Source organism: Solenopsis invicta, chromosome 12 (assembly GCF_016802725.1).
Source record: "Solenopsis invicta isolate M01_SB chromosome 12, UNIL_Sinv_3.0, whole genome shotgun sequence".
Classification (NCBI taxonomy): Eukaryota; Metazoa; Arthropoda; class Insecta; order Hymenoptera; family Formicidae; genus Solenopsis; species Solenopsis invicta.
The window spans coordinates 13894508-14038686 of record NC_052675.1 but is presented as its reverse complement, the minus strand read 5'-3'; the positions used below and the strand labels follow the sequence as shown (position 1 = coordinate 14038686).

At 38.0% G+C, this 144179-nt stretch overlaps 4 protein-coding genes and 1 long non-coding RNA gene across 9 annotated transcripts; 3 read left to right on the top strand and 2 right to left on the bottom strand.

The window, feature by feature from the left end:
• Positions 1–37721: 37721 nt before the first annotated feature.
• Positions 37722–94578, top strand: LOC105196927 (zinc finger and BTB domain-containing protein 18). The gene is given in 5 exon segments (XM_039456264.1): positions 37722–40320; positions 56585–57623; positions 60176–60268; positions 92617–92983; positions 92986–94578. Coding segments are annotated over 4 exon segments (2229 nt in total). The 5' UTR covers positions 37722–40320; positions 56585–56609; the 3' UTR covers positions 93741–94578.
• LOC120359288 (zinc finger protein 628-like) lies at positions 60276–70348 on the top strand. Its single transcript, XM_039456265.1, has one exon. The coding sequence runs from the start codon at positions 64203–64205 to the stop codon at positions 64869–64871; it is 669 nt and encodes a 222-aa protein (XP_039312199.1). The 5' UTR covers positions 60276–64202; the 3' UTR covers positions 64872–70348.
• An 18949-nt stretch (positions 94579–113527) lies between the features above and the next one.
• On the bottom strand, positions 113528–119304 carry LOC105196926. 2 transcript variants are annotated; one of them, XM_011163080.3, is made up of 10 exons: positions 119052–119304; positions 118615–118709; positions 118383–118513; positions 117131–117206; positions 116908–117048; positions 116574–116747; positions 116014–116514; positions 115657–115939; positions 115348–115567; positions 113528–115289 (listed from the first exon to the last, which is right to left on the bottom strand). In XM_011163080.3, exons 1-10 carry the CDS (start codon positions 119089–119091, stop codon positions 115229–115231), a joined length of 1722 nt encoding a protein of 573 aa, XP_011161382.1. In that variant the 5' UTR covers positions 119092–119304; the 3' UTR covers positions 113528–115228. The 2 variants fall into 2 exon arrangements, with proteins under 2 accessions (XP_011161382.1, XP_039311604.1); XM_039455670.1 differs by lacking the exon at positions 119052–119304 and adding an exon at positions 118795–118997.
• A 415-nt stretch (positions 119305–119719) lies between these two features.
• Positions 119720–121170, bottom strand: LOC105196925 (protein PET100 homolog, mitochondrial). Of its 4 annotated transcripts, none has more exons than XM_026137637.2 (3): positions 121059–121170; positions 120493–120823; positions 119720–120112 (listed from the first exon to the last, which is right to left on the bottom strand). In XM_026137637.2, the coding sequence occupies exon 3, from the start codon at positions 120098–120100 to the stop codon at positions 119858–119860; it is 243 nt and encodes an 80-aa protein (XP_025993422.1). In that variant the 5' UTR covers positions 120101–120112; positions 120493–120823; positions 121059–121170; the 3' UTR covers positions 119720–119857. The 4 variants fall into 4 exon arrangements, with proteins under 4 accessions (XP_025993422.1, XP_025993423.1, XP_025993424.1 ...); XM_026137638.2 differs by having other exon boundaries at positions 120493–120742; positions 121059–121162; XM_026137639.2 differs by having other exon boundaries at positions 120493–120632; positions 121059–121143.
• A 154-nt stretch (positions 121171–121324) lies between these two features.
• Positions 121325–123198, top strand: LOC120359146. The gene is made up of 2 exons (XR_005575953.1): positions 121325–121803; positions 121959–123198. It is a non-coding gene; the product is annotated as an uncharacterized LOC120359146 (long non-coding RNA).
• Positions 123199–144179: the final 20981 nt, after the last annotated feature.

The window sequence follows — 144179 nt, the reverse complement described above, 5'->3', positions numbered from 1 at the left end:
AAAATTATTTAAACAATATAAAATTTATTGCAAAAACAGAAAAACGAAACCTCGGTCGGGGCTGCAAATTTTTTTAGAACATTATTGTAGGCTTCATGATGTTGAAGCTAGCAGCGGATTCGCAGCAGCAGATTCGTCAAAGCAGGGATTCTCATTCAAAATAAAATACATAAGAAACTTTGACATATAAAGACAAACTAGCAAGTAACTGCACAACATACACTTATACGCTTCTAAATAGATCAGACTATCGAGAACAATTAACAAAAATGCGCAGGTCTACTAAATTGTTTAAATTATATAACGAGTTATTGCAGAAACAAGGGAAGGAAGCCTCGGTCGGGGCTGTAAATTTTTTTAGAACATCATTGTAGGCTTCTAAATAAATCCCGACTAGCAAGAAAAATTAAAAAAAATGCGCACGCCTACGAAAAATTATTTAAACAATATAAAGTTTATTGCAAAAACAGGAAAACGAAGTCGCGGTCGGGGCTGCAAATTTTTTTAGAACATTATTGTAAGCTTCTAAATCAATCCCGACTAGCAAGAAAAATTAAAAAAAATGCGCACGCCTACAAAAAATTATTTAAACAATATAAAGTTTATTGCAAAAACAGGAAAACGAAGTCGCGGTCGGGGCTGCAAATTTTTTTAGAACATTATTGTAAGCTTCTAAATCAATCCCGACTAGCAAGAAAAATTAAAAAAAATGCGCACGCCTACAAAAAATTATTTAAACAATATAAAGTTTATTGCAAAAACAGGAAAACGAAGTCGCGGTCGGGGCTGCAAATTTTTTTAGAACATTATTGTAAGCTTCTAAATCAATCCCGACTAGCAAGAAAAATTAAAAAAAATGCGCACGCCTACAAAAAATTATTTAAACAATATAAAGTTTATTGCAAAAACAGGAAAACGAAGTCGCGGTCGGGGCTGCAAATTTTTTTAGAACATTATTGTAGGCTTCTAAATCAATCCCGACTAGCAAGAAAAATTGAAAAAAATGCGCACGCCTACAAAAAATTATTTAAACAATATAAAGTTTATTGCAAAAACAGGAAAACGAAGTCGCGGTCGGGGCTGCAAATTTTTTTAGAACATCATTATAACCTTCTAAATCAATCCCGACTAGCAAGAAAAATTAAAAAAAATGCGCACGCCTACGAAAAATTATTTAAACAATATAAAGTTTATTGCAAAAACAGGAAAACGAAGTCGCGGTCGGGGCTGCAAATTTTTTTAGAACATCATTATAACCTTCTAAATCAATCCCGACTAGCAAGAAAAATTAAAAAAAATGCGCACGCCTACGAAAAATTATTTAAACAATATAAAGTTTATTGCAAAAACAGGAAAACGAAGTCGCGGTCGGGGCTGCAAATTTTTTTAGAACATCATTATAACCTTCTAAATCAATCCCGACTAGCAAGAAAAATTAAAAAAAATGCGCACGCCGACGAAAAATTATTTAAACAATATAAAGTTTATTGCAAAAACAGGAAAACGAAGTCGCGGTCGGGGCTGCAAATTTTTTTAGAACATTATTGTAGGCTTCTAAATCAATCCCGACTAGCAAGAAAAATTAAAAAAAATGCGCACGCCTACAAAAAATTATTTAAACAATGTAAAGTTTATTGCAAAAACAGGAAAACGAAGTCGCGGTCGGGGCTGCAAATTTTTTTAGAACATTATTGTAGGCTTCTAAATCAATCCCGACTAGTAAGAAAAAATAAAAAAAATGCGCACGGCTACAAAAAATTATTTAAACAATATAAAATTTATTGCAAAAACAGGAAAACGAAGTCTCGGTCGGGGCTGCAAATTTTTTTAGAACATTATTGTAGGCTTCTAAATCAATCCCGACTAGTAGGAAAAATTAAAAAAAATGCGCACGGCTACGAAAAATTATTTAAACAATATAAAATTTATTGCTAGTTTGCCTTTATATGTCAAAGTTTCTTATGTATTTTATTTTGAATGAGAATCCCTGCTTTGACGAATCTGCTGCTGCGAATCTGCTGCTAGCTTCAACACCATATTTTAGCAAAGAAATGTAAAGTTGAAATAGAAAAGTGAAATAAAAAAAAGGGTAAGCAGCATTTCAGCTACAAATCGACATAGTGTCACAGGGTATGACTGTATTCCATTGCTGGAAAGCACCCATAATATTCGGATTCAGCGACTCGGATACCAAGTTTTATTCACAAAAGGATAAATCGGTTTTTTTAAAAGTGCATATGTATATGTATGCTACATTGGTGGCACGTCTTTTTTCTTTGCACACATGCCACATACACTATGAAAGGGTTAAACGGATAAGTGAAACAATCGTGCGAGTAAAGTAATTGAGTTCACTCACCGGTCGATGCGTTGTGACTGCACCTTCTACAGCTTTTCGTGTCTGCTCTCTTTCGCTCCTCCTTACTCCTCCTTGCTCCTCCTTGCTGCTCCTGCTTGCTCCTTCGCCTCAGCTGACATTCCGGATTAGATAGGCACTCGCACACCACGATCACTATAATTCACTAATTCACTCGCGCCCCGCGAAACTGAAACTTTCGAGATTTGCCATTCGCAACGACGCGATCGACACAGGTTAGGTTAGATTATCTCAACGCCGCGTCGCGTCGCCTGCGAACGCGATAATCGCGATCGTGCGAATCGATCGACGAACGCACCGAGACGATCGTTTATCTGGTCCATCATTCGATTAGACCCTCGAATTTACAGGCGAAATTCACTCTCGACGGGTAGAAAGACACAAGAGACACAAACCAGACATAATTCGGTCGCGAATTCGCGCCATAGTTGTTAAAAATTAGAGATAAAAGAGAGAGAGAGAGAGAGAGAGAGAGAGAGAGAGGGGGGGGGCGCTTCACCGAACGTTCCGTCGTTTTCATCGCGGCGAGCGCGTCTTGCGAGAATGTTCCCGAGCGCGAGAAATCCTTCGCGACGTAAACACGACGTGAACTCGCTGATCCACCTCCGCGAGGAAAACAAACTACGAAAATGTACCGTACTCGACGACGCAGGATTCACTTTCGACGGGCGAAGAAACGCGGATTCTCGCCGACTCGCTTAATTGCGTCACGCAAAATGGAAAAGTCCGCTATATGCGCAATGTCTCGGTAGGCAATTTCGACTCCCGATGTCGAGAGAGAGGCACTAATCGTGCGATCGAGCAGACCAACTGAGGCACCGGAGACGTATCGTTTGATTCGACACTAGGTTACACGCGAAACTTTCTTTCGATTGGCGAAAAAGACGCCAGAAACGCGGAGCGACATCACTACACACTCGCGCCAGTGCGATTAGACTGAGACTATTAACGGAAAATTTGGGGAAGAAGGGAGGGGGTACGGCCACCGTACCGGTCGAACGTCGCGAAGCGAGCGCGGGGCCCTTCTTAGAAAAAACACTCCGCGACATAAACAATACTCCAAACTGCGTGTGAAATGGAAACTTTCGTAATTCACTGCAGCGACGACTCCGATTCACCATGCGATTCGACTCCCGAATTTACAAACGAGGTTCACTCTCGACGGGTAAAAAAATACGAACGACAGAGCCAAGCATAATTCGGTTGCGGACTCACGCCATGGTTGTTAAAAAATTAGAGATGAGAGAGAGAGAGAGAGAGAGAGGGCGCGCTTCGCCGAACGTTCGCCGTCTTTGTCGTCGCGAGCGCGTCTGTGAGTATGTTCCCGACGTTCCCGAGCGCGAGAAATCCTTCGCGACGTAAACACGACGTGAATTCGCTGATCCACCCTCCGCGTGGAAAACAAACTACGTAAATGTACCGTACGCGACGGCACGACACGCAGGATTCACTTTCGACGAGCGAAGAAAACGCGGATTCTCGCCGACTCGCTTGCGTAAAACGGAAAGGCTTTAGGTTCGCTATGTGCATCGTCTCGGTAGATCGTTTCGACTCCGATGTCGAAAGAGACACTAATCACGATTAGGTAGGTAGGTTAACTGAAGCACCGGAGACGGATCGCTCGCGTTGTTTCGACGCAAGATTACACACGAAACTTTCTTGCGATCGGCGAAGACGCGAGAGACGCGGAGCGACATCACTCACACTCACGAAGTAACTGAGGTATTAACAGAAAATTTGAGGAGGAAGGGAGGGGGTTAGGGGGTACGCACCGCCGCCGGTCGAGCGTCGCGAGCGCGGTGCCCTTCCTAGAAAAACACTCGGCTACATAAACAACAGTCGACACCGTACGCAATGGCACCAAATACATTACTCCAGTGCGGCATTTATTCTCGAGGAGCAAACACAAGATACGAATTCGTCGATATGCTTGTTGCGTCACGTGAAACGGAAAGATTTTTAGGTTCGCTATGTGCAATAACTCGGTCGATAATTTCGACACAGCATCGAAAGAGAGACAGACACTAATCGCGATCGAGTGATTAACTGAGGCACCGGAGATGGATCGTTTAATTCGACGCGAGTTCACACGCGAAACTTTCGATTAGCGAAGAGACGCCAGAAACGCGGGGTGACATTACTACGCACTCGCTCCGGTACGATGTGACCGAGGTATTAGCGGAAAATTTGGGGAGGAAGGGAGGGGGTACGCATTACGCACCGCCGCGCCGCGCCGACTGAGCGTCTCGAGTCGACCGCTGGGCCTTTTTTAGTAAACATCTCGCGACACCAACAATACTTGATACTGTGTAGTGTGTATAAGATTGGAACCTTCGCAATTTATTGTATGCAGTGACGACAGATACGTTACTCCGACGCGAAATTTATTCTCGAGGAGCAAAGATGTGAGTGAATTCGTCAATACGCTTGTGTTATGAGAAACTTCTTAGATTTGCTGCACTCTATGATGCGATCATAACCTTCGAACGCTCGAAAATATCACACTGTTGGCAGTAAATAGCAATCTACAGATTTCTATCATGTTTCCGATAATTTTATTAATGCCTTATAATGAAAAATGTATATTTTCATAAAGATTGGGTAAGATAATATCTTTTAAAACTAAACTAAATAAAGTTAATGGTTTAAAGAATAATTTCAGTTACGTTAAAAGTTACTTAAACAAAAAACTAAATAATTAAAAATTATGTTAAGATTATTAAGTTAATTTTTAATTAAAAGTTAATTTTAAAAAACATTATATAAAATTAGAAATTTACAATTTTTTAAAATTATATTATTCAAAACAGTTATAATATAGATTACCAAAAGAAATGTAATATTTCATTTGTAAATCAAGTTGATATGGAATAACAAAGAAATGTTTTTTATGTGGAAATTTATATTTTATTTTATAATTTTTTTCTTTCACGTATTTTTTTCTTTATGTATTTATTTCTATAAATGTAAATTTCGTTTTGATTTCACTGTTTTTTCTAGTTCTAAGAAGTGGATACTAGAACATATACTCACAATCAGAAAGGTTACCTAAAAAAATGCCTATTTTTAAACATCTTTTTCCACCTTCTTTATTTACAAATATTGAAAACAATTGAAAATTAGAAGGGTTGATAACTAATTAAAAAATTAAAAATTAAATAATAAAATTAAAAACTTAATAACTTTTCACTTAACTTAGTTAATTTTTAATAATTTGATTTGTAACCTTAATTAATTATTTTTAAAGCACATAAAGTTTAATTTATTAACTTCTTTCCCAACTTAAAAATTATAATCTGTGTAAACGGAAAAGAATATAAAAGAAAAAATACATTTCAAAAAATACATACATAAAAAATACATTCCCACATAAAAAATAATATTTTTTTGTTATTTTATATAGATTTAACTTACAAATAAAGTATTAAATTTATTTGATGAGCCATTTGATGATTATAATTATTTTGAATAATCTAACTTTAAAAACTTGCGAACTTCTAATTTAATATAAATAATGTTTTTAAAATTTAACTTTTAATTTAAGTTGATTTAATCTTAACGTAACTTTTAATCAGTTAGTTTTTTGGTAACTTTATGTAACTTTTAACGTAACTTAATTAATTTTATAAATTATTAACTTTAATTTAATTAAAAAATTATATCAATTTACCCAATCCTGGATAACGATAACACCAAGTTTAAAATAGTCACTTTTAATAACTCATTATCATTACACGTTACTCATTAAAAAAATAATAACTTATAAATGTACTTGTCATGTAACGAGTAAGAATAGTGTAACAGTCGGTGTGACACTATTACATTATTTTGATTTGTTATGTAAGGAGAATCAAAGTAATGCACACCAAAAGGGATTATTCCAACCCTGGCCTTACCATTACTGTCATAAACAACGTCATTACCAAATCGTTATTACAAAAAAAAGTAATGATAATTGCGTTACTCGTAACTCGTTACTTCCAATCCCTGTCGATATCGTTTTTCGACGTGGTCGAGGAATACGATGAATAGGACCGCGAAACGCGTAACACGACTAATTTCAACGCGCCTATATGCATCTCTCGCACGATCGTAATGCGAAATTCATACGCGGAATGTTTTAACATTATGCAAAAATGAGTTAATCCGTTTTGAATACATTAAAACGTTATTTCGATCCAAGCTGCATACATATATATAACTTATTTTTCGAAATTTTGCGAGTTTACTCGTTTTCGTGTAATATCGCTCGTATTCAATGAAGCTGGCGCACTCGCAACGCGAGCATTTGACGAACGTACCTTCCCCCCCCCCCTCTCCTCCTCGTCATAAATGACTAGCGACTATATTCAGTCCTATCGTATGGCGTACCGGTCCGACGCGACGTCGTGATTGCGGTCATTTCTCGCTTCTTACGTTCTTTTTATCCACCGAATGTGAATCTCGCGTGTGTACAAGTGTTGGGAGTGCCAAATTGAGTGACAGACAATCGTTTCGAGTACGTCGATGGTCCGTGCGATCATGATTAACGCAATCTTTCGACGTTCGAGGACGACGACGGACCAGTCTTCATTCAATCACTGCATATGGCGGCTTTCAGGTATTCTTTAGGTTTTTGATTCAAACGAAACTTAACCTTTTCTTTTTACACGTTATTTTTAGACACCTTTCGTGTACATGATTCGGCTATTCGCGTTAGATTTAATTTTCATTACTTTTACAAATATATGGGTAACTCCGATTTTTACGCCGTACGAGGACTTACGCAACAAGTCGGAAAAAATAAAAGGAGTGAAGATACAATAAGTTGCTTGCAATCACTCTATTATATGTCTATATCAGAGTATTGCGTAATTTTAGTTTCTTACTCTTAATATTAATGATGAAACCATCGTGAGTTGAATCAGTTTGCCAATGGTACACGAATGGTTTAGATATGTATTATAATTTACGTAAAATAATTACTCTTTCTCTCTCTCTCTCTCTCTCTCTCTCTCTCTCTCTCTCTGTAAGAAATGTAATGTAAAAGGTTTAGTGATTATTATTTCGTAACACAGAAGTGTAGAGAGATAGTAAAGGAAGGAGCACAAGAAAATACATGTGCTTAGCTCTTGTATTTTTTATTCAACCTGATTGTCCCACTGTGTAGCTATAAAATTCATCCATTTTGATATACGGCAAAAGGGTTTTGAACATTTTTTCTATACAATATAAGAAAATAAATATTTTTAATTTTTTATAAAAAAAAAATTAATTAAGAATTAATAAATTAAAAAAAAATGATAGTGTTTCAATAAACTGATTACTATATAAGTAATTAATGATTACTATTCAATTAACTGATGCAATATCATTGGTTACTAATATAGCAATTTATTGAAACACTTTATCAGTTCTTTTCTTCAAGAGTATAAAATTTTTGTTGATATAGTTCATTCTCTTTGAATATGGTAAATAGTACTTGATAAATTAATTTTAAATTTTTGTTGTGTGTGGCGTATATATCGAGATTATCCTAAAAGAATTCTTCGAAAAATTCTTACATAAGCGTGCCCAGGATTTTAGTTCAGGAGAGGGCCAAAAAAAATTATCTTCACACAAAATTTAGTAACTTATATTGATGCCAATTTTCGAGAATTTTCAGCGAATTTTCTTAATATTACTTCTTTTTTTTTATCACAAACACATTTTTCTATGACATACATTGTAGTCCACTGCGGCGATTTTCTGACATTGTTAACTGCAATCACATTTTCACTGTTTGCAACATAAAAAAATTTTTTAGTCGTGTTGTGCACACTTGAGTTAAAGAAATATGCAGGATATATTTCATTGTTGGAAAGAAAGTTTCAGCAGCTTGTTCCAACACCTCTGTTAGTTCCAATGTTTTTTATAAGTTTTTTTCTTTTAATTTTTTTTATTTCTTCTATGAAATAAGGCGTGAACCACGCGTTTGCCAAGGAGTGTTCAACTTTCCGTCGTAAAAATCATTTTCATAATTTAATTTTTTCTTCTTGTCAAAATTTAGAGGGGAGAGGGTCTTTTTGCCCTCCTCCTTTGTGCACGCCCATGCTCTTACATATACATATTTCAACATCTTTAGAACGATCTATTTGTATGATTAACTTTTTAAAAAATTGTATATAAATGTTATAATTAATTGGCCGACAAGATCAAAGAAATACTCTCTCTAAATTTCGTAAAATAAAACATTACTCTAAAAGAGTGAGCCTGTGTAATTTTTTGAATAATTTGCCATTTTAATAAGTGTAAAAATTTATCTGTACAGTGAAAATTGAACTTGTGCAATTTTTTGAATGATTTTTTACTTTACGAGATTTAGAGAACATGTTTTCATATAAAAATTTGTAACTTTAAAACAAAAATGATTTAAGGAAAATACTTTTATACCTTAAAGTTGATATTCTAAACTACTAAAAAAGAAGTGATTCAAGTGTGGCATTGGTTGTTCAAAGTTATTCAGTGACCTGAAAATGACGCTTTTTAATATGTATGAATAGGTACAAATTGGAAGTACATTGCATTAAACGTGGTGTTTTACTATTAAAATGTACGTTTTACTATTAAAATAGCAAACTTACATTATAAAACTTAAAACTAATTACAAGAAATGTTTAATGCAAATATGATAGCGATATTCCTCGCATTTTCAATTTGAATTATTGCTTAAAGTTTAATTTCTTTTTCGATATTTTATGAAATTTTTTTGATATAAACAAGAATTAGTTGAAACTAAAGAAAAACTAAAAATAATATATATTAAGTATATATTGTAACATATATTAAGTGAAATATATTATAATTAAATATATTATCATAAATATAAAAGCAAATGTATAACAAATATAACCAGTTCGATATGTAACTAGGTATGTAACCAAAAATGCATCCACGAGCAGCGATCAAAAATGCGAAGGAGCCAAGTGACGGTCAGAAATGGAAAGAAGCAGATATGCAGTGGCAGCACATCGAGCGGTGAGTCAATTTTATAATATGCTTTCGCGACTGTCGATTTTCAACTTGATATTGCTGCGAAACATTCCATTACAATGATCGCATTTTGACAGATGTTTCCTACCGTCTATTACAAAAAGAAATATTGTTCCGTTCATTTTGTCCCAATTAGTGGCTGAAAAGTAGAACACAAACGTGTCTAAAAAGTTATAGAAAGAAAGATATTTCGAATCAACCCTTTTACGCTTGTCCTGCTAAAATAATTTATACTCCTATTAAAAATTTTATTATTACGTTATAGTTGCAGTAACATTATATGCAATATTACATACATGATATTGCATGCAAGAATTTTAAAATATTAATAAGATATTATATATAATTTTATTAAATATAAATATTAATGATATTATACGTATTATCGTGAGTATTATAATTTCCATTATTGTTGGAAATGATCATTCCCCCATTTTTCAGTAGGAATTTCCTATTTTAGTCTCTACAATCCAAACCGCTAGAATAAAAATTCAAATCGAAAGTTATGGCTTTACAGCGTCGAGCAACGTCGACGACAGATAATTCTCGATAATCTAGCAATTACTATTTTCACGTTCGCTCCCTTCCTGTCCCGTCATCCTCCGCCCGGCTCCCTTTTTGCGATGTATTGCTACTTTGATCTTCACCCCTTCTTCTCCATTTACTCCATCTCGTCTTCGTTTTTCTCCGTTCGCGACGCCAACGACGCGGCGGCGGCGGCGGCGGTGCGGCGCCGACGGATCGTCGAATAAATTTTTTATCGCCCGCTCGTCGACGAGAGCTAGCTCTCCAACCCTTTGTATCCCCCGTTGCTCCGTCTCAGCCTCCCCCCGTCTCTGCCTCCGCGGGGTCATTTTCGAACGTGTTAAACTCCCCCACGGGATCGTCGGTATTACGGTCGACGCATCGAGATTCGTCGATTCCCCTCTTGGTGGTCGCTTTTCGACGTGTAACTGGCATTTACATCGCTGGGAGTGTGTGCCGCGCACGGAGGTAAAACTGCCTCTCGTTCTCATTTTTGTCGGGGATAAATGCGCGCGTTCTTTGCACTTTCCTCCTCGGCAGTGAAAATGAATAATCGTGTTTGTTCTCGGCCACGTTACGTTATGTATCGTTAATCGTACACCATCGTCCAAAGGATTCTCCGCAAAGAGATATTAAAACACCGCATGCTAATTAACGTACAGATTAATTACTTAATTAAACACTATGAGAATGCATTAGTCGCAATGAATATCATACTCCTTCTTTATGATATTTAAACTTTACATTTTTAATATTATTATCATTATCATTACAATTATTTATAGGTAATCAATTTTGATTTATGATTAATTAAAAGAAATTATTTTTTAATACATTAAATTTTGAGAATGTGTGCAAATAAAAATTCTAGAAATAACTGTAATTTTTAATAATAATTGTGTTTCTGGCATACTATATCGTCTAATCATTAAATAATAGCAAAAATGCAAAATAATTATAGTAAGAATTTTGAATTATCCTATATTTATTCAGTAATTCACTGATACTTAAATGTCGTCATCGATGTTCTCGGATGATCAGCGAAATCGTGCATCAACAATTTCCCTAAGTTTGTCTGAAGCCGAGGTTCGCACGGTCTTCGGGCGCGATAATCTCTGAAAATTGGCAAGATGCAAGCCGGCATTCCTCCGTGGAAAAATCAAGCTCGTCGAGCCGCGTATATACATAGTGTGTGCAATAGTTGCGCTTCTTCTTCTCTTTAGGAGCTTTTCTCACTGATCTTATTTTAGCAATCAAAACTTGTATCTATTATCATTATAAAATTAACTAAATTTGAAATCTTGTTATTTATCTTGCGATCTTGTTATTTAATCATTCGAAACTGTATAGTAAGCTTTCAATATCAGGAGTGAGAAAAATTGGAAACCAAATTTTGCGCTCACATAAAAAAAATAATAATTCTTTCTGTAAAGTTATCTGTTTTTATGTTGTTATATTTCTATAGAAGAATATTCTGCATATTTGGAAATTTCAATAGAGATACATTGAAATTCTCTCTTTAGATGAGTTGTTTTTTTTCTTCAATTTATCACGATACTTTTGTGGAGAAACTGTTGAAATTGCAGTGCAAAACTAATTCTTATTCTTTAAGTTGACTTTTATTATGTATGAGAAATACGTAATTTCTGGGACACCGTGTAGACACGTGACGTACAAGCCCCCGATGTGTACGTACAACGGAGACTGCCAAAGTCGTTCCGCAGGCAGATATTTACAGAGGCGAGCAAATAGTTCCCGATCTCCCCATGCTTTTCTCGTGACTACTGTTTTCAGTTCGTGGTCGACTTCGATCGACCTTTGATCGATCGTGAATGCACGTTTAATCGAGCGTGCACGGAGTCACGCGAGAATGCACGCTCTCCTCTCTTTTCTATTCTCTCTCTCTCTCTCTCTCTTTCTGCTTATTTACAAGAATTTTTTATTATCTTTAAAAAATTTTTATTTATTCTTGCTCAACGCATTGCGAAGGCAAACAGTAGGATTTAAGCAACCGGTAAAGAATTTACTTTCAGTGTTGACGAAACATCACATCCTCTGAGTATCAAAACGTCAATTCTTATTACCAAAAAATTATCTGCACTTGAAATTATCCTTTTAAATCCTTCCGTTTCTCTCTCTCCAACTTTTAACTCAAGTCAGAGCGTGATGACTTCTGAGGAGAAAAAAACGGAAGTTTAAAACTATAATCAACAGGAGCAAATAATTTTTGTTCAGTGGTGTGCGCTTCTTTTACAATTTATACAGATATATGAAACCTGTAGTTTTTAAACGCTGATTCCGAGTTCCAAACGGCCTAATTTAAAGAGGTCCTTATGACAAGTTACTCTTTCGGTGATTTGCCGTTGCCTTTCGAGATAGATAGCGATCAAATAAAATTAGATATTTTTGATTAATCGAATTTGAACCCGCGTCTTTGGCACGGAGAGCAGACGCAACCCTCTGCGCTATGATCACTACACATTAGCTGTTCTATTGAATTCAATTTTGTTACTACACACCGTACATTTGACAAACTTATTTCAAAAATTATGTCACTTTCTGTTTGAAATTGAGTAATTACATTAAAGAATATTATTAATCATATTATCACGTGCATATTTTTACCAGTGTCATATGTGTATCCATATAAGAAACTCGGAGTTGCACATCTTCATTTACTCATTTAATACGGCTTCGTAATAATTTAATACAATGCAGTATTTGATATGTAGAGATTCTTGAATAAATTAAAGAGTATAATTATTTTACCGTATATATTTTTACAAATGACATATGTGTGCTCATACAAAAAACTCAGAGGTGCGCGTCTTTATTTAATAATTTAATGCAGTGATGTGCAACCCGCGGCCCACCAACTCATAGTCGAAAATTTAAAATCACACATTTTTTCTGTTTTATGCAAACCTTAAAAATAGAGTAACATAATGCAATTTTTTTTAAATTTAAATTTGAAAATGTAGTTTATTTTATGAATAAATAATATGTTTGTAAAATATTTAATTTTTATAAATTACCTTAACTTTTCTTTTTCTTACTGGTATTAAAATAAAGTCTTTTATCTGTTTATTTACACACAAATATATTCAAAATAATACGTACATACATCTATACATGCATGCTTGTGTGTGTATGTGCCATATGTTTTGTGGCTCGCAAGACTTTGCCTATTTCTGAAAATAGCAAAGTTTAAAAAAGGTTGCCCATCACTGATTTAATGCATTATTTAAAATTTAGAGATGCTCTGTTTAAAATTCATAATTATACATATTAACTGTCCTTCAATTTTGTTATAATACAATTCAACATACTTATTTCAAACACTATGTCATTTTCCATATTTGAAATTGAATAACTGAAATTGAACGAATTACAGAATAAAATTTATTTTAACGTACATATTTTTAAATTGACAAACGTGTGTCCGTGCAAGAAGTTCAGAGTGGCGCGTCTTTATTGTTATAATTTAAAATACAATGTATTATATATTAAAAATTTAGAGATTTTCGTGTTTGAAGAGTTTATGCCGAATCGCCCGAGGCGAAATGGTCAGACTGCGTTTAAGGACAGTCTACAGGCCTGCAAGTTTAGAGACGATCGCGAGACAGGCAGCGGGTCCGACCCGGCTGACGATAGGGGTCCGGTTTAAAGACGAAACTCTGGGAGTTGCGTTTGAATAGCTAATGTTGCGTGCGTGGTGCCGCGCGGCGTGCAGCGACGTGCGTTCTCGTAGAAAATGTATGCATTCGTACATCTCGTCCATTTCACGGTACGCGAGCTATTCATACAGAGAGAAAGCACTTTTGCTTCGTTTCGTAAAAACATCGTACGGGAATTAGCTTTTTTTGCAAATGTGCGACCTTGGAACTGGAAATTAACACCCTGCGTACAAAGAGTGGCCCACCAGCGGTTATTACTATCTCTTTTTTAGTACAGCTTCAGAGTTTCCTACAATTCCACCAAAAAGACAGAAAAAGTTATACATTAACATATGAACCCTTCAGGACCATATACACAACCCTCAAAAAAAACTTTTTCTTTAAAGTTGCATAAAAAAAATATTCCGGTAACATTAGGTGGATTATTTTGTTGTGCGTACAAGCAATGCTTCAAAGTCGAAAAGAAAATGTTATTTTACCAACGACACTTGTGTTTTGAATTATTTTATGTACTCCATATATTTACTAACTACAGCTTTTTCCGTTCATCGATCATTAAAGATATCAACACGAGCGGCGTTGCGAAAAAATAATTTTCAGAGAAAATAGAACCTCCTCGAAAACTAAAGTCACGATAGGGGGTCCAAAATCTTCTTTCAGTCAGAAATCTTCAGTCCGTTCCTGCTCATCGTTGCGAACTAATTCGCATCACAATGCTACCGTCAAATCGTCTGTGAGACACCTTGTGTCCTCGGGCGCATTGTCGCAGACGCAGGAACCGTAATCTCCTGATTCGATCCATGTTATTATCCACAACCCCCCGCCCTCCGCGTATCATAACTACGGTATCCTTTCGACCACGACAGGATCCGACGCTCTCGCAAGATCCTGCGTTCCAGCGAATTCGCACGCGATTCGCCTATTTCGAAAAATCACCGAAATATGCTCGAGTTCGTCTGCGGCTCGCTCGTTTCGCACGACGGTGATCGACGTCGTCGTATGAATCCACGTGGCGTCCGCACATATCCGCGGAAAAACGGCCGTCGGATTGGCGCGATGTCGAGCCTTCGACGTGGGAAATGACTTCCGGTCAAAGACAGAAGAGCAAAGAGGATCTTCGGTTTTTGCGTAATGCCGACGAGTTCAATCGAGCGGATTTAGAAGCATTATTCCACGTCGGTTGATAGAGTAGCCATTGAGAACGATTAAAGACAAAAAGAATTGGCGATCTCAATATTGTGTTATAGATGCCAGTTATTGTCTAGGTAAGATATAACGAATAATAAAAGCAACTTGTTTATAATAAGAGTTAAATTCGAATATTTAATAATTGGACGAATTAATAATTTAAACGATCGCGTAACAAGGCTACTTGAAGCCGTCGCTAAGCATCCGTTTTAATCAAATCTTTCCGTTATCTTAAAGCAAAAACTAGCTAATTGAAATGATTCTGTCTAATTTTGTTGATACAAAACGCACCATTGAAAAACGACTCTAAAAAAAATTAATGTTTAAGTAAATATATTTATTTTAACATTATTTTCTTGATTTAAAAAGATATTTTTCAAGTTTAAAAATAAATAATTTTATATTAGCTAATGTTTATTTAAATCTGGAGGGGGAATAATATAAAAATAATTATATATTTACTTGAACTAAAAAACTTTTTCTTTAGTGCATTAGAGTTGTACACGTCATTAGATGTGACCTTAATTCGTCGTAATTTCGCGAGAAACTCCATCGTCGATGGATTTTGTAATTTGAAGAGTCAAAATTAACTGTTTTTTTATGTTAAAACAGCGTATCGCTCTTTCTCTCTTTATTTCTCTTTTCTCTTACGGTCTTTCAGCCACAGTAGCCACAGGCAAAGATTCCGCTTCACTGGCGAGCCTGTAGGCTCCTTCGGTATACCTAAGACGATGATAATTATTAGTCGGACAAAAAGGCTACGCGGCGGTCGGGCATCCTGCGTGCAGGTCAACGTAACGCTATTTTTGCGTTCTAAAACACGATAAAAACTAGATGGTCTTTAGCGATGCCTCTTGCAGCCGCGCCGTTACTTCCTCTCGAATCACTCTCTCGTGTTTTCTATGAAATCCTTTGAATCCTCGTCTGATTTTCACTTCTCGCACGCGTAACGGTATTACCTTGCATTGAACGTACTAAAGAGAATGATAATTTATTATTATTTTGAACTTTTGAATAAAACTTTATCTCTTTGCGGCTTTGATATTATTTTGTTACTTCACGTGACTGATGCAACGATATCGGCTTCACGGATACTCACGCACGGAAAAAAGGAAGAAAAGATTTTCTATAACAACAATTTTACGTTTTACGTTACTTTGTATTTTATTAATTAATTCTTTCAAACCATCTTTTATATTTTGTTATTAAAAAGCTAAGATTAAAAACAAATACGTATTCCAAGATGTTAATAAATTACGAAAAGAAAGAGAAAGAAAGATAAATTTGGAAAATATTATTTAGCAGCCAAACCCTCCCTCACTCAATATATTAACCTGTACATTATTATACAATATATTTATAAAAGTAGATATAATCTCTCCACAGATGTTAAGAATTTTCAATTTCTGTAGAAATCTAAATGATACATTATGATCTTGTTTTATAAATAATACATACGGAAATCCCAAAGAATATCACGAATTATAATAATTAAGTAAAATGAAACATTTGAAATCTGTGTGAATTTCATGTTAATAGGTTAATTACGACAGTCGTGATGATCGTCGGCGAATTTTCGCGTGTTTGCCATCTCAATGAGGCCATAAAAAATGTATTCGCGCCGCTCTCGCGAAACTAGGACTCCCGTCGTGCGTCAAATTATTCAAGGTGCTCCGCATGAGGACCGACAACGGAGAAACTATTTTCATACTCCAATAGCTGCATAATTGTATCCGTTCAAGTGCGCGGTTCGGTGTCGGTTCAAGAAGTAAGCGACTCGAACGGGTTAAGGCTAGAAATGACAACATACAGTTATTATCGATATTTTACTTTCGACACTGAGTCTATTTGACATTGTTTCTTTGTGCAGTAATATAGAGGTAGTGAGTTACTTAAAATAATGTCAATTAATTACTTAATTATTGTAATAATCGTTTTTGTTAACTTGTAGTAACATTAACTTATGAGGACAGAGCTCGATGAAAAATCTCAGAAAGATGGAAACTTCTAAAAAGGCTGATATTTAGTATGAATATGTTCAACTGTTTACTTACACTTGTTTGGATTGTACCTATCAAAAAGTTATATTTAAATTGATGAAATTATTTCTTTAATTCCGTTTTTTGATTTGAAATGAATATACCTTTGAGGAAAATAAAAATTTATTTGATTTCCAGAAATAACGTTCTTTAAAGTAAATAAATTATTTGTTTAATTTAAATGATCTTTAATTCAAAGAAAATACAAAAATATAAGAAAAAATTTAGTTGTTCTGGTTTTAAAAATATATTTCTTTCATTTAAAATAAAATTTGCATTGTACAATCAAACTATCTCTTTAATTCTAATAATAAAAGGAACAACCAAAAAATTTCTTTAAATAAAAAAACTTTTTTAACTGGATAGCAATGTACATACAAATTTCTTTGATTCAAATAAATATTTTTTTACTCGAAGAAAGTTTTCTCTGGGTGTGTCCGTTCGTTTGGTGGATGTCCGCAGCAATACATATATAATTGTCGGAACAAACAGTCATGAGAACAATAGCACATGGTATAATATCTTAAAGGTTTGTCTTTGAACTTTTGCAAACGTCCTCTCTATTGTTATTATTATAAATATCGTTATTGATTTTGCTACACTCAAAAAGAAGATATATTTAAATTGATGACATTGTTTCTTTAACTTGGTTTTTATAAGTTGAAATAAAAATATCTTTCGAGGAAAATAAAAATTTATTTGATTTCAAAAAATGACGTTATTAGCCTTTCTTTAAAGTAAATAAACTATTTGTTCAAGTTATTTGTCTAATTTAAACATATAATGATTTTTTAATTTAAAGACAGTACTGAAATGTGAGAAGTGATTTAGTTGTTCTGATTTTTAAAATATATTTCTTTCATTAAAAAAAAGAAAAAAAGATTTGCGCTGCACAATCAAATTATTTGTTTAATTCTAATAAAAGGAATAACCAAGAAATTTCGTCGAATCAAAGCAGCTTTTTTTTAACCGCATATAGCATAAATTTCTTTAAGTTAATTAGATTTTTTTTACTTGTAGAAACTTTTCTCTAAGAACAGAATCGCCGACACCGAATAAAAATTATAACAACAATAAATATGTATATGCGTCCCTCCTTCACACATTTTTGATGGAGGATTGAAAGTACCTACAAATTGTGAACAGTCAATTTCCCATTTTCTGGTTATTTATGAATTATGCTAGCAAAACTGACATTTCGAACTGGATCGAAAATAAAATGCGAGATGAAGGACGTTTGGTTCTTACGCGATTCGTGCGATTTTACGTAGTTGATACACATTAACATTCGTGCCGCGCCGCACTGTTTCGTGAGAAAGAACCGATTCGAATCGGTTCACGTTAGCCGTCTGGGGAAAATAGGCCGATCCACTCGAAGGTTACCAAATCGCGAGTACCTGCGACGAATCGATTGCGAAAAAGGCGGCCGGACCGATTTTGCGGTTCCGCAAAGTTAAAGAAATTGCGGGATAGATCGGCCACTTGTGCAGGATAAATCGTCTCGCAGGTGGCGCGAACCCGGAAAACCCAGAGGTTCATCATGAATGATGGGAGCACGCTGCTCTCTATCAGTGTACAGGACGTTCCAAAATTAATCAATTATATATTCCGTATTTATTTAGTCAATTATTTTTAAATGCATGCTTTAAGCGTATGCCTTCTTTCTGAGATTAAGTTAAAATTTTTATCATTTGACAAGTAGATTGATTTTCTTTTACGAAAACGATATTGAAAACACATTTTGAATCTGAACAACTTCAACTGATACGCATAGATGCGCGATTATAAAATTAAACAAGAGAGGATATAATTGTCTAGGGCGCGGATAAAAGACGTCGTCGAATGTGCAATGTGCAGGGAACGACGACCACCCATGGTCGAGCGAATCTTGCGTAACGATTCCGATCCGTCTTCGGTCTTTCTTCAAGGATAATCGAAAGCGCAATCAATCCTTGCCGCGTCATGAAAGTATGGCGAAGCACAGATTTATCAATACAGTGTATCTATCTTATTTTCAGTAGGGTAAATGCTTAAAAATGTTTACCCACGAGATTTAATGACATTTAAAAAATATATATAACAATATTTTCTCCCGAGAAAAAACTGTATTTAAAAATCAATTTAGACATATGTATTATTTATTTATTTATTTATTACATTGCGTTTTTATGCTATTATACACGTAGGCTATTGAAAAAGTATTAATACATGCCCAAACGCATTGCAAATTGATTTATTGATATCGCTCGTCATCATCAATGAGATATTTCACGTGATATGACAACGGGTGGTGTTAGACAATTGTACATATTATCGGCTTTGCGCTAGTTGATCACAACCATCAGTGCCGGTTCAGTGGCGCACAGCGAGAAAACGATTTTTGCGATTTGACCGTTTCTCTTTGAATTGTCAAGGACTAATATTTCTCAAGTACAAACGTGTAAATGTACGGTCGCGAATTTTATACTTATTGTACATTAACGTCAATTACGCTCCGACAACTTTAATTACCGATACATCAATCAACGCGCGTTTCACGCACGTTATATTGATAATTAAAAAAAATTGCGAAAAGATAAAAAACGGTTTTGCGAATTGGAGGAACATGCCAAAGCAGGACAACCTATAAAAACAAACAAAATGTAGGTATATATATGAATATGCTGATAAAAAAGTTTTGCGTTGAGAGTGTTTAAAAAAATAAAAATAAAAAAGTAAAAAATAAATTTAAAAATTTAAATTGAGTAGATAATATATTATTTACTCAACTTTGATTTATATTCGAGGCGGTTCATTTATAGAGCGACGTGTTTGACTGACAACTGATTTCTTTAGCGTTTGCATCGATTGAGAAATTTGTTTCGTGCGATGATTCATAACTATCTGTGGCCTACTCATTTGCCCTTTCGCGAGTAGGTAGATACGCATCGTTCGTTTCACGACCACTCAGCTCCTTAGCGCGGCGGCCACGCAGATAACCGACCACAGAGACAGGACCAGTTTCCTTTGTAGTTCGATGAGACTTTGTTCTAGGTATAATCGATGCTTCTTCTTGCGCGATCACCTCGGCAACGGTGGTAAGAAACGTCGGTATTCTTGCCACTTCCCGTCAATCTTTTCATTCCCGTCATTTTCGCTATAAATCATCGAAGTGATACTTAAACAAAAGAGAACTTGAAGCAATTTAAATTATAATACGTAGAAAGAGCAGTTTATCAAGTAAAGTTTTGAGAATTTAAACTTTAGTCTCAATTTGTATAAAAGTTATTTATACAAAAGTAATATAAAAAAAGAATTGTAATTGTACATATAGGGTTGCCAAATGCGTATCACTCAAATCATTTTTTATTATATTTCGCATTTGGTGCTACTTTGGATGCAAATCAAAGTTTGAAATTGTAGCGTGATTTCAGTCATCTATTATATGTTAAACCTTTAAATAATAACAAATTAATTTGTTATAAGCCGTAACATGCTGCAAAAGTAATTTAGAAAACCGGTCGCCTAAAGGGTTGCTGTAATTTTTTAAATTGTATCATCTACGAAAATATCGAATTTATGAATTAAAGTAATTAAAGTATAAGAAATTAACTAATATTTATTTTATTAATAATTTTTATTAATATTTTATTAATATTTTATTAATAAAAAGCGAATATTCAATAATTGATAAATAACAATAATGAAAAGATGAAAACACCAAAATAAAATTAGTTTGAATTTATTTTTGTAACTGACATTTTCTTATTTTCTCTCTCATAGCAAATATTAGTTTTACTGTTATCACTCAATCTGTTATCACTCAATCTTACATTAATATTATTTCTTTACAGTAAAATTGTGGTGGTACAAATTAAGAAACTGATAGAGTTTATAAAAATATCGATTCAGTTTTTATAATAATTTTAAATACATATACATCATGAATGTAAAATATTCTACAAGTCTTCTTTTATGACAATGTAACAATTCATAAGAAAATTTATATAAATTTATATAAAGTACTTGATTTTCCAAAATGCTGATAGTATGCAGAAAACAAAATAAAACTTGTTTGTTTATATTATTTGTTTCTTACTTTTTATTTTGTCACTAAATGTTGCTTATATGAAGTAAAAATGTAAAATATGTAATAGGTACGTTTTAAGAGTACGCATTTAGCAACTTTCCCCTATATTGATTCTTCTTGAGCGAGAAACTTTTTAATGATTTACAATTTATTTTATATTAAGAGAGCTTGTGCCATTTTGTATTTTACGTGGCTTAAATTGTTATATAATAAATATATTTTCTTTACTTTTACTTTTCAAGCCAATTTTAATATACAGTAAAAGGGCATAATGCGCCATTAGCGAGGAAACAATAGCGCGAGAGATTAACGAGAAGACAAGATAAGTAAACGGAATGCAATAAATAAACGTATAAATGCGTTTATGCGGGAAAGATTCGCGGCGCTGTCGACGAAGAAAAATGGTGCGTTCTTCTCTCTTTTTTTCCCCTCTCTTTTTTTTCACCCAAAACTACCCGCGAGCTCGTGGCAGCTCGGGTATTTAACGGCGCGTTAAAAAAGTAATGCGGAAATATAATGGGAAACAAAGGAAAGAAAGTTTCCACGCTCGCTCGCTCGCTCGCTCGCTCGGGCTTCCACCAACGGCAGCGTGCCGCAATTTTACTCCCCCGCTATTTGGTTTGGATAAAGAGCTACCTGTTTGTTTACGTTTCGCTTTCAGCCGTTTGTACTCCCTCTCGACGGTGCACCACGGTGCAGCGAACGTGTGCGTGTATGTGTGCGCACGTGTTCCGTACCTATACGTGTATCCCTTTCCCTCTCACTCTCTCTCTCTCTCTCTCCTCCTCCCTCTCTCTCAGCCCCATCTCTCTTTCTCCCTTTCTGTTGTTCTCTCTCCCTCTTTCTCTCTCGCTGTCTCTATCTCTCTCTTTCGGTTGCGGCGACGTAGTTGTATTGCGAGCGATAAGCAGCCGCATGTGCATACAATCACTGCATGCGAGCGGATCCGTTTCGCAGACACTCGACGCGGGTCCCGTATCGTAATCACTGCACAAAAAGCATCAAAACCGAGTTATCGGGAAAGCTTTATTATCCTTGATGGGTCTGAAAAAGGGAGTAAAAGAGTACACCTTATCCTGGGAAAACTGAAACCCGTCGTGTTGCGCATAAATTGTAACGACGGTTAAAGGGGACAATGAATTTTATGTCATTGTAGAATCATCAGCGTTAAAACTATCTGAATCGTTCTCTCATTACAGTGCTCGTGCAATTTGTGTGAAGCTTACATTGTATGCATTAGGTGGTATAATTTCAACAATTACACACGCACCTCCATACGCGTGTCTGCTTCGTGTTATTTACCGAATAGCTGTCTAATACATAATACACGACGTAAGAACACATCTCACCGGAACATTCAGCGCGTTGCCATTGTATCGGGACGAGCGTTTGTACAGAGACATGAAACGCAGCGGGAAAGGGCAAGAAGGTTCATCGACCAAACGGACGAAAACCTAACAAAAGGAGTGGAAAATCCGATGTGCGTTTTCAACGAACGAGATAATAAAACGTAAAACTGGATGAACGCGAATCGTCGAATCGCATGCCGTTATCCAAAGAATAGGACTAAAAAAGAACGAACTAGAAACGGGATGAAACGTGTATACGTGTGCGCGCCTCTGTCTGCGAGTCTGCGTGTGCTGGTATAAAGAGACATAGCCGGAGTAAGAAGAGTAGGGAGAAAAAAAAACTGAAGAAAATGCAAAGTGCTACGGGGATACGGAGCGAATAGTTTGCCTCCGTTTATCACTGAGGCGTATATTTTTCGTGGCGTAGAATCTTAAGTCGCGCGACAGGACGACGGAACATTAAGAAGCGTGACGTCTACCGATGACATCAACGAGGTAACGTTGACGTTGTCTAATGATCGTTACAAGCGTAGATACGTGTTCCATCTTCACGTCATCGATACTTCTGATGTTAAGTTTCCGCTTCGAAATCCATGTATCGAAAATGGATTTCGCAGTTTCGATACGTCCAAGCTCCGAGGGCCGTGATCTGTCGATCGTAGATAACTCGTGAAGACTTCGCGACGCTCCTGCAAGACGAGAGCGCTTACTAATTAGCGCGGAAAACGCATTCTGACGGGACAAAGACGGTCTTTTTTATAGTCGCTTTTTTTTTACGACCGTGAACGTTTCAAAAGCATGTCACGCTTCGCGAGAAAAGAGAGAATCGGGGGCGGACGCGTGCCAAGCAGCGAGTTTTGCTTTGCCGTTGAATCGATCTGACGCTATGCGACACGTTGCACGTATAAATACGTTCAAAATAAATTAATATGCATAGACAAAGACTTAATTGCGCCATTAGAATTCCGAGGCTGAATCATGCAGGCTAAATAAAGATATAATTATGCGAATGAGTAAGAAGTATCTCGCTACTGCTATCACAGCATAACTTTCGGTTTTTATTCCGTCTGATTTTTTTTTTTTTTTACGAATATCTCGAGATGCGAAAGAAAGGTACGGATCAGACGGTGGGCCTGAATCGCCACGCCTGTAGGAGACTGACAAGAATTATTAGTGGGTGAAGGTAGCCAGTAGCTGAGCCGAGGATCAATACTAGGCAGACGTCCGTGTGGTGTGGTGGAGTGCACTTCTACACAGCTCTAGGCTAGGCTAGAGCTAGGAAAGGTTGGGACAGAGGGAGGTTGGGTAAGGTTGGATGGTGGGACGTCTACGTAGACTTCGGTCCCCATAAACCAAGCGCCGGCTGACTTGACGGTACCGCCGCCGTAGGGCTTTCTGACAGAAGAAAAAGGAGAAGTACCAATTTCGATTATAAGCCTCAATAGCTCATGAAAAGAAACTGTCTTGAATTTAAAACTTCTGATTTTATGTAATATATAATTTTTCAGGTTACAAAAATATTTAATATTAAATTATAATGCCAATAATAGCAAAAAATTTTAAGTTTTTTGAGAGATTATATAAATTATTTTAAATTATTTAACTTTTTTTTACGAATGTAATGGATTCTCCAAATTTATATCTTTCTCTATTAAATTGCTCGCTATTTTCCAATCGAAAGTTTGTTTGAAAAAAATTGCGAACAATATCATTTGCAAAAATACCTATTAAAATCTATCCGCGAGTCGAACTAACTTTCAATAGAAGCGTGTATTTAATTTATGCGCTCACCGTGAAGTATTCTTACGTAATGAACCGGCGTAACTGCATTGAGGGAGCGATTTTTTTGCCTTCATCATGACCGAGGCTAATCCGATCTCGCCATTGCGAATTAGCCGCAAAAAAGCTGTGCGTTCACGATCGATACATTTTATGATCGGCAAGCGGACACGCGGCAGCAAGGCAACAAAAATAATTCTCGCAAAGCGCAAGCGGAACAAGAAGTTGCGAAAACTAGTTAAACCGCTTCAAGGTCGGGACCGTGAAACTCGTCCAATTCGCAGTGCAATTCCGCGCACACATCCTTCGCTCGGATACGCCGCGCCGCGCGTTAGATAACACCGCGGCAAGAACTATCGAAATTTTACGATACTTCCTGGATCTCTTTCGACTGCTTTCGTATGCGGTATATATCCCCGATATCGAAATAATATTATCGACATGCGCATTTTTAACGATGTGTGCGAATTCCGAGAAAATCCATCGGAGAATTACGTTTTAACGCAAAATACATCTATCTTCGAAAAAATTTTAATAACTAGCTATTAAATACAATCGAAACCTTAACATTTACATTTTATTAATAAATTTATGACATTTCAGTAAAAATCAAAAGTAATCTATAGAACTTTCGCGAAAGTTTATAGAGGTAGAATTCGTGTGGGCGCGTAAATTAATGGTATCGAATAGCCCCATAGTTCAATACAGGTGTAATTAAAAAATTCCCGGAACCACCAACGTAAATCGAGGAAACGGATACGCGTGGGTGCGAGATTGTTCAAATGTTCCAGGGGAGATCCCATCTTAACGCAGTAACTAATTTTCAAGCAGCGCATCTTGATAAAACGAGCTCGCGTGAGCGCGGGATTAACGGGATCACGTGTTACTAAGAATTGTATCTTTTAACATAGACGTAATTAGTCGATTTCTAAGAATCTTGATTTGACGCCGACAGTTATTTGAAAATCATCAATTATAAGTGAATCCAGATTCGCAAGTGTAACATGAGTTGCAAAATGTAATTGTACAGACTTTTTTTTCGTTTTTTATCATCTCTTTTTCCTCTACCGTTCATTAACATAAAAATGTCAAGATACATGATAAACAAGTATCCGATACTAAGAAATTTTCTACGTTTGACGCATTTTGTGCCTTATACGGTGCAGATTAAAGAAAAAGCTAAAAGGAAATCTCTATTTTTTCCTCGAGTGCGTGTTCTCGGAAAGTTCTCTGCCGATGCAATTATATCAAAGAGAAGTTGCGTGGACGCGGATGAGAGTCACATAAGAGCGAGAAGGTACGTATCGAAGGAATGGCACAAGAGGGATGCAACAAACGTCGCGTCGGCTGCGTACGAACGAATGAGTACACACACACACACACACACACACACACACACACACACACACGTGGATGCGCACGCGGGCGCGCTCCGCTCACCCACCCGCTCATCCACCCTCTCGCGCAAATGCTGATGATCATTCACGCCACTGACCTACTCTGTGCCGCGCGAGCTTCGCCCTCCGATGCCGCGATGCGGCGGCTGGGAAAGCGGCAAGAGATAGAGAGAAAGAGCGAGAGAAAGAGAGAGAGAGAGAGAAGAGATTGTGAGAGGGCGAAAATGCTGCACGCGAGAAATAGAGAGACGAGATGCGGAGATGAACGAGGGTGAGGAGAAGAGGGACGAGAGGAAGGGAAAAGGAGGACGAGGGGAGAAGAGAGAGTCTGATGTCTGGTCGGTGGGTCTGGGCCTGCGTAACGACGCGTGCACGTCGACGGTGCAAGTACGCGACGGCGGTCGAGGGTTGAGGGCCTCGTCGTGCGAGTCGCGGGATGGTGCGGGGGGGAGGGGGACACGAGGGTGAGGGAAGAGGAGGGTAAGGGCGACCGAGGGATAACGGGGACGGTGTGGTGGAGGGCACGAAAGGAGGAGGCGAGCTGCAAGGGGTGCAAGTAGTCGGCTGTAGTAGTTGAAGGGGCGAACGAAGGGGAAGGGGACGAAAGTCGACCGAGGGGCGGCAGGGAATACGGAAGGCTACGATTGATCCGTGGTCGCCCTCCTCATCCTCCTCATCCTTCTCCATCCTCTACCATTCTCCTCCTCTCTTTCTCCCTGGTGTCCCTTCCGCGCCCTTTCGTCCTCGGCCCTCGTCTTCTCTTCCTCCTCCTGCCTCTACGTCGCCGCGACCTCACGAATTCATTGTGCGCTTCCGGCTCTCGTCCTTTTTCTCTCCGGCGGCCATTAGCTGTCCGTTCGGGTCGCCTCTTATTAGCATAGTTGCAAATTCTACGCCACGACGTCCGACGGTGTCGACGACGACGGCGACGGCGGCGGCGGCGGCGACGACGGTGGCCTCCTCTTAACGCTTGATTGGAGGCCAACGTGACGCTTTGCGCCACACTAGATACATATACGCGTTGCTTGGAAACTAGAAGCAAAGAAAAGAACGTCGAGAAGATATCCGTTTTTGGCTGCGTTGCTCGCTAAAACTTGAGATTTTCCAAGAATCTCCGGTTCAACGATACTCCTTACTTCATGTTAGAATTTTTCTAGTCAGAGTTTCTACAATATAGCCTCTCGTACAATTTCGTTTGCAATTAATTATCTATATCGGTACACCGTTGTAGCGATAATAACGTTTTAGCGATAAAGCTCGTATAAAAAATACACAAGCTTTTACTTCGAACTGCTTCCTGATAAACGCAAGCTCTACACATAATTAATTGCCCTTGTCCGTTAGGTTATTCTTAACAATTTTTCACTTTGCGAACCAGTTTTTAAAGCCATTTGAATTTGTAAATGTATTGTTAAAGTGTGCATAAAAAAATATGTACCTCTCATTTTCGCACGAATTATAATATACGTTCTGGGCACACGCAAAGCTCGTCAAGATCGCAAAGTGACAGTTCCGAACGTTTCCTCGCAAGAGATATTAAGATATCATCGCATCATCACGCTAAGGTAGTAAAACAGCGCTGTATGTATAATACTCGAGTTTGACGGCGCAATTAATAGTCCGTTCGGTGTCACTGATTGATGATACCGCGTTTATCGGGCGACGAACGGCGGCGACAAGGCCGGATTATCCGTCGCATTAAAAAGCGTTTTCAACGCTTGCGCGCATTCATTCGGGTGTTACATTTCGATAAATGGAACTTAAACAATCGCTCCGTAGAAATTGGCACAGGCGACGGCCATATGACGGTGTAGGTGCGTGCGTGCGTGCGTGCGTGCGTGTGTGCGTGTGTGCGTGTGTACGTGTGTGCGTGCGTGCGTGCGCGTGTGTGTGTGTGCGTGCGTGTGCGTGTGTGTGTGCGCGTGCGTGCGCGCCGATACCGCGCGGCTACCCTCGTCCACCGTAAACAGAATCATACAATACCGAACGCGCTACCATTAATTAGCGTGACTTCGTGTCGACGAGACGGTCGCACATGCGCGCGCTTTTATTTCAACGTTTCCCAACAAAATGTTTTCGCGCCCCCAAAACAAATTGTGGACTTTTAATTGAGATCCATCGCACCGATGATTCGGGCTGCTCGAAAACATTTTCCCTTCTCCCCGCCACTAACCCCCGCTGGATTTCGTCGCTTGTATTTTCGAAATAATATTCCCCGATAAATCGGCAAATGCGATTTGGCGTTTATATTTAAAAACATTGTTGTACCAATTAATTTTGATCTCGGCCGCTTCAACAATTTTTTATGATTGCATACTGAACCTCTTCTTCACTTTTCATCCAGAGAGACATGGCAACGCAATTTAATTTATTTAAAACATGTTGCCGCGATACATTAAAAATTGAATAAATTGAATTAAAAATTTGGACGGTGCTGTTAAGTTATATTACATGTCGATCAGTCGATATGCAGAGACAAAAGTGACATAGTCTCAATATTAATACGAAAATGGCTTTATACTACTTAAGGACCGGTGATTGTGTGGCACTTCGAGGATGGAAAAATGTGACAGGGATTATAAGGCATAACAAGTTTGCCCCGCCGATACGTATTGCTGAGAAGAAAAAAGGTTTCTATATACGGCAAGATGTATTACTTATGTATATAGCGTGTCGAGCTCTGATTACACGGCTTGTAAAGCGGAAAAGTTCCTGCTGTTTCTTGAAATCCAGTATCGATCGAGCGCATCGAAACGCTACCACGCGACGAAAAAACTTGGAACACGACCGGCTCGGGCAAAACCATCTTGACTGTATACTTTGTAACATAATGAAAGACGCGAACACGCAGGAATAATCGGTTACACCGGCGAAGTTGCGTTCCATGAAGCGGTTATCATTCACAGTATAATGAATATTGTTACGCAATGCGTCTATTATTATCGACTAAGATAATTTATGATCATTGAGCAACGAGAAAAATAATGTATCCGCTAGTGCGTGCCAGTATATATATTTTCACAGATATTTTCTGATAGACTTTCCTGTAAATGCGTGTACATCTAAAATGTCCGAAAAACTTTAGAAACTGACAATATGGCCCTCGCCGATTGTTTAATTTACGTAATTGAGTCTATTATATTTCAAAATAGATATTCAATGCTTTTAGTTTGTCTCACTAATGAACTAATTAACTTTAATTTGTTTTACTATATTAGAATAATCTAGATTACACCGACTATCCAATTTAAAGCTGCTTTTTATCAAACTATGTAAATTCTTTAGATAATATTACTCCGAATTCTGCGCTGATTGCAATGAATTTTTAAAATAATAACACAATGCGCAAAATAAAATATCAACATTAAAAAATTAAATATATTTGGTATACAAATAAATACGCTTCGCGTAAAATATAAAATGATTTAAGTATGCATTGCGTTTATTTGATTGAATATGTACTTGACCCGTATATACTTCTTGTTAAATTTTTATATAATTAAATTATACAGCGGTATGACCGATTATTTGATTTTCAGTTCAATTTGTTTCGTGAAACGAATTTTATTCAATAATATTATACATATCTAGACTATGTGATAAACGCGTGTATTATAAAAGTATCGCAAGGTGCTCATTAATTATTGTTTCTCGATAGGTCATCTGAGGTCTCATGGAGATTACCGTTTTATTTTTCGTTTATAAATATTTGTATTTCCTGTGCTTACAAGCTGTTTATTCGATTGCTAAATAAAAAAATAAACATATTTAGCACGACGTGTATCAATATCTGCTTAACGGATACGTACGTCGCGACGGTTTTTTTATAAAATCGCACAGCTCTTTTGTAATAAACATTCGAGAAAATCCTCAAAATCATGCATTTCTATTCAGTAATAGTCTCTTTGATAAAATTTCCCGTTGAATAAAAATTTGATGGTAGTTTTTTCTCGTAATTTTTTTACCTTATACATTCAATACATTTCTATAACAATTTTATTAATTTACAAATGTTTATTCTTGAAAAATTATTGCTAGATACAAACTCGATGTTGAGACACTCGCCACATCTTTTAAATTAATGTCCTCAAATGTTGAATTTTAAAACTTTTTAGTAAATGTCTGTTAATGATAAAGCTGTGAATAATACAAAAAGACAAATATAATTAATACATTTATTTTGTGTATATATTATTTGTTTAGACTTGTACACACATTATCATTTGTCTAGATGGCAATATTAAATGAGATAATTAATCGGCGCGGATTATATTGTTTCATATCAGTGTGTATGTAGATCCTACTCAATTTTATCGTCACAGTGTGGTCCCGATATCAATTCAGAGCATTATAAATAGGTTACTGCAATATTTTTAAGTTTATTAAGGCGTGCGATCGATGCGATTTGCCGCGAATTATACACAATCGCTACTTGAAGAGCGAATATTTTTTTGTCACAGGACAAAAATTTTCTGCCCACGCTAATTAAAATATTATGAATGCGTATACATAATTGTTTACGAGCTAATTAATAGGAACAAATAAATTGTAAAATGCTATTGGGAATACTTTGCTTTTATTTAGAATTTTTGTCATATACCCAATGCTTAAACATATAATGCAATATTCCAGTTATTCTAAGTAAAATTATAAAATTGTGTAACTTTATTTTATATTCTTTTCTCGCTTGATATATTTTCTATATAACACGAGGGCCTTACGCCGTTTATTATGCACTGCGTAGTATTCTTACGGAAAAGAGTTAACGGCGTGTTCTTCTGACGGTAATGTCTCGTACTGCTTCGTGTTGGAAGACAATTTCAGTACGGACATGGTTTCAGTACAGATCGCGCGCGAAAATCTACCGGCACTATACTGATTCGATATACTGCACGGAAAGATCAATTTTATTGCAGGATCTAAAAATTTAGATAGATACAGATCAGAAAATAATTTTATTTTGGGCGATCAAAATAATTTATGTAGGTTGCCCAACATGATAATGTTGCTGCAAACTGTTTTAACGTTTTAGCAACTAAATTAAACATCTAATACTATTTTTCAAATGGTTTAACATAATTATTTTCAGTTTTGTATTTCAGCAAAATTGTCCTTTCTGTACGATGTTCGATGTATTCTTTTTGTCAATTGCAGTACAAATATAATATTATAAAAATTTGTCAATAGTTCAATACACTCGACGTATTCCTCAATTTTAGTACGGATATAGTACTGAAAATCTACTGGCAGTATATACTGGACCAATATTATTATTCAGTACCAATCCACAAATTGTGCTAGTACCATAACATTGTTATTTTAATGCTGGTCCAGTACTGAAATATAAAACCTATTTTTCGGTACAAAATCGGCACCTTGCCGATGAATGATTCAATACTAGTTTAATGTATTCTATTCCCACTTGGGCTCCGTGCCTTAAATCCGTATCAATTTCTGTACTTTGCTTAATAAAGCAGTCTCGCGGCACAACGAACATTTCTTTGCAACAGATGGAACGAACGCACAACGTAAATACAACGCGCGTTCGCGTAAACGGAGCGATACGTAACGTTTTTATGAAAACAGCGAGATAAGAAATTTCCGCGTTGCGGAAAGACTAAAACCAACCGAGAAAGGCAAAACGGAGAAATTTGGCTCGGGAGCCGCTTGGACATTTTGCGAGTGCATTTAGATTTGTATTCACTCCGCGCATATTTAGCTACTAATGCAGTTGCGGTATATATTTCCGCGTCTCTCTCATATTTCCGCGGTATTCAAACAAAACTTAGAATTAACTGCACATTTAGTCATTTAATCGCAATCATTTAAATCGCAATATTTTTGGCGCGGCGTAAAACACCATTTTAATTTCCCATCCAATTTCTTTTTTTCCCCTAATACGTGTAATGCAATGTGGCTGTATCACTTTTGTTGCAATTTCTATTTTTCGCACCTGCAGAGACAACGATTGTTAGCGCGTGCATTAAAGGCTTTTTGAAGCAAATTTTTAAATAACAAAAGCGAGATGAGAATACGAGCCTAGATCGTGATCCAACGATTACGTTCTGCAATCGTCGCTGTAGCGAAGAGATCTGACTGATGCGTCGCTATCTCGGGGTTACCTAACAACACGCGCGAGGATGCACTTTCGGGCGACGTCACGAGCGTCCGATACGCTGGTCGGTCGGCGCTAGCACAGTCGTGCAAAGTAAAAATAAAACGGCAAGCTAGAGAGAGAAAGAGAGAGAGAGAGAGAGAGAGGGGAAGAGAGAGAGAGAGAGAGAGAGAGCGAAAAAGAGAGAGAGAGAGCAATTCCGTTCACGCAACACGCGCTCCATGCGTTACCTAAGAACGCGTAGACGCGCAATTCAGCGTAACCGCATGGTTATGAAAAAAAAGGATGCAAAAAACAATGGACGCGTGGTCGCGCCGGATCGATGCATATATATACGACGTCAGAGGCAGACTATAATCGCGTTTGACACGCAGGACCACAGGTGTCCGAAAGCAAGTGCGGCCACTAGCTGACCCTTTTCGTTTCTTTATTTCTTTTCTCGATCCTTAAGTGAAAAGATCGGTCTTTTTCAAAGGGATCAAGAGTGTAGCTTGATCAACAATTAATTTCTTTTTTACGATAATTTTAATTACCACTTTCTTTGTCTTACGTGAATTGCGAAGTATAATTAAGTCGCATTTGCGTGCGCTAATATATAAAAATGTTTTACTAGAAAATTTAGTTAATTATGTCCTAAGTTTTAAAACTTACTCGATGATGGAAAGGTTTGCTTAAGACTTTATCGCCTTGCTTTGTGCTTTTATTTTTAAATTGTTGGCAATGTTGCGGAATAGTACATGGTAATTATGGAAAATAGAAAACAATAAATCACGAAAAGTGTTAACCATTTCAGTAATATTATTAATTATAAGTTGTATACGTAAGACGGAAAGTATCGACATGGAATTGTACCGCTTTGCTTTTCCTCGTTGAAACCTCAGTCTGCGCGTTCTTGTATCTGTGCATCGATTGTAAATCATCGATTTGCTAATAATTTATGAGGAACGATCTCTCGATAAAGACCACGGAGCCACTTTTCTTCGTAAGCATGCCCGCCAGCAGTATACATGTTTCGACATACACAGTGTGCTCTTTTCAATAAGTATCTTAATCAATTAAAAAAAATTATTCAAAATTTTCCAACTATTATATTTGTATTATTATTGACACATAAATCATTAAAATTTACGTGGTCGCTTTATCCAAAGCGTATTAAACTTATTAAAATAAATTGATACATGCGTCTCCGTTACCTTTACAGAAATAGATACAAGAAATAAATATACAATCACATATAGATTTTCGCCGACTATTTTTAGGATCTATTTTTTGTCTGCAAATATTCTGGATATATATAAATGCGAGATAATATTTCACCAAATAGATTGTAGGTTGAAAAACATTGAGTTACCTGTTTTATATATGTCCCCCTTTTCTCTCTCTCTCTCTCTCTCTCTCTTTTTCTCTCTCTCTCTCGTTTCTCTTTCTCTCGTGGATGCAGAGTTGTAAAGCGTTACCTAAGAATCTATATAAAAACGGAGTGTATCGTCGCGAGTCTTGCAATAGACGAATACAAGTGCATGTATTACTCTGCAAAGTTCAGTAGAACTTATATACAGCACGTATGCACATAACGCTCTAGAAAAATAAAACATAGAAAAGAGACGTTAATAAAAAAGAAACAAAAGATAATTAGGATGGAAATAAATGTGACCGAGAAGTAAAACAAATGAAAACTTTTTTATCTATTAAGCAACGCGTTTACACATAATAGAAGCCTCCAGAAATATTTGTAAAATGATAATTACCAGTTAACAATTATCGAAATTTAAAAACTATAAGTTCCTTAGATTTATTCTTCTTTTTCCTAATCAATGACAAAAATAATCGTAAATATTCGAATATTGGTACTGAAATCAACTGAAACTGCAAAGAAGAAAACAATGGAAAATAAATTTGATTTATGTGAATAATGACTTGCAAAAATGATTTTATTTTGCTACAGTTTTAGATAAATAACTTAAACGAGTAAGTGAATTTAAACGAACTTTAGCACAAATATTTATTAGTATATGTAAAAAAATTTGAATTGACTCATAATGCTGCTTTCTCATAAAAAATGAGATTTTATGAAAATAAAGAGCAAATACAAAATTAAATAGCTTTTAAATTAATAAGAGAATTATGCTCAAATTTTAAGTAGATACCGAAACGTAATAACAGAATAATTGATGAAATTAAAACATTTGTGATAATACTTTGAGACGTAACACATGCATCCTTAAGAAACAAAGTATTATGTATTAGTAAAGCAGATGAGTTTCATAGAGGAAATAAATGAACTTGACTAAACGTATTCATTTTATTTATCAATGAGATATTGTATTTGTAAAATTAAATTTATTTTATTTAATATATCGGCAATACATGCGCATGTATCGATATCATAAAAATATCAACATTTTATCGAAACTGTCAGTTTTACATTATTTCACGTTTATTTTTAAATAAGTAATATATATATACAAGCTGCAAAACAATTGTAACTTGTCACAAAAGTTCGTAGCGAGAAGTTGGAACACTCAATCTGTTATCTCAAATGTCGTTCTCAATTAAGATCGGAGTGCCGAGCTTTCCAAATATAAGATTTATATATAAGTATAAATGTGTACGTATTTCACCGCGTCTATTTTATAGAGAATCTGACATTTCATCATGAGATTTTTTTATCGACATCAGGCACGTGAAAGAGTCGATCCGTCATCGTCAGACAGGCGAAGGCACAGCTATGTTTCATACTCGTGATCCACGTCGAAAATAATAATTAGCTTCCGCGCGCTACACGCTGCGTAAGACGCTCGATGCGTGCGATACTTTTACGCGTCCCCTCTTCACTCTTCTTTCGTAGTACTCTCGGCCCCTCTCCTTGCTCCCTCTCTTTCTTTCTCTCTCAGTCACCGGCTTTTTTTTTTGGTCCAACAACGCCTGTGCCGCTCTACGAATCCGCGAGATCCGCGAGGGAAACGTGCGCGACGCCGCCGCCGCTGCGTTGCGCGTGTGTACGTCGTGAATGTGTGTGTGCGTGCGTACGTGCGTATCCGTGTTCGCGCGCGTCCTCCTACGTAGCGGCGCGAGCGTGTGTGCGTGCGCGCACGCGCGCACGTCTCCGCGGCTCTGTGTGTGGGAGAGCGCGCGCGTGCGTGTGTACGCGGCGGTGCGCGCGTGAGCGTTTCACACCTGACTACAACGCGAGTCGTACGAGCGACTATTCGTACATCGAAAGACGATCGCGGTGGCGCGGAAAAGCGCGAGCGACGCCGAAAATCGCATTGGCGAACGCACGGATTTATCGCGCGGCGCTCACGGCGCTCGTCCGCGCAGAATCGATTTATTTTGTCGGCACGGTCTGCGCGGCGAACACGGTAGGTTAGTTGACCGCGGGGCCGAGCGAGCGCTGAGCTGACAGTAGGCCGGCGACGTCACAGTGGGCCGGTTCGAGCCTTCCTTCGTTCGATTCAGGCAGGCTCCTCTATTCGTTTTACATGTAGCAAGGTAAATATTTAAACGCGGTGTTTTACGATTTCACGAGAGGACGTGGCCCAGTGCGCGGATTATTATTTTCATCATCATTATCATCGTCGTCGTCACCATCGTCACCGTCGTCACCGTCGTCATTGACGTCGTCACCGTCATCGTTGTCGTGCCGTCGTCGTCGTCGTCGTCGTCGTCGTCGTCATCGTCGTCGTCGTCACGGGGGCGGACGACAATCGCGTTTTACCGTCCTGACGGTTTTTGTGACGCGTGCGATTTCGTTGTGATGCCAATTGTCAAATGAACCAAGAGAGATAAAGAGAAACAAATACATATATGTTTATTATTCACTCCGAGGAGAGGGTGGGAAGAACGTTTTCATCTTTCGTCGACGTCCACGTTATACTTGCCGTGCTCGTTAACCACCGTTGCCACTACGTTCCGTCGCTATTTCGACCGCTGCTACGCCGTCACGCGCCTGACGAGAGCTCGTGGCGAGGACAGACGGAACGGATCGACGATAGAGAGATTGAAAAAAAGAAAAAAATAGAGGAAAGGTCGAATCGTGAGAGAAAGAAAGCAATCGATACCGAGCGAAGAGATCGCAGAGAGAAAGTAACAGATAGATAGATATCTTTATTTCCAGAGCATTTTAGGATGTCCTCTCAAGCGCTACAACAAACAAGTGCCTAAAAATTAAACAAACAAAAAATTAAAAGAAATAAGCTGATGTATTAGAAAGAGAGAGAGAGAGACAGAGAACGAGAGAAAAATTGCGCGCCAAGTTTCGACTCGCGTTCTCGATTTCTCGGATCGGATGGTCGTTTCGATATCGCGACTCGTGCTTGCTCCATGTTGATCATTCGCGTTTCGACGGAGCTGTCACGATGCGCGAAGGACTCTTTCTCTCTGTGTCTCTCTCTCTCTCTCTCTCTCTCTCTACCTCGTGCCTCTGGACGGAGCGCGCGTCGCCACGCGTTCGAACAACAGAGTGGAGACAACACGTGAAAACGCGCGCACTGACAGCTCGCGCGCGACGCGTGCACGTCACGTTCGCGAGCGGTCGAGCGCGCGCGTTTCCGGACGGCCGTGATTGCAAATCGGCACACGCGTGGCTGTCCTTGCGCGGGGTCTCTCTCGAAATCTCTTGGCAGCCTCTTTCGAATCTCACGGCCCAGGCCGTCCAGGTGTGCGAATTCTCTTCGTTAAGCCGTGTGACGTGCACGCGCGTTCGAAATAGTCTGGCTTCCTCTTCTTCGCGGCAACGGAAAAACTTGGCCAGAGATCGAGGAAAACGGAGAGAGAGAGAGAGAGAGAGAGAGAGAGGAAAAAAAGGCAATCTCCTCGGGACGTACGCTTTTGGCACAGTGAATCTCGCGCGTGCCGCGACGCGACGCGACCCACGCGCCGCGACGTGCCGCGACACACGTGACAGTGAACAGTTCAGTTCGCGTATCGCGCGAACGACGCGCTCGCGGGATTGCGAGCGTGCAGCGCTCTCTCTCGTCGTCGCCGTCGCCGTCGTCGTGATGCACCTCGCTCTCGAGTCGTCGACACTCTTCGTCTCGAAACGTATATCCGCGGGAGAGAGGGAGTGCGGCCGAGAGGAGGAAATCAGCTGCGTTTATTAGCACTCAGCTGTACGATATAGCTCTCGGGCGCGCGAGTGTCACGAGAGACGAGAACGACACGAGAAAGAAAAGAGAGGAGGAGGAGGAGGAGGAGGAGGAGGAGGAGGAGGAGGAGGAGGAGACGAAAGCGAAATGAAGTTCGTCTCGAGGAGAACCGTCACACGAGGAAGGTGCGCGGCAAGATGCACGGACGCGTGTCGTCGAGAAGTTGCAGGCGAGTTGCGGCGAGAGAGTGCGCGTCCCTCCCGCGAGCCGCAAATACGGCCTGGACGAAAATACCTCACGTGCACCGAGAAATTGATGAGAATGAGGGAGGATGAGAGACGGCGCGGCTTGTTTTCTTTTTAAGAGACGGCGCGGCTTGTTTTCTTTTTTTTTTTTTGGAGCACGAGGAGAGAGACGATCGGTCTCGGAGAGGAGCGTCATCGGAGTGAACGAGTAAAAGTAAAGCGTGGCGGACCTGAGGAAAATCTAGAGCGATCGAACGGCCCGCTCCGCAACGAGAGTGGCGCCGAGGAGGCTTTAACTATTCGGGCATCGACGTATTCTCTCGCGGATTTCACTTCCAGCCAGCAGCGGCAGAAAGAAACGGCGGTCGTAGTGACGTAGTTCTGAGGTGGGCTCATTCCGACGAATTCGTCGTTAAAATTGATCGGAGAGACCATCCGTTTAAACGACCTTATGCAAAGATGAGTTAATCCGCGATATTGCTCTTGCTTTTCCTTTTTCCTTTTTATCGTTATTGAATGATCTTCACGAGCATTCTTATTCGAACATTTAATCTGCAAACGTCTCTTATTAGTATCACGCACCCAGAGAAAAATTATGTTTTAATTGATGAAATTATCTTTTTAACTTGATTTTTTTTTTAATTGAGGTGAAAATGTTTTTAAGGGAAATAAAAATTTAATTAATGACGTTACTAGCTTTTTTAAAATACATAAATTATTTGCTCAATTTACATAAATAATTTTTTAATTCAAAAAAAGTACTGACAGAAATGTAAGAACTAATTCAGTTGCTCTAGTTTCAAAAATATATTTCTTTTATAAAAAAAAAAAAAAATTTGTGTTGCATGTCCAAATTATTTCTTTAATTCTAATAAAAAGAACAACCAAAAATTTTCTTCAAATCAAAGAAACTTTTCTTTACTCGTACGCACAAATTTCTTTGATTCAAATACATTTTTTTTTGAACTCGAAGAAACTTTTCTCTGGGTACATGAAAAAGAAGATGATATCATTATCATGAAAGTTAATCCACAAAATTTGAAAACAAAATTGTAAATGATACATATGGCTGGTTTGACGGTATGAACTTTTTAATTAAATTAAATAGTACTATTTTTATGATGAAAGAAAAAGAAAGAGAGAGAGAGAGAGACTCATTTCTGCATAGTACAATTCAAGCTAAAGAGAAGTAAAACTTTTACTTAATATTGGCACAGTTCTTTTGTAAGGAACATTTTTTTTTTTCTTTATGCTTTTTATAGATCCGTCTTACTCCGCGTGTGTAGTATGTGTATAGACTTTCTGTTTGTTATTTGAGTTTCTTGACTGACAATGATTTAATAATAGATTCTAAGCACAGCGCGCACTTTGGCGTGAAATTTTCTTCCATACCCAGTATCCGCTTGCCCTTGGCGGCTCTCTCACCCTACCCTACTACTTTAATTAGTCGAATTCGCGGCAAAGGGGCTTGAAACAACCATTGTCCCATCGTACATTGACGTAAAGTGCAAGTGGTGACGGTGCGACACGCGCTTTGTGATCAAATCCCGACTGGCTCAATGTACCTCATCGTTCCGAGGCTTTGATTAGAATCAGTTTCTGTTTCAAACTAATTCGATTAGCACTGACATTTCGGACGGATTCGTTAGAATGATTTTCAACGTCGAATACGGGTCTATTATACTTCTAGAACGTGTGGGTTGTTACGTGCGCGGTTATAATGCGGATGAAGTGCATAATTACACTCCGAAAAATTACTCACCGGAAGTAAATATTCGATGATCATGTCGGATCTTGTAACTGATCTGTTATAATCGGTATAATCATATAAAAGGAATTGAAAATTGAAGTTGTCATAATTATCGATGTTTGTTCAAATAAAACTTCATCCGCTGTATTGTTCGGTTATAGAGTATACAATTAAACATGTATAATTAAAAGATTTTTTTAGGCGGCTACGGCGCGTCTACATTTAATCTGCAAACTTTCATTTCATCTCTCGTTAAATCATCAGCGTTCTCATCTCTCGAACATTCATTTTCGCGCGTGCTAAATCTGAAATATCGCAGCTTCCTGCCTTCGGAGTGCAACGCCTCGTAGATCATTCCTCACTTTTCTTACATTTCATTATGCTGCGATTCTAACGCCTGTACGACGACGATAATAGCGTTTCCGCGATCGACTTGCCTTGACAGAGACAGACCGCGTGACGTATCGCTCGCGGCTCGAGAACGAGAATACCGAAGACGACGACGACGACGACGACGACGACGCTACGTTACGTTCTCGTTCCACGGTTTGGCCCTCGCGCCGCGCAGTCTGTCTTCGTCAGAGAGCTGTATTTGATGTGCGCGAGTCCGCGTGTTGTCACGTTGCACGGACCTCAGAGTCGTCGGATTTTCTCAGGGAGAATCTCAATAACCCTTGCGATTGTCGTCGTACTCCGAATACAGCGAACGCTGATGCCTCACGTTCACGGCGATATCGCGAATATACGGATTATTGCGATAATTCTCATCTCGGACTCGCGTTATCGTTCACTCCTGTCCGTGAAACTTGACACGACACTAACGTTTGCATCATCCGAAACGTGCTATTAAAAAATCAGACGTGATGACGAGGAACTGTTATTTCGGTCATCATTTATCCTTAAAGCTCGTCGAGAATGAAAGAGATACAAATATAAATAATATATTAACGCAATTGAAATAAATAAATTTACGCAAGAACAATAATAATACGTTAGTAACACGGGTGCGGTTCTCATGGCAGTACGTCCCTGCGCTCTAAGCAGCATAGACATTTGACGTTTCACGAAGGTCGCGTGTTTCAGCTCTCCTTCTCCCTCTTTCTCCTTCCCTCTTTCTCACTTTGTCTCAATACACATGTTGTCTCTTTGTCTGCGTCTCGCCCCCATCTTTTTCCACTTCCTTCTCCGTCTACCTCCCGCGCGGCGTTTACGCACACGTACGTACGTACGTACGTACCTTCCGACATTTAACGATCGTTACGCGTTCAATTGTTCACCGCCGCCGAGAGGAGGCCACGCGCGACTTTCCGACGAGCCGAACCACTCGTTCCGCGACGATATTTTCTGCGGCGCGTTATCGGCGTACGTGACATTGAGAATCGCCCGAGAGAGGAGAGAGAGAATTGCAACGTAACGCAACGCGGCGTTAGCCGCCGCCGCCGCCGCCGCTGCTATCGTAGATACCGCGACGTCGCGATGCGCCGCGCCGCACCGCGCCGCGGCGTCGATCAGCTGGCGTCGCTCCGTCTCTCTCCCTCCGCATGACGCCGGCAACGTGCACCGCTCTTCCCTTGTGCTCCATCGTACGCGTACATACAACCGAATGCTAATGGGGTGTGCAGACGCGCGTTAGACATTTGTTTGACGCGTGGATTGTGTGTAGAATGTCTGGAAAACCCGTCGAAAGACCTGTACCTGAGAAGCAGACGAATGTAAGTTAAAAATTTCATGTTCTCAGAATAAATCTGCGAAGAGCCGTCATCGCGAATGCGTATTTCATGAATTAAATAAGATGAATTAATTGAATAAACTTGCATAGATTGGATAAGCTCAGTCAGGTTAAAATATTTGTACGCAGAATAACGTACATACTTATTTGTACTCTCGAGAAGTTTTTATCTTATAAAATACAAATTATTTATCTGAGAGTTTTATTAAAGTGATCCTATTGTGTTAATACATTCATTGTCGGATAATCGTACTTAGAAGCTATGAATTTACCTATTGTTTTCCTGATTATAACACACGAGTATGTGTCAAAGACAATAGAACTGTATTCTGCTTCTCAGGCACCGAAATGTTTTAGCGATAGATTCTTTGAAAATTTAAAATCGATTATTTCTAATCTGTACATAACTTTTCTACAGATATTGATCTGCCAAGTATTTTCTGTACACATTATTCTTCTTATTTTTCATTTCTTTGCTTTCGATATAAAACTGACCTATTTAGCAAGCAGATGATAATCAAAAATATCATCAAAAAGATAATTTTCTCTCTTGATTTTACTGATTGCGAATGATTGTAAAGATTATTTTCATGTTTAATTTTATATGTGTATATATATATATATATATATATATATATATATATATGCATTTAATTAATTAAATAATATACATAACTTATTGTGTTTAAATTTTTATACTTGTTCTCGCAATGCAATATCGCTTTTTATCGTTGCATATATTTGCATCGTTTATGTATTTCTTGTGAGTTATGATTATTATGCGAGGCTATTTTAATTTAAATAATAAATATCACTTTCTCCTCTCTGTATTCTCCTTCCTCTCTTTCGAACCCATCGCGAACCACAAAATGAAAAAAATCGCCCAACTCACGCACCATAGCAATATAAAAACAGCGTCATCTGGCTGTGGCGAAAGAGAGAGAAAGAGAGACCGCGATATTTTGTACATTTTCTGCACTGATTAACTCATTCTCGCGGCCGCGGGGTCATTAACACTGATAAATCAAAAGAAAGCGACGCGTCCAAGACTCCTATTCCATCAAAGCATCGATCGATACATTTTTTACAAAGTCATGGTAAAATAGGTACACGCAGGATACACATCGTATAAAAGAAGCGTCCCGAGAGACAGACTTGCGAGCGTTTAGTAATTAACTCGATCAATACTTTGCGATAAATGAAAAACTAAAGTGCCGTGACAATTATTTTAATATAAATATATCCTATACATGACACATATTTGTTCAATCATAAACTATATTTTTCAGTCCGCGAAGCTTAGCCTTTCAAATTATACATATTTCAAATTTTTTTATTTTTATTTTTTTAATTTAATATTTCACATATATTGTTTTTTTATTTTATTTTATTTTATTTTTTTTTTTTATTGCGAGCAGCATGCATATCGCCGCGGTATGACGCAGCTTTTGAGAGAAGAAAGGATTAGTATTGATAGAGGATGAATAACAGTATTGATATCCCGTTAAGTTTGAGTTAAGCATCGGTAGTCGGCGTTCGTCTAATTTTCACACACTCGAGGGAAAAGCTACACGCGGCAAAATATGTGCGTGTATCTCCACGCACCGACGTATGTCGACACGGGTTATCGATTCGTAATCATAATCGCGACAGATAAGAGCTACCGCGAAAGAGCCTGCCTTTTCGAGGTGTTACGTTGTTGAGCGATAGACACTTGTTTGCGGATGTCTTCGTGAGAAAAAGTGGATGACATTTCCTTTATCGATGCATTTCTCTCGCTCGAAAGATTCGGAGCAAGAATGAACTAGATCACAGCTTATAACGCATATTAATCCTTCAGTTCTTTTATTCAAATACATATAATTCTTTGCATATAATGTCCGCATTCAAGATTTATAATTTTTGAAAGTTTACATTGAATTTTTTTTTTTTAATAGATGTAGAATCTATCTCGAAACGTTACGCGCGCGAAAAAAGATGCTTATTTGAGATTATTTCTCAGAAACATGATTACCGTTACTGAGCAAAGAATTAAAATGGATTTTGCATACGCTAAAAGCTTTGAATTGTTTATTTATTTATATACAACAAAAAGTAAACGATTGCCAATGGTGACGTCACGCCACCCTCGTGCTACGCCGCCCGCGAGGACAAAACTCCTGGCGCTTCTATACGTATGGCAAAAAAATAAAAATTGCGTAACAGCTATCTATCTCGTTGTCATCGGGCCGGACGACTTAAATCGGTTTCCACTGGTTCACGATCTTTTGATTGGCGGCATTCTACAGAGTGATTTTCAATGGGCACCGCCGATAGGCGGTTTTGCCTGCAATCCCGGCGTATACGTATCCCCCCGGTACACATATACACGTATCGTGATCATTTTTAAAACGTGACGGAGACAGACGGGCGAGGCTCTCGAGCGACGAGATAGAGACGTAATGATTGCAATATTCCGGCAGTAATTGCTCCAGTCGGCCGCACCGTTGAAACATCATTCGCGCCCGCGAGTCGTAGATTTGTTTTTCCCCCCCGTTTCTATCTATCCGCGCGTGTCGCATCGTCCGCTGCCGCCATGCCGTGCGCCGCGTCGCGTCGGCCGAAATGTCATTCTCGCAGGGGATTCGTTTTCTCTCTTCCCTCCGCCTGTTCCTCCCCTCCCCCAATCTCTATCCGGTGGCGATCGCGTCTCTCCCGTTCTCCTCCCGCGTCCCGCGCTCTCTCCCCAGTACCATCCCCGCGATTGCGAACCGCGTGCTGTTCTCGATGCCATTCATCGCGGTTCGAAATCGATACGTGCCATTAAATGCTGGCAATGCATTTAAAACGAACGTTCGAGTCGCGAGCCGGGAATACGCACGCGATTAGATTCGCGAAACTGATCCTCGTTAATGCCACGTTATAATCCGCGAATCAACTTCCGGGCTCGGGCTATAAATGCGGAGATCGAAAATGGCATGAGTCAAGTATGCTGACATCTGAGATATTTATGGCATGACCGGTCTCTGGGCACACGACGTACGTCACCTTAACTTTATTCGTAACTTTAAGTAATTCTCTAGCTGGTGCGCTACAGCACCGACAACGACGACGACAACGACGACGTCGACGCGGAGTATCGACACTTACGTGCCTGGCCTCGATATCGCGAGTCTTATAACGACGGCCGCCTTCGTAACTTCTGCGGAAAGTACGGATGATTATTTAACTATCCGTGCGTTCGCATTTCTCACGCGACATAAGTATCCTTAAATATCATCCGTCAATTTTAACGATTTTTAAAATACTTTGTCTCGTTACAACACTATAGTTCTTTTTACTTGTCAAGCGAGCGATCGTCGCCGCCGCCGCCGCCGCTCACGAGCGTGTCGCGCGCGTGAAAGGAAGCCCTCGGCAAAAAGCTCACCACGGGGTATTAGTCATTGGTAACCGACCGAAGCTTTTTCGCCGCGCGTCGTGCCGCGCGATTCCCGCAGTCGTGACCGTCGCCTCGGCTGATTTATGGCGAGCCATCGTTATTTTCGCCTAGGCTAGCCTAGCTAGACCAACCCGGCCGCGCGCTTCTTCTGAATGTCCCTTTCCGCCGGCGCTCTTTCTTTCGCCTTCCTAGGTTCTTTCTCCCGCGATCCTTCTCTCCTTTCGTCATCTTCTCTCTCTCTCTCTCTCTCTCTCTCTCTCTCTCTCTCTCTCTCTCTCTCCTCTTCGTTTCTTCTTCCCTCTCTCCGGAGTTGGACTTCCTACCTGTTCAGTTGGCGTTTAAACGTGGGTGGGAGAGAGGCCGGTCGTTACCACTGGTTAACGACGGCTAGGTGCTACTACCAGACATCTCTTATCCCCCGTCGGAACCTCGTAACCGAGTGAAGTTGCGCGAAAAATACCTGACCAAACCGGAATGCCTCCGCGTCGCCGGAAGTCCGGCCGTTACGCGTCAATTTCGCCGAGTAATTGACTCGAACATCGGGATAATATTATTATCCTTGACCGATCGTACAGCTGCCGATCATTCGCTGCAGCCTCAAATCCATTGACTCTTTCCTCGACAGATCGCGAGACGCGAGTTCACGAATCTCTTTGTTCACCGAGTACTCTCAAACACGCGGATCTTCGCATTGTAGTTTTTCTTTTTTTTTTAATTTGTGTTGATCTTTAAATTCACCGATTGATTCTCAACTGAATGGATCTGCAACTTCACAGGTACAAATCTCTATACCTACACAGATTCTGAAAACTCAAAGATCTACAAAGAATCTACTGGCTATACACGAGTTTCTCACTTCAACAGACCTTTGAAAAGCCATGAACTAAAATCCACGAGAGAGATTTTCAAATTTCCAAATTTGTTTCTAAAATCGATATCCCGCGCATTCGTCGCGTTATAAATATTTCAGATAAACAAAACTTTCAGCTCGCTGTCAACCGGTGCGGGTCGAACCGCGGCATAATAGCAATATAATTCTCTCTTCATTATATTATATTGCCTATGTTGAGCGATTCGATTATTCCTCGCCATTAATTTAACAAAATTTGCGTTACACCGCGGAGAAACAAAGCGTAAATTATTACCGCGATCAAAATTACCGCGCCGTCATTGCGGTCTGGCTCGTTACGAGCGAGCGATTTGCTCATTCTAAAATTCATCATTTAATTATAATGCGTTACAACCGCTGTCACTCCAACGATAATCCCGGCTCGCCGCATCGACTCCTGGATTTCGCGTCGATTGCGCCGATTCGTATCGATCCCCGTCAACCGACTCATGAATTTCGAGACACGGTGGTATACACGGGGTGTCCCAGACAACTATTGAACGTCCTTTCAATCACAAATTTTATAGAAAATTTAAGTTACATTTCCCATAACGAAAACTTTGCTATAACAAAATTCATTTGTCGCGGGTTTTCGTCTTCAATGGAAAATTTGACAATTCTAAAATTAAATTAAATTTCTCTCCAAGTATAATCTATTAAATCTATTTAAAATTAATTGAAGAAGGATTATTTATTCATGCTTTCTCGAGCCCATTCTATTAAAAGCCTCTAACTTTCAATTTTGAATAATTTGCGCCGACTCTATCAACGTTCTCTTACTCTTTTAACGAAATCGATATCTTCTTTCAATCCATTATATCATCCTGTATATCAAAAGAAATATCGCGTGATTGAAAAGATTCGGTGGTTACGAGGTACCCCGTACATCTCGCCATTATTCCCACATCTCTTCGCCTCGTTTTCCCTCTCAAATGGATACATCGATGTTCTTTTTCTCAGACGGCAGTCGATAAACTGTTTGGAATGTCGTCGAAGTTGTAACGAAGCGCCATAAAGTTACGACACTTACGACTACGTCTCCGACGCGAAACTCCTACGAACTTTCAAATACCTCTGTCCAGGTAAAAGTTTAAGGAGCTTTCGCAGTGTGTGCGCTCGCTCGCAAGCGTTTCCTGCGGCGACAAAAAACGCGAATAATTCTATGCATATTTTCTCTTTAACGAATTGAGATTTGAAAGAAGATGCTTCAGGAAAGATAAGTTTGTGTACATATTTCTGTAAAATATTTTCTGTAAAAATTTGTTCAAAACGATTATAAATAAGCGATCAGATACTTCAATTAAAATTAAATAACTTATATTTTAATAAAAATTTAATTATCCTGGATTTTGATACATTGGATTTATTTTGTTATACGGCTTATAATTTATAATATTGATTTATATTAATTCCTTAGAGTTTTATTCAATTTTTGTTTCTTCTGTTAAATTTTATTAACTATATTTTTTTATTTTGGTATAGAATTATCGATTATCTTCTCTTTGTGATTGATTATCTGCCTGTATTATATAAATTCCATGATTTGATAGATAATATTGAACAGATAAAAGATAATAAATTGGATAAATTATTATTTGAGAATAAACATTCTCCCTGCGATACAACCATTAATCATTCTACCGAAAAATGTTTTGAAAGAAGGGTATAACTTTTAAAGATGATTTTATGATTGTCCGGGAATCATTATTTACATTATACATTTATTTTTCATCGCAGGAACAAAAAATCATTGTTACAATAACGCTACATTCAAAGAAAAATTGCTACAATAGTTTATAGAATTTGTAATTACATCATTATGAAAGCACTGTTAGTTATGTTTTAGTAATTTAGAAATTAATTTAAAATTATATCAAATATCAAATGTTATTACAATATGCGTGCATGTGTACATATAAATATACAAATATGTGTACACAGTGCGTCACGCAATTCTAACATTTGTTCTCTTGAAGAAAGAAAGAAATGGATAAAAGTTGAATGACATAATAATATCTATTTTTACTGTTAACTCATTTTTATCATGAGCACAACGATGCATCGGAAAAATGCAACTGCACTATTTTTCTTAATAGAAACACATATTCTTTTGCATAAATAAATTCTACTTTGAAAATATTAAGATACTCGAAGAAAAGATATTTCAAGATATTCCGCACTTTATTCTAGCATTTTGACATGAAATATAAAATGTGTTGTGAAATATTTCTTTTTCGAGCACTTTACTCTGATATTTTTATATACAAACATCACACGCAGAATGTTCAGCAGAATTTATTATATCTATGCAAAAAAATGTATGATTCACTTAAAGAAAAAAAAGATGCAGCTGAACTTTTACACTACATTGTTGCACTTATGAAAAAAAAAACGAGCTAATAGTAAGATAGATATTATTGTATCATTCAACTTTGGCCTGTGTTATTTATTTTTATCTTCAACGGAACGAATGCTAGAATTTATCCTAATTGCGATACACCCTGTATGCATATTTGCATATTTATACGTTTGCATGCACGCATATCGTAACAGATATTTGATATTTGATCCAGCTTTAAATTAATTTTTAAATTATTGAAGCATAACTAACGATGATTATATAACGATAAATAAGTATATTATAAACTTTATTCGAATGTAGAACAATTTTTCCTTCAGTGTAGTATCGTATTATGATGATAATTTTCTGTTTCTACGAAGAAATATATATTAAAAAGTTGTAGAAATATAACGATCTCTGAACAGTCTCGAAACGCTTCTTAAGGAGGTATTCATCAAAGCTCAGAACAGAAATTATTTTTATGTGAATTTAAAAAAAATGCAGACGATTTATTTTAAATGTTATACGCATAATGATACATATTTGATATATAATTAGAGATTTTTACAAGTAATAATAATGAAAATTATAGGTATACATATTTGTTTGTACGCGTACAATTGTCTTATAGCTCCCATCAAATCTAGACACTCAATGATTTAAGAGAGAAAGGGAAACAAAAATATAAATGATAAAAATATGAATCTACTGATATTTGATTATCATTGGAACTAGTGGAATTAAAATATAATAATAAGAATACCTAAACTCTGCTTAAAATAAATCGTTTACATAATTTCCAAAAAAATTTTTCATAAAAATTGCGTTTTTCTAAATCCTTGAAACAATAATGCCCTTTAAAAATTATACTTTCCTTTGATATGCCATATGCGTTTTTTTGTTTTATACGTATTTTTTGTTAACGCAGAGAGAAAGGACAAAAAAATATATTCCACGTAATTTTTCGAATTAGCAAGACATTTTCCGAATGCTCGTTCTATTTGTAGTAAAGAACGAATGTGACCTTAATTACATGCCGTTTCGTAATTTAACGATTAGCAATTACTTTGTTCGAGATTACTGCCACCCACACTCGCTGGACGAGGGTATGTTCTCCTGTTTAGCAGCCCTGTGTCTTCGTTATCTCCATAGCTTCGACCACGATATATCGTCATTAGCCGTCACGCACCGTCTCGCGATACGCACACGCCCGCTAATTAACGCAGGCCTTACATTTCTTCCAAATAAATTTACCCGCAGCTTCTAATTAACACGAACGTTCGGCTGAAACGAAATCTCTCTCTCTCTCTCTCTCTCTCTCTGAAGCAAACTACCCCATCCCGAAATTTACTATCCCCCTCGGTAGCTCTAAATTATACTGGAATGTGACAATTCTTGCGGAACAGTCCCCGTTGTTCTACGGTCGTTCGATATAAGTACACTTAAGTGCGCGTAAAAGCCGACCCGAGGAAACAGGATGTTGGGAAATACGGTATTGGATCCGGTATAATGATCGCGGTGCCTCCCACGTAGTCGCTTTATTTTATAATAATCGATTATAAATAACAAGGTGTCATTTCCGTAATGTCAACATTTCTTTAATATCGCTCAAAATGCTAGGGATATAAATACGCGTTGGTACATTACGCTACGAAAAAAAGTTGCTATATTAAAGTATGGCTTTGTAAAACCATTCTCAAGTTTTCCTACACGCACTAAGTTATCGATTTGTGCAGTTCCGTTTTGAACAAAGGACATTGCCGCGTTCGTGAAATGCGCCAATCACTTTGCGTATAGATTTTCTTTTTTTTACAAGGCACGTTTTATTGTGTATCGACGAGTGACAGCTCTGATTGCGCTTCAAATGACATTGCTATAGATAGAAAATTGCCTTATCAAGCTATTTAATATGGCGTGCATAATATATAATCGTAACTGTTTTCCTTCGGCATAAATTCGCGAAAAGATTGTCGGTATTTCCCAAGACTACTCTCGGGTAGCAGTTAATCGCGATAACCCGTATTTACTTCCTAATAATTGAGTTGCACGAGTTAATTACTTTTATTTTGAAAAATCGATATTCTCCTACAGGAGTGTGAAGAGGAGAAAATTATTGCATTAAAGTTATTCTCAGCTTATTTCTGTAAATAGAACAATTTGTTTGTAAAATAACGCTTAAAAAAAAAAGCTTGTAAAATGTACCGAGGAGGCAAAAAAACCGCTATAAATATACGCTATAAATATATACGCTAAATAAATATACGGTACTTTAGTTTCCGTTAACGGAAAAAAACGGAAAACGCACGAAGTTTTAAGCAGCGCGCGTTGCATCATTTATATATTTGTCGGAAGAAATTTGCAACAGATTTTACGTTACGTATAAACAGAAGTTTAAGTCGCTTCCTGGTTAGGTGCCACCGATACTAAAATACGCTATAACCGTGCAACCTGCAAAAACGCACGCGTCGTTGCATATCGCCGAGAGAAGCACCGTCGGTATTGTACTCCCGTAATGACTTCGCAGAAAAAAAAAAAAGAAAATAAGAAAAAATAAGAAAAATAATTCTCTCACGCTTCCCAGCGTGTTGCACTCGTCGTTCGTGCATTCGTGCTGTTTGCGGAAAATCTGCGCGTGTCGATCGTGACGCGCATCTGCGAGTCGCGCGTGCGTGCGGCCGCAGCGATACGGAACGCGTGATTTCGTAAGACGCACTTGACGCAAACCAGGGACGGACTTAAAATATTTTTAACTTTGCGCTGAACCACGATTATACGTTTCCGATGGCGATCCGTGTGAATTTGATCGTAATCTCGTTTCATTTCACGAGACGTTACTTGTATTCTCTGGGAGAAATTGACGCGTACAATGCTCTGCGTTTATTGTTTCGCAATTAACTAAATCGTCAAAGAGATACGATCGTATATACTTTTAGAGATTTTCCCTTGGACCTGTCGATGATATAAATTATACCGAAATTTACATATTTTTCCAATATTCTATAAAGTCATTAAATTTTAATGTTTAATGCATAAAAGCATAAAAGTTTAATTATCTCAAAATTAATGACTTATGTTGCTTTTATTCATAATTACGACTACATATAAGGTATATGTTTTTATCAAAGATAAAAAAAAATTTTTTTTTTTGTAAAAATTAAACTAATCTTTCCTCTATCTCAAATTTAGTTTGACGTTCTACTTTTCCAAATTTTTCAATTTTACCACTGAATATTCCGCGAACTATAATTCTAAAAGCACTAGATTTTATACCAGTTTTATAGACGTAGAAAGAATCCATTTGAGATTACGTGAGAAATAAAATTTTTTTTTACAAATGTTCACTATCGAAACGTATATCGCTAAAACCTCATAATCAACTCGCGAAAGTATCTGGTATCTAGATATCTCGTGTTATGGGAGCATTTTTATCTTTACGTGTAGAACACGGTCGGACGCATCGAATACGCGTATTACCGAACACATACAATTATAACAGTCTATTACGAAACTTTGCGAAACATGTCAGACGATAGAAGAAAATTTGCAAAGCGAGCCGCATTCGTGTCTCCCACTCGGAGGGTTAAGCCGACCGATATCTCGGCGTTCGCCAAGCGTTATCCGTCCCACGCTCTCGCGCACACACGTACCCGCGAACACGCGTATCAATTAACACGCGCCACGACGAATCGTGCGTACGACGTGCGCAATCGCGGACAGCGGTCGGCTATGTATACGCACGTATGAACACGCGCGCGCGTCACCCACGCGCTTGCACACGCGCGCGCGTTAACGCATGGCCGCGAATTTTTGCCGCACCGCCGCCGGTAGCATCGGCTAATTTTACCACGCGGATCGCGCATGCAAGAGGAACGCTGTAATCTTGCAATTTATGCAGCGAAAATGGACCGCCTATCGGCTCGATCGATTTCTCCTATCGCGATCTTGCAGTTTCTTGCGGACTCTTTCGCGGACATTCTGCATAAAAATGAGAAAATAGACTATTTCGAATTTTCTAAATTTGATTAAAGCTATTATCTTAGAATTACAATAGAGTAATTGAGAATGCGAAGGAAATAGTAGAAAGTATATAATTTTCGTTCCCTTTTAATGCACAGAACTGAAATACATTTTTTCACATAAAGAATAGTAATAATTATGGATAATAATTGTATTAATTAACACGTTGAAAAGTCTCAGGATTTTTATACGAAAATCTAATTTAAACTTGGCATTTTAAAATGGCATTTTGATTTGTAAACAAGAAATTGTGAAATGACGCAGCCAACAAAGAGATATATCTTATTCGATATCTTGCCAAGTTTAAGATTGAGAAAAATTATTTATGTCATAGTCTGACAATCATAGATGAATTGTCATTTCTATTAATAATTTTATACTCATTATTCCTATTATTTATTTTATAATTTCTTTTTTATTCATATTAGGCCTGATTAAATTTGAATGGTATTATAAAAATCATTGATGTCATCCGATAAATCATCATAGTAATTAAAAGTATAATTATTTTATCATATATAAATATCACATTATTTTCTAATTGTGTAAAATATATTAAACAGGTTTATATATTCTATTTTTATACACGTTAAAAAAAATACTATCAGACTATCTTATCTGTTCGTTGGATCAGAATGTAAAATTTAATTTTATGCAATGTCGAGACAATGCGATAAGACCCGTATTATTCTACTGTCAGTCGGTATTTCAAAGACAAATTTACATCGGACGCGAAGAAAAACGCGAACGATCATTCGCGATGCTCTCGCATCGTGAACTGCGCGTGCATATTGTTCGTAAACGGATTGACCCAAAGAAAACCTCTGAAATGACATAAATAAGAGCGGCGTGTGGGCCGTATCGACTTACGTAACAATATACGCGCTGCCGCGGTCACCGCGAACCTCTGCAGAAAAATCACGCAGGAAAATTAAGTACACGCGGCACACACATACAGAAAGGAAACAATCATGCTTGCGGCACAATCGTTAAAAATCTGGAAATCGCCTGGGAACCGGGAGAAAGTCGGGAAAGTTTTAAGTCTGTCCGTATAATAATTTCATAGGATGTCAGTCGCATGGTTATCAGTTAAATTTTTTCACTGACAAGGAATTTACAGATAGAAAAATATCATAAGCGAATGACTTGTGACATTTTATGCATCTCTGTACAGCTTATCTAAAACTCTCTTTCTGAAACTGAAAACAATCTTTAATAACCTTATTATAAATAATTTATAATATAAATATATTTCTTTTTTAATTATTAAAATGCACGTTTATATATTGGTCTTTAAAGAAACATCGATTTGAAAGAAAGTAATGAAATATTTAGAGAGTCTGACAGTAAAAGAAAATTTCAATGGTCGGTCGATATAAACGTCGACGTCGGCGACGAAACGGTTGCCACTGGCAGGGCGCCGAGCGTCTGAGAGATAAAACATCATCAAATATCTTCATATCGATTTTGATTTTGTATCGATTATATACCGTTATAAATATAGGCTATCAGACGAGAAAGATTTTTTTTGCGACAAGTCATTATCGTATTTTGCATTAGAATCGTGCCTCGTGATTTATTTCCATCAATTATTTCCGATAAAAAAGAATCTCGTAACTCTCAAGTGTGTATATCTGCAGAGATAAAGTGGAGAGAAGTGGTGTTAGAAGACAAATAAATCGAAATATTTTGTTGTGTATCGAGGAAGTTTCAATAATAGCGAACGAGATTTTTCTGTATCAAATTAAAACTGACGTTAACTATATTTAACAATCATTGTGCTTCATATAAGCAGGAAATTATATTCTTGCTTATATAAAAGAGTAATAATATAGGTCACACGTAATTTAATCTTTTTGAAAATTTTAAGAATTTGATCATTTTACATTATAATATTATTATTTATACGACAATATTATAACAAACTAAAGAGCATAATATGATTGTTTTGATAATGATAGTACATTGAGAGAAAAATCTAATTTTATTCAATAAATGTTACAAGAGAAAATAATTGTAATTGTCCATCATTAACCGCACTTGGCTCTCGTTTGCCTTTTTTGAATATTGAGAGGAAAAATTGGTTGCAATTACTATAATTTATAGTAATTTTATGTGTCAATTATATATTTAGAGCTGTTATAGCCATTACCGTTATTAGTTATTATTAATACATAAATAGCTACATAAAAACGTTAAATTTATTTTAATATTTTTTTTATTAAAATAAATATTTGAAATTATTATAATTTGTAATGAAATTGTTTGCATACTTGTTAGAACTGTAAACATAAGATTAACATTATAACGCTAATAATTGTAAAACTGAAACTCGTAAAATAATTATTTCACTATGCAATTATAGTCACAAACACTTTTCTCTCATTGTTAGTGTATTAAAAAATTCTGATTTCTTGCTTTGAAAACATTGTTATTTTATCTGATTTCTCCTTTTAACTCATGAAAATTATTGAGAATAATTAATGTGAAAATATCTTTCTTGATGAAGTTATACAAAATTTCTTCACGTAAACAAATTATGTCTGTTTAACGTTATATAATCTTATTTAAATTAGCAATGCAAAAGTAAAACGTTTTCAAAACAAGAATGTTTTTTTGTTTTTTTTTAAATGATTACAAATATCAGCTTCGAAAGAAAAAAAAGGTTACGCTCCAATATTGAATTAATATCAAATAATGTGAAACTAACAGAATGACGTAAAATAATAATAGAAATTATAAGGGCGATAAATAGGGATGCCGATAAACAGCGGCGAGGTATGCAATAACAATTTAAATGAGAATAAACACCTGACGCGCGACGTACTTAGGATTGTACGCCGCTCTAAGGCTTCACTCCGTGAGCGTCCATAGATATGTACATCCACTTTGGGTTCTTAACTTTCGCTATTAAGCGATTTCGCTGAAACCGGTACTTGTGAGTAAAGTTTGTAAAGCGCGGCGAGGGAGAACCCGCCAGACTGCGGTGTTTATTGCGCGGAAAAAGAGCGGGAAGCCGCAGCAGCGGCGTTTCGTGGCGTTTCGTGGCGTTTCGCGCGTTCACATCTTCGCTGAATTAAATCAGCCGATTTCTGTATTTGCAAACGCGCGTTTGCGCGCGCAAATGTGTAATACAAGATTTGTTTTTTTCCTTTCTCTCTCTCTCTCTCTCTCACTCTTTTTATACACATTTAATACGGCAATATATTTTGCGATCGATGCTCAACGTGTTTTATGCTCGGGAACAGGTATATTGGATGCAATCGCATGACGCGTGATTATTACAGGAAAGTGTGTTAACTTAGGCTCGGCAAAAAATTATTTAACATTTTTCCTTGGTTTTTATACGCTCTTTTTACCTTCAATGTGTACACATAATCTTGACAATAATATTCTATTACAAACATGGATTGCGAATAATATTATACCCATACGTTTAACATTATTATTATTTGTATTACTGTAAATTATATAAATTGTTATTACATGCGTGCATTCTATATATTCCTGTATATTTACATTAAATTATTATTACAGATTTGTATTATAAATAGTAATTACGGACTTTGCAATTTATAAACATCGAGGATGTTATTTCAAACTCGTCGTAAATAAATTCATCTCACAGGGATGATATGAAATATGAATAGAAAGCGTTAAGCTCGTAAACATATCAATCGATACTTCGTGACAAGACTGTCGTTACATCTTTAATGAAAATGACCTGATGCAAGTTGGCGAATACAGTTTACCGCTTAACGGATCTCTAGCGCTTCCGGCGAAAAAAAAAGTTTCGAAGGTTCCGGTAACAACCGACGTTATAGCCGTAAAACGATGAAATCAATGCGTAACGACCGTGCCGACGCTATATTTAGCCGGCGAGAGTACAGGTAATTCCTATAACCGTCCCGGCGCATTGACAGGTGCAATTTATCTGAAGCCTGAATGCGCGCTGTGCGCGAGTCTCTGTTTTAAAACGCTCGAAAACTGATTATTCGCGCTTCGACATCGCTTCCCTCCAATTCGCGATACAGTAACCTCTCGCGCAGACTACAACGTAATTGGCCGAACGATATAAAGCGACGTCAAAGTATAAAGGAGATGTCCGCTTGATCTCCCGGTTGTCGATTTTCCACCATCCAGAGTATTCAGTCTTCCTATTCAGTTCTTATGCGGACCTTGCACGGTCAATAATACCGTCAGTACCAACGACTACCGACAATATTATTGATCGCGCATGGTTAATATTGATGAATTGTAGAATATTGGCAGTGATACAAATTTCTTGATTCTCGAGTACCGGTCAATATCCCTACCACACGGTAGGGATATTGATAGTAATACTGACTACATGTGAAGAGAAACACGTCAGTATTTTCATCAGCACACGTAATTCCACAATCGTAGATAACATAATCGCAGAAATAATCTTATATTGTAAAAATATTAATTCGCACTGTCACTATAATACTGATATTACTATTCGTCGTATATACTATCGCTATAATTTTTCTATTAATAAATTCTCAAATAACATCTTTATAAGGGAAAATCAATTTTTGGGATTTTAACGGGTGTTAAAAATTGTATTACTTGAAGCTTTATCATCAAACAATCAATTTGTTTGGAGCTTCTTACTCACAGTCGTGTATAACACATAAACTATCTCTGCCTCGATAAGATTTCAATGAAGAGGTTGGGGCTTAAAATTTTCTTGAAATAATCGGACAGAGCGCCGTATATATGGCGGAGGTTCCGTCATGCACCGTCGTAATATCGCGGGAGCCAAACGAATCACGCGAGTATCGTGCGGCAGTACTGTACACGCCATCGCGCATATATCCGCAGATATATCACGCGAATGCACGTTTACGCGAATAACGCTTCGGCATAATTATGTGTGTGCGTGTCGCGCTCGCCGGGCTGCGCACATGTTCGCGACACGTGCGTGCGCGTCGTTTCACGCATTAGGCAGCGGCAATAAATAAAGTCGAACGCGCGAGAAGGAATAATAAAAGATAAGCCCGCATCGGTCAGCTGATGATATCGGCCGTGCATCTCCGGATGTGTTTGGATCAGCAGTGCGCTTATGCATTCGCAAAAGTGCGTTGATGCAACGCACGTGCGTCAATGAGCTGCAAAACAGAAACTCTCTTTGAATTATACACCGCGATTACGCGTCGAAAGAATCGCATTATTTACGCCGCTCGCACGCACCTTTCATCGAGTCGTTAAATGTAAAATGTTTCGTGACAATTGTTCCTTGCGGAAAATCGAAATGGTTTTTCCTCGATAAAAAGTGTTGAGACATGAATATTTTTATGGTCTTTTTGAACAAAATTTAGAAACCATTAAGAATTATAATAGCAAAGAATTAAAAAAGTTATTGGAAGAGTTATATATAACATTTTTGATAGAGGAGAAATCATTTCAAACTTTCCTATGCGGGGAAATATCTCGTTCTATATTATACAACCGGAGGAGTCGCGTTACCTGGGCCACGTGACGCGGTACATTAATTGTTAGAGAACGTTATCGCCGGAGAGTACAAGTACCTGAGGGTATAAGTCTTTCTTATATAGCAGGGTTGCGGGGTGCAGTTCAGACATGGGAAGTGAGCATTACTGCCTGAGGTGGAACAATCATCAGAGCAACTTGCTGGGTGTGTTCAGTCAACTGCTGGAGTCGGAGTCGCTGGTGGACGTGACACTGGCGTGCACGGAGGGACCGTCGATACGCGCACACAAAGTAGTCCTCTCCGCGTGCTCCAGCTACTTCCAGGCCCTGTTCCTCGACCACCCGAACCGTCACCCCATCGTTATCCTAAAGGACGTACGTTTCGCCGAGCTACGTACCCTCGTCGACTTCATGTACAAGGGCGAGGTAAACGTCGAGTACTGCCAGCTATCGGCCCTCCTCAAGACAGCGGAGAGCCTCAAGGTTAAGGGTCTAGCGGACATGACGAACATCAACGCGGCGGTAGCATCCAGGGAAGAACAGCAGCAGCAGCAGCAACAACAACAACAACAACAGCAGCAGCAGCAACAGCAGCAGCAACAACACACAAGCACCTCCGACACATCGCGGGAGCATCATCGAGAACGAGAACGAGAACGAGAAAGAGAACGAGAACGAGATCGAGAGAGCATAAAAGAGACGAGCAGCAAGGAAAGGGAACGAGAGTCGAGCATCACCAGTGGAGTGTCGTCCGGTGCCAAGGAATGCGAGCAGCAGCAACAGCAACAACAGCAGCAGCAGCAGCAACAATCCGGCAGCATCGCTCAGAGCACCCCCAGCGAAACCGTGGAGGCGGTGGACATGACGGATTGTCCGCCGTCGCCCGCGGGGCCCGGTAGCCCGTGTCCGGGACCGCTAGCCCTCGACCGACCCAGGAGGGACTCCGAGGACGCGGCCAGCATCGAAGAGACGAGGGCCGGCTCTCTCAGCCCGATCTCGGTGCACAGCGGACCATCCGACATGAGCCTCAGCAACAACACCGGCGGCGGCGCGCCCGGTGGCGTGCTGCCGTTGAACCTGCCGCAGAGCCGGCTTCCGTCCCCGCACAGTACCGAGCCCCTCGCCGGCCCGTCTGGCTTACCCCCGGTCCAGCAAGTTCCGTTAGTAAGTAGCAACGAGATTAATCTTTAAAGAGAAATTCCATCCGGGCAAGTGGAATTTCTCGCAACTTTGAATTCAAAAGCACTCTTAGCTCACATAATGTTTACCCTTGTTCTAGCAGGGGGAGTAAGCTCACAAACTACTAATCGCAAAGTCTCTAATCTTTTACATGCGTTGAATGATTATACGCGTATATCGTGGTTGCCATATTTTGATTAGTGTCCCGCTGGAAATCGATGGCTATCTTGTCAAAGATCAATTATTATTATCCAAATTGTCTATTTTTTTTAGCATAATATTTTATATTGTCATACGATAGCTTATCGGATGTTTCGATTGGCTGCAAAGTATAAAAACGTTTGTCACACGACTACAATTCAGACATACAATACTTTTGCTGTTTGCTAAAAAGAGGTCGTCAAAATTTTAAAGAAGTTAACCGTAGATTTTTTTTGGTCTACCGGAGAATAATCGTTTAAAAAGCCGCAGTTTTCAGCCGAAAACCGAAGAATTAGCAACCGTGGCGGATATTAATTTAAAATGTTATATATTCACATAAAAACTTTAACATATTTGCATATCTCTGTTGAATTCTGCTTGCTTAAATATATTAGAGGGAAAGTAATGTTGTTTTTATAAATAGTAGAAGAGAAGGTAGTACTATGGCTACTGTATGCATTAGAGCTATCTCTATTATCTCCGTTATTGTTACGTGACGAATTCTAACGATTGCTTATGGAATCATTTGTTTAGTAACCATTGTGTAGTGGCGCTAGTATGCCAGTACACGATAATCAGCAATTATTATAAGGCATTTTTACTTTTTAACATTTCGAAAATTTTTCAAGGTATATTTTTACATTTAATTACACATTATTACACATCATTCCTCATTGTTTTAAACTTGATTACTATTATACGAATGTATTGTATACTCTCAAATATTTTGTTGTATTTAATTTTTTGTATTTAATTTTATTCGATTACACATTTCGAGTTATGCAAAATTATTCAATAGCATTTCATTAATATGGCTATTTAAGCAAGATTTTTATATCGAAATATTCCTTCGATAAATTTATTCTCACTCTAGAGAGCTGTTCAGAAATATTAGAGATATCATTTTAAAAATGTATTTTGTAATACTGTGTTCTTTAAACAAAATCAATTGTTTAAATTTATTTTTGGAATGGCCATATTATGACCTGTTTTCCTTGTTCTACCCATTATGCAGTGTCGTCACATTTTTATAAATTATGTCCTAAGTAATAAATATTTCATAACTTTGAGTCTATTAAACAACATTTTAACGAATATAATCTTTCAAATTTCAATATAAAGTACTGATTATTAACAAAGTTATTTAATAAAATATAGATTGGTACTATTACTATCTTTTCTTCTATGTAAACAATGTATAGCTTTGTTAATATAATTTATTATTTATTTAATAATTTAATTGCTATATCATTTTCTATGATGGTCATCTACTTATGTATTAATCTTTTGATTCCTTTTTCAAAGAAGTTAATCTCTGACATTGCTAGATCATATATAGTATAGCGAAACAGAGGCAACAAAAAATTAGAGAATTCGGATGGGAAGTACTTTTTTATCCATTATATTCGTCTCATTATGTTTTCCAATTATTAGAATATTTCTTACAAGAAAAAAACTTTATAAGAGCAAGTGATGTTTGAATCATAGCCCGTTTCTCCGAAAAAGGAATTAAAAAAATTAAATAAATGGGTAATTATCAAGAAAATAATAAACATTACATATTATTGTACAAATAATAAATTACGTTAATAAAATTACATACATTGACCGAAAAATTACTAAATTTTAATAAATATTTATTCAAATAGTACTAATGAAATATTTATTAAATGTAAATATATATTTATTTAGTGCAAGAACCACTAATTTAAATTAAGTATTATTTTTTCTTATAGAGTAAATATTTATGTACATCGGAAGTAAATATTTTATTAGCATTATTTGAATAAATATTTATTAAAATTTGAGAATTTTTCTTTTAGTGTGCTGTTTATATTATTAAAAATTACATTACTTTCCCCTTTTTAGAAAATAAGTTATTAGCTTATACTCGATGAACTTAAAATTTAAATCAATCAATCGAAAAATCCATTAAACTATTAAAATTTACGTTAGAGATAAAATGTTTATAAAAAATATTAATATATTAATGCAGAACATGAATTCGATAAAGCTTTATTGCAATAAGGATTTTCTTGTATATTTACAAAGCTTAAATTTTTTTACATGCAAATGATGTTATTACAGAAGCTTTTGTACTTGAATCAACTCATTCATTTGCCAATTTTATAATATGTGATAGCGCGACATCTCTGATGCTCGTTCAATGTTCTTGAAACATTGATGACCGACGTCGCAATTATTATGCAGAAAGAAAATTGACGATAATTTCGATTCCCTCTGTTGATAGCGCCGCGCGACATGTGATCTCGATATCACTCGTTCATTGTATATTTATTACCTGGACATAAACCGGATACACTTTTGCCTTGCAGTCGCTGAAAAAAGAAATGGACTGGGAAAGGTCGACCGAGGAGCGCAGCGTGAGTAGCGAGATATCCACAGACTACAGGCTCCCGCCAGATCCGGTAAGTTCTTCTTTTTTTTCCGGCGAGTTATATATATATGTATATACATGTATACATATATATATACATATACATATATATATATTTCCAATTTATTATTGACTACTTTTTATTCTCGTATCCTCTCTTTGCTCTGCATTTCTATATACATATATATATACATATACTATATATTGATGAACGTCTCGCTCATTCGCAATCGTCGGCAGGAGCTGCGCGTTGCGGATGAGACGACGATCCATTGCGCCAAGTCCCTTCAAATTGCAACTGCAATTACGCGTTGCAATGCATTATGCTACATCATTATTATGACCGGATCATTCGTGACGTGCTACCCGGTGTGACGACAGACGCGACTTTGAAGTATATCGTCGATGCATATAAACGTACTTTGCTTCACCCGAAAGTCCGACGGTGATCGCATACGCACGTACACGCGCGCGCGCACGCACGCGTGTATGTGTATGTGCGTCGAATTCACTTTGCATGTGGGTCTCTTGCATGTGCCCAAGTGCTTTGCTGTTTGCTGCTCTCCCTGCTAATTTGATAGATTTGTCGCGTTATCAACGATTAATTGTCGTAATCCGATTGCGATGCCCCGAGGATCATGATCAATGATCTCACAGAAAGCAGGATTCTCGTTCGTTCTTGCGCTTTACTTGTAACTATTTTTACCTGCCGACAGTAACCTTACAGTAACCCATTCCTCATGATCGAGTTCTTTCAACGTTTCGACACGAGATGTTTTCTAAAACTCTTCGTCAGTCGACGCTCTTGTCGATTGCTCTCGTTGACATAAAAAAGAAAGTCATTTTGAATATATCCTCCATGTAACTTTTGTTTCAATGAAATACGTAGTTTTCAGTCGCAGTTGGATTCACGCGACATAATGTAAATATTTCTAATGATGAACGAAGAAAAGAGAGAAGGATAGTAAGAGAGAAGATAGTGAGAAGAAATTATATAAAACTATTGTGGCGAAGATTTTTTTGGCTTGACGACAAAGATTTGAAAATTTTATAAGGAGAAGCGTAAATATTAATCTTGCGACAAATGACGTGTTGAATAGTTCTTTATAAAAAATTAAAGTTACGCTAGGTTACCGTAACATTCATGAAATACGACGCACACATAAGGACGATTCTTTACGTACATTTCTTAATTGCCATAAAAAATATCGCGATGTCACTTAAAAGAATTAAAAGGATTTTTTTTTCTGAGACTCTTATTTGTAATATAGCCTTCTTTGTCTATATCGAATTTTCATTCGCGTGTCACTTAAAAATCTCATTGAGACATAATAAGTACAAGGAAATGTGTGAGATCGTGCATGCCCATCTACTGTGGCAAATAAATTGTTTTCTTTTCCAAATCTAATCAACTGATCCACTGTTCATTACACCCCTTCGTCTTCTCTCTGCTTTCCGATACACAGTTGCATACACGCATTCTCTGTCTTTCTCTCTGTCTCTCGTTTCTGCTCGGAAGTCCAGTTTCTCGTCTTTATCTACTTTAGTCGTTGTCCCGGTTTCTAAATGTGGCTACAGAGACGTGAACTTTAATAGACTAAAGCAAATTATATCCGATTTATACCTCCTTAAATAGGAGACAATTTTCTAAAGTAATGTACGAAACAGGCGTAAAAACAACGCATTGAAACAAGAAATGATTAAGTTGTATAAAGAATTTCTATTTAATTAAAAAAATATGAAACTTTCATCTTCAGCTTCACGACTTTGTATCTTCCACTACCTCACAACCCTTTTCTACCCCTTCAGCATTCTTCTGCTTGCTACGCGTGCAGCTCGCGCATCAAGAGTGTACCACTTGATCGTAAAAGCTCGGCCCCTTCCGTTTGTGAATTCCATCTCCACGTGCTTTGAGGGGACCAAAAAAGTGCGCTCAAAGTCTGTCATGAGTGAGAGAGAGAGAGAGAGAGAGAGAGAGAGAGAGAGAGAGAAAGAGAGAGCAAGAAAGAAAGAAAGAGAGCGAAATAGAGAGAGAGAAAGAGAGAGAGAGACGAAAAAATTGTCCAAGCGAGACTACGAAAAGCCAAATGAATCCTCTCCCGTCCTGCCAGCCTGTCTTGCTAGCTCACTGTCAAGAAGTTGACCTTCGTTTTTGGCCATGATTGTTTTTTTACTACATTTATATATACATATATATACATAAATATATATACATATATATATACACATACGTTATGTATACATCGCATATCGTTTGTACACTGTGGTATAAATATCTATATATATTTACATATATATTTTTTGCACTATATATATATATATATATTTATACATATATTTATATATATATATATATATATACATATATTGGCAGATTGTTGACATATTCATTATACCATTTGTTACTTTGTAATATCTGTATTTCAATTTGTCGTTTTGGTTGAGTGCAATGCCTTTTGCTACGGCGAATAAATTTTGCGGCGCGGCACATACGCCGCGAGTACAATAAAAGGGAGGAGGGACGAGAGGGGCGGGTTGAGAACGAGGCTGTGGGGGTTGTTATGGGCCCGTATACATATATATCTGTTGCTATATTATATCTACGTATATATATTTATCCATTTATTTATATATATGCAAGATGTCTCCCTTGAAACTATCGCCGCTCGTTTTGTTTATAGATTTCTTGACCAATTTGGAATTGATTGTTCCTTAAAGTTAATTTATATACAACGTTTCAGTAAGCTTAGTATAATTAAACATCTCAGCTATAGCCTCACGGTAATACTGCAGCAAAGTTCATTTGAAATTAACTAGTTGTGATTTATCTTTCGCTACTTGTTTTTGCAAGACTTATTTTATCGCAAATTCCTTGTTTTTGTTTGCAAAACAATTACACGAATAATTAAAATGACTCATCCACTTATTCACATTTCTATCAACATTTCCGAATTGGTCAAAAAATTCATAATGTAAAAGGTATGGCGATAGCTCGAGGACACTCTGTATACATATATATATATATATATATATATATTTTTACATCGTAACACACTCGAATAGTTTGTCATACATGTGCCTGGGGTGCGCGGCGCGCCAAACAAAAATGAGCGTCAACTTCTTGTGAATACCGTCTTGTGTGCTACCGAGAAGCGTTAGCTTCTCGCCACGCCGGAGACACTTTCTCCTCCGAATGAATGAAATTTATGAATTAGACACTGAAGGAAAGAAAGATAGAGAGAGAGAGCGAGAGAGAGAGAGAGAATAGAGAGACAGAGAGAGAGCGAAAGAGAGAGAGAGAGAGAGGACCTCTTTTAGTCGCAACACGTGCTTATAGTAGTGTCAAGAGAACGAGCTTGCCTGTACTTTCTTTATTTCTTTTTTTTTTTAACGAAAACTTAGATGCATTAGAAAGAATTAGTCGTCAAAGGGAGAGAAAAAGCGAATGAAGGGAGCACGATACGAAGGATATCTTATTTTTTTCTTGTTCGTTCAAGGTAGCCGTAGCGCTCGTCCGTTTTTGAAACGATGCGCTGCGGTATATATATGTATATATACATATATATATATATGTGTGTGTATATGTACATATGTACGTATATACATATATATATACACATACATATATCTATATAATAGACATATATGTACATATATGTAATATATGTGTGCATCTGTGTATCCTACAGATCAAGTAGTGCCAGAGCGGACGTTTTATCGCGCGTTATTGCGGCATACATGGTAGTATAGTTAGTACAATTAATATTAACGTGTCATCAGGATATTTACGGGACTAGGCCAAAAAATCCAAAAAGAAAGAGAAATAGAGCAGTAGATAAAAATAAAGAGACAAAGAGAGATAGAGAAAGAAAAAGAGAGAAAGAGAGAGAAAGAGAGAGAGAGAGAGAGAAAGAGAGAGAGAGAGAGAGAGAAAGAGATTCGGAAAGAGAGAGAGAGAGTCGGAGATGAGTCTTTCCCGCGGGGGTAGAGAGCGCCAGAGGGAAGACAAGAAGTTGATGTTCTTGTTTGTTTGGTTGCAGGAGTTGATGGGTGTGGATGAGCGGGTGTTTGCGTGCATGTACTGCGGTGCCTCGTTCCTCCACCAGAGCAAGCTGACGCGGCACATCCTCTCGCACAGCCTCGAGTCGCTCAAGTACCGCGAGCAGGCGGCCCACCTGCAGCTGCAGGCTCAGCTGGGCCTCGAGCCCGGCATGCACCTGCCGCCGGAGGCCCACTACCCCACCGCGGGTACGATTGAGCCGATGGACTTCGAGCTCGCGGCCCACTCGGACCCGACCTCCGGCGTCGTCCTCTGCAAGTTCTGCGGCAAGTCTTTCCCGGACGTCGGCTCGCTGATCGCCCACCTACCGGCGCACACCGGCGACCGGCCGTTCAAGTGCGAGTTCTGCGGTAAGGCGTTCAAGCTACGCCACCATATGAAGGACCATTGTCGCGTGCACACCGGCGAACGGCCGTTCCGGTGTACGCTGTGCGGCAAGACCTTCTCGAGGTCGACGATACTCAAGGCCCACGAAAAGACACATTACCCGAAGTATGTGCGCAAGTTCCTGTCCCCGAGCCCCGTGGACCCCTCCGAGGAAGAGGCCCCGCCGCCGCCACCGCCGCATCATTGAGTTCGCCTTAGCCTCAGCAGCAAGACCGCCGCCGCCGCCGCCGCTGCTACCGCCGCCACCGCCGCCGCCGCCGCCACCGCCGCCGCCACCACCACCACCACCGCCGTTGTCGTCGCCGTCGACGACGACGGCGACGATGATGATGACGACGACGACGATCACCGTACGGGACGCTCTGCTGATCCACGACGCATCCACGTTGTCGTCGTCGCCGATCGCGCGAACAAACTGGCGACGACAACGATGGTACCGTCCCCGCTTCCGGTACCGCCGCCATCGCCGCTGCCGTTGCCGCGACACGACATCCCATCGACATCGTTCCACATCCGCACATTCTCCCCTGCTCCCACTCCCCCGCAAGCTCCTCCGCAACTCTCCACCAGTACCACTACCCATCATCTCCTCTCGTCCACCTGCTGATCGCGCGCGTCGCGACGCGACGCGCGCGACTTCCCCGCGTCAACGGTCCCGAATAATCGAGCGACGGGGCAAAGAAGCCGGCGGTGTTTCTAGTTAGTCCTGTGATTTTGGTTAGGATGGTTGGTAAACGCGTGTTCAGGGGGAGGGACACGTTAATAACGAGCTCCCTCGTTTAATCAGTGCTTTAAGACGAAACGTTTAGCTTATTATATACATATATAAATATATATATAGATATATATATATTATAAATTATACGTATATATATATCGATAAATTATTAAAGGTATATATATACATATATACACGTACACACACTTACACACACATACATACATATACGAGCGACAAGGGGTTAATTAAAGAAAAAGATACGGGAGGGTGGGGAAAATGGGCAAAGCGACACGGAACGAGAAGGGTAAACGGGGAGGGAGCGAGAGGGGAAAATTTGAGCCGCCACGGTTGGTGCTTTTAAGAGATTTTGATAAAATGCTGTGAATATTATATTGATTACAATTAACTATAAACTATTGTAATAATGTACTGACGTTGTACGATGTACGATGCGACTGTTGTTGATATGATTGAGAATATTTTATACAGTTGACACGGGGGGGGTTGAGAATAGCGCGCGCCGACGATAAAGACACGACCGGAAGTCGGGGGTTGGGGGAGGGACAGGGGGAAGGGTGGGTAGGGTAGACAGGAAACGTCCACTTAGTGAAATTCTACGCGGTGCAATTCGACTCGGTGGACATGAGGTTTATAAATTCATAATAGGAAAAAGTGAGAAAGAGAGAACGTGTGTGTGAGAGAGAAAGAGAGCGAGAGAACAAGAGAGCGAACGAAAGAGAAAGAGAGAATTTATTACGAGTGCGCTGGCATTAGTGGCCTCTTGGATTAACTTTTGTTCCTCATTTTTCTCCAAGACATCACCTTTTCTTCGCGAGTCGACGGTTAATTCATAGACACACGTCCGACGCAAGCGGCATCGTGAGCGACGCAACGAGAACGCCGATCGAATCTTCGTCCTCCCGCGTGTGTCGAAAAAGTCTTGCGTTCACGGCCCGCGAAACGCACTCTCGCGTCTTGCAGATTTGGGAAGAAATGACGCGCGCGATTTTCGCGTCGCGAGACTTCCCGAAACCTGGCCGTTTCCGGCGCAACGTTTTTCACTTGCAGATCGAGAGTCGTGACGAGTATACGTGACCACGCGGTGGCCATTGAGACAGTGCAATACCTGACTACGCGACACACTACTACTACTACGTTACTTCATTTTTTTTTAAATTTGTAGTTTAATTCTTATTTAACATTACTTACGTCCTTTATTAAGATAGATAGATAATCCAGTCGCGCGTTGAGATTCGATCTCCGGGCGACGTCCACCCTTCGTTCCACTCGCGAGCTCGTTTTTATTTATTTATAGCCCCCTCGGTCAGAGAGACACCCGGATGGGCGTGCTCTCGGAAAAAAAAGTACAGAGGATCTCATCTTCGCGGTGTGATTCGTGGAATATCAAGATTGAACGCGCACGAACGAATCAAACTCAATACCGTATATGCGCAAACCTCCGCAATAAAGAGAGATCGATATAAAACGGGATGTTCGGTAATCGGCGTGTTTCCTAAGCATTTCTGCCGGTGTTTCATAATTTGTCAACTTTTAATGAGAAATATTTCGATAATGAAGGCAGGAATGTTTTAACTGTTTAATTCGTTGAAATTCCTTACGTTTTTTTTTCAATCACGTATAATTTGAGGCAATGTAACAAAAATAAATTTATGGCGGTAATCCAAAAAGACTTTTTCAGAGGGGGGAGGGGAAGGGAGGGAATCATTTGTATGTTCATCAATCGTAGTTAGGCCTCTCACGCCCATTACCCTATATCCCGCGTTACGCGCAGCAATCCCCAATGTCCGAGTGATACGAGAACCAGTATTCGAGGTACATACTTTTGTTTTCCTACTAGGTAAGGTAAGATAATTAGCGCGCACGCAAGTGGTCTGTGTGAGCGGATCGACATCTCTTTTTTCGGAAAACGAACGGGGCGACCATCGTCGACGGCAAAGCCGGCGGGTTCGATTCCTCGAAGGCGAAGGTACAAACGTAATTCCCATTGATTTTTCCCGCTGTCCTCCGTCCCTCGCGGGATAATTTAATTCGGCGCGACACGCGAGCGTATATACGCGGACCACGAAAAACAGCCGCGTCTTCGCGGATCCTCGATAAACGATAAACACACTATCGTGGCCAGGCATTTGGCGATTGCATGCGATTGCAGACGAGCGCACAACGAGCACAAGCGTTCTTTTTCCCCGGTCTCTTCCTTTTAAGCGATTCGATGAGCGCATTGTATATTTAGCAGCCACTTACTTTCCGTCATCCTCCTTGCAAGGGTCCTCCCCTATTCCCCCCCTTCGCTGTGCGAGCAGAGCCGCTCGAAATCGATCGATCTCTGAAATATTCATCGCATTCCGTGCGCAGAGGCCTGCGGAACGGCACCGAAGGAATCGCCTTGCGGGGAATAGGGAGGCATCGACGGCGACCGATATCGGTCTTCTTCGAATCGCCGCGAGTAGATAATCTTTTAACAGTTGACCCTAGAACGCGAACCGTCATCTCCGATGGACGAGTAAAAAGAGAGAGAGAAAAAAAAACTAGCGCATACACCTCGGAAAAGTGTTAGCTCAATCTGTGCCGCGTGCGAGAAGGGTTGTTTTCGAAATCAATTTTACGCCGGGCTATTTTTACGGCGACTTAATTTTAATGGTTTAATAATTCAATGGAAATTTATTTTTTTTTTTTTTAGTTGGATATATAATTTTTAATTATTATTGGAGGACACACGAGAATCTAAAATTATCATTATACATGTTCCTAATTTAATTGTCGTACGGTTTTAGCAGCGTACGCTGGGCGTACACGTTTTTATTCACGTCTTGAATATCCTAAGGTCGGCAGTGCGAGGCGCAGTGCGCAATCGGTTAGCGAAATGATTTTATTTAAAGCTGTGATGACTATACGAATTATTTTTGTTCGGACGCGCGATTTTTATCGCGCGTTCTCCCGCGAGAATATCAATCGCCTTTCTCGTCTCATTTCAAAATCGGCGCGTCTACGTCTCCGAGTGGTGATCACGATCTCTGCGATTTCTGTGATACTTCGCGACTGCATCGGCTATTCTATTAGCACGCAATGCACTTGTCACTTATCGTCTTACATTCCATCTCGCTGTCCTAGTTTTTAATCTCGGAGATATTAAGATATGCTCTCGCCTTTCGACGTTCACAACTCCCGATGCGAGAGCGCGGGCTTTTCACGCGTGTGATTTAATTGTGATCTCTCTCGCGGCGTTAAACTTAAATACATGTGTCGATGCACTCCGCTCCGAGTTATTGAAAAATTGTTTGCCTTAACGAAAAACGCGCATTTTTCATCTTCGGATCTGCGCCCCTATCTTTACTTAAATCCTTCGATCGCGCAGCACCGATGCACCCTTTGGAGACGTAGACGCGAACGGAAGTGTGCATCCGAGATGCAAATACTTCCGTATTTTAAGTAGAAATTTCTACTCTCTTGCTGTACAAAAAATATAAATCTTTGATTATTTATTTGAAATCAAACACTAGCGTGATTTATTTATTTTTGCACCCGTGTAAACAAAGAGGATAGCATTTAAAGTATTGCGCGCATCTATCGCGCGAATTAATTTGTTTCGACGGACAGAAGGATGAGAGTTTCATTCTATCAGCGATATACGAGAGTCCCGGCCGCCGCGCCGGTCTCGAGAGCGCGTAGCTTTAATTAGAATATTCGTCCGGCAAATCGGCATTCCTCTGAAAACGGGATTTTAATTAATATTTACGAGTGACGGTGCCGTTAATGACTGGCAACCGAGAGGGTACATTGAAATGAAAGTCCTGCCGCGATTCTGAACGAGCCTGATTAGAGTTGGCGTTTGGCAAATGGATCATAAAGTTTCCAAATACCGTATCAAAAATGCTGTCAGCGGGTTGTAAATTCCGGAATACGATTAATTAAATCCTCGCGCAACACACGACGCGTTTGCACAACGGGGACGGCGGCGTCGCGTCCGTCCGTCCGTCCGTCCGTCCGTTCATCCGCTCGCGGTATTAAAATAATGATATCGCAAATTAAACATACGGTGCGCTCTCTCTTTCTACAAACTCATAACTCCACACACTCGAGACTCGCGCGAATACAGGCGGCCATCTCTATCACCGTACGATCCGCGAGTTCTTCGTGTCTCGACGCATCATTCTGCATTCACATATTCGTTCATTAACTTATTCGTGTTTCTCGTAACACAAATTGAATTCGGCCAAACGTAGAATGGGAATCTCTCGCGTATTTATTTTATTTTTTTTTTTTCGCAACCGCGCTCTGACTGATAGACGAAGAGAACAATGGAAATCGGAATTACTTGGAGTATTGCTCGCGCAAAACGAGCACGTCAAGATTTTATTTGGCAAGAAAGACTGTGCGATAGAAACTGAAAAAAGTCGATAAACTTTGAGTTGCATGTTGTTGCCTGCAAAAGGTCATTTTTACCTTCGCTCATTTACGTTCCTTTTTTCATCTTCCATGCGCTCTATTTCGACAGTCGTAGATAACAATATTGTTAAAAATATTAGCTCGTCCTCGATTTGCATCGTGTTATCGCGACGGGGACTTTAATATTGCGAAAAAGAAAAGATGAGTAAAGATAGTATATGAATCACAGCCGCTTGACATTTTATATCGCAGCTCGGTCGCAATCTTCGCGTTCGAACGCGCTTATTCGCGTTAATTTTCCGCGTAATCGCGCGGAGCTACGCACTTTTTATCGTCTCGATCGTGGTAAACAGCCACGAGGAGGTTTTTCCGCAAACACCGTCGCCGTTATCGTCGACGATTCTTTTCGCGCGTCCCGCGCGCCTGTTATCCGCTCTCTGGAGTCCGGTCGGATCGATCGTTCGAGGAAAACGCTAAATGCTAATCGGAGAATTCCGCGGGCGTAACCTTGCAATCGTAAAAATACAATGAGCGCGAAGGAGTATATAACGCGCACGCCGGCGCGACCGCGCGATCGTGCGTTATCGCATCGTTTACGAACACGTAAACGCGTGTGTTTCGTGCGCGCGTGTCACGACAGATAAATTGGGCAGTGACGCTCAAACGTCTCCAATTCTCGTACTCGCGTTCATGTCTTTTTTTTTCTTCGCGCGCTATATCCGGAATTAACCCTTAAACTGTAATGCCACTCTTACGGATCGCTATTGAAATTTTACTTGTCAATAACATTCTCGATATCCACAAAAAGCGCTCTAAACTCATAGTACCTTTGTATGACATCTATCTCCACCAAACATTACAGTGGTCTCGTTATCATTCGCTGAAAACGTGTAATGTGAAACGGTTAAAAAATTGTAGCGGTTCCACAGTTTACCGTTTACGTTACTCTTTCGCAGTTTGGGCATGTATGTATTTCTTCATTTATGTCTTATTTACATACATATATTTATTAGCTCTTGTTTGTTGGTGTGATGCCGTATTTTAATGTTGGAAAAATTTTTATTAACTTTCTTAGGATTTTTTTAGGATTTTTCAAATTTTTCAAATGGGAGTAACAATTTTTTCAAAATTGGCCTCTTTCGGACTTTGATCCTAAACAACTTCCGAACGGGTAAATGTATCAATTTCCATTTTGTACAAAAATTTTCCCTTTTGTAATCTTTCTTCAAATGATATGCTATAATATGGAGGATTCCATTTGAAATATTTGAGCTGGGGTTCCTCTAGGAAACTTTTCTATGAGGGAGGCAAATTCCTTAATCCCCTTAAAAGTAGCGTATTTCGTAGTTTTTGCATAATTTTGAATTTTTTTTCTGAAATATAGCGAGTGGTAATAAACTTTAAAGATACCTTGTACACACAAAAAAGAAATTAGTATCAAATCAACAATCACATTCTCATTTATAAGCAAGAGTATAAAATTTTCTTGAAAGAATTTGATAATCTTAAACAAACATAACTTGTTTACATGGAGAAATTTATTTCTTACATAAAGAATTTATTTCATCATGTAAGCAAGTTATGTCTGTTTAAGATTATTAAATTTTTCTTAAGAAGATTTTATGCTCTTGCTTATATTATATATGAGATGTTGATTTGATAATATTTTTTCCCGTGTATGAGATTTTTGCTAATCCTTACATTGAAACATCTTTCTTCGCCTTCCTTATTTACAAGTATTCGAAATAATTGCATGAAAATATACGTTTTTTCATTACAAGGAACCTATAAAATTAGCGGAAACATAATAGCGATCTGTCAGACTGTTTATCAATGTTTTTGGGCGCTACAGTTTAAAGGTTAAATAGAAAAAAAATCACAATTTTTAAATCTCGCGATGTAGGAAACGGTGCTTGCCATAGATACGCTCTTCTCGCTCGTCTCGCGCATGATGCGGGCGAGATCGTTTGACGCGTCGCGCGTGTGCTCCGATATTCGCGGTGTCGTCAAAATTTGGCAGAGAGAGAGAGAGAGAGAGAGAGAAAGAGAGAGACGGTCAGCCAGAAATTCGGTCGCGACCTACTTCGAGTGCTTACGGGAGCAGCGTTCGGCGTCAGAACGTGACGATGCTGTACACTTTGCGCAGAATGCAATCGCCACTTCGCCCGGTTTCGATTACATAAGCTGGAACAGTGAGGATCTTCTTCGAGAAACGTCCGCGAGGAGCGTCCGCGCGTGGTTTCACGTCGCTCGCCGAATTCCCGGGGTCGTCCCGTTTTTATTACGCGACGATACACGCATCGCGGAAGCGCGGCGGATCGTCGCAATTATTCGCGCCGCGAACGCAGAACGCAGGATACAGACGGGCGATCTCGCCCGTTAAAGTGCAATCGAGAGGAGAATTAATGAGCGGCACGACGTGCACCGCTGGCGTAGGGTACAATCAGTTAGCAAAGTTCCAATTAACCTAGGTTTTAAGTCATCCAACGGCTCGTGTATACGCGAAAGAAAGAGAGAGAGAGAGAGAGAGAGAGAGAGAGAGAGGAGGAGGAGGAGGAAGGAAGGAAGGAAGGAGAGCAAATACGAGTTGACGTTTAGTTTCCTAGCGGCTACGTCGCTCTAAGGCTCTCCTATGTCAAAGGAATCCTCTTTCCACTCCGCGAAATTCGCTTCGAGGCACTTCGTGCCTCACACGATCGTAGATATCTTGTACGCCATAGACGCGGAAGCGCCGGTGTATGACCATTATATCTTCTCTCGTCTCTCTGTGTGTGGTCATATAAAGTAATCTAAGTTCATTCTTAAAAAGAAAGAAAAAAACAGACGCGATTGTGAATCAATTAGACGGCGAAGCAACATTCCTATTTAGAAATTAAATTATGTAACGATATTTCTGTGACGGGTCAGTTGCTGACGCATTCTGTTCCATTAATCGATCGCGATTAATTATTTACGGCGACGAAAGATTCGTAACGTAAGCAAAGGAGATCTTTACGTTGAGTCGAACGTTTCACATTACATTTTGTTAGCGTCTACCGTTCCTTTCACCCTCCTCCCTGCCTCCGCCCGATTGCGATTTCTTTTCGATCTCATCTCTTTGCCGCGAATCCTCGCGAGAAAATGCACGTGCCTCGGATATTATTGTACGTCGGACTGTATTGTATATATATGGAGAATTTGTATGTATAAGTAATCGTCGTGTACACGCACATGCATACACACACACAAACACATACACACGTACACAGTTAGGCTTTTGTTCCGTTTAAGAGCGACTTTGGCCAAAAATACTGAATAATCGTTTAAGATCGCACGAAGCTCCTGTCGCGTGTGTCCTACGTACGGGATGCTTCTAACTTAATTCCTTAATTTATTATTATCGGGAACATGGTGAATCGGAAATTAGAGGACATTGGCAGCTCCGACTCCGGCTTTTGGAGATCCTAAAGACAAATATTGCATCCTCGCTGGTCTCCCGCCGCCGTCGAGAGCCCTAGCTTAATTAGTTTCGTAGTAGCTTTTGAGTTTCTGTTCTAAAGTTCCTAAAAACCCGTTCTAATTCAACTGTACATAGTTTAGACTTAGCTTCGTACCTATACCTAGAACGCGTAATATCGTAACGATCCGTTGTAACGCGCCAAGTAGAGCGCGACTTGCGACGAAATGCAATTTTTCAAGATATCCAAAACTCGATGCAGGCCAGTCTTGTGCGTAATTATCTCTCGGACCGTAATCCGTGGAATCCTGGACCGATTGCGTTTCCACCGTACCCACTTCCGTCCGCATGCGTTGTGAGATTTTTCGTTCATATACATATAGAGCGTACATAACACTTAAGTTTCTCGCGCTAATCCCGCGCGACGCGCGTCAGTATGTTTGGCGAAAAGTCTGCTGATAGAGTCACTGACGTAGGAACGTAACAGGACGAGTATTATTCTTGGAATGACCGTGCCTAATGCTTACACGTTTAACGTGTCGCATGTCCAGTTTAACGTCTCTCATGTTCGTGCCGCTCAAATTCGAAATCTTTCATTGCAAAAGAAACATGTGGATTAATCAAAATCTTTATATATATATGAGGTAAATTTCGAGGTAAATTTTTAAAAAATTAGTAAATGTTACTCGAAACTCATATACAATATTTTTTATTGAACGAGAATCTGTATTGCACAGAATAGCAAAAACATTGCAAGATGTTGCTACAATGCTTCAGCAACGATGAAATGCTCGCAATATTTCTGAAGCGGACACTTTACCATTGCTGCAATGTTGCAGCAATATTTCGCGATGCTTTCTCTATGCCGTGCTGTATGGGAAGAGAGTGCTCCATTGCGAAACGCGGATCTATAATTCTAAACCACGTCATTGCTGTCGAATTAATGAAAGTATTACAGGAAAGAGAATGGCACAGATGGATGGCGCAAGGTGTGAGGCGGACATTGCATCTTTCCGACTTCGAACTGTTTGTCGTCTAATTATAATATCTCAGATTTCACGTACAGTTACGTTCTTGCGTCTCGCGTGTCTCGAACAGAGCGGCGCGATGCGACCTGGAGGCGCGCCTGTAAATACGAAGCGCGATTTATCCTCTCTTGCCAGATGGTGTCATGATGCAATACACACATATCGAGTAATAGATTAATTCCTAGTTAGAGTTCCTGTGCAAGGAAGGCAGCTTACCGACAAGTGGACTTTCTCGCCCTCTCTCTTTCGGCGCCGGACGCGTTTTGTTATACGCGCGACGCGACGAATATACGGCGAATCAGAAATAGGCGTGTGGATCGATGCGCGAATCTCGCGATTCATTTCCATGTCGGATCATCCCTTTTTTTGTTTCAGTTCTTTCTTCGCGTCCCTCGCATTTTCGCGTTACTTTTCTCCTTTCTTGCTACTCGTATCTAGAGCGCGAAGGCTGAGCGTGGTAACGAGAGATGACGATACGCGTTCAGAAAAAAATCGACAAAAGTCGTGAAAAAGTGCACTGTCGTACGAAAATCTCAAATCTCAGCAAAGTGCAAAACTGAATCGTTATGAAAGACTATTTATCGTATAACTTAATAGCATAGCAGGGAATAATATATATATCCATTTTATTGCACTTTTGGGGATACGTTTCGTAAAGCTACGATAATCAAGAGTAGTGGTCTTTGTCTCAGAGAATTCATGAACGATGGTGCATAATAATTCTACTCACGTGCATTAATAAATCTCAAAATTATTATTTTTAGAGTTTAGAATATGCATATATTTATTTTTAAATTTACTTGGAATCTCGTTATTATATATTTATTAAATATATCCAAATATATTCTTACGTATATAAGAATATATTTGGTTAGGTGTTAATAGAGAATTTGAATGAATAATTTGGCAAAATTCTTTAGAGAAGATTTCAAGCCAAAACACCTGCAGTAATAATCGTTGTATGTGTACATTCTGAAATTTTTGCATAATATTGCTTACGCATAATATTTATTTGCATTTGACGACATGTATAAAGAGTCGCGAAATTGTTTTCCGATTGTATAACGGGAGGAAATGATAGCGATCCAAATACGATTAGCAGTAAAAGATAGAGGACGTACGAGCAATAAGCGAGTGTGAAGACCTATAGCTGCTATAAGCAGACTCTAACGCACGAATGTAGACGTAATAAAATGCTCGTTTTTATTTTAGAAGCTGTCGATAGTTTCAATCGATTTCCCCCGCGAGGTATCCGGGATTACTTTATCTTCTCATTTAGTAGAAAACATTGACAGTATTAAAAGAGTTACAAAGAGTTAAGTAATCCTGTCGAGGTTGTTCCGAGCGTATGCGTGTATACAATATTATCGGTCGTTAATTTTATATAATATATACATAAATATATATATATATACATATACACATACATCTATATATATATATATATAAATACATTTACGGATACACAACGTGTAATTGGCAAGCACTTTAACAAAGTACAAGATATTAGGGTTACTATCATTCTGATTGGAAGCAGCGTGCATGAGTGCGTGCGTGCGTGCGTGCGTGCGTGCATGCGTGGATTTTTGCGAGACTTTCAGGAGATTTGCAGGAGTTAATGCGTGTGAGCGCCTCAGGAGTGGCGAAGCGCGTGTAAGAAAATAACAGGGAGCAAAAAAGGAACGTCGGATGTACAATAATTATTTAGGTACTTATACATACGGATCCATGTGTCGCTATATTGTTTCCGGACTAAAGTTCCTTAGGGGCACGCGAATTTGCTCCGAATTCGAACGCCGCCCCGATGTGATGACGGTGCTTTGTTTCTCTTTTAATTGTACCATTAATTTTTATCACCATCCTTACGCAGTATACTTAAGTTACGTAAGATTTATTTTGTTATTCTAACATATACACATTATTATTAATTATTATTATTATTATTATTATTATTATTAATTATTAATATTATTGACTATTTGGTATATACTATTACGTTTACTCTCTCTCTTAAGTATATATTAATTAAAATATATGGATACCTATTTTCTCAAATACAAACTTCCGTTCGCAACATTTTTTATTTTCTTTTCCTCATGTACATACTGAAAGAGTTTAGGTCCATTGATATACACCCCCCCCCTCCCTTCTACATATATGCCTTGCGTGCGTATATATTATTGATGAATATCCGGCTCTACTTCTATACGCTAATCATGTTACAATGTGGCTGTTCTTAAGTTTCTTTATTCATAAATAATCTACTTCTTAACGATTCCGAGATGCCCCTGGTAGAAATATATGCAGTTTCCTTAGACACCCATTCAGTTATTGTATAGCATTACTGTATTTTCATTAATTTGTAACAGTATTGAATAGGAAATTGACAAGAACTCGATAGAGTTTTATTCGGTGGTTGAAATAGATTTTTTTATAAAAATATGCACTGAGACACCTGCTCAGTTATTATCTAATTTTGATAGATAGGTTTTCAGGCTTACTTGTTAAACAATTGAATAGTCCATTTATTGCCTTCTTTTTGTTCAATAACTAAATTCAGATTTTGCGCATCTTTTATGCGCAGAAACTGCAGACAAAGCGTTACATCTTGATTGGAATTCTCAATAGTTTTACTTTTCAGTTACTAGATAAAAGTAACAAAACTGTTTAACTATTCAAAAAATGCATGAAATTTCTATTAGGGGGCGTCTTACTTGACCATTTTTGCTACGCGATTTTTTTGGCGATTATTAATTTCAGCTTGAGCACGAGTTATTCGGAAATTTGCGTAGGGGAGAAAATTTGGGATTAAAAGTAACAGGGGTAAGTTGTAACATTTATATAAAAGAATGCTAGAAGGACAAGATAAAAGAATAAAAAAAGGATCGAAATTCGTAATGGTCGATAAAAATCTTCTATCTTTTTTTTTACATTTTCACATCTTGTTTATAACATTTTTTTTCTATGGATGTTATAACCTATACAGCGCAGAATAGCAAAAACGTTGCAAAATATTGCTGCAATGTTTCGGTAATATTGCGGCAACGATAAAAATGTCCGCTTCAGAAATATTGATACGTAACGTTGTAGCAATGTTAATACAATATTATATGTTGCTGCAATATTACGCGTCAATATTTCTGAAGCGGGCATTTTATCATTACTGCAATGTTGCTGAAACATTACAGCAATATTTTGCAATGCTTTTTCTACGCTGTGCTGTACGAAAACTTACCAGAATTACTTTTAACCACAATCTCCTCTATATCGCAGACACAACGAGTGTGACATCCATTATCGAATTATACGTTTCTTTTTTTTTTAATGCAAGCTGCAAAACGTAACGCGTTTCAAAACATTGCGATAAGTATTTGAAAACTTACGTCGCGTACTCATTCGTCATTGGCGTGCAAGTCTCTTGACGCGCGTTATCGAGTTCCTATCATGGAAATGTGTTTAACGTATACACGTGTATGAATTACTTTGTATAATGCACATGATTACGCACCGACGGACTTTCGCACAGACACGACCGTCGTCGGGAACGGGCGCGAACGGAGAAGAAGGGAGAAAAAAAATTACGCAATACGAGAATTCGATCGCACTCGGGCGTTATCGTGAGAGGAAAGGGGAGACTAAAATCGACATCTCGTCGTTGAGGCCGCCAGCGCACTCGATCGATTGTAACATAAGTAAGCATTAACGATTAACGAGTTGAAAATGGGAGGAAGCACACACAATAAGTGGCATAAGCATACCTACGTATAGTATTTTATCGCAAAGGCATAGGCGAGCAGCAGCATGTAGATTTACGATTACACGTAGGCGAGATAGCCTTACTACACACACGCATATTATTGGCAGGCACGTCAGCGCAACGTATGCGTGTGCGCGTTGTTGTACGTGCGCCGCCCTGTAGGACAATGCGTAAGCCGGTGGGTCTCCAATACCTACGCATTACGCGCAGTTACGTTCGATTATTGGGAATCAAAGGTATATCACATTCAAATCGAGCAGCATCTTCGTATATCTCTCGCAGAATCGTATATGGTATATCAGCAAATTTCAACTCGGTTTTTTTTTGCGCGATTAATCCGATTAATCCGATCTCTGAGACTGATCGTAAATCGAAGGCGAGAAATATTGGAGACGGCCGGCCCAAGCGAGTTCACCTATGCGCAGAAGGTTCGTGCTGTCCCTTCGCGACAGCTATGTGCACGTGCTCGTGCGTTTAACGGTACGACGGATGTTACGGTGTGCGTGAAACGAATAACACATTCGCATATCAGTTTCTACTTCATATCAAGGTGCATCAACGACGGTGAACCATCCACCAGAACTCGATCACGTAGGCTATCGTGATGCGCGTGTGTGTGTCGCGCGCGCGAAATGACGCGGATCCGCGTGTGCGGCGCGCGCGGGCCGCTGCTAATTGACCACCGTGCTCGCGCAATTGATCCCGGCGCGGCGCTCCCGTTCTGCGCCCGGAGGAATAAACGATGCGCCCCCCGAATCACGAGGCGCGGATATGATGATGCTTACGGCGATAGCTCGCGGTATCTCGCGCGCGACGGCACCCAGCGCCTCCTTATTCGTTGAATCTCAGGAATAGATAACGTTAACGCATTCGCCGACGCAGATTCGCGATTTCGAACTGATATTTTTTATTCGACCTTCCCGGGACGCTCCCCCGCCAGGGTCCCGGCAAAAGTTTGACAGACGAGATATCTCCTATCACACACCGCGCGCGCGCGTGCGTGCGCTCGTTTTTAGGCAGACGTATTATACCTATAGAGGGAGAAAGAGAGGAGAGAGACGTTAATCGCTTTTGTACATATAGAAGCTAGTCGCTCATACTCGTTGATGCCTTCCTTTATATGTTTCGAACGACTGTATTATTACGCGAATGCACTCACACGGCGACAACAAGCGGGCAGTCTGCACGAACCTGAAACCAGGTCAGGGGATGAGAGCTTATGCTTAACGCGTAAAATTGAAATTATCGATTAATCTCGCTAGCCGGATGTTCGAGTATCCGATGCGAAAGGCAAACGCTCGCCGCTCGGAGCTTTATCGGTTTATATATCGACGAAACATTGTAATAAATTTGTGCGTATAAGTGCAAATTTATTCGCTATTTCTGCTGGCGAAAGCTGCCGCTCGAATTTCACTCGATGCTTGACCCGTCTAATTATTTATAATGGTTACCGAGCAATTTCGTAACGGAACTTTCACTGAACACGATCAATTTTAGAGAGAATCTAAAAATTAAGCAAATATATTTAATAATAATAATAAAAGTAATAAGATATCATCAACTGGCAAGAAGCGAATGGAGAAAAAAAAAAATAATGCTTCAATAATCGTAAGATTAAAAAAAGACGCTTTGCCCTCAACCCTTGACCCGGGCCGATAATTATTACTGTTAAAATGGGGAGAGAAGTGCGCGAGACAGAACAATAGTAATAAATATTAAGGTTAACGTAACTGATATCCGATCGATATACAAGCGACGGCCAACGGCAAATTGCTCGTCGCTATATAGATGCTCATGGAAGAGAAGATTGAGTGATCGAACGATAAAAAAAAAAGAATGGTAGTCAAAAGAAAAATTGGCACACTTTAATCTTACATTTAACATGTAGACTATGATCGATATATTTTAGACTGTAACTAAGAGACTGATTGAATTGGAAAAAGAAATACAGATATCTATATATCTATATATCATCAGTATATTAAAACAAAAAAAAAGCTATCGTGATTTATCTGTACGATCGCTCTGTTGGCATTTCGGTCGCAAATTTAAATAAAATTTTACTAGATGAAAAAACATTTGTTGTTAATTACTGAGGAGGACTTGTTACATATGAAACTTTTTACAAAATTTGCCGCTGATCCGATCGAGCAATTGTAAATGATAATATTTGCGATAATATTTGATCACGCGGTGTCCCTCGAATGTATAGAGAGGAAATATTATTACACGATTTTGCGAGCTTGGAAATTTGAAAATTGGCATTCCAGCGACGCGGTGGCTGCGCGCTGCAGAGACGCGCGCAGTGGGAAATTACCGTTATTTCGGACTGATATAATTTAAGCTAAGCCTCACAAATTTTCCAAGGTACACGCTGATCGCACAAAAGGCATACCGCGGCTCGTTCGGTGCTTCGCACGCGCTCCCTCGCTTTTATAGGGTACCTTACCCCCTAATTAATACCGCGATTAATTACCTAAGCAAACTCAAAACTGCTGCGCACTTTGTCCACGGCCGGAGAAGCGTGAAAGGGCGCGCGATCACGTTTGCGCGCGTGAGCGATTAATTTCGCCGATTCGCTTCGCTCAAAATCTTCTCTTCTATAAAACGCGCCGCGCCGCGCCCGCCGCGATGAGCAAATGAGGAGGAGGAGAAAAAGATAAAGATAAAAAATGCAGGCGAGTATAATGAAATCGAATATATCAGTTCACACACTTACACACGAGAGAACCTATTACGCAATGAATCCAATAGCAATAAATGTAAAAAGTGGTGAAGGGAGAAGAGGGAGAGGGAGGCAACTTTGCGGAGACGTCGAAACGCATGTAATCGACGCTATGTATATCGTTTTCAAATGTAACAGTCATCCGTTTCCACGTCTCCGCCGCGATCACTCTACACTATACATATATAAATAAATAAATGAATAAACAAATGAATACATATATATGAAAAAAAATATATTATATGTCAAGAGATATTTATACTAGTATTTTAATAGTTTAGTATATAATATAATATATATAAATATATATATATATATATATTGTAAAAGAGAAAGGGGGCGAATGTAATATACAAAGGTCGAATAGAATGCGAGAGAAACAGAGCGAGCAAGAGTGAGTGAGAAAATGTGAGAAAATAACTGAACACTGTAAATAACATGAACACGCATATAGAAATATTATATATTCTACGATATATTATATACATATATTGAATATGATTAGTGATACAGATATATACATAGAGTTATTGTATACACCAGCATATAGAGATAAATATGTGAATAGGAATTAATTTAAACTGAAATTAACTATAGGCAATGAGTATTTAGAGATTAAGAACAAAGTTTATTATGTAAAGATGCATAGGCATTATTACTACGGGGACACCTAATCATAATTATTGACATTATGATAAAAAAAATTAGGCAGAGGAAAGAAAACCTAGCGCGACGAGAACATGTTGATAAAGTTCTTATATATTATAGGTAGGATTATATAATATATATATATATACTTTATTGTTTGTACATTGGGCACGAGTGCTCTCTTATTTTACTGTGATCCATGTTTTGTACGATTTTCGAAGGTCGCATCGCATACCCATAGGCCGGCATTAGGCAACGTTGCTTTTTCGCCGTTTTCATCCCCCGACTCGTCGTTTTTGGGTAGAACAATCGCGTTTTCGACGAAAATTTGCCTACGTGTAGAATTCTCGCGAATATCATTCACGCTGGAATAACGCGGAGCGCGTAACGTAAAAAAAAAATTTAATATCCAAGCAGCGAAACAGCAAGCATTCGATATAACGATCATCGAAATCCCCCGGATATTTTTTAGAATAACATTTCGCTAAATCATATTGATTTCGCATAACGATCGATAGATAAAATCAATGTTATTTTCGTCCAACCGAAAATTGGACAAATTTGAGAGATCCTGAAATATTCGCCTCTGAAATATTTTTCGACAGTTCCGAAATAGCCTGTTATTACGTACTTACGAGAGACATGCCGTTCTTCCGGTCGTGATGAGCAACATGGAATCATCTTGCGAGTATAACGACGAGAGACGATGTTCGGACCATTTTTTCTTTTTCAATTTATGCCGCTATAAACTTCCTCGTCAAAATGGAAAATTACGATTATTTCGGGGACATTACAATTTTCACGTTCTTTCATATCCAATCTTAGCGACCGCACTCTTTTTTTCTTTTTTTTTTTACATCACAGACGTGAAATCAATAAGAGAATGTAATCGACCCTCGCGGACTGACTCGAGCCCGAAAGGCTCAATGTGATATTCGTAAAAGAACGACAACCAAAGTGTTAGATTGATATAAAAGGATTATCATGTTTGCGAAACAAAAAAATTGAAAACCCCTCGCGCGTGTAAAAAGCAACTTTTATTTTATTATCGGGCTTTAATATAGAAAAAAATTTTTATAAAAAGTTTCCCCTTTTTAAAAAGACTCGGATCCATAATTTTATCTAAAATACAATGTATGGATGGAGACGAAACCCCTTCGCACTAACCGTAATATCTTCGTGTATAACTCTTGGTGCAATTCTTTCGTCGCTCCCTTTCGGTTCGAAATAAAAAACGCGAAAGAGGTCTCTACGGTCAAAAGCATTCGTGGATCGGCAGGCTTGTGAAACGTCGCGACACAAAATCGCAGGAGGAAATCGCACGGTAGGAAGATTCCGTCGAACAGATTCCGTGAGTCTCACGAAATTACGTTAGCGAAAACTTGGCGGGATGCACGCGCGTGTCGAAGTGCGTCTCTTAGTCACGTTGGCGGGTGCGAGAAGGCGGGTGAAGGGGTTGCAAGGGGGTAGTAGAAAGCTAGGTGTGGGAGATATCAGGTGGAGATACTTTTGCCTGAGGTATATGCCTCCACATACACGTGCGTGCACACTCTTGAATACGATAGAGTAAGAGGAAAGAGAGAAATAGAGGAAGAAAAGGGAAAACGGTGGATAAGAGGAGGGAGGGTGGAAGGGGGAAAAGGAAGAGAAATGCCTCTCTGGAGTTACCAACGGTTACAACGATCGACCCTTAGCGAGTTGGTCGAGTACACGCGCGCGCCGGTAGCGTGGACAAAGAAATCGGTAGCCGATATAAATTCGGAGACACGTGTACCGAGAGCGGGAGAGCGGGAGAGAGAGAGAGAGAGAGAGAGAGAGAGAGCGAGAGAGAGAGAGAGAGAGAGAGAGAGAGAGAAAGAGAGAACAAGAGAGCGAGAAAAAAGAGAGCGAGATAGCGAGAGAGAAAGAGAGAGAGAGAAAGAGAGAAGGAATTATAAAGAAAGAGGGTGAGAGCGAAGGGAACGAGAGGGAAGAAAGCATAGGTCAGGGGTGTATTCACCTGGCGCCGCCCCAAGTCACGCCTACCTGCGCGATTCCGAGCGTAGGTAGGCACGCCTACGCGTGCGGCACCAACACGCGACGCACGTATAGGGCACGCACACACGCGCGCCCTAGCATCTACGCCGTCGTGCATCTCCTACGTACACGCGTACGCGGGTGTGCGCGCGGGTCGCGCAGGCAGGTGTGCGAGCGCCCGATCCGAACACGCTAAGCCTACGCCTACTACTGCCTCCACGATCCGCATACACAACACCCACGTACAACATACACACACACACACACACACACACACATACAGTGACGCGATCGACTACTGCCGCCGTCGCCGTCGCCGTCGCCGCCACGCCGCGCCGAGTCGCGTCTGACTCCTACCGCGAGCACCGTCTGTTACTACTAGCCCAGTTAAAGGCACCGCACGGAGCGCGCGTTTCGCGAGTTTGCGGATCGGGTCACCCGGTAACGCGTTCTTCCCGTAGCGTACTCGCGTTGCTACGCGTGCCTACAACGCTGATTTCCGACACTGTCGCTGGTACCTGATTTTCGGGTACCAGCGGCGGACGCGCTGTGTCTGCCCTAAAAAGGTTTATATCACGTAAAAGCAATCGGAAGACTTTTGTACAAAATGATAGGAGCGAGGGATGTTTTTTTTACGAGTAGAGATATGGCAAAAGAAATCTCCATTTAAATTAACGATATTGAGAATTAATAATTTGATTACGAGAAATTACAAAAAATTAGATGGCGGCTTTGTAAGCTAAATTATGAAACTTTTAGGGTTGCGCGAACAAACAACAAAATTTATGTAAGATTATATAGAGCCGGCTTCACTATCTGTACGTACAAAAAAATTGTTCAATTAAACAGAAAAATTCATGTTTCTTGGATCGGACGATTAAGCGAAAAGATTGAAGTTTTTATCGCTCTTTCAAAAAAAATCATCGTGCGATTAACGTCATTATCAACGTCACGAATGTCGATAGTGCTGATTGCGCGTTGATAACTGTTGAATTATTTAAACAGACGGACAAGGAAATATATCGCTTGCTGATGAAACGAGACAAACAAAAATTAGTTTACCGCTTTTTAAAAGATTATTATGATTAATACCATTATTACCATTACGACCATTATTATATTATTATCATTACTATGATGGTTGGCAGTATTTTGAGCATCAGCAGTACTGTTGATTGTACGATAATCACGGTGGACAATGTAAGCTGATGAACGAAGAAGCGATTAAATGAGCACTATTTAAATGAGCACTATCAGATGATTACCGGTTTATCACGTTAAAAAAAAAAGACAAAAATACGACACGATTAATGCATTAGCACGTTTTAACGCTTCAAGAAAACCGTCAGTGCTTTGGGCATTGCGCAGCATATCGACAGTACGAATCAAATCGGTTTATATCGCGATTGTATTTTTTGCGAAAGTTGCAATTTTTCTTTCGTAACGTGAAAGGACAGGCAGCTTCGCTCGCGTCGCCGCCACCGTCGTCGTCGTCGTCGTCGTCGTCGTCGTCGTCGTCGTCGTCGTCGTCGTCGTCGTCATCGTCGTCGTCGTCGTTGCCGCCGCTGTCGGGTTCACATCCGCGCGCACGTGTATTCCACATTTACGGGACGGAGAGACAGAGAGACGCGCGTGTGTATGCAACGCGCGTCAGCGAGATGCGGCAGTGTATATCGTGAAGCACGTGCATCCCACCCCGCGCCCCTCCCTGCGACGGGCCGCGGGTACGTGCCTGCTTGTCGCTCCGTTATTAATGGGATCTCTTCCGCGGGAATTCCGCCAATAAGGTCGACGCGGCAGGATCACGGCCTCTCTCTCTTCTCTCTGTCTCTGTCGCTACCCCCGCGTTTTTCCCCGTTCGCGCCCCCTTCTCCCCCGTTCCCCTCCCCCACCCCTTGATCACGACGCTCAGCCTTGTCAAGCCGCTCTTTCTCCCTCTGGCCGAGCTTTTCAAAGTACACCGCGTACATGTAAAAAAAAGTGTAGAAAAAAGTTGTACGCCCGACACGTCATATCTTACGGGGCGTGCAGCTCTCGCCGACGCTCTCGCCGACGCTCGATAACCGCGTTTGATGAATACCGATTTACCGTACCGTGTAAACGTGCGTATACTTGCTACGCGCGTGAATGTGCTGATGCGGGAGGGTGGGAACCAGGGGTATCTCTCACCTGTACGCGCGGTATCTTTCATTCTGCGCGAAAGTGTTCGCAAAACAATTTGTTATCTCTCGCCCGAAATGCAGTCGAAGGCCACGATCGTGTATCAGAAAGGAGAGGAGTAGGATATCAATGCGAAACGCGCGAAACGCTGAACTCGCGCGGCGCATAAATGTGATATATATTTTACGTGGAAAGCGGTAACACTTTCGAAGTAAATTTAGCGGCGTACGCGCTCGAGAGAGGAGTATGTATATTTAAAATATGAACGAATTCGCGAAGATATGCGAGACGCCTTCACTTTTTGAGATATTTTGGGAGCGCGCGACATTTTCGCGCGCGCAGAACGCTGGAAGACATACATACCGAGTCGTCGACTAAATACCAAGCGCTGAAAGATATAACGAAGGCTAAGGGTACCGGGAATTATCAGCATTGTCGGACGTCGGTCGTATTGTGCACCCGCTGCATATTTCGCACTCAAGACACATCCGTTTCCATCATTGTTTCCAACGGTGCGACATTGTATAATCGCGATACTTAGTAAGCACATAGTCCAGGATCCACGAATGCATTTCCGCGTCACTTTCTTCTGCGAGCGTGCATTTCGCGCGCGTTAACAGTTTGCGAAAGAAACACGCGTCGCGAACGGTACGAAGGGGACCGCATAAATTATGCGCAAGTTCGTCAATTTTTTTTTTTTCTTTTCCATGCGTTATAACTCGAACGTAGCGAATGCCATTTCCTTTTCTTCTCGTTGTCAGTGCTACGATTGATAAGGGGATGCCGGCGTCGTCAGTTTGTACCGATAAACTCAATTTATACATACACGATTTACGAAAACATCAACTGATTCTTGCATCGAGATCTCACGTGCCATGTACACAATTTGTCAAACATTATATTCTCTTAAATTAGACTCATGGACGGAAACTTCCTTATGGAGGGTATGAAGCTTTCCACATCCAAAAATTGGAGTATTTAAAAAAAATATTTTAATTTTTGAGACAGATTCAAAAAAATTCTGGTGATTTAACAAAAAACAGTACTTTATTGGGATGCTTACGTTGAACGCTACAACACATATAACAAAAGAGATTAAATATTTGCGTTATTCAAATCACCTTATCTTCTCTCGCTTGGATGAGCTAGTCCATATTCAGAAAAGTCAAAAGTCAAAAGTCTCCGTCCATGATTAGACTTGCCGGTTTAATTCTAATAGTTCAACATTATTTATTTATTTATTTTACACCTGGCTCTGACTTTATTTCACACATGTAATCTGTAATAATTTTTCCACGATGCAAATGTTTCGATGAATTGACGGTTTTGGTCGCTACATTAAAGTAAAAGTCGAAAAGGAAGTCTATAAAATTTTTTTTCCTGTTTTCGATGAAAAACGGACCAGAGTTATAAACATTAGTGTACTTTAATTCTATAAAATATTATTTCTGTAAAAGCAATATATTTCTGTAAAAGCAATACATAATATAACTTGTTTAACAAAATGGTATTTTTGCCGGTAATATACCCAAACAGCATGTCTAAAAGACATTCAAAAGAAGTCTTAAGACGTCTTTATTACAAAAAGACGTAATAAAGACGTCTTAAACACTAAAAGACATCTTAATTTAAGACGTCTTTTAGTCATCTTTAAGATGTCATAATGTTGTCTGGGTAGACGACTCCGGCATCTTCTCAAGGGGATGCTGGCGTCGTCAGTTTTATCAATAAACTCGACTTGCACACATACGAATTACGAAATATCAACAGATCCTACAGATACTATTATATTGAGATCTCATGTGTCATGTACATAATTTATCAAACATTATGTTCTTTTACATTAGACTTCCCAACTTAATTCCAACGATTCAATATTATTTAAACGTATATTTATTTTACACCTGACTCTGCCTTTCGCACACATTTCGCACTCTGCATAACATTTCCACAAAGTAAATGGTTCGGTGAATTAATGATTTTGATCGCCATATTAAAGTAAAAGTCGATAAAATCTGTAAAATTTTTATTGTATCCTGTTTTTGGTAAAAAAACGGACCAGAGTCGTATACACTAGCATATGTATTTGAATTCTGTAAAAAGAATTGTATTTTTGTAAAACCAATACAAAGTATAATTTATTCAACAAGATGGTATTTTTGTCGGTAATACGGACGACTCCAGCATCGCCTTAAATGTCATAACGTTGTCCCGAAGTGCCGACGAAAGTAATGCCCCGTCTGCCGAGGCTCGGTTACAACGGGATCGAATTTCATGCAATTCCCCGGATTCTGATTCCCCGGTAATCAACGGATACAGAGAATGGAAAAGAGGGAAAGAGAGATCGCATAAACACGTACACACACACACACACACACACACACACACACACACATACGCGCGCGCGCAGAGACAACGCAGTGTTCAATATTTTCGGAGTCACCCTGTAGATCGAAAATCTCGCATATAGTACTAACAGATTGTATAACACTTAAGCTTTCCGTAACGATACGAAAGACATACGAAACCTACGAATTGTTATGTTTTCTACAGTAACGTTTGTACTACCGACTTACAACAATATTTGTACAATATACGATAAAAGAGAAACGTGTACCTATACAACATAGGTTACGCAGATGCAATAACTTTTTTAAACGGTGTTAATGGTTACCGGAATATTTTTCATACTTGTAACGACTCGTTGCGGCGTCCGTTCGTCCGCCCGTCCGTCCGTTCGCCCGCCCGCCCGTCCATCGCGACGCGGTGCGGCGCGACGCGTCGCGACGCGGCGCGGCGGCCGGTAGCCGCGGCAACCACTACTCGTTTCGTTTTGTGCCAACCAGAGTCTTAGATTTTGCTTTTCCAGGATTTAATAACGTGCTGTTAAAGCGTAACAACACATGTAACCGGACCTTTAAGGAATCGAATGCCCATGTCATTCCACTTTAGCACATCTCGACACCAAGCACCCACGCCCATTCGCTTGATTATCGAATATTAGACGGAGAGAAAGAGACAAAGAGAAAAAGGAGAAGAAAAGAGAGAGAGAGAGAAAGTGTGTGCATGTGTGCATGTGTGCGTGAGTGTGTGCAAGAGACAGAGAGAATGAGGAAGTTGAAAAACAGAGGGAAATGTGTAGTGTACACATAGTTTGTCAGCAAAAAAAAGCGAACGTTGTTCTTCGAGCGAGCGAGAGACGGAATTTGTGCGCCCCGACGAGAAAATGTTTGTTTGCGACGAGACTCTCGAAACTATCTCGCGGCGTTAGTAATTCGATTATCGGACTTTGCGAGAACGGATACGGGAGAGCTGTAAACGGAACGCAAACGCCAATGGTGCCGTTACGATCTCTCCGCGATGCATTCGACAATGTGCACTCGATATTCCGATGCACCGAGTTGTCGCGGAAAATTAAGAGCAATATAACTCGCGCTTGTCATAGCTCAGAATAAAATAAAGTTTTTAGAACGTAAAAGCTCTCTCGATGCTTATGCGCGTCGGTATCATTGATGTTTTTTTTTAATCTCACTCGAGAGAGGCGTATTTGAAAAATCCGAAAATATCATTCAATTTTCTGTTTCGTAAAGGCAATACAGATCAAATATTTAATATCTCAATCGATTGTTTCGAGATTTTCTTGAGGAGAGATTTTCTTGATCGCACTCTAGAGATCTCGAGTTCTTGCGACAATGTGAATTAAGATTCATCGAATCGTCAACTTGGAGGTCGGAAAGGAAGAAAAGGGAAGAAACAGTGCATCGAAAATAAAACACAATCGCATATCAATAAAATATAGAACATCAATAAAATGTAGAACATATTGCTCGTTAACATTGAGGCAAAATCACGCGAGCTACTTGCAGCTTTATCCCGAATTGAATAAGTTAATTTTGTATCGTGCACACTGCGCGATCATGTCTGAACATTTTTTAAAATTATACATCAAGAAAATAGCTGATGCAAAAAATATTTCAGAGTTGCGAATTAAATATTTTTTGCCACCAATGTCATTAATAAAAAGCGTTAAATCAATATTTCTTCACTGAGAAGAAAAATTATTAACTTGAATAAATTTTTTGATTTAACTTGATTAAATTTTTTCAGTTCGACTATTCTTATATAAATGCTTGAACTAAAGTTTAAGTATTTTATATATTTAATTTAAATACGTAAATGCTTGAATTGAAGAGATTCAATCGAGTTGAAAAATTTAGTCAAGTTAACAACTTTCTTCTCAGTGTACTCGCGATTAACGATACATTTTGTTTCTTACCGACAAGATGTTCTCGCCGAAGACACTCGGACGATTTTTTACGACCGTCGAGCATATCGATATATTTTTAATACGATCGTACTGTTCGCTCTTCTCTGCTTTTCGAACACCTTGTACATACGTGTACGATATCGCGTGATACTCGGAACTCCCGAGTGCGACCTTGCTGATCTTAGATATTATGGGCTGCAATAGGATACGTATGTGAGTTATCGAAGCGCGATCTTCGCTCTGCGCGATGGAATAAAAAAAAAGAACCTACCGACCAACCGACCAATGCGTCTCGTTTTTTGGATATCCCAGTTTATTTCTGTACGGGCCGTTCGGCGATAGAGCGGAGTCGACGTGATGTCAATTTCGTATACGTGATTAGACGACGAACGAGCGGCGATCGAGTATCACATTTTTTTTTTTTTTTTTTAGCAGAATATTCTTGCTCTCGTTGCCGTGTCGTTTGTTAAATTATTAAGTATAAACGCAACAAAGGATTCCGGACAAAATTGAAGTAAATTATACTAAATGCATAATTGATAAGATTCGTTTAAAATTATAGGATTTTTCTCGTATATACATTTTTAGCGGCAGACGAAATTAATTATCTCCTCATCATTTATGAGAATGAAAAGTTAATTGTCATGAAAAAAATTTCTTCTCTCGGATGATGGAAAATTAATTTTAAAATATTTATTTTGAGTCGGGAGAATTATGCATTCATGGGTTAAAAATCGTACGGTACAAACAGAATCTGATATCATCGTGCGCACTCGTCTCTATCGCGAACGATTCGCAATGGGAAGAGAAATACGGAAATGTATTGTCAAAAATCGCGCTGTGCCCTCTCATGAGCTCATTGTAATCGAGTGTGTCGCCGTGTTCAACTCGCGCAAAAGCGTTCATCGGAACACCAGAGACGTGTAAGATGGACGCGACCGAGGAGGCGACTGGGGGTGCAATCCGAGAGCATTTCCGTCCATCCGATGCGCTTCGTTCTGTGCCGCGAGTCTTGGCAGATGGATTGTTGTATTGAGAGGTCTAAGTTTGAAATTATTCGCAATTGAATGTCGCAAAATTTTTAATCAAAGCCACGAAATCGCAGCCACGTTGCGAATGCGTCCTGAGATTTGTGAGCTTAAACGAGTCTCGATTTAAGCGGCGTTTGCATGCAAACACTTGGTGCAAACGCTTGTGTACACGTATGCATTTCTGTATGTCGGCAAGAATCGGACATTTCGGAAAAATCGGCAAAATTCGACATCTCGTAGAAACTCGCGAAGGAAAACCCTCACTCTGGAAATAAAAGCCCACTCTCGTCCGTAAAGCTCCACCAACATCGACAATGCGTTCTGAAACGTTCCGATCATAGCGGATAGCCACAACTGATTTGGCTTGGCGTAAAAGAAAAAAAAAAAGTAAATTTTAAAAACTGGTTTGTTTCGGTTCTTAGACGAACGAATGCATATCATAGTTGTAAATTAACAATTTGTGAAATAAAAGCTGCAAACTGTTTGTGTTAACAATACGTCACGTGCGTACGATGTGTGTGTTTCTTGCCTGTCTCTGTTGCGTACCGCAATCCCCGCTGTGCATCCAGTCTCGTGTGAAACCCAGAGCGATATTATGCCGTAGGGATTGTTTATCGCTATCATAAGCCGCGTCCGCGCGATACAAAGGGTAAGTGCATAGTTCATAATCTTCTATTCGAGCGTGAAACAATTCCCGCGTCGAGACGTCCGTCGCCGCGACGCGTCATTCGAGCTCACGTTCGTGAGGGACAAATAAGAAAAAAAAGTTTGAAACGAGCTGAAAGATTTTTTTCACTGAAATTATTCAAATTTTGTACGAATCGTCGATATCTTTCGAAGGGCTCGAATTACCAGAGTTGTTCGAAATATTCGAATTTTATTTGGATTATTTAGAGTTAGTCCTGAATCTTAATCTTGAATCGGGAAATCGCTCGAATGATTATGCAAATTATATTTAATCCTCCTTCATACAGTACTGCACAGAAGAAGCATTGCAAAAAATTGCTGCAATGTTTCAGCAACATTGCTGCAACATTACGTATCAATATTTCTGAAGCGGACATTTTATTGTTGCGGCAAAATTGCCGAAACATTGTAACGATATTTGGCAATATTTTTGTTGTATGTGATGTACGGGCCGTGGTCCAATGTTTTTTTCGCTACTTCTCTAGCGTTTCTAACCGGGTCACTGATTCCTGATAGTGTTTTCGAAAAGGTTTTTTTCAAAAACACTATCAGGCACCAGTGGCCCGTCAGTATCTTTAGAGGCGCTCGAATTGCTGGAATTGTTTAAAATACTCGAATTTTGTTTGCATTATTCAGAGTTGATCCTGAATTTTAATTTTGGACTGGGGAATCGCTCGAATGATTACACAAATTATAATCAACCCTTCATGGTCCAACGTTTCGTTCGCTACTTTTCTAGCGTTTCTGACCACCGGGTCACTAGTGTCTGATAGTGTTTTTGAAAGGGTTTTTGGGCTCCAAAAAGTCTGAAAAAATTCTAGTTCACTCTTCCAACACGTCAGAGTACAATTTTGTAATTGTTTAACCCGAAACGTTTTTCACTCTTTTCGATACGCGTCTGAAATTGAGGCGGAATAATTCAAAATTCGCCTGGTTCTTGAAAGCTTCTTCAGTTGGACCACAGAGGGTTAACCGTAGAGATGGTTGGATCATTCGATGCTCGGGGTGTTGAAGCCGTAATGCGCGCGACGTAATTGCCTTCGCTGTTGCAGGTCTCGCTCGCCCTCGGACTGGAAGCGGGTGGATGGGGCGCGCTGGTGGAGCGGACGAGCGGAGGCGCCGGCGGCGGCAGCATCCTCGGCCATGGCGGCTTCAGCGGCCTGGCCGGATTGGCGCGTCGCTGCGGCGTCTGCCTGGCGACGTTCCCGTCGCCGTGGCTGCTGGAGCGGCACGCGTTGCTGCAGCACGCCGGACAGACCAGCGACGACAAGCCGTTCACCTGCGAGCAGTGCGGCCAGCGTTACCGCTACCGATCCGCCTACGTGAAGCATCGCGAGCAGAATCATCGCGCGCGGCTACCGGCCGACAAGCTCTTCACCTGCGACGTGTGCGGCATGCAGTTCAGGTATCTTAAGTCCTTTAAAAGCACCGTCTCAACCACGCGCTCGAGCGGTTGCAGCGCGCGCCCGAGTCGCAGAACAGCGTCGTTGTCGTCTCGGCGCCGGCCGAGCGCAGCGATCAGGTCTCGAGCACCGGCGAGCCGTCCCAGGTGGAGACCGGCAGCGACACCACGACGAATCCGGGCGACGCCGAGGAGATGCGCGGCGTATTCTCCGAGAGCGCTCGCGGCGACGAGAGCGTCTCGGAGACCGCGAGCGTTCACGAGAATCCGGGCGACGCGGTGGAGGTGCAGATGACGGAGACCACCGCCACCGGGGGAATTGGCGGAATTAGCGGCGGCGGCGGCGGCGGCGGCGGTGGTGGTGGTGGTGGTGGCGGCGTCGGCGGCGGCGGTACCAGCAGCGAGGCCGGCGACGTGGACGACAACGCCGTCGACGACGACCGGCACGTCATCGAGCCGAGCGAGGCGATGATCAGCCTCGCGCGGAGCGTCACCCGCGAGGCTGATCGCCGCGAGCGTCGCTTCGCCTGCCCGTTCTGCGGCAAGTGCGTCAGGTCCAAGGAGAACCTGAAGCTACACGTGCGCAAGCACACCGGCGAACGGCCGTTCGTCTGCCTGTTCTGCGGTCGCGCCTTCGGCGGCAAGAGCGACCTGACGAGGCACCTGCGCATCCACACCGGCGAACGGCCGTACCACTGCGAGATGTGCGGCAAGTGCTTCGCCCGAGCTGACTATCTCTCCAAGCATCTCACTACGCACATCCACCAGCGCTAACGCGATCGTAACTCGGCTCACCCGCCTCCTCGGCCACCTCGGGGCCGAAGGGCAGCAACGCGACGACGTGCCTCCTACTCTCCGGCACGTCCCTCCGCGCGTTGACGCGCCGCGGCCGTTGCGGGGCGATTCGAGGGTTCATCTTACGAAAATTATACAACGTGTAGTATTACATGTCAATAACGAGAATAGGCGAAATTAAACGTTCTTCCTGCGCCCTCGACAGCAGGCTATATATATATTACACATGGAGCAATAGCGCGAGGAAAAGGAGTTGGGTGTGGTGCGACGCGCGCGATTTATGTATTTTCTCTCTCTGACAGCGCTACTCTAGAAAGACAGAAATTCGCTCCTCTGACTCGCGAAAGTGCCGCAAGGCGGTAACGGCAATAATCCTTGGCGCTGTTCAGCTGATTTCGACGCGCGCTAAAATCCAAATCTCTTGGATATCTCGATCGCTCGCACCGTATCGCGAGATCGTAGCCCCGCAACGGCGCCGCTGCACATCTTGACTGATCGTTGCCGAGTGAAAAACCGTTTCTTCTTGCAAAGAGTGCGAGTCAGACGAAAAACCGCAGAAGGACTCCTACCGAGGGGAAGAAAGACGCAAAAAGAGAGAAAGGACCGTATCTCTATCCATCGCCGCCGGCCCACACGACAAGACGCGTCAATTATGGAGAGAAGTATAAGTAAAACGCGATCCGCGCGCGATCTCTTACTACTATGGTCCACCAGTACGTCTCTGACGTGGTGGTTTCTGCGCTACGATAGTGAGACTAACTTGTGATAAAGGATATGAAACCAAAAGGAGAAAATGAGGAAAGAACAGAAAAAAAAATAACCAAAGAACGCAACGACGCGGCGGGTGAAAGCCGACGGTCAAAGGCTTCCTTTTGTTGTCTTCTTCATCTTCGTGCTCCATCGACAAAGTGATATATTTGTAATGTAATAGTTAACCTCGATATACTCGATGTGTACTCGACATGTAATATAATTCGCGATGACGATGCCGCGATGCGATTACGATAATTTCCCTCTACGCGAGCTCCGTGCAGACGCGAACACGTCGGCAAGGACCCTCTTTCTTCTTTACGCGGATAGAAATCAATCTCGCGTACTCGCAAAATTGAGATCGACCGATGCTGGGTTCACTTTTCAAGGACGCGCAGGCAAATCAATCTTGAGCTTCAGAAAATTAGGTTTTAAATGAGGAATTACATAAATTTTTTTAATTAAATATTTTCCTAGTGCTTCAAGATTAATTTTCCCCCAGATTCTTAGAAAAGTGAGTTGATACCCTCGGAACTTCATAACTCAAAGAAGACCCTTTCGTCACTCTCCATAATTAATACGTTCACATTTATGGAAAACAAGACAAGGTATTAAGGATGTGTTTCAAAACATCAAAAATATAAAAATTTCATAGATTATTTTATTATTATATATGTTTGAGTATTTGTGTAAAATTTGTAACATAATTCTTTTATTGGTTTAAAAGTTATTTAATTTTTTGTTTATTCTTGATTTTTATGTAAAATCGTGTTTTGTAGTATTTATTTGCAAATTTGATGAAAAAGTAGCATTGCAAATTTAAATTCTACTAATAAAACTCTAATAAATATTCTTGCAAAAATTTATTTAGCTCTACTTACTCGTTTCAAAGTTATTTATTTAAAATTGCAGCCAAACAAGATTATTTTTGCTGCAAAAACCATTATAAATCTAGTTTTTTGTTGTTTTCGCCTTTGCAGCTGATTTTAAGTCTAAAATTTGGGTGTTCGCGATCAAAATTTTTGTCTTTTGATTAGGAAAAAAAAACGAATAAACCTAAGAAGTTTACAGTTTTTAAATTTCGATAATTTTCAGCTCGTATTCTATAGCCAAAACGTTCTTGAAAACCCGCAATACTTACATCAGACATCTTTAAGCTTTAAACTGTAATGTCTTTTAGACCATTATTGAAACTTTACTTGTCAATAACTTCCTTGACATCTACAAGAAGCCCTTTAAACTCATAGTACCTTTGTATGCCATCTGTCCCCGCCAAACTGCAGTGGTTCCATTATTTTTCGCTGTAATATGGGACGATTGAAAAATTGTAACAGATCGGGCTTTATTTGCATTATTTTTATCCCCACGCTATCGAACATTTATGTATTTCTTTGTCTAAATCTTATTTATGTATATTAAATCTTATTTACTGATGTATTATTATAATATAGTTTTGTTAGAAAAATTGTTAGGAAAATTTTATGGTTCAACTTTCGTAACATGATTTTTTAGAATTTTTCGAATGAAAATAACGATTTTTTTTTAATTGATCTTTTTCGAACTTTGATCCTAAATAACTCGAACGGGCCAACGTGTCAACTTTTGTTTTGTACTAAAAATTTTCTTTATAGTTTTTCAAATAATATATTATACTATGAAGGGTTCCATTTAAAATATTTGAGTTCGGAAACTTCTTGAAAGAGGCAATTTCTACAATTCCCTTAAAAAAATAACTTCTCGAAATGATCAGACATGTGTAATATTTTTCGGTTTTTCATAATTTTGAATTATTTAAAAATGGCAACAGATTTAGAAACATTTTGTATACACAGAAAAAAATAAGTATTAAATCAATAATTATATTCTCATATATAAGCAAGTATAAAAAAATCTTTTTGAAAAAATTTGACAATCTTAAACAGCATAACTTGCTTACATGACGAAACCAAATTCTTCATGTAAGAAACAAATTTCTTTATGTAAGCAAGTTATGTCTGTTTAAGATTATAAAATTCTTTCAAAAAGGTTTTATACTCTTGCTTATACAATACACATATATAAGAATTAATTTTATAATAATTTTTGTTCTGTGTATGAGATTTTTTTTGCTAATCCTCACATTAAAACATTTTTTTCCGCCTCCTCTGTTTTCAAATATTCATCAGAATAATTAAAAAGAAGAAATACATTTTTTATTATAAGAAACTTATGAAAAAGCTGTCAGACCGCTATCATGTTTATCAATAATATGATTTTTTTCGAACGTTACAGTTTAAAGCTTTATTATGCTATCGAAATCTGATTTATTCTATTAATCTACTTTTGCTCGCGAATTAACATAAAAAAAAATGAAACGCTGATAAGCTTATCGTGGCGAAAGGGATCAAAATCAAGAGTACCGAGCGTGCAATACAAAATGGAAAAAATCGCGTGGCATGTGCAGCGTGCGTTTTAATATTTATTAATCCTCTATAGACAAAATTATTATATACGTTCTTCCCGAGAAACAGCGTTACATTCCTATATGTCCGCGAAAAAAAAGCTTTAGTCAGAAATAAATAAGTTACGCTTACTTCGTTTTTACAAATAAAGGAAGTTTATCTTTAAGATAAATTTAAATAAAAATGCGCTATTACGATTACATCTTGCTTTGAGATTCTATAATCAGTCCATAGAGGATTAAATAATAGAGAGACGGTCAAACAGCTCTGCCGTTGCGATTATCTTCCGTGTAAAACGACGTGTTCGACGTTGGCACCGATCGGGAGGGCGAACCTCCCGGAAAGCGTTGCCGGTGCCTTTGAATTCCCGAATGAACGAACGAATAATCCTTTCCTTGATGATGCGGATAGCAATAATATATATCTTTTATTTCTCCCGTCTACGTCAGAGACACCAGCGCGATTTAGGTTCGTCGTCGGGAGCCGCGAAGTAGCGTCTTGTTGCACGGTCTATATTCGGTCCTTCCAAAAGTCCTCTCCACTTAGTCGCTCTCTTAGGTATTTATATACGTGTGTATGTGCGCGATATATATATATATATATATATATATATATATATATACATACATATATGTATATACACACACATGCATATACAACGAGATGCTGTTCAGCTATGCACTGGACCGCAGAACGAGAGTGGCCGGCTCATTCTCTTGGGATCGGTCTCGTAAGTAGCTTTAACTTCCGACCACTTCATAAACCAAGTCCGATCGTGCGTTCTCGTCGCGAGAGAAATGGAAGGGAACGTAGAGGAGGCGTTTCTTAGGACGACTCGTGCGAGCCCGAAGGATCATTTACGAGACCGGATCCCTCCACTTGGTCAAGAAACACTTACCTAGCCCTTAAGTGATGTATAGTGTACTTGCTGCTCTGTGTACTTTCGCGCGCTCTCGAAAGTACGCGAAACGAAGTTGAATAACGAAGGTGCTATCTAACGAATAGGGTTGATCGTCAGATGCCGGCCGGCCGGTACCTCTACCCAAGAAACGAAAAGCGTGAGAATAAAACACAAGAGGAAAAGAGAGAGAGAGAGAGTGTGAAAGAAAGAGTAAAGAGAAACTCTAGATTGCCAGCTAATACCGTGCCAAAAAGGAAAGTGTTTAGAAATGAGGGAAGAGAGAAAGAGAAAAGAAAAAAAAAGATAAAACAGAAGGCCAGAGAAAGTGAGAAAGAGGAGAATCTATTCCGTCGGGCGAAAATTCAATTTCCCTCCAAGACCGGCCCGGTGCTGCGATAGGCCAATTTAGTCCATAATTACCATATTATTATACCGTCTGGATAAGGATGTAATTTAACGATTAGATGATACGTCGATATATTGTGTCGTCGTCCATGGTCGAGTGGTGCGACCATTGGTGTCGAGATTTTATTAAGAGGAACGTGTCCAACGAATGTCAACGAGAACTCGCGGCGAGACGCGGGAAGCGTTTCGCTCGCGTTTGCACCCTTTTAATTTCCCACTTCTCGCCGTTTCGCCATATATATATATATATGTATACATAACGTACACTCGTCCGCCCCAATAAGCTGGACGGTATATACGTGGTCCTCGCGCGTTCGGGCTCGAGGAGCGCGGGCTAGAAGATTAAAGAAAACAGTTCCATGACGCCTGACGCCCCGATCGTTAGTCTAACTGCCCAACGTCCGCCCACTGCCGTTCCATTTCCACTTCCAGGGTCGCCGTGATAACCGAGAAAAGCTGCAAATCGCTTCGTTGTCGTAAATCAGAGACGAGATTTTTGGCCTTGGAAAACATCGAGAATTTCCGGAATTTTTTTTATCATAGAAACACACAACGTCGAGGGTTACATTAATATGATATTGATTCAATTATGTTAATATATAATCACATCAATTAATATGTAATTATATTAATATTAATCCTAGAATACTAATTATAATTTAATCATGATTTTCAAGGTTGATAAGAATTGTTTCAACAGGTATATTTGACGAATATTTTAAAAGGTGCGTATTGCAGCACATTTGACTGCAAAAAAATCTCCAATGAATTTTTTAAATAATATTATCTTTATAGTGAAATCTAATTTTGATAATATCAAGATTTTTCTTGTAAAAATTAATGAAAGTATCAAAGAGTTAAGAATTGTTAACGTTATTTTTTAATGCTGATTTTTAATACATCTAACAGCATGGCGTGTTTATTGTTTACTTTGTAATATTCTAGAATTAGAAGTTTAGTACTCAAATCTCGAAATTTTCAGATTTTTCCAGTCACAGTTTCGTAATCTTTTAGCAACGTACGATTTATAGAGCAATCTCGAGAATTTTCGACGCTCTCGCGACTTCAGCACGTAGAGTTTGCGATCTCGTCGGAAAGGTTCGCACGATCTCTCGCCGCGATGTGCTGCTTATAGTCGTGACTCGAATCGCAATTCAATAGGACACACAGTGCCAAACGATTATTCTATACCGTGGTAGCGCGATAGCAAGGCGAGGAAACGCGGCCAGCAGCGCGAGTGTAGCGGCAAAAGTAATTTCGGGGCCGTTTGCCACTTTCCCGAAATTTGGTTGTCTCTTTTGCTCTGGAAGATGGGAATGAATGAAAGTATGCCCCGAATTAAACCACCGGAAGCACCGTCGCGGACGTATAGTGTTTGCTTTCGAGCGTAATAACGCTAAATAGTGACAGCTACGCGGACAATCTAATCTCGTTTATAGCGGAACGTTACTGCGGAATGCGTTGTTACTCTTGATTACCGTATTAATTGTATTTTGTAGACAGTAGTACGACTTCGAGTCAGCCATCGCCGCTTTGTTGAATTTACTTGGCAGAGAGGCGCGCGTATTCTCCCTCGAATACAAGTCGATACAAAACTGTCGCGATTCCTTTCCACCGTCGTTCTCGATAAACGTCGCGGAATTGCGAACGAGGAACCTACACATTCTTTTAAGGACGTGATCGCCAAGTACAAGAGTACCTTAAAGTAACAATTAAATCATGTGATATTTTTTTAGTAATGTGTACCACAGTTTACAAATAACAGAAACTACTAGTCATATTTTCCCACAATTAGTTGGTGTTTGAGATTTAGCCATAAAATCATGTGTGATAAAATCGGTTAAGTCTACTGTATGTATATGATTGTCGACGCGAGCCGAAGAATAGTTTCTACAATCTCTGATTAATGTTAACTCCGTCACGAAACCACAACGTTTTATTTTTGTCACTAAAAATTTTTTATTTCATACAGCCGTTTATTTTTCAGCTACGAATCGCTTCAAAGCTATTTGACGTGCCATATTTTATACTCTAGTAGTAGTGTCAATTGTCACAATTATTTATTACGTATTATTTGCAAAATGTATATTATTAGAGGATAGCCGCCAATTCTGCCTCCTAAAACGGCATCCCGTATTTCGGGATTTATACATTGCACTCTATTAATACTGATAAAAACGTGATCTGCTTAAATAGTTAAAGAAATAAAAATCCATAGTTTATACATGTATAAATTTTTTCTGTATAAAAACTGTTAAAAACAAATTCTCGAAAAACGAAAATGAAATTCGCATAATTTGCGTAAAAATTGCATAGTTGAAACAATATATACAAATAGTGAGTATATTATTGATAATATTAGATCATTTTATATGTTTGTAGCTTCCTAAATCTGTTTTCTTTATATTTTTCTCTTTTATTTTTTCTCTTAAAGCGGGTTGAAACATAAAATCGTTGTACAGCGTAAAGCGGATCATTTCTCTGTGAAAATAGATTATAACTATGAAATCTTCAATTACAACGTCGATAGATATTTCATGGATTTTCTTATATTGTCTTTGATATCTCAAGGTAAAAAAAATATCATCGGATGTAACAGATCTACTAATAAGGTGCCAAAAAACGTATGAAACGGGAAAATTTAATTCTAGCTTTTTAATATTATAAACTTTGTTGTTTAAAACATAAAAAAATGTTTTACTATTTGGTTTAATTAAATATCAATTTATTTTCCAGTTAACTTCTTCCCTATGAGACTTCTGAATTCTGCTATTACTTTCTTAGGGTGGCATTTTTGAGGCCTTATTTCTCAGACGCTTTTTTGGATTATAATACAAAGTATTAATTATTATAAAATATGAAGTAGTAAATTAAAGCAAAATATAAAACGACCATACTATCTGATAAAAAACACTTTCTAATTTGAACTTGTGTTTTTAAAGTTTTATCTTCAGCTTTTGTTTAAGAAATATTATCCAAAAACAAAATGGAGTGCTGGTATTAGCGACTTTCCTCTATATCGATCGTTTCTATCGCTTCTCGGATCACGTAATAACGTATTATATTATTAATAATACAGAAGAAATTAATTAGCGTTAGTAAAAATCCGAAATATTTTTTAGCAACAAAAGGTATATGTAATAATTTTTTATTTTAATTAATTTAGAAGCTCAAATAACGTCAAGGATAAATATTGATTAACAACGATATCGACAGCTTTCGATTAGATGAAATTACATCGCTCTGCACCGCTATCTTTATTAGTTACAACCGTTGGTAAACGTCATTCCCATGTAACAGAGCGTCGTAGCTGGTTTTGAACGATCGGAGTTAGAATCGATAGAGAACATGTCGGAAATTGGACAAATCGACATGACCGGATACACATACAATATATATATATATATATATATATATATATACAATATATATATATATATATATATATATATATACAAATCTATCTATATGCGAATATCGAGTTTCGCGAGCTCGTTTGTAGGCTCTCGCTCGCTCTCGAACTTACATCGAATTCCGGGAATCAATTAATCGCGCGGCGTGTGTGCGACTCTCCGCGTCGCACGTTAGCTCGCGTGATAGCCAGTCGTCTTTCAATCGAACTCCGGTAAAATGTAGCAGCTACCTACCGAATGCGGCGGGATAATATATTTATCGCCGCGCCGCGCCCCGTGCACGTACGAGACGATCGCGGATAGTTTTTGACTCGCACCACGGCTCGTATTTTCAGGCTGGCGATATCAGCACCGCGATATCAGGGCGTACAAGCACCTACGGGGTGCATGCTTCGAGTTCCGGAATGATCCTAGAAACGCCAACCTTTTCCTCAGACCGTCTATTATCGGTAAAAATGGAGAGCATTATAAATTCCGGAGTAAGATACCTGAGCCAAATACGATCCAACACTAAATAAAGCCCACTTATGAATTTATCACTTAAAAACGCGCTATACGCCTGAAGCATATGCTTAAGAGATTGTCATAAGAAATAAATAAAAAAAAGTAGATAAAAATATGTCGTAAGAAAATGAATAAAGAGGAGCTGAGGAATTAGAACCGACAGCAACGTGTCAGTTTGTAATGGAACAAAAACTTGTGACAAAGTGAATGTATGAGCCGTTTCTTATAAAAATTCGCAGCAAAGTTTATTAAGCATATATTATTTTACAGTTTATTGTAACATGTTATAATATTGTTTATTTTTCTGACTGTAGAACATAACAAATATTTGTATTGATTTTTTGGAATAAGTATTTTTTTTTTTTTTTAACGTACTCATTAAATAAGACCCACTTATATAGTCATTGTTATGGCCATTGTTATTTGTTCGACATTTATGAAGCTTCAGAGGATAACGATTTTCAATGTTGCTAACTTTTGAAAAACTAAAATTGTATCCAAATGATTAAAAATACCCAAAAATGAAAAGACTAATTAAAGGCAAATTAAAGATAATTGTGATATTTAAGAACAAAGTAAACCCTAAGAAATTTTGTTTTTGTGATTAATATTTGTTTTGAAACTGATTTAGAAGATACCATTGATTTGGGCCTTATATTCATAAATATGTAATAAAACCCAATGCTGTGTTAAAAAAATTTTTTTTGTTTATTCATAAATACGTTATATAGAACATGCATTTTATTTTTATGAATGATTAAAATAAAGATTTTATTCTCATTTAGTTTGTTTCAATATCTCCATAAACAAAATTAAATAAAAAAAGCATAAATGAAAAGCGAGCTATGTTCGGCTAAAATTCTTACTCTAAAATGATCAAATTTCCTTTTCATTATATTTCATTATATGTGTAATTTTTTTACTTTAATTTGAAGTCATTTATTTTCAATTAAAATTTTGAGGTTTCATGCCTATACATTAACTTTTTTTAAATATATTTGTATAAAAATATTATATGATTTAAAAATAATATAAATTAAAGTTTATTCATATTATATATTTTGACAATAATGATTTCCAAATTTTAATTAAAATTTTAAACATAAATTTTTTTTTATTTAAAATTTTAATTTAAAGTTTTAATTAAAATTTGGCTAAAAATTAAAGTGTGGATACGGTTGGTATTTCTAGGATTACATTTCGTATATTTTAAAAATTTACAAGATAGTGATAATAAGGTCAATTGCGTCACTTTGATTACACGAGGAAGTTTCAAATCCTGACTCGAATTCGTATTGCTTCTGCAATTCTTTTGACTTCAGTTCTTAATATATTATTCAAGTATGTCAAATGAATTAAGTTAACGTGATTTTGTTATAATGTATTAGCTGACACGAGCTTTCGTTTCCCACGACTATAACTCGAGAACTATATTCTGTAACAGCTATAACTTGTCGATATATTCTATTCTTTGTAAAGGATTTAGTGCAAGGATTAAATCTCAGAGATATAATCCCGATAAATTTAATTTTCAATGTTATAGACACGGCAAATTGCACCTCGGACACCAATTGTCACGAACAAATCCAGAGATTACTCTCAGATCTATAACGTCGACACTTGAATACATCGAGATTGTATCGATAACTTTTGTTTGCGGCATGATCTTCTCCCTAAGAAAATCCATTGGAAAATTAATTTCGGGAATAAGTGAATTTTTGAAAATTTATTCAAATTCGAAAGGAAGAAAACGGGCTCCGGACCATCGGACTCTTCGATCGTCGCGGGGTCGAACGATCGGGCACTTAATATATCGAGCGATATTTTGTATAATTTAACTAACGAGTAATACTTATATTTACGGATATATATATATATATATATATTTACACGCAAGCACCGCGATCCGTTATAATCCGTCTCTCTTATGGCCTATATATAATACATGTCGAGAAAGCGCGCGCTGAGCGTCGCGACGTTCGACCCGAGACGCGACGTTACGTGTCCTTTATAAAAGCGGGGCCTGCATTTTCGCTGAATCTCTCGAAGGAAGATCAATATCCATTGACCCACGCGTTTTCCTTACGTTCGCGTTTCAACTCGTCCCGAAATAGGTTTGATTTAATCGTGGACCCTCTCAAATATGGTAGACTAACCACGATTCAGGCGTTATGGAGTATATTGGGCATTTTAAATCACGTTTAAAGTTTATAGCTACAACACCAAGTAATATATATATACAAATATATACAAATATGTATATACGCACATATGTATTTGTATATATACAAATTCTAAGATATATATAAATATATATATATAAATATAAATACTATAAATATATATATATATGACGATAATATTATATATATATGAAAATATATTTAATGAATGTTCCTATATTTATATTATAAGTACATAATAAGTGTATTATATTGATATTCGATGGCGATTTCAGGTTTTTACCAAAACTTAAATGTCTGTTTAGATAGTAGTTACTATCGGACACTAGTTTAAAATGCTGGAAGAGCGAGAAAAAGAGGCAGATGAAGCGTGAGGAGGGGGAAAGAAAGAGAGAGAGAGAGAGAGAGAGAGAGAGAGAAAGAAAATGGCAAAGAGGTTGTGTAGCGAGGCGACAAATTTCAGAATCCTCAGAGAGACGAGAGAGAGAAAGAAAAAAAAGAGGGAGAGAGAGAGAGAGAGAGAGAGAGAGAGAGAGAGACGATGCGAAAAGAGACACATTAGGAAACGTATATTAAACGGGTTTGTATGTGTCGACGGCGAGGCGAGGGTCTTCCTATACTGACTGAACGATCAGATGTGATATATGCATAAGGATTAATTATTTACTCTAATCGTATATATATATGTGTAATTAATATTATATTAATATGGTTACGATATACAAACATTATATCTATATATTGTGTATAGGTAGATAGGAACATATACAATGTTTTTAATGGTTTATCTATGTTCCGAGGATATATGCTAAGTGTATTTAGATAGGAAGCTGTAAGAGGGTCTCTCGCCGTTAATGTTTGATCGATAGAGACCTCCGGCTAGCGAGTGATTCAATTCACGTCAGAAAATCCTCCATTGCGTACTTTCGCGTGTCCGTTGGAAGAGAAGCATCCCTGCCGATCGGAAGGTGTCGATATCCCGACCGTCTTAATGATACGAATAATTTACGTGTTTTTGCAGAAGAGAGAGAACGTCCTCGCGCTACCCGTCTATTTAGGTTCGCGTTCGTCTGAGAAGAATAAAAAGACGTCCATATATAGAGGAAATATTCGATATCTTAATTTAAAGGCGATGCCTCTGCCGGTCGTCATATTTGTCGCGCTATTTTCGACGATTTTCAGACTTATTGCGTTTTCCGTTGGATATTCCCTATTAATACATCTAAATTCTTTCCCGCTTAAAAGTCATCCCTGAAGCTCTTCCTCGGGAAAAAGAAGTTTTAAGGTAGACTACATTTAGTAAAAGATATGGTGGTCATTTAATAAATAAAAAACAAATGCGAGTGTTTTAACAAATTGAATTTCAGATATATAAAATAAGTGACAAAGTTTCTCGTTTCTCAGACAATTCTAAGTGCACTTTGCTCAAAAGAAAAAAAATATATATCTAGGATTTCTATAAGGGTCCCTTAAAGAGTTCCATCGAGGTATTTCGGGAAATCCGATCTCTCTGAGAGATATTCGGAATTCTTTTTATCCTTGCAAGTGAAGAAAAATTCCAGATGTCATTTCGGAAGGCGCGAAATTAGGCAATGCGAGCTCTTCTCTCGCGAATCCACGGCTGGCTGGCAGTATGCGGAAGGAAGGGGAGGAGGAATTTTCGGGAGTGTTTCAATTTTCACGCGTTCCGTGCAATAACAGTTTGCTCAATCCTCGGTGTCCGTCGGTCCGTCCGTACGGAACGACTACTCGTAGGTTATAAAAAGATAAAAAAAAAATGAAAAAAAGAAGAAGAAAACACAAAGAAGAAGACGCGACAGCGTTTGCATTAACACACGCGTGTGTAGAGCGCAGTGCGACAAGTAGAAAGTAGTAGCTCGACTCGTTATAGTAGCCAGACATTTTCGAATCTAATTAGCCGAAACGGACTTTATCTCCTTTTTCGAAACTTCCTTCGAGTCTCTCTCTCGGTGTCTTCGGTGTCTATTCTAAAGAGATTTAAAACAAGAAAAAAAACACATAAAAAAATAAAAGCGCGAACGAGTTAAGCGTCGGTCCGTTTTAGAGCATCGGTCTGTGTAATAGCGAACCTCGGAGCCTTTTTTTTATCGGCGTGACTGCAAAAGAAGGAAAGGGTCGAGATCAGGAAGATGAGAGGTATTCCGACGTACTTCGCGCTTTTGTGATTTTCAGCAAAATTAGTCGTCGTTACGTTAAATCTGTTCGCCGTATCGGCGGCGCATCGTTCCTCCAGCAATAATAGGCGATAAAGCGATTGTTACTTCCTCTTTAAACATATACCGGTCGATTTAACGTCAGTCAGCTGATTAGAAACGTACGCGACCTACTTATTATTAAAAAATAGTATAAAATATATACATATATGTATTAATGTTATATTAATTTTTCCACATAGCTATATTTTCTTACTCTTACTTTTCTTGATAAAATATCACTCTGAAGATTTAATCCTGGAACGCTATCGGAGGTAAAGTTCCAAGTACTAATTCAAGTTAGCACAGTTTTTGTTATTAAAATTTTAATAGCTTATAATATTTAATAACATTTTTGTTGCATTAAAATAGTGTTAGTTCAATTATTCTAACATCTTGCAACCTATAAAAAAGACATAAAAGATCTATAAAAAAAGAGTGTAAAAAGATTCTTAATTATGTGGATGAATTTTCATCCATAGTAGCATTAACGTAAGAAAAATATGAGTAGCATTTCAGGATTAAGTTATTTACGTTTCTCCGATTTCTAAATCGAAACATGTTTATTTTACGTCTTTGTCTTCGAGTGACACGATGATCTTAAAAATATCTGAATTTCCGTCGAATAACTTTGCTGAGATAAACATGTGCGATTTGTCTGAGACAGTCTCTAGAAATCGACGATAAAGAAAAGGCTTGCAATTAAGCGATATAATGGAGGATTCCGCGTTTAACTTCAACGAAAGTCGATTTTGCAATCACTTTGCCGTCGCGAGGAGAACTTATAAAATTGTGGCCGTATTATCATAATTGTTTGTCGTACCTACCGTTAGATAATTAATTGTAATTTAATAACTAGCATAATTAACGACAACTACTATACAATGCGGCGTCGCGGACGCGCGCGACCCGCGCGGGGAAAAGGCGAGTCCGCGTCGCCGCGCGTGGATGTTAGAGATATTTTTCAACTTGTACTAAATGTGATAAACCGATGAATTGACAATGAGCAATCTAACTGTAATATATGAATATTATATATTACATATATATACATACACAAATATTCTATATATATAATATTACGCGCGCGCAACACACACAAATATTATATATATATTATATACATAAATGTCTGTCGTACAAGCCGTAATTAGGATTTACTGTAGCTAGTACGTGTTAGCTTATTAAATGAATACACTCGTAAATGGCAGATGGCGAAATGAAACGCGTTTACGCGGTCGAGATGAGAGAAAGGGGATGGTAGGGCGAAAGGAGAAAAGGTACGGAGGAAGTCAAGAATAATATCGTATGCCGTCTCGAAATCTGTCCACGAATTCTCCATTGACGCTGGGCGCTGTCGTGCAAAAGCGAAGAACTCGTCCGCGACCCTCCGGTTCTTCGACTAACTAATTAATTAAGAGAACTTGGTGTAACGTGTGAAAACAATGTCTCGCGAACGCTCTTTGGCGCGCGCGCTCTGCCGCTGTGTAACGGGATTTACAATCAAGTCCGCGACTTAAACGAGAAAGTCCACGTAACGACTACAAAATAAGAAGCGAGGAGAAAGAATAACGCGTTTCGGAGACCCCGCGTCGCTAGATCCTGCGCAGAAATTAATTTTATTATCGTCAGTATACCTAACGGCACACGATATCGTACGAATATACTCCATAAGCACACAATATTCCTAGAATATTACATGAGTATTATTAAAAATTAAAATAATATTAAAATAATACTCCGAAAATATTATTCAATATTTTTAATATTATCGTAATATCATGGGAATATTGTGTGAATGTTACATGTCTGTTTTTACATAATATTCGTGATATATTACTTTAATATCAGTAAAATATTATAAAAATGTTCTACGAATGTTATTGTGGTCAAAAATTAATGTGAATTATTATGCATAAAATATTTATAAACTTTACAATTTTTACATTTAAATGTTACAATATGTCTGATAATTTAAAATATTGAAGTAAAGAATATTATTTACTTCTCATATAAAATTCATATAACATTCATATAATATTATCAGGAGTGGACATATAACTATTTTTTATTAATATTTCAGGAATATTATTTAATATAAAAATAATATTACGCGCTTATAGGGTATATTACGATATTGTACGAATATTCGTATGATATTATGAATATTCTAGAATATTCATACGATATCTTGTACTGTTAGGGACGCTTTGAAAAAAAGAGGTTACAAGAAAATAATGCAGCGTTTTAGCGTTATTTTAAACAGTCACCGCAATTCGCGAAATGATCTATGCAGCCAGGGATATAACTCGTTTCGCAGGATCTGTATACAGAGATCGCTTTTATATATTTAGATTATAATTAGAATAAATGACGAATATAAGGAAATACGCGCGCGCGCGTATCTTTCTCTCCTTTCAACGCTTTTTTATGAGCGTAGCGCTAAAAGCGGATCATGTGCACCGGATCGATGTCTCATCGGTACCGTCTTGTGCATCCGTTCCAAAGTCGATCGTGATATCGCGACGCGCGTAGATCGCGCAGCCACGTTCTCGAGAAGTGTGCGTTCGATATATAATTACGTATAATATAAACGGCCGTTGTTGGTACAAAAGTGCGAATCTCTCCCACCTGAATCCGATCCCCATCGCGAGCGCCGATCCGTGATCGACGATCGATCCGACCAAGCTAAACGAACGATTAACGAGACGACGAATTAATTGTAGTGTTTTACGAGCCATATATAGCGCGGCGCCCCACGTCATTGGTACGCTTTAAATAACGGGGGAATTATAAAAGTATTGTGTGAACAAGCACACCACTCTATTACCGGTATATATTATATACATTGTAATCAATTGTTGTCTACGATATAATGTTATTTTTCTAATTCATATTCAATTGTTATTGTTGAGCGAGAGAAAGAGAGAGAGAGAGAGAGAGAGAGAGAGGGAGAGAGAGAGAGAGAAAGAGAGAGAGAGAAAACGAGGATAAATGGGGATGAATGGCCAGCTAGAAAGATGAGGAGTGGAACGATGGAACGAGAAGCGAGATATGACTGGAGAAAAACGGCGAATAAAAGGGAAGGAGAGAATGCGATATTGAAAGATTGCGGGAGGGGATGAGAGCGAAATATGCAATGTACGAATGGAAGATGAAAAAAAAGCACATCGAATACTTAAGCGCGAATAATGTATTCGACCAGGATCGAATCTCCTGTACTTTCCATTTCCATTTGCTTCCCTTTCGAACACATTTACATACATCGTCACGTACAACGAGTTTCTATGTCTTTCCCAAGTGTTTTGGCAGCTCGATTCTTATACGGATAAAATCGTATATATTGCGAGAGAGTCGCAATTATAAATTAATATTCATTACGATCGATTGAAGCCGAAGAGTCTCAATGTGCCAAAAGAAAATATTTTTCGCTAATTTATGCAGCTGTACGATTTTACATTTTGATGCAAGCACGAGCGATCCGTTTATCTTCGTATTTACACGTGCGAGGCACACGTTTAGAGCTAAGGCGTGCTAAAGCCACGATTTGTCAAAAGTTTATTCCAACTACTTTGCCACATAATATAGCAAGCCTTTATTTCTCCAAGGGAGACTCGCTCCTTTTCGCGCCTCCCTTGGAAGCTACAGCTACAGCTACAGCCAAATCAACGAATCGACTAAAATCCCTCGACTTGGCACTTTGGAACTTTGCGACTTGAATTCTAGCGATAATAGCGGAGTGTTTTCGTGCGAGACACACCGCCGAATCGGACTTCCGCCGTCCCAGTTCCACGTTCGTGCCGCGCAACGTACACAGTTCGTCGCGGTATGGAGGGTGGAAATCTGCGGCTGGAACAGGGCGCAAGTAGTAACGGTGCACGATTAGCGCGACGAAGCCGCGCCGCGCCACGACGGTGCGCCGGTCGCCTGTGATATACATACAAAGTCGCGAGCGCACAAGTATTGTATTTTTTGTAAGGCTCATGTACGCCACGCAGATTGTGATAACCGAGTTCGCGGCGTCGTCCTGGGGACGGACGACGGACCGGCGTGCCCGATACCACCGCGCGAGACAAACGATGCGAGACATTTTTCAAAGTACGATTCGGCGGGCCTACCCTTTGTTTCCCTTCCGAAGCGAAATAAGTGCGAATGAGATTAAAATTTTAACTTGTGCGAAAAGAGATGCGTTCTTCAGCTTTCTTAAAACCCATATACTCTAAAGATAGAGTATATGAGCCAATTACTGATTGTGTCCCAAATAAATTGCAAATTTAATCTTAAATGCTTTTCTTAAATTGGAAATTAAAGTTTTACTTTTAATGAAATGTCATAACAAGTAGATTTTTAAAGGCTTTTAGGCCGGTATTCATAGTCGTAAATAATTTTCAATCTTTGATTGAAAGAAAAAAAAATGAATTAATGTATGTACGAATTTGTAATTAATTACAGATTTTAATCAGAGATTGAAAATTATTACAACTACGAATCGACCGGCCTTAGATTTTCAATTAAAATTAAATACTATACAAATTAAATATAATATTGTATATTAGAAATATAATTTTAAATGCTTTTTTTAATTATATAATTTATATATTCAGAAAAGCATTTAAAATCTAATTTCTAATATTTATCAGCGATTGTCACTATCAGTAATTGGGCCGTTTACCCTACACTGTCCGAGAGGACTTCCGACCAGCGCTTCTTATCCTATGCCAAAATGATCGACGGATACAATAAGCAATTCGACGAAATACTTTAGGTCGCTTACGGGGTGTGTTGTTGATTTTTTTCTTTTTTAACAAATATTAGAGGAGACGATTTTTAATGTGCTAAAAATTAGACTGATAGACTTGCACGAAGTGATACTTTTTATATGTGGGGAAGCATAGAGTTATGAGATAATTTTTTTTCATCTTGTGGAAAAGGTAACGATATCGTACCTACCGTGTTAAGATAGTACGAAAGGGACGAACGCTACCTTCTCATTTGTTTGTTAAAGCTGTCGAGAATCTTGTCAGCAGATTATTGCTCGCACGTTGTCTCGATTAATTATTGTTAGCTAATCGATGTGAATCTTCGCCGAGTCTCAAGGAGAAACGGATTAATTAACTCGGAGAAAACAGAACATTTTGGTCACTTGATAACTATAAAATGATAAATTTTAGAGAACTATTGCAGAAAATCAATAAAAGAATAAGTTATATAAGGCAAGTCAATTCTAAATTTACAATAAATCATGATCGTAAGCAACGACAAATTTTTTAATTTTCTAATCGTATTATGAAAGTTTATATAAAATTCAAAGTTGGCCGCGCCGATGATTCTTGGAAAAAAAAATAAGACGCATAAAAATCACGTTAGATTATACAAAGTCCCTTGATATAGCGAGGGGCCCTTAAAAAAAAATCGTTAGCCGCCACACACGAGATTTCGTGTTCGCCGATCGTTAATCGTGTGCGGTCTAACTATCGCGACCTGCATTGTATAAACTGCAAGTTTTATTCCGGCTATAAATGGGAATTTTATACGATATCGAATGCGCTATCACACCGGATATTCCTAAAGAGGATGTTTAATAAATAACGCGCTCGAAACAGAATCGCGTCAGATTGACACGCTCGTAGACATTTCGGGCTCCGTAAAAATTTTACAAACTCGGGGGAAAAACTGCGAAATGTTCGTATGCAAGTCGGACGATCGCAATAACTACCATTGTCGGACGAGCGATCGTTACAAATTCGTAACTTCCGCCGGAAGCGTATATAAAAGCTCGAATTTACACCCAATATTCAGTGAAAATAAAATGGAAAAAAATGTCCGCGGATCTTGACTCGGCGGATGATTCGATCGCGAATCAATTGATTCTACGAATCTCACAACGGGGCTACATTAGTTACATAATTACGCATCGCGTTTTTTGTGATATTTTTAATCTGCGAGTGCGAGCGTCTGCGCGTGTATGTAAGTACGTTGTTGTTGAATCCGGTGTCCACCGCGAGATGCCAAAGAATTGTAAGTCGTGTAATAAAGTTCTGTGGCTGTAAGGTAACTATGATAACGTCAATGATAATGAAATGATGACGATGATGATGATGATGATGATGATGATGATGATGATGATGATGATGGTGATGATGATGATGATGATGATGATGGAACGTCTGGCGCGGTGATAATCGTTATTGCTATCTTGTAACGTTTAATGTATATCAGTGTCGTGCAAACAAAAAATAAGAAAAAAAAAAGAGCGGCTGAAGCTCCTCGGTGTTGTGGGTATGCATACTCGTTCCTAGCAACTCGTATGACAATTACTATTCGATACTACTCATAACGATTGCATTGATCTACTTTACTCTACGTACACTTTAAAGATAAATAAATACATTCTGTCCAATCTCACTTATGATCCCATGTTCTTTGTTCTTCCCTTCGATGTATCTCCCGCTACTTACTCTCAATCAAAGATTCGTTTCGAAGATGGAAAAGAATAATTTTAAATGGGAATCATTCGCAGACGATTATTAATCATATATATTTTAAGGAAATTTCAAAGCAATCGATATTTTTTTATTAAAAGATATCTTTAAATTGACTTTACAGAGAGATTCCAAATTTTTTTACATAATAAAAGTACGCTCCAAAAAATAAATAGGACAAGGGGTAATTTTATGCTAATAATAAAAACAATTTTTATAATTTTTTAATATTTATTAAAATAATATACATTATTTTAATGTATGTTATATATTAAAAAGCGTACTTTTATTATGTAAAAGAATTTAGAACTCTCTTTTCTTTCTCTTTTTGTTCCTGTCAATTTAAAGCCAATTCAAAGATCTTCTAATTGAAAAATATCGGCTTATAATTTGCTTTAAGATCCCTTTAAGAGAGAACAGATATGTGTGAGTCTCCAAAACAATTCATTTCTTCAAAGGAATGAAACGCAGATGTATACGTATAAAAGAAGCAACCATATTCACTTTATTATTTTGTCAACGACATTACACATCAATCCAGTTGGGTTTCTTTTTACAATATTCCATGCTCAGATATTTACTTTCAGTTTAATCAGTTGCATACTTTGTTTCTTTCCAGTGTAAAATACACTTAATATGTCATGGTTATTTCGGAGTATTTTTACTCGGCTAATCGGCATTTGGAAGAAATATATACAATCGTATATATATTTGCCCATCTATTAGCAGTAGAAAACAGTTAATCGGGGCGAATGGATGAACTTATTCTATCGTCACAATAATGTGATCTATTCTGTTAATTAATATATGAGGATTATGAGGACTATTTTTTTTACTGCTAGAAAGCCGTCTACGTCCTAGGAGGTTATTATAATCCTTTAATACAATTTTCTGTGTAGATATACTTAATTATATATGTATCTTTATTACGCATATCGTGGCGTACTCATTATTTATTATTCTAAACTGGCAGATCGAGAGCATATACAACGTATTTTGTAATGTACGTAAACGTGGCTCAGTATACAATATGTCGCTTTTGGCCTCTTGGTGAAAATGGGATGGATGCAATCGATATCAGTGACTAAGCGTGAAACATGACTAGCTTGAAACGGCGATTCCATAGATTCGCGGCGCGTTACAATATTCTGACGATTAATTGCTGCGTGTGGCATTTTGTTTCGCGCCCTGCAATTTGTTTCGCATAACAATAGTCCCGGATTGCTATATCAGAGTATCTGACAGCAATTGTATACAGCTCTCTGAATGTGTGTATCCACTTATATCTGGGCCACGTTAACATACAAAGGATAGAAGACTTTAAATTCTTAACAGTTATTATCGACATCCATTAGATAAAAATGACTTCTCGTTCGCGTTAAACGGATCTTCTTTAAAAACCGATATAAAAATATGTTTTCATTACTTTTCATCACTTCATTGAGATGTCGGAATGCTGGAAAAATTACGATAAAACACAATGTTCTATCTATTGTGACAGTAAAATTTCACGTGTGATTATAAATAACATTCATGCAGTGAAACATTGAATATACTTCTTCTCGATTCTTCATTCATTTAATTAATTTTATACATAATTATTATTAATTGCCTATAAAATTAATTAAATATTAACTATTGCAGCAATGGCAATTTATACATTAATATTGTTTGAATTTCTAATCACCTTGCTTACAACGTAAAATAAGTTGAAAATATTCACTTTTCATTAATTACTTGAAAACTTATTAACAAGGCATAAAAATATTTCACACATATTACGTCTATCATATACTGTCATTTCCAATAAACGCGAAAATTTGATATAAAATCACTAGAGATTCGATTTTCTTTTGTCCATTTTAAAGCGCACTAATTAATAGTATTTCCATATGTAACGATTATAGAATAAATGCAACAAAAATTTAAAATAAAAAAGAACAATAACGAAATGTTAAATTACAAATAAAAATAAAATGCAGGCGTATATAGAACGATATTTCAAAAATGCTTTATATCGTGGATCGTGTCATGTTACTGCAATACATACCTATCCGACAGGATATATTATAAATTCCTGCCACATGAATATCTTTTTACAAAGAAATTGTTTAAGCGTTTATAAAAATAATTGCTTAGATATCTTTGTGTGCATACATTCATTTGTCAATCTACTTACAATCGAACTTTTAGCTCCTCCATTCTTTGCTTTATTCTTTTTCGCATCTCTTTATATCTGGAATGTACGTAATATTACGATTCTTATTCATATAAATTGTTGTCAATGTACTTACTTTTCTCTCAAGAGATGAATTTGACGTTCTTCTTCGTAGTGATAACGTTGTAGTATACCATGGCATTCTGCTACAGATAGATTGAGAAACTGGGCAACGTCGGAGCTGATCTCAGGCGTGGACAGCTTATCGACCAGGAATAACCGTGCAACGTTCTCATGCGGTCCAAGGACTACTCGAACTTCCAAAGGATATTCATCGTCTTTTAGTCTTCTTTGTTCTGAAGACGATACAAATTGCATATAGCGGAGGAAAATATAATTGTATATAAGTTAATTTTAATTTCTTAAAAAACTACAATTTTCTTACCACCGTTGTCGCGGACTACAAATAATGCGAAGTTATCGGACTTGGCATCGACTTTGTATTTGTCTAGCATAAGATTGATAACTTCCTGAGTGTTGACCAGACTTGTTACCCAGACGGACATCTGCGAACCGTGAGGCGGCGTGAAAAAACTGGTCTCTCGATTGTAAAAGTGACCGTTGATCGAACAACGACGTCGTAATCGGTTTCGCGATTGACGTCTGCCGCCCGGGCGCCGTCTGATCGCTGTGGAGCCTTGTTTGCGACGTAAAACGACACCGTCCAGCTGCAACCAGAATAAGATTGATACGTGCACTTAAAAATGCAGAGCCGATGTAATAAATATTCGCGATGCGACACCTCTAATCCGCTGTCAGTAGACATAGTCATATTGTCGTCCTCTCTGAATTGCAAAGAATTCACTGAATCCGTGTCACTGTCAGTTCTGTGTCTCTGAAGACAATCAGGACCAGACAATGATCGGTTCAGACCCTTTTCGATCCAACTGTCGTCGGTGCTAATCGATTTATTGCTGGTGTTCTTCTCTAAGTTGTCGAAATATTCTACTCTTCGAAGCGTACCATTTCGATTAGAGGCTCCTAAATTACAGACAGGGGTGTCTGTACTGGAAGAACTACCTATGCTGTGCGTTGGCGTACTATTCAAACTACTGTCGTTATCTCGACTGGTAGTCTGATGATTGGGACTGCTCGTTTCCGAATTCTCGCGGGAATCCGATCGATCGAGACTCGATTGAGATGAGAGCGGTGGTGTATCCATGCTGGACTGTGAACTTATTGATGGAAGATTCTCAGGCATCGTCTGATATAATTTGTTACCGTCTTCGACCTTTCGTTCGACCTGTGATCGTATCTTTAAATTTATATCCATTTTATAAACTAAATAAATAAAAATAATACCTGTAGAAGTTCGTCCAGCTCGTCCCATTCCATGTTTTTAACATCCAATTTCATGGGTAGAGTGAGGCTCTTTAAATGATCAGGCGATGTTGGAACAGATTTTGCATTATTTTCTGCACTATTGTCTGATGTGCTCTTAGATAACTCATCTATCTTATCTTCGTCTTCGATATCCTATCATAAATAAAAACAGTAAACATCATTATTATGTGTATTAAACTCTAAGATTATTTGCATAATGTAACTTAATTTTTAATTTCGGCTTAATTTTCTAGTTTTAAGAATTAGATTAAAATTGGTACAAACGAGCCTAAAAGAAATAAGAATGACAAACCTCAGAAACACTGTGCCTACATGAATTTCTATTTCGTGCAGTAACTACTGTACGCTGATCATCATCTTCCTTCAGATGAATTACACCACGGACTCCCCAATGAATTCTCAACGCACCTTCTAATATCAATCTTCCATTAACCTATTTTAAATCATTATACTTGCTTAGAACAACATTCTTTAAAATAAAATCTTAGTACAAATGTTTCAAGAAGTCTTTTTACCTCACGACTTCGAATTCCTCCACTTTTGCCTTCGTAATACTGATTAAAAACTTTCAGTTTGGATTCCAAATGCGATCTAAAAAAATACTTATCTTTAAGAAAGATATTTAAACAATTGTCTAAATCAATTCTCGAAATCAAGTACATTTTAAGTTGATTATTGAGATGACGCCTACCATCTCCCCACTACCACTCAAAGTTTGACAACCGAGCTGCCTAATCGTGTGATACCTTAGAAATGTTTCCATATCGCTCTGTTGATAGAAAAGTGATACAAGTAAAAAAAAATTAACATTTTTTAGATAATGAGAAGAAATCCATTCTAAGAATATATTTTGCAGAAAAACGACACATTTACAACTTTCCAAACAAATGCTTATATGGAAAAATGTCACAACTTTGATTGTGACTGCATTTATTATACAGAAACGTTTATTTTATTTTTATCATTCACAACGTAATATATTTTACTATATTAATATTTACTATATTAATATTTGAAATAACCATAATTTACAGTAAAATTTTCACTAAAATATTTATTTACAGTACAATGTTGTAGTTAATAAAATACTATAAATATTATTATTACTACCATTATAGCAATAATATTATAATTATTTATACGTCAGCCTTAAGAGGTTCTTTCAATATCATTATTGTCATGAAAAATATTACAGTGTCTCAATGAGTAGGACGCTTGCACAGAATGTAAGGAGATCCAGATTCAAAATATTACCTTGAACAAGGTAACATTTTTGCAAAAGATTTTTTACTTTTTTCAAAGTGGAAGGGATTTTAAAAAATGCTATATTAACATTAAAATATAAAATTGATTCAATTTAATTCTGTGGTATTACTTATTCTGATTCAATCTAAGAGCTATGTTTGAAACCAAAAGTAATGTACATAGTTCGAAAAGAATCAGAAATATATGTAAAATCTCAAAGAATGTTATTTCAGCGCTAAGATCTTGCTATGAGCATATCTTGTCTTTGTATCACTTTTCTATTAACTGAGCAATGTCAAAAATGTGAAAGATAAAATTCCAGTGTATTTCTGACATGTATATTCTAATTCTGAGCACTGATTTCTAAATAATAAAATATTTATTTTCTTCAAAAATATTTCTCTTTAAGTGTGATTACACAAAATTATAAAATTAAACACTATCTCAATACAAAATGAAAAATAATCATCTTAAGGAAAAATTTATATTTTCCATTATAAGAGATTTTTATGTTACATTTACCTTGGCAAAGATGGTCGACTTTCCTTTTTCCCAAAACTTGTATGTGATTCTACTCTTGTGCCATGGCCAAATAATTGAGGTCCAAATAAAGCTCCATAGCAAGGAACATGGCAGTAAGGCACACCTTTGTGCTAATTTTAATAGTAATAGAATATATATTACAATCATAGTATGATTTATAATATTGTTTTAAAACTTATAAAAGAACAGTAACTAGTTTTACTTGCATTACCTCTGCATGTTGCCCAGGATTCAATCGCTTCCCGCATTCTTCACATCGTAAACATTCTGGATGCCAGTCATATCCAAGAGACTGTTTACGTTCAGCTGAAAATGCATCAATTTATTTATACAAATCATATAAATTCCCTTTTTAAAAATTATAAAATTAATGATAGCACAGGTTTCTCACAGTTATTTTGTAATATAAATATGTCGAGTTTAAATATAAACAATGAAAATAACACAGTGACAATAGATAATAATTTGGATTCTATTCCAAATGCAATTTTCACTTCATTGAAGGCGTAACCGAGCATTCCGTGTACGACACCTACGATGTCCTCGTAATGAGGTAAATCGATTGCTCTGCACCGAATCGCGAGTGGTATGATACTTGTCAGAGTTAACACACGCCGCCTCGACGAGTCGCGAATCGCGAAAACTCACCGAAATAAACGGGTTTCCCACATTTGTGGCACTTCCACATGGTGACGAACGCACACGGCACCCCGGCGAGACGGCAACGGGTGTGTTTTTGTCGGAGCCTCAAGCAATTTTAAACCATTTTGTTTACATTAGCAAAGCATTCCGCTCATTGGAAGTGACATGCGGGTTAATTACACAGATGTTACTAGCATAGTGACCGTCTTGTCGCAGAGAGAGAGGAAGGTATCATGCCTGTTACTCCGATTTTGCTCTGTTACGTATGGATCAAACGCCACCTAGACTTACTCGCAACAAGCACCATACATTTATTTGTTAGTGGAAAATACATATTTATTAAGTAGATAATTTAAAGATATAATTATGTACAATTATTTTTTTAGAAACAGAAAAAAACAAACACACTTTTATGTGTAATATATTCTATTTAATTATATTTATTATTGAATAATAAATATATCTTTTACATAACACTTAATAAATTAATAAATTATATAATTGAACAAGTCTATTAATAAGCACTTACAATATGAATATTTTACAAAAAATAAAAAATGTCGAGAAGTTAAAAACACAAGACACTAAAAAAAAAATAGAAAAGATTAAAAACTAATTTTTCTATAAATTTAAAATTTAGCAAGTTCTATTTTTAATATAAAAAGATGTCAGAATTAAAAACCATTTTTATCAATATTTTTATTTCTACTACTAAATGCGCTAAAGACATTTCCGATATGTTCCTCTTTATAAAAAAATAATAAATTTTACTACTGGTATCACAATCTCGGAAACGTTACAATGTATTTTCTTCAATGTTTGTTCCTGTTCTGCATCTCCATGGCTTCCAAACGTTTTTCTTCCATGGTAATATTGAAATCGCGAATAAAATTTTCCATTTGCTCGTTGGCACGTCGACTCTCGGGTGGGTAGTATTCTTGTTTTGCTTTTATCACATACTCCTCAAAATAAGCTGGTTGATTGACATAATGAAATATTCCAACAGGAAACGATATATAGAGAAACATCTTAGCTATCTCTAACACCCAGCCCATCTTTTCAGGTATCTATAGAAATACAAAATATTTGCAGTTACAACCATTTGTCTTTGATTTTTATACAAGCTTACTAATCAAGCCTAATTGTTATTTTTTTCAGTAAAAAGATAATAGAATTACAATAATATTCTATTCTCTCTATATATTTATTTATATATAATTCTTCATATCTATCCAATTGCAACACTCAGTGTAATCATCTGTTTTTTGTTCTTATTCAATCGTAGCTTAATAATGTATCTTGACTGTAGAGGCAAAAATTCTTTATTTACATTTAACAAGCACAGATGTGATGATCAAGTATTCTAATAACAGATATCAAAGATAACACAATTTGGAAGTGCAGTTGCAATCTGTACAGAAAAATCACAGGCATTACAGTGAAGTACCTTAAATAAATGTTGGTAAAGAGAACTGCTGCGTTAAAAAACTCGACTCTTTTATTGAGCAAACCTCACCGATTGGTAGGTTATGTGTGTATTCAACTTCTTCCCAAGGTTTTATGATGCCTGGGTAATTATCAGAAACACTTGACAGAAAGAAATGTTCAGATTTAGGTTACTCTCTGATAACACATTCCATTTTGTATGGAGATTTATCACAAACTGCGCAAACGTCGTACTAAACGAATCTGTTGATCTGATGATTATTTGCATTTAGCACAGGTTCTATATGGTTCTACAGCTGCACTATGTTATCATATGTTATACTTTTTATGAACTAGAAGTTGGAAAGATAAACAAAAAATTGAAATAGTTTTAAAAAGAACAAAAATTGAAGCAACTCTATAAAAAATAAGAATGTATACATAAAAATATATAGATATTAATATATACGAACATATTACTATAATATATTTAAAAATGTATAAAATATTATACGATTATATAATAATAATAATAATGATGATGAAAGAATTTTTTGCAAGATTAAAATCGATTAAATATATACAAACCTAAATCTAAACGACACATATGTTCGAATATCATAATTTTACAACATTTTCCGAGAGGGCGCAAAACCCAAGTATCGATTTTTATATCAGCGCCTATAATCTCTTATGTAAATTTTGTAGACAGCGTTTGTGGCGTCCTCGCTGTACCACCCTAGGCCAAATGGAACTATTAAGCAATATCTGTCGGTAAAATGGTTGATAAATCTCGCATGGTACATACTGGTTCATCGTTTCCAGAACATTCCGGAATACTTCGTTTACTTTGTTTTCGTTACATGTGCAACGCAGAACGTGCGCGGATCTATATTTCAATATATTTCAAAAGTATTCAGCAGTGTTCAGCAGTGTTCATCAGTGTTCAGATTTTGTCCGGAAAGAAGAGAAAGAAGTAGTTTAGAGGCCTACCCGTACAACCTATTGATAAGATAAGTGAATTTTATTATATAACCTAAAATAATCTCAAAGAAAAAAACCAAACCAATAACTAAAAACATTTTTTATTGCAGCGTTAATTCCGCGACTGGTATTCAATCAGAGGCTATTAATTTCTGTCAGCTTGAAGAATGTATTAATAAATGGACCTTGGAATTGAAAAAGCAAGATAAAGTACTTGTAAATCAAGCGACACAAGTTGATGCTTGGGACAAATGGTTGATAACAGTTGATAACAAATGGGGAGAAAATACTAATGCTGAATCAAGAAGTTGAAAGAGTGAAAATCGAGTAGCAGCAATTGGATTACGTTGTAAGTTATATTTGTACATTTTCAATTATATAAACATGTTTATACAATATTGAAATAAATAACTTTAATTACTAAATTTTTATTTTATTATGTTAATTATTTACTAAATCAATTATTAAACTTTTATTAAATTCAAGTAATTGTATCATTCACAGATTGGACAACAGAAAGAGTTGCAAGAATGTTTAATACCATTAGAAAAGGAGCTAGCATCATTAAGAAACAGTAGCATCAAGAAGAAACAATAGCATTTATAATGGACATAAAATTTTACAATATTTCGGGAGAAAACATCACGAAAATTATTGTCATCCTTCACTTGATTTTCCTCATAATCTCAGAGTGGGAATACAACGCCCTGATTCCAAGCAACCGGATATGCGATTAAGGATGTACTGGCGGTAATTGCTGCTGTTTATTTTTCTACACTCTTATACATCTACTTGTACATATTCACTAAATACCTACAAATTTTTGTATTGTTAAATTAAGATTATTAGTTTTTACATTTCGTAAACCTGTTTTTTAAATTAGCTGATATTATTTTTTAGAAACTACTTAAACTATCTATTTCAATTTTCGCATATATATATATATATATATATATATATATATATGTATGTATGTATGTATGTAAAATACATATGTGTTTATCGCATAAACTAGGATTATTGCAATATTAATAAATTAACTACTTTTTTTTACGCATACAATTGAATCGATTTTGTTAAAATCCTTTATTTTAAAACAGTGCCTTTTTCATAATTTACAATCTTTTTCATTTATCCTAGTTTGTGATAAGCAGACATATTATGTATGTTACATATATGTAAAAGTAGAATGCTTTCTATGATCGCAGCTAGATCTTTGTGCTTATATTATTTGTGTGATTTTATACTTTGTTCAAATTCAATAAACTGTGTGCGGAATTGTTTTTTCAGTCATAATACAGCCCTACATTGAACAAGATTTTACTAATATCATTAAAATTGAAATTAATATTAACTCTTCCCCCCCCCTAAAAAAAACTGCAAAGAATTTATTGCAAAAAATATCATCTCAGCCAGGGTTCAATGTAAGACTAAACTGTTATGACTAAAAAACAATTCTGCGAACAGTTTATTGAATTTCAGGAAAGTGTATAAAATCACACAAATAAAACAAGCACAAAGATCTAGCTGCGATTAGAATTCTTGTTCAAGTTGTATTGTAAATTGATTTATTGCGTATTGTTTATTGATTTATTGCTAATTTATTTCATTGTTAATTGAATTTATTGCTTTATTTATATTTCGATATGTTTAATCTATAATGTATGATTAAGTAAATATACATAACACATGTTGTATTTACATTTATGCAAAATAAAATATGACAATTTTATTTTTACCAGTATTTCCTTCGTAATGTTTTCTTTTTTCCCTAATTATTATTAATATTAACTATTACCGACAGATACCTAAATATTACCGACAGATATTGCTTAGTAGCAAGTAGTTCCATTTTACTTGAGGTGGTACAGCGAGGACGCCACTAACGCTGGCTTCATCGAAATACACGGGAGATTGGAAGCCCTGTTTTATATTTTTATAAGGGCCACTTACACCAACGCCGATTAACTTAATCGGCTAAGTTTTCTATCGGAATTGACCAATCGCATTTGTCGTTAAGTAAAATTGACCAAAAATAAACAATCACGATTGACACTTAACCGGCAGTTAAGTTAATCGGCGTTGGTGCAAGTGGCCCTAAGCTTTCTACAATAAGCTATTAATAAAGTTGATGGCATAAGTTGTAAGCCATAAGAATTGACCAATCACATGGATATAGGATAGATTTTACAAGAAAATCGAAAGGAAGAAAAGAAGAAAAAGCCTGAATGGCCGTGTCCACGATTTGGCTAATACTTTTTTTTATTAGGGAAAAAGTAAGGCCTGGCAGAGCCTTCCACCATGGATTTAGCTGATACGATTTTTAGAACGCCATACGCCATCTCTAAAATGTGAACATAACTACGATGCCAATGTATATACATACAGTCGGTCAATAGCTCGGAAAGCACATCAATCGCGTTTGTTGGTACACCTGGCGAAGGGATGAGTGCTAAGCGCGCGTACACGAACTTTACATTTTTCCTATCCTAAGCCTTCTGGCTTATGCGCAATTTATTGAATCGCAATTTATGCGAACGCAGGATAAGACACAAATACTGAAATGTGAGGGAGAATAAACAGTAGATACTCGTACAAATAAATTGACTCACCGTTCGCTGATCGCTCCGTCCAGCTCCGTCTCGTAGTCTCTCAGCCGCCGCTTTCGAAGATTCAAGATTCTTCTCCTCTCGATTCATACTTGGCACAAACGCGCGACACTTGGTTCGTTTTCGGCACCTCCGGTACTCACGCCCGTCGAAAATTCGAGATCCGGGATACGAGGCAACGGAGAAGACGCGATTGAACGCGCGACGCAACTTCGTGTCATCTCGACTGATCATTGTCGTCTGAGCAACACGAAGAATCCAAAATTCTCCTCGCGACGATTCGTCTTGATTCATACTTAGCACGCACGCGCGAGCCTTCGTTTTCGGAACTTTCGAAACCCTCCTGGTGGTGCTCACGCGTGTCGGAAACTCAGATTAAGAAGCAACGGAGAATCTGCGAAACACGATTGAACGCGTTCGCACCATGGCATTCGACACGACGGATGTCGGTACAAAGGCCGACACTTCACTTTCGGCAGTCCACGACACTCTCGAAACACTCGCTCGCATCAAACACTCGTACGGGATGACGAGAATACGAGTTGAAATGCGCTGCGACGCATCGTGATGTTTTACCGTGCTTCCTAACCGACCGACTGCCAGTGTTCTCAGATTGAGGGACTTCTGACGCATGCGCAGTAGCACTGGTCATCACAGATAGGACTTCACTCATACATATGCATTGATGACAGACTCGTGCTCGGCTACACTGCTGGGCGCAATTTGGGGCCCATATATTTAATATTATATATTAATATTAATTTAATATTATATAATTATAATAGAATTTCTATTTACATATTATTATATTCTTAGCCCCATAAGTCCTATATTGCATATATAATAAACAGGTATTGTAAAAAATGTAAATTTAAAGAATAATAATAAAATAATAATTTAAAATATCAAAAATAAATATTTATTCCTTGTTAATGTGATGTTTGATAAATTGACCTAACATTTTTGAAAAAATTAAAATATCATTGAGAGTACATTTAGAGACGCTGCATGAGTGATATTAAATTGATTGTCACCCGCTCTAGAAAGTCAGGAGATCTCAAGTCAATATGTTACTTAAATAATTATTATAATAACATTTATATTCTTTGTTTACAATAATATAATACATTTATAATTATATAATTTTGTATTTGTTCGGATACTGGTAAGGTTTTCTGCAGTTTTCCTTGCCCTTGCAACAAATGTTGTTATTTGTAATAAGTCGGCTGCAGACGCAAAAATGTAATAAAGTTTATCATTACTTACCATAAATATATTTTTTAATCGATAAAGTTCTTTACATATAAATCCTTTATTTTTCCTATTCTCTTCTTGAGACGGGCTCCCCGATACCTATTATTTGTAAAGCTATGCGCGCTACTGCTAGGTAAAGCATATGTGCCCTACTGTGCATGCGTCAGAAACCCTCAATCTGAGAACACTGCCGACTGCTAGCACTGCCTACTAGAGTCCTATATAAAGAGAGAAGCGATATTGATGTCCGAAGCTCTGATTGGTAATTTGATTGATACTTGATTGGCTAAGCGAGCAGCCATATTGTGACCACAGCTGTTTGCAGAATGATACGAATGGTGTTTGATGACGTTGGAGCGGTCCCAAAATGGCGGCGGAGGACTCAATTGGATACTGAAGGTTGTGATGGGGGTTCGATGTCGCTTCTCTCTTTATATAGGCAGAGAGGAACCTGAGAGCGGCCACGGCGGCCTTTTTCCTATAACGCTTCGAAACTCCCGTACACTAGAGCTTTAGCATTTAAAGTATGCAAGTTTTAAATTTTTAAATTTTAGTTTTATCTGCTCTGCAATTTTATTATAACCTCTTTGTTCCATTTCTGAAACAAGTAGCCGGAAAATTTCAACATGTTTATGTCTTTTTCCATCCATTATTGATAATATTTGTTTTTCCGTGCATAATTCTAAAAAAACACGCGTCTCCTCTTCTTCCCAATTTTGTCTTTTTTTACACATTATATTAATTATCGCAGATTTATTCTCACAAAACGAAGAAATTATTAACTATTAACTGAAGAAAACTTGAGAAAACCTAAATCGCCTATTACATAATACGGAAATGTTTACACCGTTACATGTGTGCTGAAAATGCGTACTATTTTGATACGATACGTCTGTTTGATTTGTATCGTACCAGACTATACGTCATCGTTTACACCATCGAATTAAATTAATTTAGTACGTATATTGTACTTAGTACGCGTATCAAACAACCGGTGTAAACTAAGCCATTGCCATCAATGCCATCATTGCCACGATTGCCGTCATTATCACAGTTCCATGGTATCTTGTATGCCCGAGTTCTGCGACTCTCGGATCCGCGGCCTTTAAACTCATGCGCGGCGCATGTCTCGGTCGAGAGGAAAAAGTGCCAGTTCAAACGTCCCCGGTTGGGATATGCGGACCATTGTCCATTGGACCCGGAACACCCCCGACAGGATCTACTACCTCTCGCCGAGTCCGGCCCAGTTTGAAGCCCTGCGGCTCCGAGAGAATAGCATTCACCTGCATCGACTCACGCTACAATCTGCAAGCAGTAAGAATCAACCGTTTGTTTCGCTCTCGTTCTTCGAACACCCTTTCTCTCTCTAGCGCGAAAGATTTCGAACATAATACATTTATTGAGGTTATTACTCTTTCCTCCCCATGCTCCTCTCCATACTCTCTCTCTCTCTCTCTCTCTCTCTCTCTCTCTATCTTTAAATTCTTTTCTTTCTTGGGATTAACTCGTAAGAGTTAATCCGAAAGAATCTCTTTATTTTTAATTCTTTTCTTTCTTGGGATTAACTCGTAAGAGTTAATCCGAAAGAATCTCTTTATCTTTAAATTCTTTTCTTTCTTGGGATTAACTCGTGAGAGTTAATCCGAAAGAATCTCTGTATTTTTAATTCTTTTCTTTCTTGGGATTAACTCGTAAAAGTTAATTCGAAAGAAACTCTTTATTTTTAATTCTTCTCTTTCCTGGGATTAACTCGTAAGAGTTAATCCGAAAGAATTTCTTTATCTTTAAATCCTTTCCTTTCTAGGGACTTTCTCGTAAGAATTCTCGTTTCCCTCTCACCCCTTAGATTCTGTCGAACCCTTTTTCTTTACTTCCGATCTTTTCCCTCAGTTTCACTCGAACTCCACTCGAGTTAACCCGAGAGGTTGTCTAAATTTTAACTTTTCGCCAAAAGAGAGAAACGGAATATTTTTATTTTATTTTAGTGAATAAAGTCCCCAAAATTCATAAAAACCGGTCACGAGCAGCCGCGAAGCGCCGCCGAAATTGCCGCAATCGCCGAATCCGCCGCCTCGAAGCCATTGAGGAGGAAATCCACCAAATCGCCGCCCAAGTCAATCGACTTTGCCCCCCTGTCTCGTACTCACCGGTCGCACCAGAAGAAGAGCGACTTCCCCCATTCGCATTTTTCCCCCACTACCCCGTAGATAATTTTCTCCGCGCCGACTCCCCAGTAGATAGCTTTTATCGCGCCGACTTCCCCTTAGATAATTCTCCGCGCCCCGACTATCCCGTAGAAAATCTTCGCGCTGACTCACCCATAGATAATTTTCTTCGCGCCGACTCCCCCGATTCTCAAATAATCTATAGAATCTTCCCGGACTCTCCCATTTCGCTCTCTTCTCAAGGATCTCCAACCCCTGAGATTCTCAATTTGGAGGAAGATCAACCTCCTGCGGATTTCCCAAACGTAGGGCCCCACGAGGAGAAGGAGCAACCTTGCTCCACCCCTCCGATCCTCGGATCGCATGATCTCGAGGACCAGGATCGTTCTCCTAGCCCCGCGCTCAGTATAGAGATCGTAGAGGAGCTACCTCCACCTCCCCAACATTGTTATTTTGCCCCTGGTCCTCTTCAGTCGCTAGAGTTAATTCTCTCAATGTTTCCGATCTCTTCTGTCCCACTCCCTCCTGGCGCGTTCTCCATCGGCCCTGAAGAATTTGACCTCGAAGCGGTCCGTGTCTTCCTTTCTCTGTCTCCCCCAGATGTACCAGTCCCCGTGTATCACCCCCATATATATCCAAAATATTATCTAATTCCCAAACTAATATTTTTAAATCACTTCCGCCACAATACCACCGTATAAAATGAAGTCCCAATATAGACACACATACACACTTGCGAATACACTGTTTGTTACACTAATATAGAATATTATAAATGTAAATATATATATATATAAAATTATATATATATGTATATATAAATGTGCATAATTTAATTGTTAACCTCGAGCTTTGTATCGCGAGTCTGCGGATTTTTTTTGTATTACTAAATAGTGCGCCTTACCAGATCTAATCTGTAATAAACTACTTTTACATAGAATTAATACTTTTTTTTATATACATATTTATTTTTCACATTTTCTTTCAATAAATCAATGACTGATTATAAGGAGTTTAATTAATTTCTCCACCTCACTCATCATCCCTTGCTCTATTAAGCCAAGCACTAGGTCCGATCCCGAAGTAAAGCAATTAAATTTGCTGCCTCAAAACAGGACCGAGGGACGTGGAACACCCTGAGTGTTTGTCATTGGGCCCCCCGCTGTGGATCCATTGACCCATATATTCTGGGTTGTCGACGCGGCCTGCCTGTGCCTCGTGGGCACATTCTCAAGTTGTTACGTCTCTCCTTTCTCCCTCAATGTCTTACCTATCCTACTTCAACTCTGGACGTAACAGTTCCAAATATGTAGTAAAATTTTATTTGCGTATTTCTCCAATATTTCTGTGTTCTGATAGCCACTAGAAGAGTTCAAACTTTTATCATGATGGATCGAATCGCTAAAGTGAAAAACGAAAGACTTATATAAGTCAAAGTTCGAAATTTTTGAGTAATATTTTTTTTGCGATTTTCTCCAATATCTCTGTGTTCTGAGAGCCCCCAGAAGAGTTCTAACTTTTATACGGATGGATCGAATGACTAAAGTAAAAAACGAAAGACTTATATTAGTCAAAGTTCGAAATTTTTAAGTAATATTTTTTTTGCGAATTTCTCCGATATTTCTGTGTTCTGATAGATCCCAGAAGAGTTCTAACTTTTATCATGATGGATCGAATCGCTAAAGTGAAAAACGAAAGACTTATATCAGTCAAAGTTCGAAATTTTTGAGCAATATTTCTTTTTGCGATTTTCTCCAATATCTCTGTGTTCTGAGAGCCCCTAGAAGAGTTCTAACTTTTATCATAATGGATCGAATCGCTAAAGTGAAAATCAAAAGACTTATATCAGTCAAAATTCGAAATTCTTGAGTAAAATTTTTTTTGCCAGTTTCTCCAATATTTTTGTATTCTGATAGCCCCCAGAAGACGTCTAACTTTTACCATGATGGATCAAATCGCTAAAGTGAAAAACGAAAGAGTTATATTAGTCAAAGTTTGAAATATTTGAGTAAAATTTTTTTTGCGGTTTTCTCCAATATCTCTGTGTTTTGATAGCCCCCAGAAAAGTTCTAATTCTTATCATGATTGATCGAATCGCTAAAGTGAAAAACAAAAGACTTACATCAGTCAAAGATCGAAATTTTTCAGTAAAATCTTTTTTGCCAATTTCTCCAATATTTCTGGGTTCTGATAGCTCCCAGAAGAGTTCTAACTTTTATCATGATGGATCGAATCGCTAAAGTAGAAAATGAAAGACATATATCAGTCAAAGTTCGAAATCATTTAGTAAAATTTTTTTTGTGAATTTCTCTTTTCGAAAATCGAAAAACTTATATCAGTCAAAGTTCGAAACTTTGAGTAAAATTCTTTTTGCTATTTTCTCCAATATCTCTGTGTTCTGATAGCCCACAGAAGAGTACTAACTTTTATCATAATGGATCGAATCGCTAAAGTGAAAATCGTAAGACTTATATCAGTCAAAATTCGAAATTTTTGAGTAAAATTTTTTTTTCGATTTTCTCCAATATCTCTGTGTTCTGAAAGCCCCCAGAAGAATTCTAACTTTTATCACGATGGATCGAATCGCTAAAGTGAAAAACGAAAGACTTATATCAGTCAAAGTTCGAAATTTTTGAGTAAAATTTTTTTTGCCAATTTCTCCAATATTTCTGGGTTCTGATAGCCCCCAGAAGAGTTCTAACTTTTATCATGATGGATCGAATCGCTAAAGTAAAAAACGAAAGACATATATCAGTCAAAGTGCGAAATCTTTGAATAAAACTTTTTTTTTAATTTCTCTTTTCGGAAATCGAAAGAAATATATCAGTAAAAGTCCGAAATTCTTGAGGAAAATTTTTTTTGCCAATTTCTCCAATATTTCTGTTTCCTGATAGCCTTTTTTTTTTTTTTTTTTTTGTTGACGGAGGGGAAATGCGTTACCGCATACCCCAGGCCCCGGGGGAGGCCTGGCGGTTATGTGAGGCTCTCCCCCGCCGTCGACGTGACGACGGGGGCATACCCACTAAAACCCCTCCGGATGTCCGGCTCTGGTCCTTGACTGGGGGACTCCGGGAACGCGTGCAGCATGCTTCCGGAGCCCCCCGGACCTGTCGGCCAAGGCCGACTCAGCACGCCGGGGGTACCCTGGTACAGGTCCCCCGACAGGGCCGTGAGGCCAAGCCGGCCTCAGGTCGGGGGAGAGGGACACCAGCCCTCCCCCGCCTCTTCCCCATAAGGTGTTTACGGGGGTAAAGCCCGGGAGTCCGGCCCCCCGGCCGGATGTCCCGGGCCCCTACGCGCCGGACTAGTCCGGCGCGGCGGCTTTTCCTTCTCAGTGTTGGGGGGAAGGAGGTAGGAATGAATTCCTTCCCCTCCCCCACCAGCACCCCGGCGAGGCGCTAGAGGGGGGGAGCGATAGCGCGTTGTATCGCGCGATCGCTCCCCCAGACCGTTAGGTCAAGTCTGCCTCGCCGGGCTCACAAACTCGGAGGGCCCTCCTCCCACGGCTGCGCGTCCCGAAAGCTGGGCCGTCAGCCGTAGGGGAGGAGGGTCGCTCCCTTTCATCATTCCCGTGGCGGTTGCCGTCGTCACTCTCCTCCTCGATAGTGGGGAGAGAGGGGGCGACCGCCACGGCTCTTCTGCCCCGCCGTCGCCCGGTGGAACTCCGGGGGCGGGGGCCGCTTCTTCTCGGTCGGGGCGGACGGGGCGGGGGCCGAGACGAAGCGTGACCCCCGTCTCCGCCACCCCTTCTGTTCCTCGCGTCGCCTGGGGGCATACGACCCCCAGGTTGACGCTCCCGCACCTTTTCGGCCTCCTCCTTCTGCAGCATGACTCGCTCGCAGAAGGAGGAGACCGCCTTCCAGGCGCTCTCCCTGCCGACCATCTGACTGATGATGGCCGGCAGGGAGAGGTCATCTCCCACTTCGGCCCTCAAGACTCCGCGCAGCTCTTCCCACGCTGGACACTCTTCCAGCGTGTGCCGCGCGGAGTCCCGGGCGGCGCCACAGTGGTGGCACTGTGTCGTCGGCTCCCTCCTTATCCTGCACAGGTACTCACCGAAACAACCATGCCCGGTGAGCACCTGTGTCATCCTGTAGGACAAGCCGCCAAACGGGCGGCCCACCCACTCGTCCAGGTGTGGTAGGACGGCCTCCAAGATCCGAGATCCGGCCGCCGGCGGGTTGTCGATGAGGTTCCTCTTCCATGACCTCATCACCCGCCGACGGGCCCTCTCCCGTAGCAACGCGGCGGCCCTGGGGGTGACTACCCCCACCTCAAGGCGGGTGGCTTTTGTCCTGGCGTAGGTCCACGCCAGGGCATCGGCCGTGTACTCCGCCGGGGGGAGCCCTGCCAAGGCCATGATTGCCGCGTTGGGAGCGGTGCGAAACGCGCGTGTTTCCTGATAGCCCCGAGAGATGTTCTAACCTATATCATAATGGATCGAATCGCTAAAGTGAAGATCGAGAGACATATATCAAAGTTCGAAATTTTGAGTAATTTTTTTTTGCGATTTTCACCAATATCTCTGTGTTCTGATAGCCCCCAGAAAAGTTCTAACTCTCATCATGATTGATCGAATCGCTAAGGTGAAAAACAAAAAAACTTACATCAGTCAAAGTTCGAAATTTTTGAGTAAAATTTTTTTTGCCAATTTCTCCAATATTTCTGGATTCTGAAAGCACCCAGAAGACTTCTAACATTTATCATGATGGATCCAATCGCTAAAGTAAAAAAAAAAAAAAAAAAAAACGAAAGACATATCAGTCAAAGTTCGAAATTTTTTAGTAAAATTTTTTTTGCGAATTTCTCCAATATCTCTGTGTTCTGATAGCCCCGAGAAGAGTTCTAACTTTTATCATAATGGATCGAATCGCTAAAGTGAAAGACGAAAGAGTTATATCAGTCAAAGTTCGAAAAATTTGAGGAAAATTTTTTTTTTTTTTTTTTTTTTTTGCGAATTTCTCCAATATCTCTGTGTTCTGATAGCTCCGAAGAGAGTTTTATCGTAATGGATCGAATAGCTAAAGTGAAAGACGAAAGAGTTATATCAGTCAAAGTTCGAAATTTTTTAGTAAAATTTTTTTTGCGAATTTCTCCAATATCTCTGTGTTCTGATAGCCCCGAGAAGAGTTCTAACTTTTATCATAATGGATCGAATCGCTAAAGTGAAAGACGAAAGAGTTATATCAGTCAAAGTTCGAAAAATTTGAGGAAAATTTTTTTTGCGAATTTCTCCAATATCTCTGTGTTCTGATAGCTCCGAAGAGAGTTTTATCGTAATGGATCGAATAGCTAAAGTGAAAGACGAAAGAGTTATATCAGTCAAAGTTCGAAATTTTTTAGTAAAATTGGTTTTTTTGCGAATTTCTCCAATATCTCTGTGTTCTGATAGCCCACAGAAGAGATACAACTTTTATCATGATGTATCGAATCGCTGAACTGAAAAAGGAAAGACTTATATGAGGCAAATTTCGAAATTTTTGAGTAAAATTTTTTTTGCGAATTTCTCCAATATCTCTGTGTTCTGATAGCCCCGAGAAGAGTTCTAACTTTTATCATAATGGATCGAATCACTAAAGTGAAAGACAAAAGTGTTATATCAGTCAAAGTTCGAAAATTTTGAGGAAAATTTTTTTTGCTAATTTCTCCAATATCTCTTTGTTCTGATAGATCCGAGAAGTTTTAACTTTTATCGTAATGGACCGAATCGCTAAAGTGAAAGACGAAAGAGTTATATCAGTCAAAATTCGAAATTTTTTAGTAAAATTGGTTTTTTTGCGAATTTCTCCAATATATCTGTGTTCTGATAGCCCACAGAAGAGATATAACTTTTATCATGACGTATCAAATCGCGGAACTGAAAAAGGAAAGACTTATATCAGGCAAATTTCGAAATTTTTGAATAAAATTTTTTTTGCGAATTTCTCCAATATCTCTGTGTGCTGATAGCCCCGAGAAGAACTATAACTTTTATCATAATGGATCGCAACGCTAAAGTAAAAGACGAAAGAGTTATATCAGTCAAAGTTCGAAATTCTTTAATAAAATTGTTTTTTTTGCGAATTTTTCCAATATCTCTGTGTTCTGATAGCCAACAGAAGAGATATAACTTTTATCATGATGTATCGAATCGCTGAACTGAAAAAGGAAAGACTTATATCAGGCAAATTTCGAAATTTTTGAGTAAAATTTTTTTAGCGAATTTCTCCAATATCTCTGTGTTCTGATAGCCCCGAGAAGAGTTTTAACTTTTATCGTAATGGATCGAATAGCTAAAGTGAAAGACGAAAGAGTTATATCAGACAAAGTTCGAAATTTTTTAGTGAAATTGGTTTTTTTGCGAATTTCTCCAATATCTCTGTGTTCTAACTTTTATCATAATGGATCGAATCGCTAAAGTGAAAGACGAAAGAGTTATATCAGTCAAAGTTCGAAAATTTTGAGGAAAATTTTTTGTGCGAATTTCTCCAATATTTCTGTGTTCTGTTAACCTCGAGAAGAGTTCTAACCTTTATCATAATGGATCGAATCGCTAAAGTGAAAGACGAAAGTGTTATATCAGTCAAAGTTCGAAATTTTTGAGTAAAATTGGTTTTTTTCTGAATTTTTTCAATATCTCTGTGTTCTGATAGCCCACAGAAGATAAATACCTTTTATCATGATGTATCGAATTTCTGAACTGAAAAAGGAAAGACTTATATCAGTCAAATTTCGAAATTTTTGAGTAAAACTTTTTTTGCGAATTTCTCCAATATCTCTGTGTTCTGATAGCCCCGAGAAGAGTTCTAACCTTTATCATAATGGATCGAATCGCTAAAGTTAAAGACGAAAGTGTTATATCAGTCAAAGTTCGAAATTTTTGAGTAAAATTGGTTTTTTTCCGAATTTCTTTAATATCTCTGTGTTCTGATAGCCCACAGAAGATATATACCTTTTATCATGATGTATCGAATTTCTGAACTGAAAAAGGAAAGACTTATATCAGTCAAATTTCGAAATTTTTGAGTAAAATTTTTTTTGCGAATTTCTCCAATATCTCTCTGATCTGATATCCCCGAGAAGAGTTCTAACTTTTATCATAGTGTATCCAATCGCTAAAGTGAAAGACGAAAGAATTATATCAGTCATAGTTCGAAATTTTTGAGTAAAATTGGTTTTTTTCCGAATTTCTTCCATATCTCTGTGTTCTGATAGCACACAGAAGATATATACCTTTTATCATGATGTATCGAATTTCTGAACTGGAAAAGGAAAGACTTATATCAGTCAAATTTCGAAATTTTTGAGTAAAATTTTTTTTGCGAATTTCTCCAATATCTCTGTGTTCTGATAGCCCCGAGAAGAGTTCTAACTTTTATCATAATGGATCGAATCGCTAAAGTGAAAGACGAAAGAGATATATCAGTCAAAGTTCGAAAATTTTGAGGAAAATTTTTGTGCGAATTTCTCCAATATTTCTGTGTTCTGTTAACCTCGAGAAGAGTTCTAACCTTTATCATAATGGATCGAATCGCTAAAGTGAAAGACGAAAGTGTTATATCAGTCAAAGTTCGAAATTTTTGAGTAAAATTGGTTTTTTTCCGAATTTCTCCAATATCTCTGTGTTCTGAAAGCCCACAGAAGATATATACCTTTTATCATGTTGTAACGAATTTCTGAACTGATAAAGGAAAGACTTATATCAGTCAAATTTCGAAATTTTTGAGTGAAATTTTTTTTGCGAATTTCTCCAATATCTCTCTGTTCTGATATCCCCGAGAAGAGTTCTTAATTTTATCGTAATGGATCGAATCGCTAAAGTGAATGACGAAAGAGTTATATCAGTCAAAGTTCGAAATTTTTGAGTAAAATTGGTTTCGTTCCGATTTTCTTCAATATCTCTTAGTTCTGATAGCCCACAGAAGATATATACCTTTTATCATGATGTATCGATTTTCTGAACTGAAAAAGGAAAGACTTATATCAGTCAAATTTCGAAATATTTGAGTAAAATTTTTTTTGCGAATTTCTCCAATATCTCTGTGTTCTGATAGCCCCGAGAAAAGTTCTAACTTTTATCATAATGGATCGAATCGCTAAAGTGAATGACGAAAGAGTTATATCAGTCAAAGTTCGAAATTTTTGAGTAAAATTGAATTTTTTTCCGAATTTCTTCAATATCTCTGTGTTCTGATAGCCCACAGAAGATATATATCTTTTATCATGTTGTATCGAATTTCTGAACTGAAAAAGAAAAGACTTATATCAGTCAAATTTCGAAATTTTTGAGTGAAATTTTTTTTGCGAATTTCTCCAATATCTCTCTGTTCTGATATCCCCGAGAAGAGTTCTAACTTTTATCATAGTGTATCCAATCGCTAAAGTGAAAGACGAAAGAGTTATATCAGTCATAGTTCAAAATTTTTGAGTAAAATTGGTTTTTTTCCGAATTTCTTCAATATCTCTGTGTTCTGATAGCCCACAGAAGATATATACCTTTTATCATGATGTATCGAATTTCTGAACTGAAAAAGGAAAGACTTATATCAGTCAAATTTCGAAATTTTTGAGTAAAATTTTTTTTGCGAATTTCTCCAATATCTCTGTGTTCTGATAGCCCCGAGAAGAGTTCTAACTTTTATCATAATGGATCGAATCGCTAAAGTGAAAGACGAAAGAGTTATATCAGTCAAAGTTCAAAAATTTTGAGGAAAATTTTTTGTGCGAATTTCTCCAATATTTCTGTGTTCTGTTAACCTCGAGAAGAGTTCTAACCTTTATCATAATGGATCGAATCGCTAAAGTGAAAGACGAAAGTGTTATATCAGTCAAAGTTCGAAATTTTTGAGTAAAATTGGTTTTTTTCTGAATTTTTTCAATATCTCTGTGTTCTGATAGCCCACAGAAGATAAATACCTTTTATCATGATGTATCGAATTTCTGAACTGAAAAAGGAAAGACTTATATCAGTCAAATTTCGAAATTTTTGAGTAAAATTTTTTTGCGAATTTCTCCAATATCTCTGTGTTCTGATAGCCCCGAGAAGAGTTCTAACTTTTATCATAATGGATCGAATCGCTAAAGTGAAAGACGAAAGAGTTATATCAGTCAAAGTTCGAAATTTTTGAGTAAAATTGGTTTTTTTCCGAATTTCTTCAATATCTCTGTGTTCTGATAGCCCACAGAAGATATATACCTTTTATCATGATGTATCGAATTTCTGAACTGAAAAAGGAAAGACTTATATCAGTCAAATTTCGAAATTTTGAGTAAAATTTTTTTTGCAAATTTCTCCAATATCTCTGTGTTCTGATAGCCCCGAGAAGAGTTCTAACCTTTATCATAATGGATCGAATCGCTAAAGTGAAAGACGAAAGTGTTATATCAGTCAAAGTTCGAAATTTTTGAGTAAAATTGGTTTTTTTCTGAATTTTTTCAATATCTCTGTGTTCTGATAGCCCACAGAAGATAAATACCTTTTATCATGATGTATCGAATTTCTGAACTGAAAAAGGAAAGACTTATATCAGTCAAATTTCGAAATTTTTGAGTAAAATTTTTTTTGCGAATTTCTCCAATATCTCTGTGTTCTGATAGCCCCGAGAAGAGTTCTAACTTTTATCATAATGGATCGAATCGCTAAAGTGAAAGACGAAAGAGTTATATCAGTCAAAGTTCGAAAAATTTGAGGAAAATTTTTTTTGCGAATTTCTCCAATATCTCTGTGTTCTGATAGCTCCGAAGAGAGTTTTATCGTAATGGATCGAATAGCTAAAGTGAAAGACGAAAGAGTTATATCAGTCAAAGTTCGAAATTTTTTAGTAAAATTGGTTTTTTTGCGAATTTCTCCAATATCTCTGTGTTCTGATAGCCAACAGAAGAGATACAACTTTTATCATGATGTATCGAATCGCTGAACTGAAAAAGGAAAGACTTATATCAGGCAAATTTCGAAATTTTTGAGTAAAATTTTTTTTGCGAATTTCTCCAATATCTCTGTGTTCTGATAGCCCCGAGAAGAGTTCTAACTTTTATCATAATGGATCGAATCACTAAAGTGAAAGACAAAAGTGTTATATCAGTCAAAGTTCGAAAATTTTGAGGAAAATTTTTTTTGCTAATTTCTCCAATATCTCTTTGTTCTGATAGATCCGAGAAGTTTTAACTTTTATCGTAATGGACCGAATCGCTAAAGTGAAAGACGAAAGAGTTATATCAGTCAAAATTCGAAATTTTTTAGTAAAATTGGTTTTTTTGCGAATTTCTCCAATATCTCTGTGTTCTGATAGCCCACAGAAGAGATATAACTTTTATCATGACGTATCAAATCGCGGAACTGAAAAAGGAAAGACTTATATCAGGCAAATTTCGAAATTTTTGAATAAAATTTTTTTTGCGAATTTCTCCAATATCTCTGTGTGCTGATAGCCCCGAGAAGAACTATAACTTTTATCATAATGGATCGCAACGCTAAAGTAAAAGACGAAAGAGTTATATCAGTCAAAGTTCGAAATTCTTTAGTAAAATTGTTTTTTTTGCGAATTTTTCCAATATCTCTGTGTTCTGATAGCCAACAGAAGAGATATAACTTTTATCATGATGTATCGAATAGCTGAACTGAAAAAGGAAAGACTTATATCAGGCAAATTTCGAAATTTTTGAGTAAAATTTTTTTAGCGAATTTCTCCAATATCTCTGTGTTCTGATAGCCCCGAGAAGAGTTTTAACTTTTATCGTAATGGATCGAATCGCTAAAGTGAAAGACGAAAGAGTTATATCAGACAAAGTTCGAAATTTTTTAGTGAAATTGGTTTTTTTGCGAATTTCTCCAATATCTCTGTGTTCTAACTTTTATCATAATGGATCGAATCGCTAAAGTGAAAGACGAAAGAGTTATATCAGTCAAAGTTCGAAAATTTTGAGGAAAATTTTTTGTGCGAATTTCTCCAATATTTCTGTGTTCTGTTAACCTCGAGAAGAGTTCTAACCTTTATCATAATGGATCGAATCGCTAAAGTGAAAGACGAAAGAGTTATATCAGTCAAAGTTCGAAAATTTTGAGGAAAATTTTGTGCGAATTTCTCCAATATTTCTGTGTTCTGTTAACCTCGAGAAGAGTTCTAACCTTTATCATAATGGATCGAATCGCTAAAGTGAAAGACGAAAGTGTTATATCAGTCAAAGTTCGAAATTTTTGAGTAAAATTGGTTTTTTTCCGAATTTCTCCAATATCTCTGTGTTCTGAAAGCCCACAGAAGATATATACCTTTTATCATGTTGTAACGAATTTCTGAACTGATAAAGGAAAGACTTATATCAGTCAAATTTCGAAATTTTTGAGTGAAATTTTTTTTGCGAATTTCTCCAATATCTCTCTGTTCTGATATCCCCGAGAAGAGTTCTTAATTTTATCGTAATGGATCGAATCGCTAAAGTGAATGACGAAAGAGTTATATCAGTCAAAGTTCGAAATTTTTGAGTAAAATTGGTTTCGTTCCGATTTTCTTCAATATCTCTTAGTTCTGATAGCCCACAGAAGATATATACCTTTTATCATGATGTGTCGATTTTCTGAACTGAAAAAGGAAAGACTTATATCAGTCAAATTTCGAAATATTTGAGTAAAATTTTTTTTGCGAATTTCTCCAATATCTCTGTGTTCTGATAGCCCCGAGAAAAGTTCTAACTTTTATCATAATGGATCGAATCGCTAAAGTGAATGACGAAAGAGATATATCAGTCAAAGTTCGAAATTTTTGAGTAAAATTGAATTTTTTTCCGAATTTCTTCAATATCTCTGTGTTCTGATAGCCCACAGAAGATATATATCTTTTATCATGTTGTATCGAATTTCTGAACTGAAAAAGAAAAGACTTATATCAGTCAAATTTCGAAATTTTTGAGTGAAATTTTTTTTGCGAATTTCTCCAATATCTCTCTGTTCTGATATCCCCGAGAAGAGTTCTAACTTTTATCATAGTGTATCCAATCGCTAAAGTGAAAGACGAAAGAGTTATATCAGTCATAGTTCAAAATTTTTGAGTAAAATTGGTTTTTTTCCGAATTTCTTCAATATCTCTGTGTTCTGATAGCCCACAGAAGATATATACCTTTTATCATGATGTATCGAATTTCTGAACTGAAAAAGGAAAGACTTATATCAGTCAAATTTCGAAATTTTTGAGTAAAATTTTTTTTGCGAATTTCTCCAATATCTCTGTGTTCTGATAGCCCCGAGAAGAGTTCTAACTTTTATCATAATGGATCGAATCGCTAAAGTGAAAGACGAAAGAGTTATATCAGTCAAAGTTCAAAAATTTTGAGGAAAATTTTTTGTGCGAATTTCTCCAATATTTCTGTGTTCTGTTAACCTCGAGAAGAGTTCTAACCTTTATCATAATGGATCGAATCGCTAAAGTGAAAGACGAAAGTGTTATATCAGTCAAAGTTCGAAATTTTTGAGTAAAATTGGTTTTTTTCTGAATTTTTTCAATATCTCTGTGTTCTGATAGCCCACAGAAGATAAATACCTTTTATCATGATGTATCGAATTTCTGAACTGAAAAAGGAAAGACTTATATCAGTCAAATTTCGAAATTTTTGAGTAAAATTTTTTTTGCGATTTTCTCCAATATCTCTGTGTTCTGATAGCCCCGAGAAGAGTTCTAACTTTTATCATAATGGATCGAATCGCTAAAGTGAAAGACGAAAGAGTTATATCAGTCAAAGTTCGAAATTTTTGAGTAAAATTGGTTTTTTTCCGAATTTCTTCAATATCTCTGTGTTCTGATAGCCCACAGAAGATATATACCTTTTATCATGATGTATCGAATTTCTGAACTGAAAAAGGAAAGACTTATATCAGTCAAATTTCGAAATTTTGAGTAAAATTTTTTTTGCAAATTTCTCCAATATCTCTGTGTTCTGATAGCCCCGAGAAGAGTTCTAACCTTTATCATAATGGATCGAATCGCTAAAGTGAAAGACGAAAGTGTTATATCAGTCAAAGTTCGAAATTTTTGAGTAAAATTGGTTTTTTTCTGAATTTTTCTCAATATCTCTGTGTTCTGATAGCCCACAGAAGATAAATACCTTTTATCATGATGTATCGAATTTCTGAACTGAAAAAGGAAAGACTTATATCAGTCAAATTTCGAAATTTTTGAGTAAAATTTTTTTTGCGAATTTCTCCAATATCTCTGTGTTCTGATAGCCCCGAGAAGAGTTCTAACTTTTATCATAATGGATCGAATCGCTAAAGTGAAAGACGAAAGAGTTATATCAGTCAAAGTTCGAAAAATTTGAGGAAAATTTTTTTTGCGAATTTCTCCAATATCTCTGTGTTCTGATAGCTCCGAAGAGAGTTTTATCGTAATGGATCGAATAGCTAAAGTGAAAGACGAAAGAGTTATATCAGTCAAAGTTCGAAATTTTTTAGTAAAATTGGTTTTTTTGCGAATTTCTCCAATATCTCTGTGTTCTGATAGCCCACAGAAGAGATACAACTTTTATCATGATGTATCGAATCGCTGAACTGAAAAAGGAAAGACTTATATCAGGCAAATTTCGAAATTTTTGAGTAAAATTTTTTTTGCGAATTTCTCCAATATCTCTGTGTTCTGATAGCCCCGAGAAGAGTTCTAACTTTTATCATAATGGATCGAATCACTAAAGTGAAAGACAAAAGTGTTATATCAGTCAAAGTTCGAAAATTTTGAGGAAAATTTTTTTTGCTAATTTCTCCAATATCTCTTTGTTCTGATAGATCCGAGAAGTTTTAACTTTTATCGTAATGGACCGAATCGCTAAAGTGAAAGACGAAAGAGTTATATCAGTCAAAATTCGAAATTTTTTAGTAAAATTGGTTTTTTTGCGAATTTCTCCAATATCTCTGTGTTCTGATAGCCCACAGAAGAGATATAACTTTTATCATGACGTATCAAATCGCGGAACTGAAAAAGGAAAGACTTATATCAGGCAAATTTCGAAATTTTTGAATAAAATTTTTTTTGCGAATTTCTCCAATATCTCTGTGTGCTGATAGCCCCGAGAAGAGTTTTAACTTTTATCATAATGGATCGCAACGCTAAAGTAAAAGACGAAAGAGTTATATCAGTCAAAGTTCGAAATTCTTTAGTAAAATTGTTTTTTTTGCGAATTTTTCCAATATCTCTGTGTTCTGATAGCCAACAGAAGAGATATAACTTTTATCATGATGTATCGAATCGCTGAACTGAAAAAGGAAAGACTTATATCAGGCAAATTTCGAAATTTTTGAGTAAAATTTTTTTAGCGAATTTCTCCAATATCTCTGTGTTCTGATAGCCCCGAGAAGAGTTTTAACTTTTATCGTAATGGATCGAATCGCTAAAGTGAAAGACGAAAGAGTTATATCAGACAAAGTTCGAAATTTTTTAGTGAAATTGGTTTTTTTGCGAATTTCTCCAATATCTCTGTGTTCTAACTTTTATCATAATGGATCGAATCGCTAAAGTGAAAGACGAAAGAGTTATATCAGTCAAAGTTCGAAAATTTTGAGGAAAATTTTTTGTGCGAATTTCTCCAATATTTCTGTGTTCTGTTAACCTCGAGAAGAGTTCTAACCTTTATCATAATGGATCGAATCGCTAAAGTGAAAGACGAAAGTGTTATATCAGTCAAAGTTCGAAATTTTTGAGTAAAATTGGTTTTTTTCTGAATTTTTTCAATATCTCTGTGTTCTGATAGCCCACAGAAGATAAATACCTTTTATCATGATGTATCGAATTTCTGAACTGAAAAAGGAAAGACTTATATCAGTCAAATTTCGAAATTTTTGAGTAAAATTTTTTTTGCGAATTTCTCCAATATCTCTGTGTTCTGATAGCCCCGAGAAGAGTTCTAACCTTTATCATAATGGATCGAATCGCTAAAGTTAAAGACGAAAGTGTTATATCAGTCAAAGTTCGAAATTTTTGAGTAAAATTGGTTTTTTTCCGAATTTCTTCAATATCTCTGTGTTCTGATAGCCCACAGAAGATATATACCTTTTATCATGATGTATCGAATTTCTGAACTGAAAAAGGAAAGACTTATATCAGTCAAATTTCGAAATTTTTGAGTAAAATTTTTTTTGCGAATTTCTCCAATATCTCTCTGATCTGATATCCCCGAGAAGAGTTCTAACTTTTATCATAGCGTATCCAATCGCTAAAGTGAAAGACGAAAGAATTATATCAGTCATAGTTCGAAATTTTTGAGTAAAATTGGTTTTTTTCCGAATTTCTTCCATATCTCTGTGTTCTGATAGCACACAGAAGATATATACCTTTTATCATGATGTATCGAATTTCTGAACTGGAAAAGGAAAGACTTATATCAGTCAAATTTCGAAATTTTTGAGTAAAATTTTTTTTGCGAATTTCTCCAATATCTCTGTGTTCTGATAGCCCCGAGAAGAGTTCTAACTTTTATCATAATGGATCGAATCGCTAAAGTGAAAGACGAAAGAGATATATCAGTCAAAGTTCGAAAATTTTGAGGAAAATTTTTGTGCGAATTTCTCCAATATTTCTGTGTTCTGTTAACCTCGAGAAGAGTTCTAACATTTATCATAATGGATCGAATCGCTAAAGTGAAAGACGAAAGTGTTATATCAGTCAAAGTTCGAAATTTTTGAGTAAAATTGGTTTTTTTCCGAATTTCTCCAATATCTCTGTGTTCTGAAAGCCCACAGAAGATATATACCTTTTATCATGTTGTAACGAATTTCTGAACTGATAAAGGAAAGACTTATATCAGTCAAATTTCGAAATTTTTGAGTGAAATTTTTTTTGCGAATTTCTCCAATATCTCTCTGTTCTGATATCCCCGAGAAGAGTTCTTAATTTTATCGTAATGGATCGAATCGCTAAAGTGAATGACGAAAGAGTTATATCAGTCAAAGTTCGAAATTTTTGAGTAAAATTGGTTTCGTTCCGATTTTCTTCAATATCTCTTAGTTCTGATAGCCCACAGAAGATATATACCTTTTATCATGATGTATCGATTTTCTGAACTGAAAAAGGAAAGACTTATATCAGTCAAATTTCGAAATATTTGAGTAAAATTTTTTTTGCGAATTTCTCCAATATCTCTGTGTTCTGATAGCCCCGAGAAAAGTTCTAACTTTTATCATAATGGATCGAATCGCTAAAGTGAATGACGAAAGAGTTATATCAGTCAAAGTTCGAAATTTTTGAGTAAAATTGAATTTTTTTCCGAATTTCTTCAATATCTCTGTGTTCTGATAGCCCACAGAAGATATATATCTTTTATCATGTTGTATCGAATTTCTGAACTGAAAAAGAAAAGACTTATATCAGTCAAATTTCGAAATTTTTGAGTGAAATTTTTTTTGCGAATTTCTCCAATATCTCTCTGTTCTGATATCCCCGAGAAGAGTTCTAACTTTTATCATAGTGTATCCAATCGCTAAAGTGAAAGACGAAAGAGTTATATCAGTCATAGTTCAAAATTTTTGAGTAAAATTGGTTTTTTTCCGAATTTCTTCAATATCTCTGTGTTCTGATAGCCCACAGAAGATATATACCTTTTATCATGATGTATCGAATTTCTGAACTGAAAAAGGAAAGACTTATATCAGTCAAATTTCGAAATTTTTGAGTAAAATTTTTTTTGCGAATTTCTCCAATATCTCTGTGTTCTGATAGCCCCGAGAAGAGTTCTAACTTTTATCA

What these genes read in the sequence shown, in the direction of transcription:
- LOC120359288 (XM_039456265.1), top strand. Translation starts at nt 64,203, where the DNA reads ATGAGTCTTTCCCGCGGGGGTAGAGAGCGCCAGAGGGAAGACAAGAAG.
- LOC105196926 (XM_039455670.1), bottom strand. Translation starts at nt 118,921, where the DNA reads ATGCTCGGTTACGCCTTCAATGAAGTGAAAATTGCATTTGGAATAGAA. An exon ending in AGCTGGACGAACTTCTACAG is followed by an intron (nt 116,515 to 116,573) that starts GTATTATTTTTA and finishes ATACGATCACAG; the next exon opens with GTCGAACGAAAGGTCGAAGA. An exon ending in CTACTGACAGCGGATTAGAG is followed by an intron (nt 115,940 to 116,013) that starts GTGTCGCATCGC and finishes TTCTGGTTGCAG; the next exon opens with CTGGACGGTGTCGTTTTACG.
- LOC105196925 (XM_026137637.2), bottom strand. Translation starts at nt 120,100, where the DNA reads ATGGGCTGGGTGTTAGAGATAGCTAAGATGTTTCTCTATATATCGTTT.